The sequence below is a fragment of the Drosophila tropicalis genome, unplaced genomic scaffold (assembly GCF_018151085.1).
Source record: "Drosophila tropicalis isolate 14030-0801.00 unplaced genomic scaffold, ASM1815108v1 contig_1109, whole genome shotgun sequence".
NCBI lineage: Eukaryota > Metazoa > Arthropoda > Insecta > Diptera > Drosophilidae > Drosophila > Drosophila tropicalis.
In genome coordinates this window covers 319,027-440,922 of record NW_027172477.1, presented here as the reverse complement: position 1 = coordinate 440,922, position 121,896 = coordinate 319,027, and the positions used below count along the sequence as shown (strand labels likewise).

Below are 121,896 nucleotides of genomic sequence, written 5' to 3'. Positions count from 1 at the left end.
TTGTGACCCACTGGCCGCTGGTCACTGGCCTGCACACAAATCGCTCTAATGAAACACAATATCTTGGAGACAATGCTAATTGCATGAAATTGAACCAAACAGAAACTGCATTTTGCATAAACTGATGTCAGACTATACACATATACATACATATGTACTGTATGTATATAACTATATAAGGGGGGTTGAGGTGGTAGGTGGCAAAATGTGTTTGCAATCTCTCACTCAGTCTCATTCTTATATTTTCTCACTCTCTGCACGTTTTTCGTTTACTTGGCCAAAAGCCAATTTCAGTCAAAAACGCATGCCAAATTTGCCAAAAACCAAACGAAACGAAACGAAACGAAATACGAAAAATAGCTAAATATTTTATGATATCGATGAGGGGGGCGGACACACAATTTGCATTTCTGTGGAATTTTCCCACTTGGACGTCCCGTCCCATCTCCCACTTCTGTTGTATCCCTGCCATTTACCATCCATTCCCAATCTCTGTTCGTGCCCCATGTCCTGTGAGTGTTGTTCAAAAAGTAGTTCAGCAATAATGCCAGTTAAGCGCATTGACAGCAAGCAACGACCAATACAAATGGGTTTTATATACCCTGAAATATAACTTGGTCCTTAAGAAATTTGTGAGTAATGCCTACCATTCTATTTGAAACATGCAACTCAAACTGAAACGATGATCAATCTAACATTACTCAAGCTATTATAGCAACTATGACAATTTAAAGGTAAGAGAGTAAGTGGAGTTTGTTTTTTGAAGGAACTTGTTGTGAGAATTCATTGGGAAAAGCAAAATAAGAGAAGAATTATTCATAGTGTATTTCTACATCGTTGCAAAATCAAGAGACTTGCATTGAGTTTACACATCCCCCCCACGTTCCCCTCTATATAGCACACATTTATGGGTTATATTTTTGTGATATATGGCAAAACAGGTTTGTTTGCATTCCAAATAGAGCTTTGTGTTTTTTTTTGGGGGGGGGCCGAGCCTCCCATTTTTAAGGGCGGCCTAAAAGTATGCCAGGAAACAAGTTTCATATTTTGTGTTGCTTTTCTTTTTCTTCACCAAACTCACCTCCACATTGGGGCAGCTCAGTCGACTCCCGGCCATTTCCACCAGCTGCATTGATGCCTCTCTCAATGTCGTCTCTGGTGTGATTGTTGTTGTTGCTGCTACTGCTGGTGGTATTGCTGTTTTCACTATGCTTCTTGCCACGCCAAACACTCACGCCAAAACATTCCGCACAGCAGCAAAAGACAAAACCCAATATTAGCAATATCCAAGCGACAACCATTAGCACTATGGTCGATGTTGAGCGATAACTATAATTTTCGCCCTCAATCAGTACAAGGACACTGTCCGATGTTAGATTACCATGCTGGCCAAATCGGCCTATCTCCTCCTGTTCATTGTGAAAGTCATCTAATACTGGTGCTGGTGCGTAAATGCCATCGACATTGGCAAGTGCGGCATAACTGCCGCCCAAAAATGGCTGCAATTTGGTTAAACGCACAAATGTATAGTTTGACATGGTATCGAACCAATCACAGATCCAATAGAAAGCAATGAAAACTATTTAATCAGACGCAAAGAACCACACAAAAAAAGACAACATGAATCAAAAGGAGGAGGTGAATATTTAACTAGTTCACTTTATGTCACACACCGAAACGTGAGACTGTGCGGTTCGTTAAGCGCTTACCAACTGAATTGTGTGTGAAAAATTTGATACAACAACCAGCTGACGCCTGAAAGCAACAACAACAACAAATTTGATTTTGTTTTTGTTTTTTTTTTTTCGGCCTGTGCAATATCTTTATTATCATCACAATTTTTTGTTTTTTTTCTGCTTTTTTTCATATTATTTTCTCTGTGTTGTTGCTATTGCTTTTTTCTTTTGTTGATTTAGGCAGATAGATCTGTCTCTTGTTCAAACATTGCGTACTTGTGTATTAACGCCTGGCCTGGGTCTGGTTAGGTTTCAACTTTTCTGGTGCCGTATTGAACGACATACTTGTGCTTACCCAAGAGAGTGCCCACATGAAGCCGATCGAGTGTGGTGAGTTGTGGTTGAGGGAGAGGGTTTTTTTTGTTTGATTTTGAAGCTTTTTGAAGCTCATTTTCAGCCAAAAAAATTGACTGAAAACTTTTCTGTGTAGGGGGATTTCAATTGAATACCATGCTAATATAGGAAATCAATAACATTAATCCAAAATTTCATCTGGAATTAATGATGTGTGACATTTTTTAATATGCACACTGGAAAGAAGGCACATAGATTAAAATGGAATATTGAACTAACAAAAGAGGAATTATCTTTTGAATATTAAAAAATAGTTAAAAAGAAAAAAGTTTGAGAAAAGTTAAAATGGTTTCATTGTAATTTCAGAGATCAGGCAATACAGGCAATTTCGCTCGAATAAATTCTCGATTATAATCCTTTTTTAGAGTATTTAAATGTCATTGAATGCATTGAAATTAAATTCTTTACCAGTTGTCATTTAATTAAATATTATTTTAATAATATTAAAATGCTGAACAAATATGTTCTTTACATTAATACTGAATTTTATCAAGTCCACTGCTTCAGTATTAAGACATTTTCGAAAAGCTAAAGTTAACATTATGGAAATGGAAATGTTCAAGGGATTATTCATTTATTTTTTAGTTCTTCTAAGTGGTGAGTAGATCCAGAAAACAAGATAATATAATTTCAACTATAACTAAGTATATTATTAAATTATGATTTTCAGCTGTAACAATCATTTCCACAGACCCTATGGATTCCCATGAGCTACAGTTCGAGGTAGAGCATGATGATGAAATTGATCAGCAGATAAGTCCTCTCACTGAATCAAATGAATTGAATGATTATGAATTTGACAATTTAAAATTTGATGAGCACAAATTGTCACGCATGTTGGAAGTTATAGGTGGTGAATTCTTTAGCGAAGACCTTGCATACAGTCCAGACAATGATCAGGACTATGGTAATGACTACGAAATAGAAGATCGTGTAGTGCGATATGCCATGAATAATATGAATCATCAGGAAATGTAATTGACCACTAGAACATTTAGGAAAATCCTCAACAGAAGAAACTGAAATAAGTTCAAGGCACTCTAAAGCCTTAAGGCCCTTTTTAAAGCAAGTCCAATGTTACATATAATTCATTGTATGTATGCAACTGAGACATTTCTAGATCCTTATTATAGTCAGAAATAAAAAGTAATAGTTTAATAATAATTCATTTAATTTTTTGTAACAAATTTTGAGTCGCTGCACCACTTTAAGGTCTTTAACAACTTTCACAGCAATTTTCGGTTTGATAGGGTGGTAAAATTGGATAGTTTGGATTCATTGGTTCCGGTAACCATTCAACGGGTTCCAGTGGAACTTCAATTGTCTCACATGGGACTACAATGGGTTCCAATGGAAGTCCAATAGGTTCATAGGGGTTTTCAATGGGGTCCCACTGAACTTGACCTGGAAGAGGAAGCTCGGGCTCTAATGAATTGCTAGCTCCGGCAGCTGGATACCAACCAGGTTGTTCATTACCACAACCACAACCCAGTCCGTTTGGTACACCGAAACCACCTGGATTATATCCTGGCTGGTAACCTTGATGCGGATGGCACCCACAGCCCGAAGAACCACGGCTAGGGCATCCAATAGGCGGTAATGTAATTATTGGTCCTCCAGGAGTCGAACAAGGTTTACCTCCTGAACTTTTTGAAGTCAAGCTGGATGGGGTTGTACGGATTATTGGACCTCCTGGGTTCGTGCAGCCGCAAGGAGTACTGGGTGAGGAAGTTGGGAGTGAAGCAGTTGTTTCTCGTGATGTTGAAGATGAAGTCGATTTAGATGATCCTGGAGGTGAACAACCACAAGGAGTACTGGGTGAGGAAGTTGGGAGTGAAGCAGTTGTTTCTCGTGATGTTGAAGATGAAGTCGATTTAGATGATCCTGGAGGTAAACAACCGCAAGGAGTACTGGGTGAGGAAGTTGGGAGTGAAGCAGTTGTTTCTCGTGATGTTGAAGATGAAGTCGATTTAGATGATCCTGGAGGTGAACAACCACAAGGAGTACTGTGCGAGGAAGTTGGGAGTGAAGCAGTTGTTTCTCGTGATGTTGAAGATGAAGTCGATTTAGATGATCCTGGAGGTGAACAACCACAAGGAGTACTGGGTGAGGAAGTTGGGAGTGAAGCAGTTGTTTCTCGTGATGTTGAAGATGAAGTCGATTTAGATGATCCTGGAGGTGAACAACCACAAGGAGTACTGGGTGAGGAAGTTGGGAGTGAAGCAGTTGTTTCTCGTGATGTTGAAGATGAAGTCGATTTAGATGATCCTGGAGGTGAACAACCACAAGGAGTACTGGGTGAGGAAGTTGGGAGTGAAGCAGTTGTTTCTCGTGATGTTGAAGATGAAGTCGATTTAGATGATCCTGGAGGTAAACAACCGCAAGGAGTACTGGGTGAGGAAGTTGGGAGTGAAGCAGTTGTTTCTCGTGATGTTGAAGATGAAGTCGATTTAGATGATCCTGGAGGTGAACAACCACAAGGAGTACTGGGTGAGGAAGTTGGGAGTGAAGCAGTTGTTTCTCGTGATGTTGAAGATGAAGTCGATTTAGATGATCCTGGAGGTGAACAACCACAAGGAGTACTGGGTGAGGAAGTTGGGAGTGAAGCAGTTGTTTCTCGTGATGTTGAAGATGAAGTCGATTTAGATGATCCTGGAGGTAAACAACCGCAAGGAGTACTGGGTGAGAAAGTTGGGAGTGAAGCAGTTGTTTCTCGTGATGTTGAAGATGAAGTCGATTTAGATGATCCTGGAGGTGAACAACCACAAGGAGTACTGTGCGAGGAAGTTGGGAGTGAAGCAGTTGTTTCTCGTGATGTTGAAGATGAAGTCGATTTAGATGATCCTGGAGGTGAACAACCACAAGGAGTACTGGGTGAGGAAGTTGGGAGTGAAGCAGTTGTTTCTCGTGATGTTGAAGATGAAGTCGATTTAGATGATCCTGGATGTAAACAACCCCATGGAGTACGCTTTGTAGAAAAATTATGAGGGTTACAAGGCTGAGGATGTGGTCTTGGTTTTTGAGATGGCTCATGGCAACCGCACGAACTACGTTTTGGATGAGGATGAGCGGAACCGCACGACTTAGGGTGGGGTTTTGGTTTTCGAGATGGCTCATGACAACCGCACGAACTAGGTTTTGGATGAGGATGAATGGGACTACACGACTTAGGATGGGATTCTGGTTTTCGAGGTGGCTCATGACAACTTCTTCCTCCTAATCCTTTTCTACCACGTTCACCGTGGCATGGTCGACCAGTCTCATGTTTATTCCCACCATTGTTACATACAAGTCTTGGTCTTCTTTTTTTTTCTCCTTCGCCTTCTCTTTGTGTATTTACTCGTCCAGGTCTATTTCTCCTCTCACCTTGACCCAATCGTCCTAGTCTTCTCTCCCTTTCTCCTTGAGTTAATCGTCTTAGCCCACTGTTTCCGTTTCGTTCATTTTCGTGCCGAGGCGCGATCCGTTCGCGAAAAGCTTCACTTTGCTGCACAAATTGAAGAAGCATAAAGGTCACTAAAAAAAATTTGATCAAAATAATTATCCTTGGGATAAAGAATCAGTTTTAAGTTCTTACCGCAGGCGCAGATCAATGTTAGCTTCATAATTCACCACCCCTAAAGGACCGGTTATTAATTGAAAATGTATTTCAATAAGATTCGTTCAGCTTCTTTTATAGTAATTTAAATGATTCGACTAGCAATTGTGCAAATATTTATGGAACGACTATTTTTGGACCGAGAATTATATTCCAAATATAGGACCGACTTAGGTGGCCAAAAATATGTTAAGTTCTCTGACCCAAACAACAAATTGACAAAAAGAAAACAAACTTTTGTTTAACGAAGTCGTGGAAAGTTTTATGAACTTTTTTTTTAAATATTTACAAATATCTATATATGTATTGCATGCAAATGTACATATATATACTTGGTAAGGCGCTGTGCTTTTGTTTTCAAGAGAGTGAGCTCAAAAGAGTCATAAATTCCCATCAAGAAAAATCAAAACAATTTCGTGTGAAAAGTTATATGGAGAATGGACAAGCATGACGACGACGACGACGATGATGATGCTGGCGATGGCGATGTGCGTGCCTGGCTCATCATCAGCATCAGCAACAGCAAGAGAGCATCAGGATGAATAAGACAAAGTTGTCTGTCTGGAAGTTCCATCATATTTCTTTTCTCTTATGGTAATGCCAAGTACGTGAATGATGCAACGAATAAAGCTGAGCAAACCAGAGCAGAACAGTCGACTGCGACTGTTGATTCCACGAAGGCTAGACTTAGAAGATTTATACACGATGAATATAAAAGGATGAAGACGAAGATGGAGAGAGAGAAAGAGAGAGAGAGGCTGATTCTCGATTATTGCTCATAAGATATACCATTTTTTATTTTTGCCAAAAACTTTAAAGAACATTTTCTATGCCAGAATATTTTGCGTTGGTTTTTTTTTCCATTTTTCTGTCATCTTTTTACTCAGTGGTCGTTGGAGTAGGAGCTGGAGTTGGTCTAGTTGGTGGTCGTGGAGAGGGTGTTGCAGGTCCACCGCGTAGAGCATCGGACACATCACGGCAAGACAGCAATGAGCAACGAACGGCAGTTACTATTCAACAAATAATTAAATTACATTTGTTATGACACTTTTTGTGGCTAATTTGTGAATATCTTACGTTGGCATGATGCCCTAGCCAGTTCACAACGTGATATGTTGCGCCATCTTGAATTATCCCTTCGACAACGAGCATTAAATGCATCAGTGACATCATCTCGACGTCCCAAACGGCGTTCATTGGTTTGACAAATTCGATTTTGACGCTCGCAGAGTTGGCGTCCACCTCCCTGTGCCTCTACGGCCAGGAAACATACGGAACAGAATGCTTTTGGGCAAAAGAAAATTATTGTTTTACACAGATGTTCCATGGCCTTGTAAACAGGACATTTTTTTTTTTTTTTTTAAAGGCTTACCCAATAGGAGAAGAATGCGTGACATGTTGTTTGAAAGAAACTAACTTTGACTCTGTGATATTGGTTTGTCAGTCGAAGAGCTTTTATACAGGGTTTCGTAGGCCAGGAAATAAACATCTGGTTCTTTCACTCAATGGCCCATTATCTTTTACATGGATTATATCCGAAAAACTTAAAAAAATTAAACAATGCAATTGAGGAAGTTCTTTAGTTCCTTTCATTGGCAGTTTTCGGTAATACATTGTCTTGCAATTATTAATGCATAATACTTTTGTTTTAAACTAGACAATTGCCCAGATGTTGGAACAATGGTTTTCACCAAAAGCGTCCCTTTATATAAAGTTCAGTTCAGTCATCAATCTATGGTAGTTACCGATACGTTGTTAAACTTGGAATAACATCTCAAAACTAGCTGACAACAATATGCATTTCAAGGCAATTTTGTTTCTTTTCTCGGGTAAGACAACAGGATAAAAGCAAAAGAACCCTTTTGATTTCCATTTTCCTTACACTCTTAGTCGTCTGTCTTGGCCTTATTCAGGCTCAGAATCAGGATTGCCAGACTCTAAGACGCGACTGTGATCGTTGTACTCCACGCCTAAACGATCCCGAAGATCGTAATATTCCTGGCCTGAATCGTTTGTGCCGTCAAAAGTTGCGGCGAACCTGGGTATGGCGTAATATCAATCGCTGTGAACTCACAGAATACAGTTGCAGAGGTAAGTTCAATCATATAACACTCTTTTCATGGATTGAATCAATAACGAACTTGAATTTTGATTCTAGGATCTGATCGTTTGATGAACTGTGAGGTCATAGCTAGCCTGGCTGGCATGACTCGTCGTACAGAGTAAAAAAAAAGGGCAAAGATCGAGAAAAAACTAAAAAAAAAAAAAAATGGAAAGACAATGAAATACTAAATACAAATTGTTTTTGGAAAATAAATTTTATTTAAATGCAAAGTAAATGAAAGGTTTATTACTAAATTTCAAAAGGCTTTTATGTAAGAGTCTTTTAGGTCAAAACCTTAAAGTATGCAATTGATTTTTTTTACGTATTCAAGTAATGTTTTGTGGGTAAAATTACTCAAACATTAGTTGTGTTAGCTTTGAATGGTTTGGATGAGCTGCTTTAATTTGAATAATTTCCATTGTTAAGTCGAGAAGTAAAGAAGCCTTTTAAGGCAGCTTTGATTAAATGACTTACACAAGCTACTTGGTCTACCATATACCCATGCTCCAACAAAAATCTTGTTTCACAAATTAGAAGCCACAGAAACCAACAACACCGACCGCAAGCAACATCAGTAGCAACCATTTATTCCTCTTTCATATCCATCTCCATCTCCTCATTCCTTGTAGTTGAACAAAACCCAAAGCCGAAAACAAGTGACGCCTTTTGTCCTTCGCCGTCCATGATGGCCAGTGTCCAACTATATATTCTTGCCCACTCCTTTTTGTATTCGACTGGTACTCCTTCTCATTTTGCTTACCCTTACCCTTGGACGATTCCGTTGAGTCTCTCTGTTGCACTTTTGAATTTAAACTTTGTCTGGGGCGTGTTTAAAATTTACTTGCTTAGAAATTCAATTCAAAAGCGATTATCACCACTTAGCTGTCAACGACACGACACGACACGACGCCAAAAACTCCAAGTCCGAGGCAAAGCACTTTGGAAACACTTGACAAAGGGCATTTATATACATATACATATACATATACATTTATATACATATATTTATATATATATGGATGTTGGCTCAAATAAAATTTACACTTACAAGTGGCGCTAAAGTCAAGTGCGATGCATTTTCTCTCACTCTTTTATTTGGTTTGGTTTCGTTTCTTTTTTTTAGTTTTTTTTTTTCGTCTTTATTTTTGGTCTCTTTACGAAACGTCAGCTGGTCAGACATGTCCAAAGTGGTCGAGGTTAGAAGCAATTGCCGGGGCATATGGGGGGCGGAGAGACAACACGGGTTGGTGTGGCAAATGTGGTCAAGAGTTTTCATAAAGTTCATCCGTCCTAAGCATTTTTCAAGTGCAGCAAACGGCCAAAAAGGAGATTTTCAATTTCAAATATTATATAAGCAGTTGGCACACTCACAACCGAGTCGTTGTCTCTGTCTCTGTCTAAGTCTCAGTCTCCGATGAGAGCGTTGTGAAAATCATTTCCACTTCACTTTAAAATTTTCGATTATACCCTACATTTCAACAGAAAATGCAGTACAATAAGTTTAATAAGAGATTGAATCATTCGGTATAATGTATGCATGAATATTTTTTGGTCGAAAATAAAGCTGAAAACTTTCTAAATTTTCATAATTATTTTTCATACAAGTCTTTTTTAAGCTATTTGAATTAATTTTCCGTTTGAAAAAACGCAGCACTTCCATTAGAATTATTCTAATCAGACTAACAAAATCATCCCAAAGGATAGAAGACAATATTAGTATTCAGCGCAAAATTTCTATATAGTATATACATACATACGTGTCAGATCTGAAAAACTTTATCAGTTTCGATTTATCCAAAAAGGTTATCTTTATTGTTCTTAAGGGTATTTCAATATTCGCCTAAAGCTATTATTATAGTTTCTTCTATGATTTTTGCTACACATTCATAAAGTACATAATCATGTTCATGACGTGTAGTCAAGTGGTGGGTCTTAGGTTGGGTATGGATGGACGATGGGTAAAAGCTTAAACCGCTACAAGTATTTAAAAAAGCACTTCACCTATACAACATGCACACACACTCAAAGAGAAAACAAGTCAGAAAGAGGGGGAGCGAAGGAGAATAAATGAATATTAAAGACAAATTGAACTGCATTGTTTTGTGTTTATTATGATTAAATCCACAATTGATTTGATGTGTCTGTTTTGTTATATAATCATATTTTCATATCATATATATTTAAGAGATTCAAGAACGTCGTGGCATGCCAGCCAATTCGGCAATGACGACACAATCGAGTTTTCTGGTATGAGCTAAAGAATATTACATTTTGAATGATTTAATGAACAAATCAAATCAGTTAAGAGCACTCACCACCGCAGGCAATCACCTGCAGATCACAGCGGGTTTGATTGATCCATCTATAACGGTTACCGACCTTCTGGCGACAACCATCGTTCATGAATTGAACATTATTGGCAGGATCGTTTAATCGTCTGGTGCAAGCGCCGCATCGTAGTCGTAACTTTCGACAATCAGGCTGCTGGGCATCCACTAAGTTGCCACAGCAGATCATCAGAAGGAGAATAGCGAAAATGTTTAGTAAATGCATTTTAAAGTACACTGTCTTTAGATCACTGATTCATCTATGGAAATGTTATCAGCTTTTTATAGTCGTCTGCAACTAGGAAACGATCTTTAAACCAGCTGTATCTTTGTATTATCTGTTCTTCTCGATGACCTATTGCCATATTTCGAACAAAAACAAAACAAAGATTCCAGATGTAAGCCAACAATATGAAACATAATAACTAAAAGATTTTTCGCATCTGAGTTTCGGGTATAAATAGTCAGGATATCGAAATGAAAGCAATCAGAGAGTTTCACAAGTTTAATCTCAACGTTACCCAATAACAAAAATGTCAAAAATTCTGTTTTTCTTGGGTGAGTTTATGTGACGGTTATCCAACTATTATGTTACTAACTAAAAGAATTTGGTAAACTTTTCAGTTCTTTGCTGTCTGTATTTGGTGCAAATTCAGGGTCAGCTTTTGACGGATCGCCAATACTGTAATCGCTTGACACGTGAATGTCTACGTTCGGAAGGCACAGTGGGTCCCAATGATGATACTGAGGGCATCTATAACGATTGGTGTCGCCGCTCTAATCGCAATTGGCGGAATATAACGCGTTGCCAATTGGTGCGAGCCTCCTGTGAATGTAAGATCAATGGCAGGTCTCGAAAGTCACGTGGTAGTGATCATGATTCCGTGAATTTTCTCATTTCAGTGACTCTGGTACGATGTGAGAATCTAACTTGTGCTAATGTTGCTAGAGTTTTGCGGACTTAATTTGTTAAATGGATAAATGCACATAAACTAATCACAAATTTTGCAATCAAAATAAATTTTATGTCCATCATATTACAATGTCTTTTATCGGAAGTAAGCTAAACTTAAATTCGGAGATGCTTCCTTCTTATATTATATGTTTTTATAGACTAGATAAAGTCTTTTTGGTTGTTATATATATTGTCTGGACGTTGACGCGTACAATGCGAAGTAAGTACAAGTGGTCCATATGACACCAGGACATAGCCTGTTTCGCGCGAGCCCAAGCAGAGAGCTATCCACCTCCCGCCCGATTGACCGTGGGGCGCAGCCGTATATCGGACGGCACGATCTCGTGGACAAATACAAATAAAACGGACAAACAGATAAAATATTATTAACTACAGCTAATTACGAGCTAAGTGTGCTAAGATAGAGGTTTTTACAAGGGGAAGAGAGGCTTCTGATCTGATTACGGGATACAGAAGATTGTAATCAGAACATAGGTATTAAAGAAGTTTTGGATATCAATATTATATGGATCGGTTTTTTAGATACAGTGTCTAAATGTTCCTTTTTAGATCAAGACAACACAAAAGAAACAAAATTAACATCTCCATAACATACCGTCAAAACAAAATATGATAAATTTACATTTCAAGGATTCGTAGTTAGAATCTTGATTTAGATAGTAAATAAACATATCAAGAAAAACTGAATTATAGACATAATGGTGAAACTTTTGTAATTGGTGATCTCTTAAATCGGCATTTCTTGTTGACTTTTTATACTCCTACTTATATATGTGCTAATGAGATGCTAGGATGTGTAGTTAGGATCTAGATTTGGATCGTAACATGGTTATACAAATAATTCAAGGTATTAAAATATTCTCAACAATTTCAGGTTTACGATAAGTAAATGCATTTTAATTTATTTTGAATAAAACAACTTTAATATTTGTGTATAGATATTATTTGTTGTCTGTTGATTGGATGGTTGACAGAGATTCCTCAAATACGTCTACGCATGCCAGCCAATTCAGCTATGACACCACAGTCGAGTCTCCTCCGATGAGCTATATTAGATATGTAGATATAAAAGTTTATAAGTGAGTGCAGTCGACAATATTGGTTTTTCAATTCATTTAACCTGCGCAGCTAATCTCTTGCAATTGGCAACGTGTCACTCCTGTCCATATCCAGGTTCGGATGGTTCTCTGACGGCATTCCCGATTATAGTCGGGTAGTAGGTTAATCACATCATTTAACCTTCTAACACAGGCATCGCAACGTTCTCTCAAACGGCGACAATCTGGTTGCTGAGCAATGACAGAAAGGCAGCAGCTGATGACCAGAAGGACGCTAAGGATGCTAGATAATTGCATTTTAATGTGAAAGTTTTCCGTATCTTATGGTTTGACAAGTCAGAATGGTTTACGGATACATTTGAAATGGAAAAGTTATCCATTTATATAGCTCACGAGAAGCAGGAAATAATGCTTACCCAGATGTTCTTTAGAATCAGTTTTAAATAATCAGCTCATACTGCTGGAAAGTAATTTCAATGGAACAAACGCAGATGATTGCCATTATTCATATTGTATCTTGTGGTATAATAGTCCTCTTCACCAACAGCTGTATACAAATTCTTTTAACTTTTCTCCTGATCAGCATATTTGGGTATAAATACCTTTGGGATTGTAAATGTCCAGCCAGAGAATTATACAAGTTCAATCTCAAAGCAACTTTAAAATCCAAAATGTCAAAAATTCTCTTTCTCATAGGTAAGTCTATGATGCTCTCTTTGAAATATCTAGATCGTTGAACTTTTGATCTCTGTCACTTAGTCCTTTGCTGTCTGTGCTGGTTGCACTGTCAGGGTCAGGCTCTGACGGATCGCGAATACTGTAATCGCTTGACACGTGAATGCCTACGTTCGGAAGGCACAGTGGGTCCCAATGATGATACTGTGGGCATCTATAACGATTGGTGTCGCCGCTCTAATCGCAATTGGCGGAATATAACGCGTTGCCAATTGGTGCGAGCTTCTTGTGAATGTGAGTAGAATAGATTTTACAAAAATCGAAAAGGATTCCAATTCTTTCTTTCCATATTTGCAGTGACTTTAGTTCGATGTGCTAATCTCTCCTGTGAGAATGTTTCAGCTGTTCTACGGGGTTAAATTACCTAACCCAAACTACTCGAAATGTCAATCTATTCAAATGTCATATTTGATTTGCGTTCTCTTAAATAAATACAATGAAAAATGTATAAAAGACTTTATATATTATTTGAAAACTGGAATAGACAAGAAAGCTGCCGATAATAATAAGAAGGTCATTAAACTGTTAAGTGCAAATATTAAAAACTTGAAGCAAAAAGAAATGGTTAGAGGTGAATTGAAAACTGATAACCGGAATTCCCATTCTTTACAGTGTGTTAACTCCAGGGAAATTAAGTATTGTTTTTGGTTTATTGATTCCATTTGATTTGGTCAGAATCTAAACTTAGACCTCTTTTTAAACATTGGTTTCACTTCTTTTTGAAAATATCATCATCTTCATCATAATCTTCTTTTAATTAGAATAAAATGGTTTGAACAAATGAAACCAGGTCTATATTGATATTGTTGATACATAATTAGGGAAAAGGGGACATGTATTCATGTATTTATCCGTTATCGTATTTATCCAATTGAATTGCTGTAGTCGTGGTTCGTAGCAAGGGGATTCTGATGCCTATTCTAATCCTATCCTTTAGAATTTCGCTGCATCTTTGTAAGTCGTTAGATTTTCTGACTGATCCAGGTGACTCAAAGCGCAATGCACGTTCCCTAGAACTTTTGTTTTAAATTTTTCAATCCTGCTTGTAGTATCCCAGATCTTGGTACATCCAGATTGGTTTTAAAACGGCCTCATAGACCTGCAGGGTGTTTAGTAGGCGCAGTTTTGATCTCATTTCAAGCAGACCAAGATGTTTCTTCAGTCTGGAGGCCCAGATGCTTCGTTTGCAAACAAGCACCTCGTCGCTCAGCTATGATGTCCATGGTGCCTAAATGTCTCTGACGGTTTCATTCTGTATTCATTCAGTGAAAACCATCAATCCCCAATATATCCAATATATCCGAAATGTTTAATTGTTTAATTCACAAGGTGTTCAGAAAAATGAGATTTATCTGTGTAAAATAATTTAAAAAAAAGGGAATTCCGTATGTATTGTTCTGAATAGTAACTTTATATTAAATTCAAAAAGACAAAAGAAATTTAAACAATCGAACATATGTTTATTGATGACCTATTTCAAGTCGCACAGCTGTTTTCGATTTTTTGCAATGACTTCCTTAAATGATCGGCGTTTTTGGTGTGTGTTTTAAAGCATTAACAATTTGTATTATTCTCCGATGCTGCTTAGTCATTCACTTAGTTTTCCCTTCGTCGCCTTCTCATGCCGGCCAATAGAGCCACAGTCTCGCAGTCTAATTTTCTATCATGATCTATGTTGAAAATAAATGCAATTAAAAGTGATACCTAAAATTAACGGGCCCAAAACTCACTTTCACAGGCAATAATTTGCATGTCGCAGCGGTTCACATCGCGCCAAATCCATGTATCACCGATCCATGCCCGACAGTTCCGATTGATGGATTCTAAATTGTTGACAGGATCGGTAAGACGGCGTGCACAGGGCTCACAACGTTGCCTTAGTCTGCTACAGTCATTTCTTTGAGCCCGAATCGTAAGAGAGTAGATGATCAAAATCAGCAAACAAATAATGCTTGGCCAGTGCATTTTGTTTTTCTCAAGTGAATGATATCAACTGATGCAAAAAAACTGATCTGGTCTGGACTATATATAGGAGATGTTCAGGGTTACGCAAAGAGGTTAAGATTGGCAAAACAAAAGGACTATTCTTATCTTTGTATTCAAAAATGGAGCTTTGAACTACTTTCAGGAGCTATAAATACGAGATATTTTGATGTCATTTTGTCATAATTGCAACATGCTGAAAATATCTATGTTATTGGGTAAGTTGCATTAAAGATATTTTCATTTTATGTTTTTTTTTTTGTTATCCTTTTTAGTCCTTTGCTGTGTGCTTTGGGCACAGATTGAGGCACAATCTGAACGTGAATATTGTGAGCGTATATATCGAAATTGTCTGTTTCATACGCCTAGAATAGGACGATTTGATGAGACTATCAATTCGTATAATCGCTATTGCGATCGTGAGTCTCGCGGACGTTGGACTTATGTGACGCGTTGTCAAATGGAAAAGGCTACTTGCATATGTGAGTTTGAGTCATCAGATCCTTAATACAATTCTAATGTCTACAAATATATTTCCAGTGACTCTGACGCGCTGTGCTGATATTTCCTGTCACAATATAGCCAATGTTTTGGATTTGGTTTAACTTAAAAAAATATATAAAATATTAAATTAAATAATATCTGTTCTGCATATATAAACGATTTTATGCCTTCAAAATGATTCAGTTTAGTTTCATATTCACACCTGTTCAGATATGTTAACAACCTTGCTATTCATGGGTGAGTTTCCGTATTCAGTCGAAGTAAAGTTCATTAACTCTTTAATAATTACTTAGTGCTAAGCTATGGCTATTTAGCAGAGGGTCAAGATGTCGATTTTTGCAATAATCTTTTACTTGAATGTCGTCAATTTGAAAGGACAGTGGGTCAATATAGTGGTGATATAATAACTTTGTTCAATTGCCATTGTAATCGAGAATTTCAAGGGAAATGGACAAATGTGACACGTTGCGAAATGGAGGCGGCCTCTTGTCTGAGTAAGTGCATTTATCTACTTTTTTTTTAAGGATTTTTTTTAGAATATGATCATTATTTTCAGTTACGCTTGCGGGTTGTTTGGATCTCACTTGCCAAAATGTAGTCAATTTCTTAAATTTATGAAAATTTTAAATATTTGGAATAAAAGTAGCTGTTTTATAAATAACATTTACCAATTTCGGGAAATTCAAATAGATTTGTAAAAAATATGATCCTTTTATTTTGGATTTTTTCTTGATTATGAACAAAAGTTTTAAATTTTTGCACGTTTCTTGCATAGGAAAACTTCATCTAATCTCAAGTAACTTTTGGCTTTTAGGAATTTCTATCCAATCACAGCAGACAGTCAGGCAGTCAGACAGGCAGGCAACGAAAGAAAATTGTTCATTGAACTAACTTTTCAATTTTCTTTTCACGCTCAAAATTTTACAAGCTGCTACATGATTAGGGTCGCTAACCCAACCCAAGAGAACCCCCAACTCTAAACTGAACCCCAAGCCAGGCCAACACATACATATATCCTAAGCCAAGTCGGGTTATTCTCCATCTCTTTGCCCCATCCTCCCCCCGCCCCCATCGTTTGTGCCACCAATTTGAAATCTCTGACAACTGTAACAAGCTGACAAATTTCACACCCAAGTTCCAGTTATTCAGGCACCTAACTAAAAAGTTTTTGTTAGGCTCTCTCTGGTTAGAGAGAAACGCAAGTGCTGGAAAGGTAGGCTGATGAGGACCCACGTCTTCATTCCCCCTCCTCTATAGCTCTCATTCTCTCCCCAGTTTACTCCTTGTTTGTCATCATAATCAAAATTCACTGAAAATTTCATTATTTACTGACAGTTTATTAAAAACTCGTTGCATGTTCTAGAATCTAGATCTCTGATTTTTGTTTACTTTGCGTTTTGGCTGTAAGAGGCGGGTGGGGCACTGAAGGGGAATGGATTCTTATCAAGATCTTCGACACATGTCAGAGGACTGCTGATTAGTGACGTTAGATAAATATTAAGTAACTCTATATTAGAGTTTCCTCTTTTCCGCCCAAAGGGCAACTTTTCTTGCCATTGCTGGTTGTTGCTTACTCACCATTCCCTCCCCCCTTAAACACCCCCCTCCGCACTGCCACCACTACAAAAAATGTGCCTTCAAGTGGCACATACTCGTAAAATATATGCAAGAAGATCCCCCAATTTAGTGTTTGGCACGTGGCACGTGCTACGTGGCAGGGAAATGACTTGAAATTGATTTTTATTTTGTTTTCCTTTCTCTCTCAGTCCTTGTGTAAGTGTATCTGTCCCTGTTTCTTGTCTTTGTCTTTTTTGCCCTTTGGCGCTCTGTTGTATTGTAATTATTATTTCAGTATTCATGATTAGATTTGCTTCAAGTAAAAACTTTTCATCTCGTTGTTGTGAAATAATTAAAAATGATTAGCTCATAAATATTTCCTGCTGCTGACAGAATTTATGAGAACTTGATGCCTTCAGGGTAAAAATAATGAACCAGAGTTTCTTTTCGGAGCGGAGTATGTAACCAAATGGAATTTTGGTGGGTGAACTTGATTAGTTATAAACTTGTCATCAGTTAAAGGTATACTTATTTGGGATTTGGGTATGTCAAATGTCTTGAATGCATTTAAATACTGTTAACAATTATAAATAGTGTATAATTTATTATTTAGGTTTCATTGTATAGTTTATTTTTTAGATATACATAGATCATAGTTTATAGTTTTCTGTTCATAAAGATATCTTCAAATTGGTACCCAGCCAGCATTTGAAAAATAGTTTTAACAAAAATCACCTTGATGGGTTTCTTGTAAACCCTTTTGTTTATTAAAATATGGGAATACAAAAGGTTTGGCTATCGCCAAGTATGATTAAACATATTACTCTAAAAAGACTCAAAACTAATTGAAAGATGGGATGATTATCTTTCTCTCTAAAAAGGACTCATAACTGGGGTACCTTTTTCGTCCTTCGTTCAATCAGAAAGAACATTCGAAAAAGAAATGCATTTTCAAAATTGGTTGGCTATATACATATGTAGGTACATATATGTATGTGTATTCTGTCTTTACTATAAAAAACTTAGGATTATGCCATATTATCAAAATGTCAATCGTAAATTATTAATGAATGAATTTAGTTCTGATCATTTTCTAAACGGTCTAATTGGATGTTATTTGGTTTTCAAATTGGTTGGCTAATGCCAGTAAAACAGATATATATAAAAGTTTGTTTAGAAAGCAAATGTCAAATTATTTTTAGGCCATTTTATTATAATGTCAATAATTTAACTGGACTAACTCCAGCATTTGTTTAAAATAATAGTTTACAAATTACAAGTATCAACAGATTGGTACAACTCTAGAGAAAAGTCAACAAAAAGCGATTCTATTTTTCCTCCTTTTTTTTAATGCCCTTTGGCTTTTTTTGTGCCATTAGGGATATAATTGAAAATTTCTAGAGTGCAGGCCACACATGACTCTGGCAAAGGACAAGTGCCTTAGCCTCTCTGCCCAGCTGAAACTCCAACTTGACTGCCTCCCAGTTTTTATTTTTTTCTTGTTGTTTTTTTTTTGGTATTGCGGCAACCGCATTGCGGCCAGATGCTGGTCACATTCTCTGGCCAAAAAAGAAGCACCGCACCAGCTGTTGCACCCTCTCACTGAACCCACCCGCGAAACAACCAACTGAATTCTAATAATTTTTAAACAAAAACAAACTTCCTTCACACTCTTCGACTGCGGCTGCTGCAACATTATAGAAATTACAATGAGAGTTTAGAGAAATTCGTTACATGAAATTTCACGCCACCGTCTGTGACGAAATTTTTGGAAACAAGTGCAGGAAGACAGGCAGTCGAATGGGCGGTTGGGCGGGTGGACAAGCAGCATCCCCCGACGACACGACCCTTACACCCACCATAAGGAAAACGGTTGCAATCCGAAACCGAAATCATCCAGAATATGGTGACTCTCAACCCCATGTACCCCATACAGACATACACACATACATACATACATATATAGACAAAAATGTTGCCACTTTTAATCAGCGCCCTTGTGCTTTGTGTTTAGCTATTTAAGGGGAAAACCGGAACTCTAGGATTTCGAGTGCTGGGTGCCGGGACATCCCGGAATTAAAAATATATACATATCTACATATATATAGAAAATGGTAAAATGGAAAATTTCTATACTGTTTTTTAGATGAGAGCTTTTGGGTAAATGAATGAATGACTGCATGAATTCCAAAGCAATTTCAAATGTTGACATTGAGTAATGTTGGCTGCTGTTCCTGGCTTGGCTCTTGGCAGGCTTGGCTGGGCAGGATTTTGGTTAAGTTTGGGTTGGGTTTGGGTCTGAGTAAGGGTTTGGTGGTTGGTTGTTTGGTTTGGCATTTTCATATCATTTTCGAATATTACATGCGGATTAGCATTTCCTCATTGGAGGATTGCAACAAAACGTGTGCCCATCTTTTATATGTTGTTCATTGGGGGAGTGCGACTAGAATCAGTGGGTGGCTGGCTGCAAAACAGGGTGGTTGGATGCAATATTGGGGGTTTTTTTTTGTTGGTTTGTTGTTTAATGGCTCTGAGTCAGCTATAACAAAAAATGGGAAAAGTGCCAACAAAGGTGATGGGGTAGCCCGTTTTTGACAGAAGGTGTTTTTTAATGTTCTTAAAGCCAAAGAATGTCGACGACAGGTTTTAGTTTTTCCGCTTGAGTTTTGTGATTGGCAATCTTTAAAGAGCATTTGGGCAATGGGAATAGATAATCTAGATTATTTGGCAAATTTTAAGGCACACATTTTGGGAGAAGTAAACAAGTTTTTAGTATATTTCTTTACCTGATGGTGACCCACCTTTTGGCTTTTATGTGTAACAAAATCGGTTCATATTCTGTTGTGGGCTCAAAAATTGGTATTTTAGTTAACTTATATTTCATAAGATAAACTATATTTATTTTATAATTTGAAAATACAAATGCTGAAGAAGATAGAAAATAAAATTATTTTATTGCCACTTAAATTTTTAAATTTTTTTCCATGTAGCAAAAAATGCAGGATATATAATACAGATTGTGTCCATTTGTTCAATTGACCATTTACGAATCAAGTTTTTTTTAACGTTTCCTTTGTTTTGCGCCATAAAAATATCTATAGATATCAATATTGTTATTTCTTCTTCAAGGGGAGGGGGATAAAAGTAAAGTTTTCATTAGAACGATTTATACTGAAAAAGCCACAGAACAAACAAAGAATGAAAACTTAACCCACCCTCTCTATACACAATTCAAGTTGGCCACTTGAACATTCCTTGAACAATTCAATGAACCTGCAGATAACATTTATTCTTCGCATAAGCTTCACAAAAAAGAGTAAAACTAAAACTAAAATATTTATAATGCTGTCCATACATTTGGCTGACCACAAGGCAAGAGATTGCCACAGTTAGATAAAATGAACGGGCGAGAGGAGGAGGGAAGGAGATAGAGAGTGAGAATTGTAGTCTTCAAGGAAGGGAACATTGACCGCAATAAAATTGATTTTGTATCTCTTTTTCTTTTGTTTTTTGTCCTTTTGTAGTAGTAGTCGGTCGACACGCCCTAATAATTATGAAATTTGAAAATGAAATAAAAAAAAATACAAAAATTTCTTAAGAAAGCCAAAAGCAATTTATGAGACGAACACGCCTCCAGTCAAAAACCAAAATGAGGCAAAAAAGAAGCAAAAAGATCCGAAAGGCGAGGCGAGACAAGAAGAAGAATGGAAAGGAAACTTTAGAGTGCTGCCAATGGACATTTAACTGCAAAACGCCCAGTAATCAGGGCAGAGCCGAGCTGAGCTGAGCTGGGCAGGGCACGACACAACAGACGTTTGAAAGGATACAAATGCATGAAGAGACATTGAGAGAGAAAGAGAGAGAGAGTTACACAACTAGACAAAAGGACTTGGCCCTAACTAACAACATATGCGAAAGGGATAATAATTCACAGAACAATGCGCGCCAGATGAACCTACTACGAGAAGAACCCATAGTACGTATATGGTGGTTATGGGTATGAGAATGGGAATGGGAATGGGAAAAACAAGCGCTAAATAAAAAAGAAATGAGGATAACGAGTGAGAGAGAGCTGACCGCATTAGTAGAGGTTTTTCTTTTTGTTCTTGCTGCTGTTGTTGTTGTATTCGGTATGTTCCAAAGAATAAGTCGCTCAAAGGACACGCTAACGATGAGAGACACGCGCACAGCGGGTTGTCCATGTCCAGGCTTTTGATGTTGCCTTCCAGGCAACTCGAAATTGACATTTAATGAGCAAACCGAAACAGAGTGAACGAGATGGAGGGAAAGGGCAAATGAAGGACCTGCTGCAACACCTTTTGTGTTATCAGTGAAAACACTTGTCCCTTGCATACATCGTGGTCATCCAACGTGTCTCTGTGCTCGGCGCTCGGTGCCCGGTGCCCGGTGCTCAATCATTTGGCAAATATCAGACAATACAATCTCCTCTTTGACTCCGCACTACTCCTGCTGGTGTTGTTGTTGTCTGGGATTTTCGATTAGCTCACATATCAAAATCGGACGTTAATTGTTTTCAAGTTCGTGGCATGTCAACAGCTCACGTCTCGCCATAGTTCACTCTGGCAATATTTTCAAAGTCAATTTATCTGTCTAGCCGGAGGGCAATTTTATGGATTTGTTTTAAGCACACAAAACACAGCGAAAGAGAGTTAGAGAGAGGAAAAGATGGCCACAGAAAGATAAATATGATGAGAACATGGAAAATTTATCGACAAACAATTGTCTATGATCTGATCAAAAAAAAAAAAAAAATAAAATCATGGTTTTGTATAGGTGCCGATTCAATTGGCTTTCAGTTTTTAAAGGGCCATTATGTTTATGTATATTACAATATAGTTTCTGACCAAGTTCTTATCGCTTTGCTCTGCCATTTGCCTATTGCTAATTGCAAGTCATAAATTAAACAAGAAGTCACACACTCAACATACTGGCACACAGACACACACACACACACATACAGTGACTGTGATCCTAGATAAGTCAAAAAGTTTTAGATTGCATTAGGCTTCTATTTAATATGCACGAACTGAAAGCAAAGGCAGGACCAGGGCCAGGACTAGAAACAAAACCAGGATATGACGAGACTCATGACGATGTTCCAAAATATTAATTATGACAGATCTGGTTGGAACATACATATGCATACACTCACACACACAAACATACGTTTGAATGCCGTTGGGCAAATTTGCATTTATATTAAAAACAAACAACAAGGCGGCAGGACCAGCAGCAGCAGAAGGACGACAAGGACTATTCTATGAGGCGATAGCGTTGGCGATGACGTTGACAATGCCAACCGACTTGCGGCATAATCAAAGACACGTCACCAACAGGCAGGGCGGAGCAGAGTAGACATTGACACCCCACTTCATCCCCACCTATAACTATAACTAAAACTATTTCATACAACAGCAAGTCCAATTCAACGTCGTCGTCGTCGTCGTCATCGTCCTTCTTCCCAACTATTGCACTAAAATCTACCCAGAAACTGATTTCGTGGCCTGGACTTTAATTACAACTCATATATCACAAGAGGGAAAAAGCTTCTGCTGCTCCTGCTTCTAGCCGATGTAGTGTCCCCACATAAAAATAATTTCGTTTTGATTGCAATTACAAATCTCTCCCCCCGGAAAACTCTTGAGGGTTGCTTCTGCCCCCTTACCCCCCCCGCCGTCTTTCAAAGCACGCCAGTTTCCATTTCCAGTCGTCTCTATCCCCCGTTTTGGCTTTGACTCTGTGGCTGCCACTGCGGCTGCTGCTGCGGCTGAGTCACACAAGTGTTGCCAATTGTTTGTAACTGTTTTGCCAGCACAGCCTCCACCTCACCCCCCTTCCTTAGGCAACATAATATGCTTAGCCACCCCTCAGAAATATGATTAGATTTTATTTGATTGCATGCAACATTTTTGGAAATGAAAAATTCTATATGTAATTTATTTTTTTTTTTTTGCCCGATTTATTGAAGAGCGTGACGCCTTGTTGGCATTGTCATTGTCCTGCGGTTGGCCCTTTTTAATATAGCCAAGTGGATTTTTGTGGCCAATTTTGTATACTCTACCATTTTGCCATGGACCAGCTGTATGCCAATCCCCCCACTCTCCCACTATCGCTTCCTGTAGCCCTCAATCAAACCAAAAAAGGGTGAAAGAGAAAATGCAACCGGGCGTAAATTTCATATATACTGTTGTCTCTTTTTGTTTTTTGGCTAAATAAAACAACACACAAAAAATTAGTTTGGGATTTGCATTTGAATTGTTGTTGAAAGTTGTGTGTATAAAATAAAAGTTTTCGACCAAGGGAGAGCTGACGTTGACTGGCGGGGGTGGGGGTTTCCTAGTGGGGCTGAGCCTTTTGGGGGCAGCCGCATATAAATCTGTTTGCCATTTGCATATGTAATAAGTGGAAAGGACATTAGAGAGTTGGGACTGATGATGAAATATGATAATCAAGTGTTATATCAAAGGCATTACGAGTTGTTGACATGAATGCGAATGACGCATAGTAGAGAAGTAGATGAATTTTAAGAGATAGACAGACAGAGATGGAGAGTTTTATGAACTGCAACTGCCTAAGATAATATCTTTTTTTTTTTTTTTTTTTTGTTTTTGTTTTTGTGGGAAGGCCAATTGAAAGTGTAAGTAGATATTGCCCTTTTGTATAAAGAAAATGTCATTTAAATGTTAATCTTGTGATATGTTGAAAAAAGCAAATAATAGTTTAGAATAAAGTGACTTCGATTGTTGAGTAAAAATGACTAAAATCTTGTCAAATAAAAAGGACATTGAAAGTAGGATGAATTTTAAATGAAACTACATTTTCGTTGGAATAAGAAGTGCTTAGAATAAATTCAAAAATATAAGTTAACTCCTGAAATTCCGAAATAGTTCATATATTTCGATTGACTGATTAGTCCTGACTCAGCCTTGACTTTATGGCAATCTATTGTGTTGGAGTGCGCATCTCATTATCTATCGTCAAGGATCATTTTCCCACTAAGCATCTACTTAGGAAATACATAGGATCACATGATCTTATGGCATTTCTGCAGCTGTGTGGTCATTTAGATCATCTAACAGCCTGTTAAGTACTTTCGTTTCTTTTGTATGGTATCTCCTATTTAATTATATGAAATTTTCCAAGCACCTCCAGTTCTATCGACTGAATGCTCAAACACACGCGCCCCTCGTGCTCGTTAGCATAGGAATCTGAAATGAACAAACACTCTAGGCTATAATTTCACAGAGAAAGACAAAGATATTGAAACAGAGAACAGAGACAGAGAGGCTGGACCTTGGCATTGGGTTACACAACTCAAATTCAAACTCAAACAGATGCCAAGAAGCAAACCAAAAACGGATGGGGCATTTAGCGCATCCTAACAACTGCTACATGACACCATATTATTAAATTAAATGCAGACACGCGTTCCCTCCTGTTCGCATTGAGCAGTAACTGTGTGTAAAGTTCCTATAATGCCAACAACAGATGGGGGACCCGACCTCGAACGACTTCGACTCCGTCTCTGACTCTGACTCTGACTCCGACTCCAAAACGTAAAGCCTGACCACCATTAATTCAATCCAAGTGAATGTGCGGTCCAGCACATTTGGTATTCCAACTTGCTTAACAACTAACAAGGTTCCAGGAAAGGCAATCAATAGATTTTCAGATATTGATAATGAACAAGTTTTAATTATAACAGAAGAGCCAAGTTGGCTCTTGAATGGTTTTTCGATATAGATCTTCCCAAAAAAACATATCATATAACTCAGAGGGAAATCAGATTTTTGTACTTTTTGTGGTTGGGGGATGGAGGGGATTAATACAGCATTTCATAATTCAAATTCAAAACTGAAGTCAAACCTTCTTAAAGAAAGAAAACAAGAAACCAAACAAAAAAGTCACCTGCTCTCTGCTTGTTGAATATGGATCTGGCCGATACGCTACCTGTGGCGGATCAATGATCATTTAGTGATTTCCTTCTCTTGTTGTTGGTGTTGTTGGCTTGGCCAGCTGCCACAGAAAATTGATGACGACAGGTTGCAGGCAAAAACGATCGCAACAAGCTGATCTGATCCCAAAGATTCTTGGCCCAGACTTCACCTCCTTGTGACGTTAATCGCCGAAATTGAAGCAGCTGAACTGTCAGTTTAGTTAAGTGGGCTGTGCCTCAAGTCGCCTCCACTTTAAATTTGATGTATTGATGATGAGGAATTGCGATAAACAACAATCCCAGACGATGCGAACCAGGACGATGGTAACGGCGACTCCGATGTCTGCTAATGAGTCTAATAGTATATGATGGTAGTTGCAGAGTTTTATAAGTCCTTGATTAATGTTTAGTTTTTCAGTTTATTTCACTATGTCCCCATCCAGTTGTAATTAGTCTCGTTTGTTGTCATAAATTTTCGGCACACACACACACACACACACAACACACACAATTTTTATGTTGTATTTTATTTTTCGGTTTTCGGTTGTTGAAAAGTTGCATTTAATTGCTCTGATTTACAGTTGCCGTCTCCCTGGGGTTCGTTTAGGTGTTGGTGTTGCCTCTTCGGATCCTTGTTCGCCTCCTCATTTACCTCCTCATCGTCCACAAACATAATTACGTGCAAAATTAATGATGTTTGTGTGGTGGCATTTTAAAAGCAGCTGAAGACAAATATGTGTTTCGTTTTTGGTTTTTTCCTTTTGAATTTAAGTAGGTTCCTTTTTGTGGATTTTAAAGTTGAAATTGGTTTCGCTTTCTTGTTAGCACAAAAAAAATAACATTTTAAACAAAGTCAGCAGGTGCAAAATTTGATCTTAAAATGATCTTCAACTTGGGCTTGACAGTGAATGAAAGTATTCCAAATGATTTATGTATTATATGGGAAAGAGACAGCGGGAGAGAGAGAGAGAGAGTGAGAAGCAAACAGGTGGAACTTTTTAAAAGTTGCAGAATTCTTTCAAACGATTTTTTTTTTCGATATTGAAGCTTTGAGTAATGTTTGATTGGAGAAATAAAACAAAAATACATATTAGCCTCCATTTGCTTCGATTTACTTGTTGAAATTTGCCTTTTGAGAAAAAAACAATTAAAACCTCATTTATCTTTTAGAGATTTTATTGTTTGTCTAAAAGGCTTGTTCATTGTTTTCTGAAAATATTTCCATAATTTGGCTTTCGTTTAGCTGGCCAACTCGGACAATCATCTTGAAATGTGTGAAATGTTGACAAAAGTGCCATTTCACACACTTGAATTCATCAACGCCTCATCAAAAGCATCCTGTCTGCGTGGTGGGCTCCCCCCGCCCCAGCCGAACTTTGTTCAACTCGGCTCCTGTGGCATAATTGAAACTCATCAAGTTTTATTTGGTATGTACCGAAGGTGGCGGCTTAAACATCATTAATGCCCTTATCACGTATATTCAATGCATCCCCCCAAAACGGCAATATGCATCCCCCAATTGAACGGCAATGGTCCACCTTATCCATTGGATTTGTCTACGAAAATTGCCACCCTTAATTACTTGTAAGCTTCAGCTCCCTTCTCCAACTCCATCTCCATTTCCATCTCCATCTCCTGTTACCATCACCATTCTCGAATCCATCGCCCAGTTTGACTTTGCAATTTCGCAGTGCATTGACGGTGACCCTGACACGACCCCTGAGACGAAGTAGACCCAGTTGCTGACCATTGATTAAATTGATGATGTTTGATGACTTCTGCAAGCTGATTTCATCGTAGATTTCTCTCAAAAAGCATGGGGCATGGGGAAAAGGACCACATATGGTGTGCACATGCCACTGCCACCCCCCGCTCATTACAATGCATTGGACATGCATCGGGGCAAGGAAGGAAGCCAAGAAGCCGAAAAAAAAGAAGAAGAAGAAGATGTATGTAATCATGAGCTGGGGTTACTTTTTTCATTTCAAGGAAGGAAGTAATAAGTGGAACAGTCTCATGCCGCTTGATCATGATAGTCATGATGACGACGACGATGATGATGATGATGATGATTCCCCCTTCTTCTGGGTGGTGGAAGGCCACTGTTGCCTGCCGATGATTAGACTAGAGCTCCTTCGCGTTCACCTAGTATGTCGGCATTCTTTTGGAGTGGCAACCTGCTGACCTTAATTAATCGAAGCATTGCCCGCACCTACAACTTGCAACTTGCAGCTTGCACCTTTTGCGAGAGGCGCAACCAATCTTGATTAATGTGCTAGGCGGAGTTTTTAGGCGTCCGCGTGACTAGGCGTATTTTTGTTGGCTTTATGTACAGAAATACATTTCTTATTTTCTCACTCTTGCGGGAAATGAGTTTGCAATGGTATGAAGAATACGATTATGAAGAAGAAGTAGAGGGAAATGAAGGCGTTTTGTCTACTAATTGCTCAGCATTGTTCAGATCCATAGATAATTTAACATAGAAACCTCTAAATTCAAGTTGAAAGTTCAGAAAGCAAATATCAATGTCCATCTCGTTGACTATTTTTTTGCTTGCGATGTTGATATATGCCTCAGGGGTGCAATATACACATGTACTTGCCCCCCTTCTAGTCCTGCAGACAGACGCAGTCCATGTGTTTGTGTGTGTATGTAATGAAAGTGTGAATGAAATTTTCCTTTACGTAAAAAAGGAGTGAATAAAAAGTCGAAAAGAGGTAGGAGAAAGTTCAAATAGAATTTAACCCCAAGCGCATATTTATAGCACGTAACACAAATACAAAATGAGACAAGCGTGTGTGTAAGTATATATGTATGAATGTGTGAGTGGAGGAGTAAATGTAAGGGCTAGGCGGGACCCAGTTGGTCCCTGAACTATATTAAACCTTTGCTGTGCTGTCGTGCTGAAAATGACCCGCAGGTAAAAAGAGATTTCGCAGTAGCTTTTTGCATGCAAGCAGATTTCGCTTCACTTTTATACCTTTCTCTCTCTCTCTCTCTTTGGTTTCTATCTATCCCCCTCTCTGTTGAAGGTTTTTACCCCTTAGGGCTAAAGTAAGACAAAAGGAGAAAGTTCAGGTGAATGATACGTCAATGATATGCAGATAAAAAGGAAGCGATGATGGATACAAAATAAGTTTAATTTTTTTGTTGTTCGTCTAAATGGGATTAGGTTTATGTGAGGTTTTATCTTTTAAACGGCATAAGAGCATGCTCTCCGTAAGAAATTTGACTGGCTACTCACTTTTGGGGATATCCAAAAGAAGCTTTCTTATAATTTTTAATTTGCTTGCGGTAGGTTTGAATTTAAATTATTTTTTTATAACACTTCATAAGATTTTCCTGACTTTTCAATTAAAGCTTTTTGGGTTTTCAATTCGAATGTTTCATCCCTTTCTTTGGAAGGACAAACCACATCCTAGACACATCACAACCCCATTCAAAGGACAGATCACATCCGAAAACCACTTGAACCATCTATATGTACCTATATATATATATATATATATATTTATATAGATTGTAGGTATATAGATAAAGCCAGTGTCAACTCAACCTCAACTCAACTCAACCCGAACAAACCCAACAAACCCAAAAAGAAAACTATAACAATAAAGACCGGAAATTAAAGTGTGAAAATGGTAGGGCAGGAAGTTGCCTTGATTACAACGGAGCACAAGGAGAGAGAGATAGACAGATAGAGAAAGAGAGAGTGTGTGTGTGTAGAAGTTGTGCCGAGTTTTTGGAAGGGGATCGGTCTGGGGGCAGAGTGTATAACTGACAAATAGAAAAGTTTACAATGCATTTCAACTGCTGACATAGACAGAGTAACATAGATCCGCCCGCAGTGCCACCGCCTCTGATTGAATGTTAAACATTTAATTTAAACTTGTCCCCGATTCTAACCGAACCGAGAAAACACTGAGATTTGCCCCCACAAGACTTTGGTTGACTGACTGAGTGAGTGGATGGATGGATGGATGAGCGAGTGAGAGACATAATTTATGCACGCACATCAATTCAAATGCATCTAATTTAGTAAACAGACCCAAAAAGGAGCCACCAGTCATAGTCGCAATTGCAGGAGGAGGACAAGACTAGATGTAGATGAAGGCGCTGCATTCACACCTGGCATAAAGGAGCCGTGCCGCTGCTGGTTGCCTCTCTCGCCATTAGCCTTAAAATAGTTTTCATTTGTTTTCCGATGGTTGCAACAACATGTGGCACATTGGCACAGCCACTACTACTAAGTAGCCTGTCTACTGTCTCAAATTCTTCACCTCCTCCTCCTCCTCCTCCTCCGCCACCTTCATCTTCAGCATCTCCTGCGACATTGTCTCGCTTCGCTTCGTGTCGTTTCATTTGGACTGGCATAGTCATAGTCTCTCATGGTCTCTGGATCTCCTACATGCATCCTCATGCCTCATCCTACTCATACTATACAAACTACATGCAGCTCATTTAGTTGACATTTATTAACGTCACATAGCGCGCAATGTTTGACAATTAATTAGGCACAGATACGAATGACAGACGCCTCCGCCTCCGCCTTCCTCTTCCCCTTCTCCATCCCCATCTACAACTGATTTTAGCTCTGTTCATAGTTTAGTCCATTTCCTAGACTTGAACTTGAATACAAATTAAATTAAATTTAGTCTGACAATTTTCGTTGTCAGCTGTAAGGAAATTAAAATAGAAAATAGAATCACGTTTTTTCTTTGGTTTTCTAACTAAAGCTAAAAGTTTAAATATTTATTCTCACAATTATATATTGGCTCGATGCAAATTTTAAGAGTAACATTACAAATTGATTGTAATTGCCAAAATGTAAGTTGATAAACGGACTCATGAATTGTATATCTTCAATGATAAAACTAGTTGAGAATCACAACCAAATGAAGCAAAAAATCTGAGAGCCGGACTAACTTTATAATTGTTAATTGTTATGGGAATTGCGTAATTTTTGTTTTTTTGCCTGCCCCAACAACTTCTTAGAACAAAAGTTATCCCACAAAAAACACAGATTACTAACCAAAATAACCAAGTTAATGTTGATATAGAAATTAAAAGTTGGGATATTAAGCTTTGAGCCATTTGCATAAGTATCGGTTAAATAAGTGTACATTTGTTATCAGTCTCGATTATCTAACAATTGCCAACCGAATTTCTCTCTTGACTTCTCGCCATCATACCAAAGAAATTGTTCATCTTAGGTCTTTTCTTTGATTTATTTGACGAATAAGTTTGCATGCCATAGAACATTAAGAAGAGGACGTGAGTGTGGGACAAGCGGCATCATCATCAGTTGCGCATTCTTCAGTTCTCGGTTCTGGACACCCACAATAAATTTCACTTATCAAAGTTTTTGGGTTTTTTTTGTCTGCCCTGCCTTTTGCCAGTGCAGAAACCACGACAACGACTAACTTTATTGCTCAGAGATACAGAGGCAAAAGATACTCCGCTCGCACTTTACGGCCAAAAGCAAACTAAGGGAAAATTAAATGTCTTTTGTCAACAGACATCGCAAAAGAAGAAAAAACGAAAGAAAGAATGAATGAACCAACCAACGAACGAACGAACGAACGAGCAAGAAAAGCAACATAAAAAAAATAAAACAGGCAAAAGAACTATGGACAATGACGCACTTTTCGGTCAGAAGTTTGCCCACTTTGATATGCATTAAAAACGAATTCTTGTCGTCATCATCCCAGCTTCAAGCATCAGGAACAGCAGCAGCAACAGCAGGAGCAGGAGCAGGAGCATCAGAGCAGCATCAGAAACAGCAACAAACTCCAATGAAGCGCAGAGCAATCTCGTTGTGCAAACTGGCATCATAATGGGCCCACTTATCATGGCAATCACTCAGCAGTCAGCTGCCTGCTGCCGGCTATTGGTTTGGTTTGGTTTCGTTTGGTTTGCTTCAGTTCAGTACGGAACGATATGCTTCAGTTGGGCTTGGGTTCGGTTTGGACTTGGTCTTGGCATTGGCCTGCAGTTTTTGCATCGTCCAACACCCTTGGGGGTCGCCATCTTCACCATCGCCTTCGCCGCCAACAGAGCTTTACTCCACTTGCCGTCGATACTCAATCGTCGTTGCCTTTTAATACTTTGCGCAAACACATTAAATGGAAATTTCGTGCAAAGAGACCACCGACGACCATCACCACCCCCATCATGAGCAGGGGATGCGAGGCGATGGTATGGGATGCAGTAAGGAGTTTCGGCAGTTTGGGAAATCGGAGAATGCAAAGTGCTGGCATTTTTCATGTGACATTTGCGAAAGAAAAAAAAAATGAAAATGGGGAAAACAGCAGAAAGCAAAACAAACTCAAAGCAGGACTTCTATTTGATCTCTGCTGTGTTTTTTTTCCTCACTCACTCACACACTTATTCGCTATGTGTGTGTGTGATGGAAATCCTTGCGCCCTGGAAAAACTGTTCCATTTGCTCTTCTTTTCGAGTGTTTTATAAATAAAGAAAAATTTTTCGGTAGCACCAAAAATGTGTTTACTTTGAAAATTGCTGTGATTCGGACCACAAAAGCAAAGAGCAGGGAACAGGCAACAGGGAGCAGAGGATGCCGGAGCAGCAGCAAGCTGGAATCTGAGGGTGATGCCATTGAATTCTGGCATTTCGAGTGGCTCATCTTAAGAGATTTAAAAATAGCAAAAAGAATTGAATCATTGTTGAATTAGCAGATTAAAATTTTTATTTGCCATAAAGATGATATCAAAACGTTTAAGTAGACAGGGAGAATGGGCAAAATGGATTTTGAAATGTTTGTATATGGGATTAAAATTTCCTTTTTTCTTTTCTTAAACTTATTTAATTATAACTACGCCTCTAAGGACTTCAATCAACAAATTAAAAGCAAGAGGTGAGAGAGATTAAAAAAAATAAGAAAATCTACATTAAAATTTTCAGAATTTTAAACTCAAAAGAGAATGAAATGTATTTACAAAAAATTGGGCCCACACATTTGACAAAATTGTTAATAATTTTCAAAAATGTCATAGATGCTAAGATAAACAAATTTATTCAAAGGAATTCTACAAAACGTTTTAGCAAAGGTTTGATATGTTAAAGGCCTCTTTAATATTTCCCATACTAAATTGTGAAGGAAATTGCAAATTCATTCATGTTAGATTCTCAGCTTAATTTAAGACTAGTATACCACTTTAAAAAAAATATTAGACCAAAAGGTAGTTAGATTGGTTGAATATTTATTTAAAGTTTATTTTCTTTTGAATGATCTGCAAAATAGTTAATACTTTAGGCTACTCTCCAATTCAAAATACAAAAAATACTTATTTTATTTTGGAAACGGCGAAAACCCAAAACCAAAAGCTCTTGATCGCCGAGACTTCGTATTTGATGATTTCAAAATGGGTTGTGGATAAATCCAACAACTAATGGCTAAACTTTATGTAATATGCAGAAGGAAGCTTCTCTGACCCCATATAGTATATATATTCTTGATCGGGATCAACATGTCCGTTTGTCCGTCCGTCTGTATGAACAACCAGATCTCGGAGGCATTAAGAGCTAGAGCCACCAAATTTGGTATGTATACTCGTGTAGTATGTAAATGTATGGAGTTAATTGGAATTTTAGCCACGCCCCCGGAATTTACGTAATACTGTTTTTCTTAAAAAGTATAAAGCTATTAAATTTTGTATGGAAACTAACTTGATAGACTCGCAGAATTTGTATACTCTAATATTTTCCCACACCAATATCCGTCTCCATAATTTAGAAAAAATCGATTGCCGGCTGCAATTTTCTGACTATCGCAACCAAATGAACGTATTTTACTACGCGATCCATAAGGGCAGAAATGGCCGTTGGCTAGTGGCGGCGCTAGAGTGCTCGCGTGTTTGTAGAGTGAGCGAGATAGCATATGGGATGAGGGATGTTAAAACAATTTAATAGACATTAGGTATTTATTTCACCTGGTGTATGATATACCCAAGTCGGCGAGTCGACTTACGTTATTTTTTAGTACTATTTTAGAAGAAAAAGTTATTAAGACACACCTGAAGATCGATTTGGGGCGAATATTGCATGAAGAAAAATATTTGAAATTGGCAGTCGACGAAAAGAAAAGGCACAGATCTTGTGGAAATTTGTAGTCTGTTTTTCATATTTTTGTAATATATTACATAAATAGGAGGAACGAAATCTGTATTACAGCTGATGCATCTTGGAGGTGTACTTGGAGGAGTAGTGATACCAAGAAATAAAGCGAGTCTTTCAAACCAGCAGGACAACTCCCCGATAGATCATTTTAGACTGCTTTCGGGAGGAGACCATGCAGCACCAGTTGATGACAGAAGACCGCGATTAATTTAAGTTGTTGCCGAACGCTTGAACTAAAAGAGAAAAAAAAAAAATTATTATATGTATGTCCATTTAATGAAACACATAGAGCACCTGCTGCGAAAATACTGGATCATATCAAGAACCATTGTACAAGCAATGTTTTGAACTTCGTGAATGCCGTGCAAGAAGAAGTAAAGAAATCCTTAAAAGGGGCGGAGAGTGTGCCTCAAAAAACGGTTGAATGTGAGGATGATTGGGACCAGGAGCCCGATGTAGGAACCTATAAACCGCTACATTATTGTGATGAAAAATTGGTTGTTCGTTCCTTAAAGGGACAATCGCGGACTGTACGCCAAGAGTTCCGTCAGAACGAGCGCCGTCGATTTACCGAACTCAAGAACAAATAGACGAGAGGAAATATAGTAAAATAAAAAAGACATTTAAAAAACAGGACTAGCAATAATATGGAAAATGTCCTATTGAAGAGAAATAAAGAATTGTTGAATTTTGTAATCTTTATACTCGATTTATACTCACGAAAGCAGCCAGGATTAAGCAATCCAATCACAGTTATTCAGGACTCCAGGTTGTATTTTGATCCATTTTAAGTTACTCTTAGAGGAGTACTCCAACCAAGGACTAAAGCGAGTCTTCCAAACCAGCAGGACAACTCAGATTCTCTCGACTCTTCACAAATGCATGTAGAAAGAGATTATGCAGCACCAGTCGATGACAGAAGAGTGCGATTACTTTAATTTAGCTGTAAGAAGTGGGCACAATTACTTTTCACTGACGATATCAATTTTTGGTTTATATTACCTTAAATTACGTTATTTGCATCAATTATTAGTAAGGAAAATGCATAAATATTTGCTTGAACAGGACTAGCAATAATAAGGAAAATGTCCTATTGAAGAGAGATAAAGAATTGTTGAATTTTGTAATGTTTATGTTTGATTTATACTCACGAAAGCAGCCAGGATTAAGCAATCCGATCTGTATATCAATTAAAGCATCTTGAAAGTGTACTTGGAGGAGCACTGCCACCAAGGTCAGAAGCAAGTCGTCCAAACCGGCAGGACAACTCTGAGATAGATCATTTTCGACTCTTCACAAATGCATTTGGAAGGAGATTATGCAGCACCAGTCGATGACAGAAGAGTGCGATTACTTTAATTTAGCTGTAAGAAGTGGGCACAATTACTTTTCACTGACGATATCAATTTTTGGTTTATATTACCTTAAATTACGTTATTTGCATCAATTATTAATAAGGAAAATATTTATTTGCTTGAACAGGACTAGCAATAATAAGGAAAATGTCCTATTGAAGAGAGATAAAGAATTGTTGAATTTTGTAATGTTTATGTTCGATTTATACTCACGAAAGCAGCCAGGATTAAGCAATCCAATCACAGTTGTTCAGGACTCCAGGTCGTATTTTGATCCATTTTAAGTTTTTTTCGTTTTTTTTTTACACTTTTGTTTTTTTTTTTTGGATTTAATTTTATTGAACTGACTACTTCGAGCTCCAGTTAAGGAATGAATTTATGGGAAGCAATAATTCCCACTATGGCAATTTGGAGAAAGTCAAATTGGCAATGCCTACTAGATTACTTTTTGCTAAATTTTCAATGGTTGCTAGATTATAGAATCTTAACTTAAGGCCAGGCCCGGACTGGGACCCTAAGGGCCCACCGGGCATACAAGTTGAATGGCCCCCTATACTACATATATGCTTGAACAATGATTTCCGAGGCAAATGAAAGTTACACATTTTTAGGTTTTACACCAAGTTTGATCGTTTATCTTCTTTCAACAATGCGTTTCTACGTAGGGCGTAACACTCATCAAACAGTCAGAAGCTTTTCAAGTGAATTGCTCTGTAACGAAAAGGCGTTAATAATTCGTTCATCTTCAATTTGATTTAAGTTTTTTTAATTATGGGAAAAATGACACAGACTATAGCTTTGGTAGGAAAATCTATGGGAAAACTATACTATTATAGTACATTGAAGGGGCCCCTAAACGTCTGGGGCTCAGGCCTTTTGTTTATTCTATATAAGAAATATGAATTTTGTGTTCTGGACCATGGTTAAAATCAAATCAGTTCTCTGCTACGCAACATTTCTTCACTTTTGAAAACAATGTCTAAAGTTCCAGTAGCTTACAGGGCTTCTGAATTCCAGCGGCCCCAGCGTCCATCAGTCTGATAAAGAATATACATATATACTTTATGGGGTCGCAGAAGCTTCCTTCTGCCTGTTACATACATTTTGGCGACTTTAATATACCATTTCACTCTATGGCTGGATGGTATAAAAATCATGATTCTGCAAATTAAGTGTTTAGGTTCAGTGTTGAACAATGCAAAAGATATATAGCCTTACGTCAAGATTCCTCAATCTAGCAACCATTGAAAATTTAGCAAAAAGTAATCTAGTAGGCATTGCCAATTTAACTTTCTCCAAATTGCCATAGTAGGAATTATTGCTTCCTACAATTTCATTCCTCAACTGGAGCTCGAAGTAGTCAGTTCAATAAAATTAAATCCAAAAAAAAAAAAAAAAGTGTAAAAAAGAAAAAAAACTTAAAATGGATCAAAATACGACCTGGAGTCCTGAACAACTGTGATTGGATTGCTTAATCCTGGCTGCTTTCGTGAGTATAAATCAAACATAAACATTACAAAATTCAACAATTCTTTTATCTCTCTTCAATAGGACATTTTCCTTATTATTGCTAGTCCTGTTCAAGCAAAGAAATATACATTTTCCTTACTAATAATTGATGCAAATAACGTAATTTAAGGTAATATAAACCAAAAATTGATATCGTCAGTGAAAAGTAATTGTGCCCACTTCTTACAGCTAAATTAAAGTAATCGCACTCTTCTGTCATCGACTGGTGCTGCATAATCTCCTTCCAAATGCATTTGTGAAGAGTCGAAAATGATCTATCTCAGAGTTGTCCTGCCGGTTTGGACGACTTGCTTCTGACCTTGGTGGCAGTGCTCCTCCAAGTACACTTTCAAGATGCTTTAACTGATATACAGATCGGATTGCTTAATCCTGGCTGCTTTCGTGAGTATAAATCAAACATAAACATTACAAAATTCAACAATTCTTTATTTCTCTTCAATAGGACATTTTCCTTATTATTGCTAGTCCTGTTCAAGCAAAGAAATATACATTTTCCTTACTAATAATTGATGCAAATAACGTAATTTAAGGTAATATAAACCAAAAATTGATATCGTCAGTGAAAAGTAATTGTGCCCACTTCTTACAGCTAAATTAAAGTAATCGCACTCTTCTGTCATCGACTGGTGCTGCATAATCTCCTTCCAAATGCATTTGTGAAGAGTCGAAAATGATCTATCTCAGAGTTGTCCTGCCGGTTTGGACGACTTGCTTCTGACCTTGGTGGCAGTGCTCCTCCAAGTACACTTTCAAGATGCTTTAACTGATATACAGATCGGATTGCTTAATCCTGGCTGCTTTCGTGAGTATAAATCAAACATAAACATTACAAAATTCAACAATTCTTTATTTCTCTTCAATAGGACATTTTCCTTATTATTGCTAGTCCTGTTCAAGCAAAGAAATATACATTTTCCTTACTAATAATTGATGCAAATAACGTAATTTAAGGTAATATAAACCAAAAATTGATATCGTCAGTGAAAAGTAATTGTGCCCACTTCTTACAGCTAAATTAAAGTAATCGCACTCTTCTGTCATCGACTGGTGCTGCATAATCTCCTTCCAAATGCATTTGTGAAGAGTCGAAAATGATCTATCTCAGAGTTGTCCTGCCGGTTTGGACGACTTGCTTCTGACCTTGGTGGCAGTGCTCCTCCAAGTACACTTTCAAGATGCTTTAACTGATATACAGATCGGATTGCTTAATCCTGGCTGCTTTCGTGAGTATAAATCAAACATAAACATTACAAAATTCAACAATTCTTTATTTCTCTTCAATAGGACATTTTCCTTATTATTGCTAGTCCTGTTCAAGCAAATAATATATACATTTTCCTTACTAATAATTGATGCAAATAACGTAATTTAAGGTAATATAAACCAAAAATTGATATCGTCAGTGAAAAGTAATTGTGCCCACTTCTTACAGCTAAATTAAAGTAATCGCACTCTTCTGTCATCGACTGGTGCTGCATAATCTCTTTCTAAATGCATTTGTGAAGAGTCGAAAATGATCTATCTCAGAGTTGTCCTGCCGGTTTGGACGACTTGCTTCTGACCTTGGTTGCAGTACTCCTCCAAGAGTACACTTAAAATGGATCAAGATAGACTTTAAGTCCTGAATATACAGTGATCGGATTGCTTAATCCTGGCTGCTTTCGTGAGTATAAATCAAACATAAACATTACAAAATTCAACAATTCTTTATTTCTCTTCAATAGGACATTTTCCTTATTATTGCTAGTCCTGTTCAAGCAAAGAAATATACATTTTCCTTACTAATAATTGATGCAAATAACGTAATTTAAGGTAATATAAACCAAAAATTGATATCGTCAGTGAAAAGTAATTGTGCCCACTTCTTACAGCTAAATTAAAGTAATCGCACTCTTCTGTCATCGACTGGTGCTGCATAATCTCCTTCCAAATGCATTTGTGAAGAGTCGAAAATGATCTATCTCAGAGTTGTCCTGCCGGTTTGGACGACTTGCTTCTGACCTTGGTGGCAGTGCTCCTCCAAGAGTACACTTTCAAGATGCTTTAACTGATATACAGATCGGATTGCTTAATCCTGGCTGCTTTCGTGAGTATAAATCAAACATAAACATTACAAAATTCAACAATTCTTTATCTCTCTTCAATAGGACATTTTCCTTATTATTGCTAGTCCTGTTCAAGCAAATAAATATGCATTTTCCTTACTAATAATTGATGCAAATAACGTAATTTAAGGTAATATAAACCAAAAATTGATATCGTCAGTGAAAAGTAATTGTGCCCACTTCTTACAGCTAAATTAAAGTAATCGCACTCTTCTGTCATCGACTGGTGCTGCATAATCTCTTTCTAAATGCATTTGTGAAGAGTCGAGAGAATCTGAGTTGTCCTGCTGGTTTGGAAGACTCGCTTTAGTCCTTGGTTGAAGTACTCCTCTAAGAGTAACTTAAAATGGATCAAAATACGACCTGGAGTCCTGAATAACTGTGATTGGATTGCTTAATCCTGGCTGCTTTCGTGAGTATAAATCGAGTATAAAGATTACAAAATTCAACAATTCTTTATTTCTCTTCAATAGGACATTTTCCTTATTATTGCTAGTCCTGTTCAAGCAAAGAAATATACATTTTCCTTACTAATAATTGATGCAAATAACGTAATTTAAGGTAATATAAACCAAAAATTGATATCGTCAGTGAAAAGTAATTGTGCACTTCTTACAGCTAAATTAAATCGCGATCCTCTTTCATATGAATAGTCTTTTTCTAAATGCATTTGTGAAGAGTCGAGAGATATCTGAGTTGTCCTGCTGGTTTGGAAGACTCGCTTTAGTCCTTGGTTGGAGTACTCCTCTAAGAGTAACTTAAAATGGATCAAAATACAACCTGGAGTCCTGAATAACTGTGATTGGATTGCTTAATCCTGGCTGCTTTCGTGAGTATAAATCGAGTATAAAGATTACAAAATTCAACAATTCTTTATTTCTCTTCAATAGGACATTTTCCTTATTATTGCTAGTCCTGTTTTCTAAATGTCTTTTTATTTTACTATATTTCCCCTCGTCTATTTGTTCTTGAGTTCGGTAAATCGACGGCGCTCGTTCTGACGGAACTCTTGGCGTACAGTCCGCGATTGTCCCTTTAAGGAACGAACAACCAATTTTTCATCACAATAATGTAGCGGTTTATAGGTTCCTACATCGGGCTCCTGGTCCCAATCATCCTCACATTCAACCGTTTTTTGAGGCACACTCTCCGCCCCTTTTAAGGATTTCTTTACTTCTTCTTGCACGGCATTCACGAAGTTCAAAACATTGCTTGTACAATGGTTCTTGATATGATCCAGTATTTTCGCAGCAGGTGCGCTATGTGTTTCATTAAATGGACATACATATAATAATTTTTTTTTTTCTCTTTTAGTTCAAGCGTTCGGCAACAACTTAAATTAATCGCGGTCTTCTGTCATCAACTGGTGCTGCATGGTCTCCTCCCGAAAGCAGTCTAAAATGATCTATCGGGGAGTTGTCCTGCTGGTTTGAAAGACTCGCTTTATTTCTTGGTATCACTACGCCTCCAAGTACTCCTTCAAGATGCGGCATAGGGATAGGGCATCGGGCATCGGGCATCGGCATGGGCAGATGTAATACAGATTTTGTTCCTCCCATTTATGTAATATATTACAAAAATATGAAAAACAGACTACAAAACTCCACAAGATCTGTGCCTTTTCTTTTCGTCGACTGCCAATTTTAAATTCTTTTCATGCCACGCACTTCATGCAATATTCGCCCCAAATCGATTATATTTAAAACTCATAAGATCTTCAGGTGTTACTTAATAACCTTTTTCTTCTAAAATAGTACTAAACCAGAGGGCCGGGGCTAACTTCGACCGCGTCAAAGTTTGTATACCCTTTCAACTTTTTTGGTAACTCTTTTCTTACCTATTAGCCATCAATGTGGAAGAACGTTTTATATAAAAAGGCTTATATTTGCGAAAGAATGGCCAACAATCATAGGAAATAACGAAGATATTGATCATAGTCACTGTTTTCCACTGATCGTTCCTATGGGACGGGAGCTATATGATATAGTCACCCGATCTTTATCAAATTTGGCACAGTCATTAACAGATATATCAAACTAACAAATGTTTAATTTGACAGCAATCGCATTAAAAGTAACGAAGTTATTTACATAAGTCACTGTTTTCGACCGATCGTTCCTATTGGAGCTATATGATACAGTCATCCGATCTTGATCAAAGTAGTTTATAGGCGTAATCAACTCTTTAATATTAAGTTTCACGATAATAGCACAGAAAACAACGAAGTTATTGAGAAAAGTCACTGTTCGTGACTTTGGGGTTTGTATGGGAGCTATATGATATAGTGGTCCGATCCGGCTGAATCCGAGATATACAACCCCATGCAGTATATACAGGCCTACGTGCAAAATTTCAGCTCTGTAGCTCTTACGGTCTAGGAGGAGTTTGCGTTGATCCAGACGGACGGATGGACGGACGGACATGGCTATTTGAACTCGTCTCGTCGTGCTAATCAAGAATATATATACTTGATGCTTCGTTCTATGCGTTGCACACTTCTGACCAAAATTAATATACCCTTTTTGCAAGGGTATAAAAATGTCACTTGGTGTAATTTTGCTTTATTGGCTTTAATGTAAGAATATTTGTGTTTTTGTTTGTCCCTTTTTTATTTCTTTTGACTATCGCAATTTAAATGAGAAATGAAATTGCAACCACCTCGAACTGGGAAGTAACTTTAAGTCGGAACTCCATTTCGAATTTCAACTCCAACACCAACTTCAACTCACATTAATTTACGTAAAATCCACTTAACTTCTTTCCCAATGTACGCAATAAATTCCACAACTTTGCGCCTCATCAAACGAAATTAATGTTAAAGTCCAGACAATAGAATAGATAGAAATCTACATGAAGTTAGACGACAGCGCGACGACGACAACGATGTCAGAGGATGTCGCCAGTGAATTTCAGAACATGTGGTAAAATGATGAGACCCAACCACCAGCTAGCTAGCTAGCCAGTCAGCCAGCCAGCCAGACAACCAACAGGCCACCATCCACCCAACCACCCACCACCCAACAATAGACTAAAGCCACCCCAAAAAATATGTATATTCAACGGAACGAGCGAAAAGGGTATAAAGCAATTTTTTGTGCCGCCTTTAGGGAAATTCCCTTAAAGCCGTGTGTCTGCCTACGTGCCGTCAGTTCTGCTTTTTTGCCTCATGCCAATGCATTGCATATACATAATTTCAGGCAATTGTCGATTGCTGAGAATGAGACTGCGAAAGAAGGGTGGCAGGATAAATTAGATTTTTACTTGCGCACAATTGCATAAAGCCCAAAAAATCCTCCAAGGACCGTCCTCGGTCCTGTCCTAACCCCACATTCGGTCGTAAATATTCATTGCATAGAAAGCTTAAAGTTCTATCAGTCAGTCAACTCCAACTCCATCGCAGCTCTAAATCGTGCTACTGCTACTGCTCCTGCTCTTGCGTTTCCTTTTTTTTTCAAGGTCTTTGCCAAATTTTGGGGCGGCAGCAATTACATTCTTATACCACCCACCCGATGTCCTTGCCGTGTGTTTTTTTTTTCTTTTCGTTTTTTGGGGGTTGGATTGCTGGCAGTATTCTCCAAGGGTGTCGAACTATAAATTGTACCTTTTGTTGCAGTTTTTGCCTAAACGAAATGCTTTGAGAATGGGGGGACACACAACCCTCATCATAGTCTCCCGCTTCTCTTTCAGTTGGTGTCGGTTTAGATGTCTTTAATAAATGTTTGAATGTTTCGTTGCGAGATTAAGTGGATTCCGTTTATGGCATGAGTAATGATGGATGCATAAGATGTGCGTATGTGTCAGGTGGGAGATGGAGATGGATATTGGTAGTTGAACCGCATAAATGCTTCTTGCTGGGGACAAATTCACAAACCCATATAAGTCCAACTATATATCCATACACAGATGAACATTAGATGTAGCATTATTTAAAAGCTGCTTGGCTACCCTTAATTACTTTCTCACAAATAATTGTGAAGCAATCTAGTTTCATTACAATTTTAATCGATTTGATTTCATGTTTCAAGCTGTATCTAGTAGATAACTGAGATAACTACTCCTAGCAGGTTAGATTATCTTGTATACCTTTATCTGAGTAAAAAATAAATGTTATGGTTTAGGAATTAACTTATCTCATTGCTATCAGTAAGAAAAATTATAATTGGCTTGATAAATGCTAGTATATTGCCCAGTAACTCCAGCGATTAAAGCCAATGGCAAACGCTAAGCAAGCTTCAGTTAAGTGGAGGTCTTTTTTAAGTTACAGTCACTCGTCGCCTTGGTCGTCATCATGAACGTAAGTAAACCACTTAGTTCCTCGTTGTCAGGCTCCATAATACCCATGATGCAGTTGCAAGGCAAGGAGGAAGCTGCTTTGTGGCTGCCCTTGCAACAGGATTGGGGCAATCGCTGGTGTACCATGCCCCAACGATATCTATCATTCTGTGACCGCATCGATGCCTTTGAGACGCGTGCCAGCGATGTGTTTGTGGTGACATTTATGAAGTGTGGCACAACTTGGATGCAAGAATTGGCCTGGTTGCTGCTTAATCGGCTGGACTTTGATCAAGCCAAACGTAGTTATCTCATGGACCGCAGCATATTCATGGAGTAAGCAAATTCAATATACTTGTCTGTAATAGCTTACTAAAACAACATTCTTTTATGGCAGATTATCGACAATTCGTGACAGATATGGAAAAGATTCTGTCACAGTATGTGACCAAATGTCCAATCCCCGTCTCATCAAAACCCATTTACCCGCTCAGCTGTTGCCACGAGAGATTTGGTTAAGAAAACGTAAAATTATTTATGTAGCCCGTAATGCCAAAGATGTGGTTGTCTCTTCATATCATTTTATGAAAGGCGTAGGTCATTGGGAGGGATCTATAGATGAATTTGTTGACGAATTTATGAAGGATCGCGTAATGTTTACCTCCTATTTATCACACTTTGTCGACTTTTATCGTATGCGCAACGAGAAGAACATATTCTTTGTGACCTATGAAGAAATGAAACGGGATCTAAAGCAGGTTATTGAAAGGCTTGTCAAGTTTTTGGACTGCCAACCGTTAGATGAGATACAAATGGAGCAACTGCTGAAATATCTATCATTCGAGAATATGAAAAGTAAGTTAAATTTAGTCAAAATAAAACAAAAATGCATATTAATTGTTTATTTGAGGTGGCGAACATAGTAATCCAACTAGATATTTTAAAGCTCGGCCGGATTTTGAGTAAGTTTTTATACCTTTTATTTTAATTTTCTTTTCGTTCACTTGATTGTGGGTATCCTTCGTTTTAGATTTATGCGCCGTGGGATTGTTGGTTCCTATAAGGATGAATTGAGTGCTGCGCATAGAGAAGCTTTGGATAATTGGACACAGAACTATCTCAATGAGTATGGCCTAAATGAGTTTGAAATTTTTGGCAATATTTAGTTAAAATTTTATATAAAAATGCAGAGAATGAGTAAAGAAAATTTTAAATAAAAGAGTTACAAATTTTCTCGGGTAAATAAGTTTTTGCCAAATTGTCTTCTCTTAACAAGAACAAAGAGTTTATACATCCCACAAGTTGTATGTTTTTACCTTTAAGTTTCCTTTTAAATTCTATAGTTTTTAAAATATTAGAGATTGTTTTCACACATTGTTTCACACTCTGAATGGGCCAGCGCCGTGTTTAAAAAATGCTCTTCCTATACTTAATCATGAAGTGCATGTTTTTCACCGTATAAGATTGCAATATAAGCTTCATACAGATATGGTATAACATCAGCTTTCGTTTTCACTTTGGCATCATCAGTTCAGTCGTGGTCAAAACGTTGTACGGTTTTAAACCGAAAGCTTGGTGTTGTTTTGTTTTGTTTTTTTTTTTTCTTCTTTGGTTTTTTGGCTATTGGAATGTGCCTCGAGGTCTTCATAAGACACAAGAAAAGGCTCTTATTAGTGCTTCTGTGGTTGGGCTTTTGCAGTGTTATATATTATTTACATAGTTTGAAATTAGTAAAACGGAGTCTAGAATCGGTAAAGCTGGTAAATGAAGATATACAACAAAATCCAAATGATTTCGAATCATTGGTAATAACAGAACTGGGGGCTCTCGGACGACCAGCGAGAGGCAATTGGACAACCAAAGAGTTGAAAGAGATCCAGCGATGGCAGAAAGAAACGGGTTTCAATGCTTGGCTTTCGGAGCGTATATCGCCAGAGCGTTCGCTTTTTGATATGCGGCATAGAAGGTAAGTAACTAAGAGAGAGGGAGTGAAAGCGATAAGAGAGCAAATCGCAGTATAAGAGATTTCCATATATTTATTTGTCTTTGAAACAGCTGCAAAAAGCTCAAGTACCCGGTGGAAAAGCTTCCAGCGATCAGTATAGTGATCACCTATCATAATGAGCAGACAAGTGTACTTTTGCGTACACTTAGCAGTATCCGGGATCGAACTCCTATATTCTTATTACGTGAAATCATATTGATAGATGATGGCAGTAGCAACGGAGCAAATAGTCCCAAGTTTATCGAATTCTTGATGACCAAATATCCAGATCTGGTAAAGCATCAACGCCTAAACACCCAAGTGGGTCTAATGAAAGCTCGTGTGGTGGGTGCACAACAAGCTTTAGCCGATATTCTCATTTTCTTAGATGCTCATGTGGAGGTTACCAAGGGCTGGCTGGAGCCATTACTTACTCCGATATTAAGGGACAATAGAACCTGTACAACTCCCATAATAGACACAATAGATTTTAATAATTTTGCCTATAAGAGAGCAACACCCTCGAGAGGATTTTTCGATTGGCATTTCAACTATATTCAATTACCACTACTTAAGGAAGAATATGTAGCTTTGCCGGCTCCACATGAGAATCCCATAATGAATGGCGGTCTATTTGCAATTTCACGACAATGGTTCTTCGATTTGGGTTCCTATGATGAAGGATTACGTCTCTGGGGTGGCGAGCAATTCGAATTGAGCCTTAAGATTTGGCTTTGTGGGGGTACATTACTAGAAGTCCCATGTTCTAGAGTTGGACATTTGTATCGAGATGCCAGTTACAAGCTCAACTTGCCCAAAGAAGAAAAGAATCGACTGATCAAGGCAGAAAATACGGTGAGAACCCAAGAAAATGTTGGGAAATTAATTGCTAAATTATATTTTCAGAACTATCGTCGCGTGGCTGAGATCTGGTTGGATGACTATAAAGACAAACTCTTTGTTAATATGCCGCAACTAACTGTGGTCAAGGCGGGCTCCCTAAAAAAACAATTCGCTCTAAAGAAGCGTTTAGCATGCAAACCCTTCAGTTGGTTCCTTTCCCGATTGGCTAGTGATTTCCTTGCAGTTTATCCGATTTTAGAGGAAAGGGACTATGCCTTCGGTGCCATACAAAGCATTGGTCATAGCGATCTCTGTTTAGATCGCTCAGATAATTCAAAAGAACATCCTCAACTCTTGCGCTGTGACATCGATTTGAAGTATCCCAAAGCCGAACAACGTTGGAGTCTTCGTTCATTTCGAGATGTGGAGTCTGGCTCAAAGTGCTTGGAACGACGAGGCGAGAATCAAATTTGGCTATTCCCATGCCATAAAAAGCAGGGCAATCAATTTTGGTTCTACAATCAAGATACAAAACAATTGATACAAGGTCAAAGGATGAAAGATAGACAATGTCTTGAGGCTGATCTTAATGCAATAACGATTTCGGCGAATTCCTGTGATGAAATGAATTTAAATCAAAAGTGGAATTTGGGCTATGTAAATGAAACACTGATGAGAACATTCTGGGAGAATGTTAAGCAAATGTGATATTCTGTAGACAAAAAGTTTTTACTAATTAAAATGGCAAGTATTCAAATGCTGAATAAAAAAAAAAAAGGAAAACAACTGCAATTGGTTAATCATTCCTTTCCGTGTTTGGTAGTGCCGGGATTAGTTTTCGAGCAAAACCAAATATTTTGACATTCTTAATGAAATAATACAAATCATATGTGCGATCCATTGAGTCCATGTGATAACTTATAGAAATTGGAGATACTGGCAGTTTAAGCTATTGATCAAATTGAAAATCGATTGATTGATTGAATTTGTCGTAATGTCAACTGCACTTACATTTTGCACTCCATCGAATGAACGATCTATGAAATATTTGTGGTTTTCTAGAGATGCATTCAAGGGCTCATAGCCTAAATGAACACTTGTTTCGAATGGCAGAAATCGATGCAGTTTATTGTTATCTCGACTATCGCCAGCTATGACATGGACGTTGCTAAGACACCGTCCAAATTCCTCATAGGCAGCATTGCCCAGACTCTTTGAACTACATAAATCCTCATTGGGTAATGCATCAACAGCAAAACGCTTCAGAGCAGAGTGACTTAAGACCATAACAGACGACTCCAGCATATAAGGCTACATATTCGCGTAAAATGGTTAAGTAGTTAATTCGTTAAATTTGATGTTTGACAGTGTTTACCTGCTCTTGGGGATTTTTTAGCTTGCAGCCAAAGTAGATCAATTCATCCGAGCTATATGTCTGAACCATTAATCTCAGATTGTCTACAATCACGAAACTGTAGACGAGTATTTGCATAATATTTAGAGTGGGAATTTTAAGCTGCTCTGCTTTAATCAACAACATACTTATCATCGTTGGAAAAGAGAAACCAATCGCCTTCGTTGATATGATATTTATATAAATAATCCATTTGGGCACGCATTCTTTGCCATTTATCAGGCAAATTTTGAAAGACAGCCGGCTCCAAGACCTCATGGGAATCATCGCTAACAAAGAGATATTTGTCGCATTGATTTACCCAGGTGTGATATATATGAAAGGCAATATGATGGCGATAGGCATACGTCACTATGACACAAAAGATGCGTGGCGATGGAGCAGAAGGACTCTCCAATGAGACTAGCCGTTTGGTTGCTGCATCTTGGTGTAAAGTGAAAAGAAATACCAGACATAGAATGCAGAGCCAAAGTATGTTCAGTGGATGGCAAATGCTAATTTTATTCCGCGTGCTAAAGAATCGTGGCATTTTCAACTAAACTAAACAACTAGAAGAAAGTCGAGAGTAGGTGAATTTGTAGTTTAGTTGGAGCTGCAGTTGAAAGTTGGAGGTGATGGACCGTTATCGTTCGACGACGACGACGACGACGTCGTCCACTACAATTTAATTATATTGAGTGCTTTTGTCTGTCCCGGATGGTTGGCGGTTGGGTTTCGGTTACCTTTGCCTGCGCTTGATTGGCTCGCCGCATACAAATTGCCTTTTTCAATTAGAAATATTACTAAGACCCCACAGAGACGACCAAAGGCTTCCGTTTCAATGTTGTCTTCAACTTCGTCTCTGTCTTCGTTTTGTTTTGTTGCGTGTCCCATTGATGATGATGATGATTATTATGATAATGGTAATAGAAAACTGAAGTTGATGCAAAACTTTTGGCTATGCTTCGTTTTGCAGTTTCAAATTGAGAATTGACAAACGCAGTTCGTCGGTTAGTCCGTCCGTCTATTGCTCCATTACTTTCTAAATAAAATATAATTAAAGTGCAGGCAAATTGCAAGCAAAATAAAAAATAGCTAAGTAACAAAATCCAAAAAAAGTGATTTCAAGGAAAACAGAATTTCTGTCGTTTCAGTGTCACACTTAAGCCTGAAAAGGCTTTCATTGTCACAAAGTCTTTAGAGTAAGATCCATTTGTAAGCTCTTTGAAGAGCACTTTCGATTTCATTCTGATATTTACTATAAACAATTGCTCGTTACGAACCAACACACAGGTCCTTACTAAGGGGCTATATATACTATTTAAACCAGCTTCATAATGTAAGCCGATGTTCAACTAATTGGGCATTCTTTCTCATTCATTGTCAATATAAAATATTGTTGTTCCCGATTCATTTCATTGATATATTTTCTAAATAAACACGTTCTATAGTTTGCATAGATGACAACTCGAAATCTTTTACTACATTGTTGCGAAAAGAGAAAGATATGTCCACTAAAAACAAACAGCAGACAATGCAAAAAAAGACACATAATAATAATAATAAAAACAATGAATCGCCGTGAGATAAAAACAAGACACAATATTTGATAGCACACATACATGTGTACATACAAAGGTTTGTATGAGTAAGTTTTTCATATGAAACTGTCGCCGTGTTAATGTCTCAGTTTACGTGCTCAAATTACCTGATGAGATTTTATGTCCGTCTAACAGGTATTACAAAAAAAAAAAACACACACAAACTAAAGCCACAACATGCAACATAATAAACAAAAGAAAGGCCTGAAAGTGAAGGAGGAGATGAGCATGGGAGGATGATGGATGAATGGCTGGTTGGCTGGTTGGCTCATTGAATAGAAGGATGGATGGGTATGAAAAAGCGCAATATTGCATACAATTTTCTCTTTCTCTTTGAGACATGATGCAACAATAACACTTGGCACAAGAAAAACGGAAGTAATTTTGCAACCAGACACTAAGACATTGAAAGTACAAAAACAAAAAGGGAAAAAGGAAGATACACACATGGAAAAAAGTTGATGGGAAACCGAGATTCATTGATGGGAACACGTAATGTCTCTGTGTGTTTGTCCCATATGTGGGTTAGCAGGAAATAAAATTGATACATCTATATTCTATATAATAATACACATATCCATGACAAGGCCAGCTGCTCAAGGATTTCCTCATTTTGGTTTGTTTTTCTTCAGTATGTAATTTTTAGGGTCTAGGTAAGCCAAATAGTTTCACAGTATAGACAAAATAATAATAATTAAACATATGGGGTGGATAATCAAGACGAAAAGTAATGGCACTCTGGGAGATGGGCACAGTATGGGCATCCTGGCAAAATGGTGTTTTAATCGGTTAACAAGACTCCTTTTTATGGCGGTTGACTTACCTTTGCCACCGTATGATAACTGGCGTTCCTCAGCCAAGGTGAATAACCCTCATTAAACTGATGCGAAATGTGTATGGGCAGAAAGGTCTCTTTGCCCCATTCATCGCGACTATCGACTGATGCAACACCCGCATGTTGCAAGCAATGTACAATCTCTAAGTCCTCTCTGATGCCCACTTTATGCTCACAATTTTCATTATCCGGATCTGCGGCATAAAGTCTCAAGGCCTCATTACTGATAACATAGCCACTTTTACAATAGACATAAGGCTGAATGGTCAGATTTATAAAATTCAATTGCAAAAAACAAAAAACAAACTTTTTATTATCATTGCCTTTGCTTACCTTTTGCGTTTTGGTATCTTTCAGTTCGTAACCGAAATAAATTGCTTCGTTTGGCTTATATTGTTTCCGGTGTATCAAGTAACGAAGATTTTCAAGAGCCACAAAGCTGAATGGGTGAGAAACCAAATAATGTGATAAGACCAGATAACACTAATCGACAATTTTAATTTTATTTAATATCATACGTATACTTAATATAGGTATGAAAACACATGCAAAATATCGAAAGGTAATTTCTTACAGTGTCTTCAATAAATCAATATAATCTGTAGAAGATATTTAGAACTTGAAAAGAAATCTGACAAATAATACGGAAAAACATAAGTATAGCTAAATTGCAACTTACTAACAATAGAATAATATTTTATATTTCAGGGTAGAATAAAATCCCAAACAAGATCCATGGATGTATATAACTAGGGTTTAAAGTCCCCCAAACAGAAATGTAACAAGAATCGATGTTTTTGGATCGATCATTCTTATTTAAGGCAGACAGTCATCCCAGTGTTTTGTCTACTTAGATCTTTATGGTGATCAAGAAAGTTTTATTTACTTTTCCCTACGGAATGGATGACTTTATGTTCCTCGAGCATATAATTCGACAAATTCGACATTAATTGTGTATCAGATTATTGCAATGTAAATTTAGTTTATTCATCATTTAAGTCGCAGAACAGATCAATAATCTCAATTGCTCATCTCTTGTGTATACAAAAGAAACCGCACAAATATATTTTATTTATTCCGTAAGCAAACAATTCCCATTAAGAAAAGAAAAAACCGTGTCAACACACAATATACCTATATTTGTATATACTAGATGTATGTATGTATGTATATGTTTTCTTTACATACACATAATCGCCAAGATCCGTTTTTGAATGAATTGTTGTTGTTGTTGTTGGTGGCGGTTGTGGTGGATATGCAAAATAAACAAAAGCCAAGTTCAAGCCGCAAATGTGCGATGTAAACAAACTAGGTAAAAACTAAGAAAAAAAAAAAAACAAAAATAAAGATATACAAGTACCTACAAAATGTTATGTCAAAAACAAGTAAGTGTGTGTGTGTGTGTTAGCTGATGTTTGGTTGTTGTTGATTTATTTGACAAGCAAACGGCAAAATAAAGTAATTGTAGATAATGCCACCATACCCTAATACTTTTAATACCTAGTAAAAGTAATGTTTGTTGGTACATTTGGGCCATATATATTAAACGTATCCTACCTACATAAATATACAAAGTCCAGGTCCTTTATTTATGTTCTCTTCTTTATTATTCTGATTCTGTTCACTGTTTCAGGTAGTTAATCATTTGTGGTATTCATTTTACCTACATATGTATATAGGTTCACACTCTTTTTTCTTTTCATTTGTTTTTCACATAATTTTCCATGTGATTGATGCAAATTTAGAGCTGAGTATCCTAAAGTCGATGCATTTTAAGTCACATGATGACTTCTTTGTTTTGTTTAATATTGCCGAAACCGGCTTAGAATGCTTCTTGATAATTAATGAAGTTTTGCCACGACAACAACCTTGACTCGAGCACCCAGAAGTTAAGTTTAGTAGTAAAAGATTTAAAAAAGAATATAAAATTTTTAATTACAAGTCAATAACTAAGCGCACCGACAGACAGACAAACTCACAAGTCAAACTATTTTAGAGATCATTAAATTCGGAAAAATAAATATTCCAATTCCAATTGTAATCTAAATGCTATCGATCGAATGTTCATATGAAGTGTTGACATCATTTGTAATAAATTCTCAATTATGTATGACGGCATAAATTCGATGGTATGGACCAACAACAAACCATCTAGCCAAAGACCCAATTGAACTCTTAACACTCAAAGAAAAATAATGATAAGACACTTTGTGACGTTGCCCATACATCGATCGACGGGGTAAATATTTTCAAATATTTATTAGGCACATTGTATGTATGTACATATTTATAGTTATTTTTAATTTTCCAAACGCGCAAAAACCCCAGTTCCATTGATTTGATAAGCTATCAATACAAATTGAGAATTATATTTATTTGCGCGTCAATTAAATTCTATGTAATGACCCATTTTCATGGAGCGTTGATTTGAGTGACTTTTAATGCTTAGTTCGCTAAAAATTTAAAATATTATTAAACAAACAAACAAGCAAACATTGACGTACAACCAAATAGGTTCAATAGGTGTCTCAATCGTTCAAAGAACTTTTAATTGCAGAGGTCGAAAGCCTTTCTGATAAAGATTACTCAAAAATACAATGCATTTATACATACATACATATACATATATATATGTTTTTTCAAGTACTTTGACTATGATTAAAGTAATACTAGACTCCTGCTGTCAAGAATTATTTTTAGAATTTTTAACTAATCTCAAGCTCAATAATGTAGAAATCTTTTACAATTGTTATTATTTTTCGCACTGTGACATAAAATACTAAACAAATTTTAAATAAACCATCAAATATTCCCAATTAAATATCAATGGTCAAGATGAAGCATGAACCATGGGAAAATCTTGGATTTTTCGAATTGGTATACCAATAAAGAGAAACATTTAAAACCTCCCTGGAGAGCAATCATCGAAAATCGAATTGTGTGGATCGCACAAAAGAGCAGATAAAACTTCCTTTACAAACCACAAAAGAGCAACAAGAAGACAACAAAAGGGCAAAAGAGAAGAAAAAATCCAAGAAATTACGGAACAGACAACAAAACTAGAATTCTCGTATGTGCATACATATGTACATATATAACAGATATGTAGATATGTAGGTCCACATTGCCAAAGGCTGATAACTTTATCACATGAACGGGAAAGAAAAAACTACAAAAATATGTTTAGAACGTCATAACAATATGCAAAGAGCGATAAAGGCGGCAATTTATGTGAATGTCTTTCTCTACCTCCGACTATCTCTCTTTCTTTTTTGTATCAGTTGAACTTACCTAGACTCCTCTACTTTGAGAAACCAATCGACCTTGTCATGATAGTATGTGTACGCATAGAGTAGGCCACGATGCACAAGGGTCCAATTGTCGGTGGCATTGACAACTGGGACATATGGTTCCAATTCGGCATCGACATTCCCACTAACAAATACCAAATAGTTGCAATGCTTGCCCCATGTCCGTTTTACATATTGCGCCGCTGTGGGATTCTTATAGTTATAGGGTATCAGGCAGAATATACGTATTGCGTCGTATAGTTCATCCACCTCCATTGAGGGATGAGTGTGAGGTCGTTTAATGGCCAATTGTTTGGAATATTGTTGATTTATATAGATATTCCAAATTAATAATGTTCCAAGAATGGCTATAGTGCTCAATAAAATCGGATGATAAACACGTCTAAGCGAACTCATTGTCAGACACAGTCTGCTACTGACTTTAAAACGTTCAGTTATTGCTCTAGTTTTTAAAAAGTCTACCCCACCCACACACACATAACTAAGCATGTATCTTTATAAGTTAGATAAGAAAACAATCAATCTCTGCAAAGATATGTAGGTATATAGGAAACTAAATTCTCTATGAATATCACTTCAAGTTAGTTCAGGTGTTTAGTCTAGCATGGAATATCCGCACAATGTTTGGGGGTGTTGAACTTCATGAAAGTGTAATTATAGTACCTGCTATTATTAAGCATAAAAAGATTATTGTTGTTGGAAAACAGGAAAAAAGAGACTATGCGTTTTCATATTCTGCTTTTCAAATGGTTAACTATTTGCTTAATTAACACAAAACTTTTTAATTGATAAATTAAATTATTGTACTGGTTTGTTAAGGGGGTTTAATTTTCCATTTTATTTTTTTTTTTTTGTGGTGGTTTTTGCTCATTATTATTTTTCATTTACTTGCAAGTGTTAAGTAAATTTAGCTTGGTAAATTAAGTTCAATTACATGATTGGTTAACCACTGTATATTTACTATAAACATACATACATATATATTGGTACATATATATTGGTGATAAAATCAATATAGACCACAAACTTTGAGCCTTGAAATCAGTAACAGAAAAAAAAATAAGGATATGGGGAAAAAATAAGTTGAATAAATGTAAGAAAATATAAATTTATACTTGAATCTTAGTAAATAATCAAACGTTTTCTGAGGATGGTTACGAAAACTTTTAATAGACATGATATTGTGCTCATAGAGTCTGCGCCCAAAGGTATGCTTTGTTTATTTTATTTTGTGATAAACTTGTTTGTATTGCCTACCAACTATGAATTGCTTATATCTTATATCTTATTGTTGGACCCAAGTCGTAAACTGTATTCTTTGCCTTTCGTATTTGAATCTCATGTTGTCCAAATAGTCTAAACACTACAAATAGTCACAATTAAAGACTATCTAAATCCCTCTCGGCCCCTTCTCCATAGTCCACTTCTCTTTCTAAAACTCCAAAAAGGTTATAAAATGCAAATCTCAACATCTCGTCTAGTTGCCTCTTCGTATTTTTTTTTTTTTTTTTTTTTAACAGCATTTCTGTTGAACAACCAACCTGCTGCTCGAAAACAAACATTAAGTTACAAAATAAAAATCTTTGGCCCATAAAATTAAACCGCAGCAAAATACGCAGAAACAGCAAATAGAGTGAAAGAGATGGAGACAGAGAAAAAGAGGGAAATGTAAAAGGTCGTGATGGGGGGGATGAAGACTAATCTGAAGCGCGCAAGCTTATCAGAAAAACAAAACCTACTTTTATATGTATCTGTATCTACAGCTGAAGCTGGAGCTGTTGCTGTATCTGTATCTTTTGTATGCATCTGTAACTACGGCTGCTGCACAGACTCCAAATCCCTACGAATGCTGCGCTTTGATGTTGTTTTTTTTTTATTATTCTGTTTTTTTTTCCTGTTTTCCTAACTTCTTCAACTGTTGCAAGCACCCAAGATAGTTAACTCTTTCCATCTCACTCACACACACACACACACACACAAACAATCAGTTTTTTATGTGTTGTTGTATTTACGTATAACTTTGAATCATCTAACTTTTATTTGCATTTTTATTTGTTTTGGGTTCTTCGAATGTTTTTTAAGAGGGATAGAGAATTTAATTTTGAATTTATTTCGGTAAGAACAAAAGATAGAAAAAAAAAACACCAAAAATTGAAAATAAAAAAACATGAGTCTTATTCCACTTAGAATTTAAGTTAAACACTTGAATTCTTATACGCAATTCTTGTTTATTTTGATACCCTGCTATACATTTCATTCATGTACATAATTTCCAAAGACTTTATTGTCTTATTTAGAGGAAACTTAGGTTTCAATTAAACACAAGTGAGAGTTGATCTAATAGTTTTCTCTTTTATTAATTCTTAATTATGAATAATGTAAAGAACCTTTCTTTTCCTTTCCAAAATTTAGATCTTCTAGGAACATATAGCTACCCTGAAATTGGTTTTATAATTTGGTTTTATGTTTGGGCACACATAGGGTATCAGAAAGTCGACGTTTTGTCATGCGAGTGTAGGTGATTTTTTATTTGTTTAGATTGTTGGCCACTAATTGGCATTCCGTGCTTGACCCAATCTTAATGTGTCTGTTTTTCAATGCAACCTTTTATTTTTTGTTCAAATTTGCCCAACCCGAATCCAAACCGAACTGAACTGAAAATTTATTCACTTTGTTGCAATTTCATTTCATTTGCTTTTTTATGGCCTAGCATTGTCAACAATTTGATTTGTTTTCGCGTTTTGAAAAATGTTTGACACTTAACACCAATAAATAATAGCAATAATAATAATTTTGTTTTAAAAGCAACCAAACAAAAAACGAAACGTCATTCGAATATTTTCATATAAACATCCATATGGATGTAAGTACATTATCATATGCTATTTACCATTCATTTCTCTCATCTCTGCCTTGAAATGAGCCTTAACCATATCATGATCGGATATGACCAAATATTTATCCAACCGCCAGTTACTATTGAAAAGGCAAACACACATCGCATCACAGCAGAATTGCGAAACTTTTGTTGGTTTTTATTATTTCCTTTTTGCTGCCTTTTTTTACTCAATGTTTGCTTTGCCATTTTGTTTGGATTTGTTTTTCAGAACCTTTCATATTCACCTTTGGAGCCAAGTAAATAGAATTCTAAACGCAAGCATTAGTTGAAACTGTTTTGTTTGCACAAGTCAAAAATGGAAAATATGATAAATATTAGTTCAGATTTGAAATTTTTTCTTAGACACGAGTAGTAAATAAATTAGTCACTACTTAAAGAAAACAACAATGATATACCAACCTTTAAAATTAATAAAGAACTTTAAGTCAACACAAACGTCGATTTGTCATCAATTTATAAGCCATAACAGTCGTTTTCTTAAAACCTTCTTCAATGTAACTACAGGGTATAAAAGAACCGCATACTCAATTGTGCATCTCGTTTTAAGTACATATATGTATGGTTGGTATAAATAATAAAGTTTATTTTAATAAAATATAATAATAATTCAAGGCCAAATAAATATTGTTTTATCATATTATCTTCAGATTTCGGTCAGTTTGTCTTAAATGTTTATATCAATATTCATGAAATTCATTGTAAAGTCTTTTTGACAATCGATTTAACCTTCCAGATCCTTATGAATTAACCCTTCGTTGCACAAATCGATTAGGCTGGACCTTTATCGACTTTGGAAGTAAAATTAACACATTTTTACTATACGTATCGACTTTTACTACCAATTTGTGGATATTACCTTTTAAAGGTCCTAGAACAGTGCTTAAAATTTACATCTCACTTCGCATTCCTGTGTCTGGCTCAGATATTTATATAAAAAAAGGAAGAAACCATGTAGTATACTTCCGTTTTTTCGGACTTCTTCAACTTCAATTATGAATTCCTTCATTATTTAAAAAAATAAAATTTAATTTTGCATCGAATGAGGTACTGTAAAACAATTAAATCAAAAAAGTATTATCCATCTCTTTTACTCCTTAGCTTCTTAGGTAAGGAACTCCCCCAATACCCTTAGCTAAAATTAAACAACACATAAATCCTTCATTGATTTTTTTTTTTTTGTAGATAGTTTAATGTATGGCCAAACTAATGAGCAAAAAACTGAATTAAAAATAAGATTAATAACTGTCTTTTTCATCATATTTTTTATATAGAAAAGTTTTGACACATATTTGCAACTAAATTAAAAAAAAATATCAAAGAAGTTAAATTCGGCTATGCCGAAGTTTATATACCCTTGCAGTCCTTGACAATAATAATTTCACATGTTCAAAATTTCTTTTCTGCAACTCAATTCATTAATATACAAACAAAACAATTTTACTCTTCATACTATGTACAATTTGTTCTTCTTCTTCCCTCATTCCCTAAGCAAAGCAACGCACGCATACACATACAGTTTATGTAGCGTTGCGTCTGTGTGTGTATGCATGTGCTCTGTTGATTTGATGATGACGTAGTAGGCAGCAAGCAGAGCTGCCGGCAGCGATTGAACCGATTTATATAGACTGTAACTTGTGTTCTATTTATCCGATCAGGGTCAAATTTTGGGATCTGAGATTTTATATCAAATTCTATTATATTGGTAAATTTCATGGGGATACTCCAATTTTTGCAAAAATTTTTGTTCCAGAGCTATATGATATAGTAGTCCGATCCCAAAGATTTTCATACTTTATCTCACCCGGGTAAAAAAAAAGCTCCCAAAAAAATTTCATCCCGATAGCTCTTAAGATGGCTGAGTAAAACGCGTACGCACCGACGGACAGACGGACAGACGGACATGGCTATATCGACTTAGCTTCTCATGCTGATCAAGAATATATATACTTTATGGGGTCGGAAACGTCTCCTTCTGTGCGTTACAAACATCTGACCAATTTTATAATACCCTCTGCAAGGGTATAAAAAACAATATTATGTTACACATAATCTCCTTTAAAAGCTTTGAAGGAACTACCTTTCCGTATTTCTTTATCAAAAGAACTATCTTTAACTTAAAATTTCATTCTCCATTGTGAAATCTCATAACTTGAATTTTAACATGATTATATTTCAAGTTAATCTATCTTTCATTCATTAAACTATAATATAAATATATGTATGTATATGCATTAAACGCATTGCAATTTCAAGAACTATGTAACTGGCATTGCACAATTGTTGAGTTCTTGACCTAATAGCGATATTTATTTTAAATATATATACATAAAAAAAAACTATGCATAGCAGTTATCTAAATATATATATATAAAGAGAATGAATGCTCATATTTAGATTTTATAAAACTGGCTTGCCAATTTTAAATATCGTTTTTTTTGTTTTTTTTTTTTTTGCCTCCACCAAAAAGTGGGTCAACAAATTGACGACGTTGCGTATAGTATAGCGTATAGTGTGACGTGACGTAGCCAATGGTCCAACCGGTTTCACTTTCAAGCATTAAGCCACAACGGAGTGATTCCTATAAGCTGCTCGCTCTTCCAGATTCAGCTCCATGAAATTTTTGGCGCTTAATTGAAAATTCATTCAACTAACAAAATGGGCAAGAAAACCGTGGGCTAATGTGTGCATGGGAGTGTGTCTATGTGTGAGTGTGTGTACAGCGGTTTTTATTAATAAATTGTTCGCTTCATTAGGTTTTCTGGCCTTCGGGTCCATGGTTAGATATTTAAGGGCAACATCATCCGCATCATCCCAGACAGACAAAGAGTGCGAGAAGGAGAGAGAGAGAGATAGACCAAGACGGTCTTTAACTTTCACCCGGTTGCATTTTCGATGAGTTTTTAATAAATTGCTTGGCTTTCTCATCTACATAAATAGGGAATTTGCATTTTTGTTTTGTTTTGTTGCCTATGTTACCCTGTGTTGTATAACTAATAAAATATTTTGATATCTACACATGTTTTCATGGCCCTGTGGCAGCTATAAATATAACTAAAACATTTACTACATATATGTAAAATTCAGTTTAAGCCATTATCTTATGATTCCTAGCTTGCTGAGTAAGGTTAATACCTAAACTATTATTATTTGCATTTCATAATCGATTGCGTAAAAAATAATAAACGAAAAAATCTCATTAGACAAAAAAAACTTTTGTGCACTTGCATAAACAATTAAATAACATTAGCAACTATTTCAAGTACGGACAAAAATAACAACAAAATGAAACTGCAATTGTTATCGATTACAAAATACTTAATTTACCAAGTATAATTTTCATAGTGACATTTGACTATAAAGTCAAAAGGGTATATTAGGAATCCACTGCAAATGTCCTTCAATCTTTCAGTGGTAGTGTGACCCCTTAAGTATGCAATAGAAAATCTTGTACTTTGCTTTTTAAAAGATTTTATGAAATTTTCAAATGTTTTGTGAATACTTAAGGAAGCAAAGAACCCCCTATTTTAAATCTCTAGATCCGCCTTTGTAACTCTAGTTGTTTATGTGGTGGTTCCCCTCCATGAGAATTCCTGACTTGAAGTGCATTAGGTTTCCCATAGATCAGTCAGATTATCAGTTTGTTCTGTCGTCATGACTAAACCCTTGCAATCCATCCATCCATCAATCAATCAATTATTTATCAGTCCATTCTGTTTTAATTACCTTTCTTTATTGTATTCTATTATATTATTTGTTTATTAATAGTAAATATTATAAAAATTAAGAATATTTTTAGATATTGTCAGTCTAACGATAGGTACAGTCATCCATAGATTTCACTTGCGCAGTTTTCGTTTTTTTAGCAATACGTGAGTCGAATTGCGACTTTCAGTAATATTTTCAATGCGCCACGCTTAAGTCAAACATTTTTGGCATGTTTTGCGTATTGTGTTTTGTTTACTTTTGGTTAATGAAACAATTTGCACACATTGTGTGATATGAAACAAATTGTGGGCATGTCAATCGAAGTGATCGTGGCAGAAATACAGCCCAACCACCCAGCCATCTATTTACATACATACACACCCACACCCATACCCACACACCCCCATTCCCTATCATACTTATGATTATGAATTCAACTCAATGCCCCAGTGGGGGGTATACATACATATATCGGTTGGAATATGCATTGCCATATGTCATATAAAACTGTCATATCAACTAGAAGCAATCATAAATTGTAATTGCAATTAAGTATTACTATTATTATTATTAGTTTTTGTGTTGTGGTTTGGAGAAACCATTCTACATAGTTACAGATATATGCAAATTTCATATTGAAATGTTGACACCTTCTGAAGTCAAGTTGTAAAAATGAATTATTTTTATGAGAATTTATTCGTTTTTTTCACCTTCTTGTTGTCTCTCCTTTTCTCACTTGGTCATTTTTGTCATACAAAATCATAATATCGATATAAATGAAAAGATAAGCACGGAAATTGCCAACTGGCAATCTAAAAATAAAAAAATAAAAAATGAAACAAAAGTACATACAATGCAGATAGACAATAAAATGCAAGTGCATACATACTATTTGTTCAAGTTTATTTTGTTGTGGAGATTAGTTTGAGAAATAAATAGATATCTTTATACATATGTATATATGGGCACGATTTGTTTTCGAGTTATGAAACAATTAAATGAAGCTCTAATGGAGTTGACAATTCACTGTATAATTAAACAAATTGTCATTATTTATTAATACACAAAGCTCGTAAAACTATTTTAAATTAAGAAAAAAAAAGTACATTGGTTTCTATTCATCGAATGGTAAAATTTTCTTTTATACTTAATAATTTCTTTTGATACATATGTGGGTACAAATATAATCCGATTTGATGGTTAGGAATGTAGCATCTTAAGATAAGTCTAAAAACGTGTTAACTGTCAACATTGATAAGATTAAGTCCTATTTTAAAGGTTGGTAAACAACAACAAATCTATCTTAAGGTTTCCTTCTAAACTTATCAACAAAATGTGTTCAAACCCATAAGAAATATTCCTATTCATTCAAAATCAGGTATATATATACATACATACGTCGATCAATCGAATTATATAAAGTTTTTCAAAGAAAGTATTACTTTCAGGTAAAACTTTAAGGAAATTCTAGTAGATTTTTATGAAGAATTCAGGCAAAACAATATTATTGCGAATTTAATAGATTTTTCAAAGTTTTTGCTATTATTGTTGTTTTTTAGCCGTAAAACTTTGAGTACTAAGTACGTAGAAACGTTTCTGTTTCGAGACCTACCACAATTGATATTGTATTTTTCCACATCATTATGTGTGGATATATATCTACATATGTACATATTTATTAGTCTGATGACGTTAAATGAACTAACCAAAGTCACGTACCAATAGATATATGTACATATTCAACGAACATCGTGTGCTATAAACAGTTTTAAGATCATTTATTATGTCTATTGTTAAACAGTTCTACAAAACAAAGGCAACACAGAAAGACAGACTGAGAGAGAGAAGCATATAGACAGACAGACAGACAGACAGACAAGCCGACCGATTTGCATACATTGTAGGTACCTCTACATGGATTTACGAGCTTATCAATAACAAATTACAATTGTACAAATGCATTTGCAATCGTCTCAGCTGTCCGAACCTGCTTCCATTTCCATCTTAATCTGAATTCTCTATATATTTCCATTTCTGTGCTCCATCTCAGTCTTAGCTTCAGTTGCTCTTGCTATCACGTCCTCAGCTCAGCTCAATGTCAAGCAAAAAAAGAGAAAGAGAAAAAAAAAACTGTCTCAATCTGGTCTGCTATTTATATGTATAAAGAAAAACGTCAAAGCTGAAGAGATGTTGGGAAAGCCCTGGTTACATTTAGGGTAAGGAGTAGCGAGGGGTGCTCCAATGCTTCGCGGCGACTGGAGACTACGTCAATCACAAAATCTGTTGCAACGTCAAATCAATTTGAATGCCAACTGGATTGATAGGAAAATAATCATAATAAATTGTGAAATTTAACACAAAGGCGAGACAAAGAAGACGAGTTGATACCGACAGATTGAGATGCCACATAAATGGCAGAAGAGTTAACTTCAAATGATTCCAAATAGTTTCAGTAGAACTAAAAAAAGAAAAACATAACGAAATGAGACTACAAGCAGATAATACGAGGCTACTGAAAATGTCCTTCAACCAGTGTAAAGGGCTATTTAATATTGACATTGACTCAATTTTTAAGCCACAACCAAAAGAGAACAAGTTGTTTTTGATTAAAGTGAAATCTTAGACAAAAGAAATGCATTGCAATTTGATTTTTTTCTATAATTTGTAAATAATTTATTAAATATTTTACAATATTATTTGTTTCTACTTAAAATCTAACAACAATCTTCAATGCTTCTTCTTAAGCAGTTGTAGTTATATTTAATAAAAAAAAATATATATATATATTTATATTGATAAGTACAAATAATTGGTTACTAAAGTGTTTTTCCTGACATTAGTTACGTCTTGTGTTTGTTTTTATGTTTTATGTTAGATTTTTCATTATTCATCACAGCGCAAAGTTTACGTGGAATATATAGTACACCATTCATCCAATATCACAGAGCTCAGTTATTTGAAGATCGTTATTTGTTTTTGTGTATATGTGTGTGTGTGTGTGTGTAAGTGCTGAGAGGGAGGTATTAGCATTTGTCTTTCAATTGATTATCCTTTAATTTGAGTTTCTTTTTCTCATCAATTGTTTTATAGCTGCTATTACCAAATATCTCCGCATAACTGGGCACAATTGGCATCATCACTAGACCATTTGGTTTGATCATGGGAGTGACATCGCCATCGGATGATGGTGTTGTTGTTGTTATTGAAGCTGCTGCTGCCGCTGCTGTTGCTCCATTTGCAAGTGGCATTGGAGTGGGGAGCAGTGGCATCGTTGCCTCACTTAGTAAAGGTGTTTGTGGCATTGCCTCAACTGCAACAGTTGTGGTTAATTGTTGTTGTTGTTGATGTTGCTGCTGCTGTTGCTGCTGCTGTTGTTGATTGAATACATTAAACACACTTGGATAGACAATCAAGCATTTTGATTGAGGTGTTTTTATGCAAAAGCTCCAAAGCAGCTTCATATGTTGGCAATCCGGATACTAAAGTATATTCCGGCACAGGGTCTTCAATATCGGGATGCAATTTCAAGGCTTCAATATCAACAATTGTGCATTGTGTTGAGCTATTTGAGGCATTTGTATTGTGATCTAAAATTAAACGAAAAAATTTCAAATTAGTAGGAATAGAGGAAAATTGTATTTACGAATTTGCATTTTTTCTTTGTTTTTTTTTTTTTTTTTTTTTTTTTTTTTTTTTTTTTGCTGACTCAAACATTATTTCATTTAAATTTTAATTATTCGCCTATTGGTTTCGCCATGGTAGTCTGTGACATTTATCATCAACATTTTCACGTTTAAATTTTTGTGGTGATATTCAATTTGATTGCCTTGCCATCGCTTACAATTTTAACTGAGGTTAAAATTTTATATAATTTTTACCTCAATTTTTGTTTTGTATTTATTTATTTTTTTTTCTTTTCTTTTATGCAACCACAGCAACAAAATTTTCGTTGTGGTTGTTGTTATTTCTTTTTCTGGGAACTGTCTTATGTGCTAATTTCTTGAAGGTTACAATTAAGCACAAAATGAAGCTAATTGAATGTAAACTTGAAAACGAAACTTCCATGAAACTCTTAGTTGATGAGAGTTCTATGAGAATAAATCGCAGAAAAAACACAAATGTTTAAAATCACAATGGAATATTTTTTGTTTTGTTTCGTTTCATTGTATTGTGTGTGTATGTATGTACATATGGAAAATAATCACTAATCAATAATTATGATTCATTTAGTTGCACACAAATTGGGCGATAATCATGAAATACCAGCAAAAATTTTAAGATAAGATTTAAATCTTTATCACAGACACATTTACAGGGCACTTGCACTAGGTTATTTTGAGTTTTTCGTTTTTTCTTTTTTGGAACTTTACTTACAATTACGTTTCCAGGTACGAAACTGATGATACAGAAAACACGAGCATATGCAAAACACCATCGATATGAGTATCAATGTGAATACAATGCCAATCCAGACTTCATTCATGAATTTGTCATATTCCAATTGCTGTTGCAATTGATTCACACTCGAGCTATCCAATATGACATGATTGCTGCTGCTATGGCTGGACAAATCCATATCGAAATCCATGCTGTTGCCACTGACAGTGTTGCTGCTGCTGCTATCGCTGAATTGTAGTGTCTGGTGTTGTTGTTGTTGTTGCTGTTGCTGGTGTTTCAATTGTATGGAATTTAATATGGTTGCACCAATCTTCTTGAGAAATTCACTATTGGCCAAGGCATCCAGTGTGGTTATCGTTGGTGTTGAGGCAACAATATCGGCATTCATAATATTGTTACTACTACTAGAATCGACTAGTATCTGTTGAGCTGCGGCACCGGCATCGAAATTATTGAAATGCAGATCATGCGACAGTTCGTAGTTTAATGCGCGTGGTAGGCTCTCCATTTTGGCCTTTTTATATATCAGCAAAGCAAATTAAAATGTATGCACACTCAGCGGCGAAAAAAAAAAAAAATTTGTCGCAAAAAAGAATGAGTAAATCTTTTCACTTTGTTGGGCAAAAGATACTTTCACTGGGCTAGTATCTTTTCCAACAATAAAAAAAAAAATGTATATTTTTGTGTAAAGGGAAGAAGCGAGTGCTGGGAACACGTGCGACTTGGCTTAAGTCTACAAACAAACTGATTTCAGTTGAACTGAAGGAAGACCAGAGTTCCCAGAGACCCAAGACCACCGATCAGAGACGATCGTTTCACTCAAGAGAACGAGAGAGAGAGAGATAGCGGTCGCTCAATGGAACCCTCAAAAACTCTCGCTCTCATATCTCTCTTTCTCTCGATCACTCTCTGAGCTCAGCATGCGGCGGTGGCAGCAGCGTCGGCGTCGTCGTTGTCGGCTTATTTTGCTCATTTGCCGCTTGGTTACGCATCAGAGAGAAGCGAGCAACATTTCTTTGGCCAGGAGCAGAAGTTGGAATAGGAGTAGGGGCAGGGGCCGGGACAGGGGCTGGCCTAGAGGGCATACAATGCCTTCAAATTATGGGACCATAATTGGCGTTACAAAGCAACGTCGGTGCACATGTTGCTCTAAAAGACAGAGCGACAGAGAAAGAGAGAGAGAGAGCGACTAAGAGGGACAGGAAGATGGAGTGAGCATTCAGGGAACAACTGAGAACTGTTATGGAGCATCGATCTTCATTTCTATATTTCAGCCTGGGCAAATGACATATCTTCTTTTTCTTTTCGACAAAAGAAATTATTTGGCTGTAGGGATACAATGTTTGGTGTGTGTACACACACACACACACACACTAACAGTGGTGTATGGTGTATGTAGGTTCGTTGTGGGCCTGAAGTTCATTTCTGGTTCTGGTTTGGTGGGGTTTTAAATTACAGCTACGTGCAGATATCTTATTTCGGAGGAGAGCAATTTCTGTTGTTGTTGCTTTTCTTATTTTATTTGATTTGTTTTGTGGGCGCTTTCCATGTTGTTGATGATGATGCTCTGCCTCAGCGAGGCAGTCAGGTAACGCAGATAGGCTTTGCCCATTTATGGGCCAAAAGAGATGAATGTAATTATAAGATGATACGATGGAGTTTTCGAAAGATGAAATTGAAGAGGGTAAATGATAATCCTGCACATTCGATTCACAACCAATGACATATTTATACACTGTAATCACTTGGCCAAAAATAATATAATATGAAATAATAATAATATGAAATTGTCAGATATTCTAAGAATTCTATAGGATTTTTCTCTTAAGTTTTGTTTTACTTTATTAAGAAGTTCAAGTTCATTTAATGAAATAGTTTTTTAAGTACATAAATGTGCACTGCAGTAAATAAGTAAATATTTATGTTTATTCTTAACAAGGTCAAGAACAACAACACGTGAAAATAAAAATTCTTATTAATAATATTAAGTTGCTGAATTCATAATCATTATTTATATGGAAACTGTCTTCTTTCTATGAACTAGTCTTTAAAAATAAAAACTTTAATAGAAATCACTTACAATTTCATTTTTACACTTTTATTTCCAGCTCAGATTTAGCTATTTTAAGTTAAGATGCATTTAGAAAACATTTTAAACTAACCCAACTATATATGGATATTTTTGGGTATTTCAAATTTGATATATTGCAAATATTTTGTTCTATAAAAGAGCATGAACTAACGTTCTGAAAAAAAATCTTTTCCTATGTGTGTTCAATCAAACGTAACATTCTTTTTTGGTCAACATTTTCACCTTTGCCACAAAACATGATAATTATCGAGCAAACTTCTACATCTACTTCCTAACCCCTTACAAAATCCACACCCACACCCACATACACAAACACACACACACACACACGCACACAAAGTCAGAAAGGGAATAGTACAAAGTCTTTGTAAAGGCAGTTAGACGCTTGCTTGTCTCTCAAAATGTCGAATGAAATTTATGCTTGAGTGCTAATAATGTTCAATCAATTGTAGTGTATATAAATATATAGGTATGTATGTATATATGGAGAAACCTCTGAAGCGATAAACCAACAAACACACAAAAAACAAACTTTGACGACAACAATAAAATGAAATAACATTATAAGTACTAGAAGAAGATACGAGACGGTGACGGCGACAGCAACAACGATATATTGGGTCTAGGAAGTACGTTCGCAAAGTATCTCAGTAAGCCAGCCAGCCAGCCAGCCAGCTAGTCAGCCAGAAGCCTGGCCAAGCGCAACGAACTTAAAGTTAAAGAAACAGCAACGAAATGCGCCCAAGATAATCAGACATACAGCAAAACCATAAACAAATAAAGTAAAAATCCAACAATCCAACAAGCATGTTGTGTCGTTGTGGACAACTTGGGAGTGTGGATAGGAATGATGGGCATATAAACATTACCAGCCGCGGTTCATTGACATTGAATGGTTGGGTTGGGTGGGCTAGATGGGAGAGCTGAACGAATAGAGGAATAGCTAAAGGTATATGGCCATTGGTAGTAGGAGTGAGAGTTTTCAAAGAGGGCGAAATAGGCATACATAACTGCGTTTTTAATTGTGCATGGTGGAAAAAGCACTTGTTAGGATACAAAACAGACAGAGAGAGACACACCAACACACACATCATTCTCATCATAGTCATCATGATGAAGAAGCAAAGCTACTTTGGCCCAGGAGTCCTCCAACAACGAAAAAAAAAAAATAGAAGTAGAAGTAGAAGAATAAAAAAAAAGGTTCTAGCTGAAGTAATTTCTACGAATTCATAAAAATATAAGCAAAAGAAAAGACAAAAGATGCCTCCTCTACTCCATGGATGGCGAATGGTTATGGTTATGTTCGTTCGCTCACTCGCTGGCTCGCTCCTTGAGGGAACCTTGAGGGTTGCATGACCTATATCAGAGATTAGGAGACCGGCAGGCAGGCAGGCAGGCAAGACCCAAGCAGGCTCAACAACTTTCCCATGGCAGCGGGCACGTCTTGTGTTTCGGTATATGACAAATGTTTCACATCGCTGCCTTCCAACAACTGCAGCAATTACCTGGTCTATGCCATGCAGTTGCATTTGCTTTTGTCTTCTCTGCCTTCTTCTGTTTCTCCTTTCTCTGACGCTGCCTCTTAAAGAAGAAGGGAAAAGTCCCTTCTTCCTACCCGGCGTCACAGCTCAGTTGGTTGTCATTGGCATCTTGCTGAGCTTCAACAACACAAAAAAAAAAAAATGCGCCCCCCGACTGGACCTGGACCTAAACCCATACCCAAAGCCAGATCCAGCAGAGAGTTAGGAAACAAGTGCTTCTAGTTCTCAGCCTGGCAGGATATCTCTCTCTTTCCATGTCATGACTTTATGGCTCACATGTGAAGCCACAGGAGGGGACATCATACACAAGGAGCGCGACGAAGAGAGAGACAGGGCGGAGGGTTGAGATTTCTTGGTATGTTAAAATTGATTTCTCACTGCCAATGATCACTCAATTAGAGCAAAACGAGCAAATGCATTAACTACATACAATACAGACATACCGTCACCCAAATCGAATAAGGGTTGCATGGTTATTGGCAAATCAATTATGGGAAGAGAACAAAAAATTAGGAAGTAGGCGTACCAGAGCTACAGGAAATTGCATCAATATGCTAAATACATCCTGCTGAGATTTTAAATGATACTTGGCAGACTTCACTGCAAAAATTACCTGGAACCTTTCACTGGTAAAATAAGTTTTACTAAACGAAACATCGAGATAAATGTCTCCCTCTCTCTCTCTCTCTCTCTCCCTCTCTCTGTCTCCCTTCTATTCTCTATGAAATCTAGTCTAGTAATCTACATTAAGTAAATGATTAGTTTGCCCCAACTGAAAGACAATACAAAGCTTGATTTCCATATGCTTTACGTGTATAATTAAGGTTGAACTTTTGATTGCCGAGTTGGGAAAGCAGCTTAAAACAAAGTTGACAGAACAGAATCCTAAGGTCAAGTCACATTTACAAGGGAAAAGCAAAAAAAAAAAAAAAGGTTTGATTCCTTTACTCAAGATCAAATTTAAGCCGATTTATTAATGTCAAGAGTGGCCATACATTCCTCTAAATATTTGAAAAATTAATAAACTATGTAAAAATCGTTGGCTCATTTCGGATGCTGTTTTGTTGTTGTTGTTGTTGTTCATATGGTTTGGGGGGTTTCAGTTTGGTTTTGATGCATTATGCAAAGCAGAAGAAACCGAGTGAAAAATTAAGCGGCTTTATCAGCATTCAAAGCATCATCATCATCATCATCATCGGCATGGCACCCGCATCCCTTGGCTGGAGGCTGGAGATTGTGACAGAGACAGAGATGGAGCTGAAGACTGAGGGCAGAGACGAAACGAAGACCGAGACTAAGTCTTAACTCTGACCATGGACTCATTAATTTTTTTGTTTCTTTTCTTCTTGTTGTGTTTTTTTTCTTCTTCTTTTTATTTTATTTCTGAATAATACACAAACACACAGTAGTCGGCATTGAGCGGAGACACACAAAAGCCAAAGAATGCCTAAATGCCTCATTAGGGTCTTAAATTAAAAGCTAAACAAGTCGGTCAACTAAAAAAGAAAGCCACAGCCAATGTGGACGACCAAGACAAAAACAGAACAAAGAAAGAAAAGAGGCTACTGGTACTATCTTTACATAGTACAAGACGCAGATACACCCCAGAACCGAACAAGACCAACGAGAACTAAAACGAGAATAAGAACCAGAGGCCAGAACCCATAACCTTAATTAGTTGGCCATTGTATGTTGTATTGTCTCACGGTAATGTGTGACAGACATGGCATACAGACCGGAGACAGACAGAAAGACAGAATGGAAAATTATTGCAAAATTGATCTTTCATACCTGGGGGTTAACCACGAGAACTCAAGCCAAAAACCAAATCAACTGGAAGAGAACCGAAAAAACCAAAAATAACGAAAACTGTCATCATCTTTCATCTTGGGCCCCTCTTCTAATAACTGTGTGTGTGTATGAGTGTAATTACTTCACTTCCCTGCTGATTCATTTCCCTTAAAAAACAGATTAGCTAGATCATGATAACGAATGTTCTTTTCTGTGATGATGAGCTCATCAGCCAAATCTCTTGTGCTCTCTATCTCTCTGTCTGTATCTCCATTAAATTCCCTTTACGAAGAAACCCTTTGGATATTGCAATGAAAACGCATCTCCAAAGATTCTTGTTGAGAAGCAATTTCATTCTATTCGATGGTTAATGCTGATCTTATCCATGAATGTTTTGAATGTCCATACATATATGGGTTGGCATTCTCCACTACTCTAGCTTCTCTTCTCTTTACTTAGTTATCGTTGTTGGATGTAATGAAAAATGGCAATTCATTGTTAATGATGATCAGGGAAATTAAAGATTTATTGTCATCTAATAGAAAAACTAGGGGAATCAGAAGGCTATTCCCTTGTTATTGCTTTTGCCTACAAAAAAACAAAAGAAAAAGGGTATTTCTCATTGAAGAAAGCAACTTAAGGGATGCAATTCTGCAACTTAGTTACTGAGCAGAGTTGATAAAGTCATATTTAAAAAACAAAATAAAAAAAAAATATGTTTAAATTGTCCCTGAAATATTTTCTACTCATTAGATGACCATATCCCGCAATTCCTTAATGAGGGGAAAAATGCTCCAATAAGAATATGTTTTTATATAAATATAAGCACCAAATTTGGTTTGGTTTCAACTGATATTTTCGGTCCTCATCTATATACATAAGATTCAATACTTTTGAAACTTATTTAAAGTGAATACATGTACATACCAAAAAGCAATAAGAAGATTTGTGAACATTTAATAAAATCAGAAAATACCAAGACAAAGAAGTTGTATAAATTACAACCAAGAACAAATTGTTTACTGACAAGATAAGGCAATTAATTATATTCTTTATAGACTAGTTTTTAATTACAGTTCTCTTAACAAATTGCATAACTTAACTCAATACCAATGAAAATACACTGCAACCACTTGAATAGATTGTTGTTGGATTTTACTCTCCGCTATTTTCTAATACTTTTAATTTGCAAATTTTGCATTATTATTTAGGTAATAATAAGTGGCTTGTTTTGGAAATGATACATATACTTATGTATATTGCACTGGTCCCATTAAAACGCCAGAGGGCGAAAGTTCCTTGGGCTTATCCGATTCCTGTATACACTGTATACACTCTACAATCCTAGACAGGTGCAATGCGGTGCACATTACAAGTCCTTGTCCGATCTTGATGAAATTTTTAGCAGTCATTAATTTGTTTATTGAACTAACAAATTTTAATTTTTATAGCAATCGCTTGGAAAATAACAAAATTATTGAGGAAAGTCACTGTATTTAAACGAGTTATTTGATTTAACTGCATGTACATATATAGGAGCTTTATCCACTATAGCTTCAACAGCCTGATTATATAGAAACCTATATTGAATCTTGTAAGGTATTTATTTTGTATGTTAATTTATAGTTTCCACGCGGAATAAATCACTTTACAGCCAATTACTGATAATATCTCCTCATATTGTAAACGCCTTTTTCGGACGCAAATTAATAGCCAAGAACAGAAATGGAACTTGGACAAAATACTGCGATCATGATGTAAGAAAACTTAGTTTATTGATGTAATATATTAAGTAGCAATAATCACATCATTTATTTTAGTACCTGAAACAATGTAAGGGTTTATTGAATTCTAGTTATTAAATAACTCAAACTAGTCACCAAGAACAGGTTTGAAAGTTAACTGTTCATGCCCATGAGTTTGAGCAGTAAACCGATTAAAAATAACGAAAAGACATAAAATTTAAGTATTGGTTGGATGTATGTAATTGAGTTGAATTGTTAATTATTTGACTACATTGTATGAAATGAATCCGCTTTTTCTCTCTAGCCTTTCCTATTTCAATTAACCTTAATTTTGCAATTGGCGCCTAATACATGACCTCAATTGGCTTCATCAATTCGATAATGGAGAAAATCGATCAAAAACGTGTTTATCGAATTAGAGAAGAAACTCGAGGGAAACAAAAACAAGGAGAAACCTAACATCAACCTTAAGATTTCCCAATCATTCATTTCTCCCCCTCACCGCGTCATTCACTGACTTACACTCTCTCTCACTCTGCCGTTTGCTTATCGCCTTATCAGTCGATATGATATGCAAGGTGCCTGGGGATCGCATTGGGTAATTCATCAAAATGCCGACCATAAACTTTCAATTTCAAGAGAGGGAGTAAGAGGAGGTGGAGGCGGAGCCCTCTTGTCAATTATTGACATTACAAATGTTATTGATTGTAGTTGGTCGTTCAGTCGGTCGGCCAGTTGCCCGCTTATAGGGAGTCATTCGTTCGGTTTTCCTCCCTGGTTGACTTTTCTTTTACGCCTCACGAAATCGAAAGTACATGTTAATTATTTCCACATACAAGAGACACAGCCAGCAAACCGAAAGTAACGCAACAATCACCTGCATTCATACCGCTATGAAGTCTGATCAATTTCCACTGATAAGCGCATTAGTTTTCAAGTATGTTACCTTTGTCTGTACATATACATACATGTACATATATAGGATGGCCGGGGAAAAATCCAAACATTTTTCCTATGTCAATCAGTCTTCAATGTCTCCGGGTATTCAGTTCAATTTTTGTTTGTGTTTTGTGTTGACGTTTTCAAAGTTTTTTTTCTTCTTTTTTTTCTCCTTTTCTGCCTCGTCAACGTTGCATGCAAAGAAGAAATAGGTGTAGTTTTTGGGGCAGAGGGTTGTAGTAGTGGTATGGGGAGGAGGGTCGCTATTGCTGATGGTATTGGTGGAGCAAAAGGCGGGTCTCAGACTGGCGACAGTAGCATTACAAAGCATTTGATTTTGTTTTTCCTCTTCACTCTTTTCGATTTTCGGCTTGGCAATTCTTGGAAGTGTCAGTTGAGTTTCGGTTGCATTGTTTCGCGCTGGGACAGTGTTTTTTTTCGTTTTGAAAGTGATATGTCAGAAATTGGGGTAAATGGGCCATTCGAAAGCTGTCTAGTTTGTCAATGAAAGGTGGTGCCTGGTGGTGTCTCACAGATTTTTCATTTCATTAAATGGCCAAAAGTTGAAAGGAGTCAACATGTAGACTCCATCAACAGTTGTGTGACAATCAAAATTCTAGCTCATTCAATACCAAGACTTTGAGTATTATATAAAAGCTGATTTCAGTAGCCACAGACACACAAAAGTCAAAGTAGAAGGTCACGAAAAGAATCTTAATAAAATAGACTAGAGAGAATCCTAGTGTTCATTCATTCAAGGCGTCAAGTTTCTTAAAATGTATTTAGTAATCAGAAACTTCTTTAATTGGTTATTTGGGAAAATCCTTTTGGCCAAAATAATGCAAATAATTATATTCTAGATGCTTGTGTCTGGTGTAAACGTAATGATTTAATTCCCAAAAAAAAAGAAGAAAGAACTTTGAAACTTGTCAGAAAGTTTTACATGTACATTTAACTGATTCCAGTAAATGGTAACCGAACAAGTATCTTAGAATTATACACTTGACTGACATCAAGTGTCAGTCGTCTACATTTGTGCATATTTGCATACCTAATGAGATTTACACTTTTTTTTAATTCTCTCAAAAACTGTGCTCTAATTACACACTTTTTGCCTCCTCTATCTGGCTCTGGCAATCTTCTTCGCTGTGTGCTTAATTGCTTGTTGTTGTTGGCTGCTACTACCAAAAAGAGATTGCCTCTGGCGGCATCGAGTACGAGTATTTAAAGTCCGCCAATTTAGCGACAATTCAATTAAGCCAATAACAAAACCAAGTTGTAATGGGCTGCAGCTTTTTAAGCTATGCAGGGAAGATGACGATGACGACAACGGCGATGATGGTGATGATGATGATGATGTGGATGGCCAAGAAGACAAAGGCAAAATCCAATTAAACTAGTGACAACGACTCTAAAAAGGGCAAAAGTGTGAAAGCCGACCAAAGCAAAAAAGTGTTGCTGGCGGCATGCTATATATACAAGAAATTGAATAAAGCGCAATTCCGAATGAAGAAACATAGCATGGCAATGACAGAACAGAATGGTTTTGGGGGAAAGAAGCCCATGGAGCAATATGGTCGTGGTCGGTCATGTTGTCCCGCTGCCACCTGCTGTCTGGGCTGGTGGCGGGGCGGCTCTCGAGCATGGTTTACATTTGCGAAAAGTCGACTTCAAAGCAATTGCGACATAATTAAGTTGACAACAACAGCAGCAGCAGGCCAACGATTGACACCAGTGACCCAGTTTAAGCCGATCGGGCGAGCGGTCTAAAACGGGGAGCAAAAAATAAAACTGGACTCCGACTCCATTGCGACTAGAGAGTCGATGGGGGTCCACTACTACTACAACTACTACAACACATTGCTCGGAATGACTGTTGGTTAAGAGTAAAACCGTGTGACGTCGTCGTCGTCGTCGTCGCGTTGTTGTCGCTGCAGTTAAAATTGAAAATTAAAATTGTTAGACAGCGTGTCGCGCTGTCGCCTGTCACTGGCATTTGTTTTCTCGCTGATACCCTGCTAACTTGATGGACATATGGCCAGTTGAAGTCCCAGACTATATAAATGTCGAATTCAGCCCATATTGAATCTAAGTCGATCAATTTTAAAACCAATTTTACTTGATTTCCCCCTTTTTTTTTTTTGGTTGGGCCAGCCATCAACTTAAAACGAGCTTTTAAGAGTAGAATTAAATGAATTTTGTTGTATTTCCCAGATAAAAAGTAATTGCAGTCCTTAAGACAGAAAAACCATTAATTACAACTTAACACGATTATAACTATAATAGGTACATAATTTTAGGTAAAAGTTTCAAATAAAGCAAGAAAGTCATTTTAAATACTTTCGCCATAGAGTCTAAAAGAATAGAGACTATTTGAAGGAAAGTATTTTTTTTTAAGATATTACATATACATACATACATATGATGTAAAATTCAAGAAGATAATGCTGCATTTCTCCAGCAAATGTTTTTTTTCCGACTTGTCATTAAGATTTAAAAGCTAGAAGAGAGAAAAATGTTTTAAAACCAGAAAAATCTAAGAAACTTTAAGATTTGTAATGAAAAAGTCTTTGTTAAGATGATACGAAGTCAATTTTGATACCAAACACTTTTTGAAAAAGGTTTTCGATTCTAAGATTTTTGAATGTCCAAGCTCGCTTTGGGAAAGGAAGGATGGCATTTGATTGAGTGGAACTTTTCTTGATGGATATTGGAGATTTTGCAGCGAATTTGTTAGTTGGATGTACCCCAAACTTAAACCGAATGCCACTCTCTTATTTTGTCGCTATTTTAACGGGTTTTACCAGCTGCCTCGGCTTGGGCTGGCTGGTTGGCTTTCTGTCTGGTTTTTGTGTGTGTTTTACTGTAGGTTGTTGCTGTTGCATTTTTTTTTTTTTTTTTGGCGACTGGCTTCCTATTTTCACACCGACGCCACCTCCAAACGGCGCTCTTAATGTTTACTATAGCCTAGCCATGGCAAGTAGGCAAGAGGATGGGGGGGACAGGAGGGCAGGGGCCAGGAGGAAGACAAGCAGGCAGCCAGTCGGGCAACGACGACAAAATCCAATTAAAGAAATTATGTTTACATATAAAAAAATTATAGAATAAATGCAAAAGAAAAAAAAAATAAGTAAATGGGAAAGAGAAAAAGCTGTGAGCAAATTGTTATTAAAAGCCATTACAAACAAACTGTTAGTCTTATTTTCTCTCTCTCTCTCTCTCTCTCTCTCTTCTTAGGTAGTTCACTCTTTCTTTCTTTCTCATATTTTTGCTTTTTTGTCTCTGTCTGACTGTAAGAGGAGTTTGTCCCAAGCACTTGTTCACGCCTCAAGTTGGTCGGTGGAAAGAGTTTTCATTTGGTTTGGCAAGCATTCCACACATGCTTCACTTAAGAGAGATTCTTAACAAATTTTTTAGCGTGTAATTCCAACGAAAACAAGCAACAACAAAAGAAGGATACAAGATACTATTTTTTTCCATCACATATATTGTATAAGAATAAGGTTCGTTGGTTGCCCAGGAGATCTTTTATGAAAACAAATTGCTCAAATTACAACCGTCTCTTAAGCATACATAAGGATACATGTGTGCATCTGTGTGCGTGTGTGGGTGTGTGCATGTGTGGGGAAGTGGATAAGGACTTGAGTGCATTTTGGTATGGATTACATATAATACTTTATGGGAAAACAATTGCATGACCAGGTTATACTAAAAGAGGAAGTAGGCCGTATCTGTTTTTTTTTTTTTTATGAGTTTTACCACATGAGTATCAAATGGGGAATTTCTCTTGGAAACAGATGACTTTATCTTTAGCTCATGTTTCAGATTTGTCCAATGTGACGAAATCTATGGCAATGACAAAGCTTTTAGTTTTTAAATGTATGATTCAGTTGATGATAAAAAGATGAAAGATAAGACCAAATGAATCTTTGATGAATCACATATAGAAATATGTTTTAAGGAATTTATCATAAGATTATTCTAGTAATTTATGAAAGCGAAATGTAAAATATTTCAACTGTCACAATTTCTCCGAAATACTTAGATAAGTAATTACATTACGAGTTAGATAACTTACAATGTTTTTCATGTCAAAAATATGTATTTTTGCAATACATCTTATTAAAAGTATTTATGTAATTAAATATTAAAAACTGAGAGCGGGTTTTAGCTCAAAATAATTGAAAGTATACAAGTTATTAGATAAATAGATTAATGGCAAACCTTTTTAAAGTAAGTTGAAATAACTTGTAAAAAGTTATGGCCCTTGGGTTTGAACTTTCAATTTATATTTTTTGACTACTACTAAAAGTAATTAGAATTATGATTTAATTACTGACAATTTAATGTCTTTGAAAAGTGCTTAACTCGGCAAATTCAATTTACCTTTTCTGTTACATATATACTCATATTTTTTTTTGGAATGGCCACCATAAATTGTATATCCTAATTACACTATACGGTCTGGTCGGTTGGGACGGTCTCTCTTGGCCAGCGTGAATTTTCCATTTACACATTTAACATTTTTTATTTATTTTTACTGCCCAATTCTAGGAAAAAATCGTATAAATCTAATTTGGCTCCAAACATTTGGTCCTTTTACGAGCCATGATGCCAGCTCGATGTCGATGTCGATGTCGATGCTCATGCGTTGAATCATTTTTGTTAAAGAACCGCGCCAACTGCCAAATGTTGATGGCGATGACGTTGATGATGGCGATGATGATGATGATGTTGATGGCCTAACTGAAGCGCTCCAAATCCATTTACACACCTGAACCTTAAATGGGCAAAGTTAAAAGCCAAAATAGGGAAAGGGAACTCAGAGAATGATAGGGAGTGAGAAGGAGAGACAATAAAATGCCGCGGAACGCGAAAATTTTCACAACGCCCACCGAAAACGAACGAAAATTATTTTATGATGCTTTTAAACTAATTTTCTGGAAAAACGAAAACTGTTGACGGTACGCGTGTGCTCACGTAAAAACAAAAACCAGAAAATAAAAAGACCAAAGGACACAGCACAGCAAAAGCAAAAGAAAAAAAAACCCTCAAAATGAAAGCGAGACATAAACGCGTGGCTAGGATAGAGGATATGCAGCAGGTAGTTTCTCTCCACCCCTTGAGTTTGTCCCAGTCACGAACTAGCCATAAAATTAAAGTAAAGGCCTGAGAAAAGAATTCAAAAAAACCTTAAACTAAGACAACTTTAAGACACTTTTGGCCATTTACATTTAGATTATCCTTCGACCGCATTGAATGGGGATTGGTGGAGAATGGTGGAGATGGGGTAGGTCATCAATCTAAATTACAAATATTATCTTTTGTCTGACGACAAATTGATTTATCTTTCTCAAGGATTTTGATAGATTTGAGCACAGTTTATGAATTGACTTCTTTTGCGCAAAAAGCGAAACAATGTCCCAGCTGGGTAGCAACAATTCATGGCTCAAAATTGACATGTTCTGCTCAATAGTAATGATGATGAAGACCTTCATCTCTGTTTCTTATTCAGCGTCTGGCCTTTTTGTCAGCACATTGACAAGGTCTATTGAGCCAAATAGGACAACAGGACAACAAGACAACAGGTATTGTCTATGCACATTTTCCTCGTTGGCCATTTTGAGCAATTGGCAAAAAGGACTATGTAGAATGGATTTTATCTAAGCGTGAGCATAATTATGGCTTTCAATGTATTCGAAGAAATGTAATTTCAATTCACAACAGGCAAAGGGATTTAAAGAAGTGTGTCTGTGTGTGTGTGCAGGAGATTTTACTTGGAATTCTTGATTTCTTGCTGTGCCCAGAGCGTAACTCGTAATTGAAAGTGTCATAAATTAAGCAAAAAGGGAAGTTCTTCAAGTTGAAACGGCTGCTCATGCTGATGATGCTGCTAATGCTACTCCCGTAGTGACCAAGGTTAAATTTTGAATGAAATGATTCGAACTGATATATATTTCCCTGCCTTTCCTACACCTTGTTTTTATACCAATTCACTCTCAATACACATAAGTAAAAGTAATTTCCTCTTCTTTTTTTTTTATTATTTATTCACTTTTAAGTAGACATTCATTCACAGCCTGCCGTCTGGTTTTGCTTTTTGTTGAAAAATTGAAACATCATGCTTGAGGAGAGGGGAAAGGGAACTAAACAGAAAAACGATGTCCTGCCATCAAAACATTCTCGAAAAACTCATTCATAAATCAACAGGCTACAAGTATTGTTAATTTGTTCGAATTTTTAAGTGTTTCTAAAGATGTAAACTGCTTCCTCATGGTTTATTTTTAGTTGCTACAAAAATAATGATAGCATACAATTCGTTTAGATAGAGAGGGATGAAAAAAGAGAGAGAGAGAGGCAAAGAGATTTTTAAGTGCGGTCTACAACAAACCCTTCACCCATTTGCCAATAAAAGCTTAAAAATGAGAGAGGTTAAAAACCCCTCAATGCTTCTTCAAATTGATTTTTTTTCACCTTAAACGTGTTCGACCCATAAATATCAATTAGCCACGATAAGAAGACCAAAAAAAAATCGACAAAAAATGATGGTGAAGTGGAAAATAAAGAAAATAAAACTAATTGCAGTCTAGCTTAGCTAGTCTGGCTTGGTGACCGATGGTGGTCCAGAAACCAAAAAAAAAGGAAGTCGTAAAATTGATAAAAGACTAAGTAGAAGAAGAACCGAACCTCATTTCCACTCATTCACTCATTCCCTCATTCCATGGATTTGGCTGCCGCCTGATTATGGAACGTCAACCGAAAGTGCTAGGTCACGTTCCTGCTAGGTCTTCTCCTTGTCAGGATGACTCACACGAAAATGGAAACAAAAAATATATATAAAACTGTGCCGCATAGCTCATCGGCATTTCGTTCATTTTCTTATCAAGTCAACGTTTTTTTTTTTTTTTTAATGATAACCTGCTACAAATTTGATGACGCAAGTGGAAAAGAACCCCTTGCCAAGGAGTAAAATCTTCTCTGGTAGTTATTGCCTCTAATTTGTTGGTCGCTGACGATGATGATGTGGATGATGTGACGACATTAGTTCAGTTCGGTTCGCTTTGAACTTTGTCCAGCCATGGCTATCTTTTCCATATATGTACATATGTAGTATGTGAAATTTAATTTTATCTATTTTATTTTTTATTTTCTCCTTCTTTCTTTTTGTGGGTCTTTATCACAAGGTCTAGTCACCGCCGTCTGTTGATGCTGCCGTCAGTGTGTGGTCCTTATCTAGAGGCGTGTGCTGCTGCTGTGCCAACTAAACACATTATTCCAATGACAATGACGTCTATTTACTTGAGGGTGGGCTCTCAACGGAACTTTATTTGCACTTTCTTGGCATTTTTCAGAGGAAGTCTTCCATATCATATTATACGCGTTTAGGTAAACTCACCCTGACCTAAGATTTTCTGTCTAATTGTCTAGAACTACCCGTAGTTTCTGTTAGTTTCATTTGTTTTTCCTTTTGTTAGATTAAACTTTTTTTCGACCTAGTTTGATAGAAGGCTAACAAGTAGTTGTGTTATTTTGTTTTTGTTAATCTAGATAAGGCTAAACCCTATTGTTTGTATAGTTATCTCTGGTATAGCCCTAATCTGCGCCCGTTAACCCTTGTACTTTTTATACCCTGTAGAATATTGCAGGGTGAAGGGTATGATATTAGCAAGAAAAACTGCTAACTATATATAATTCTGAGCATGAGTAGTTAAACAAAACTTTCCTTTCCATTTCCATTTTCCATTCGCTCAATCAAATTGACTTCTAAAATATTGTTTTATTTTTTATACATAACAAATAGACATACATATGACCTACTAAGATAATGGCTAAATCAGCTCTTATGGATATTAATACTCTACAATAATTACAACTAGTAATTAATATTAAGCCAAGTCTAGGCAAAGGATATAAGAATCAATCTTATATATCACTTGTTACTATATATTACATTATATCATTCCCTGTATTCCAGCCATTTGCCATCTAAATGATGAGGATATTTTGAAAACTTATAAATGAACATCACATATCCTATTTAGCATAAGCTTATCCTTTTAAAGCCAATAAGATTGATCCGCTTGTCATAGAATTGAGATATCAAATAGTCGTTCAGCCATTAAATTAAGCTCTTTGACTTTCATTATCAAACTCTATGATTTAATAGGTCATCTATATCTAAATGCAACTTGAGTTCCAAAAAAAAAAAAACAACAAAAAACTTAATGTTAAGGTGGCATAAACTAAATACAAGGTATTCAGCAATAACTTTTCACAAAAAAAAAAAATAGGTATATACAGAAGCCGAGCTGCCTTTGCTCCTCGTGCTCATTACTTTTTGGTTGCATACAGATTGAATTAGAGAGCTTGTTGCTGCCACTATAAAATGCATCATAAACAAAACTAAGAGCGCCGGAAAAGGGATACCATCGGGGGAATTGGGTGGAGAGGTGGAGAAATGCTGTTTAAAATTTCATTACGCGTACTTAAGTGCCGTGATTCGGATTCTGGATTTTTGGGATTTAGCGCAGAACTGCATCTCATTTCGCTCCTCTTCCCGCTCGGCACCACACTAAGTGTATGTGTGTGTGTGTGTGTGTGTGTGTTTTGGTAAAAGGTTCGTTTGAGTGTTGGAAGCGCCTCGTAAAAACCGCAACCGAAAAACGCGACATTCACTGCAATGCAGTTGGCTGCAAAAATGTCATCGTCTGAAATTTTATGTGTAGAATGGAGAATGTTGGTTGCTTCTGGCTCGTATGTACTATCTAAACTGCAGAAACTGCACGGACGACGACAACTTCTCACAACCTTCTCTCTCTCTCTCTCGCTCTCTATATTTTCTTACTGTGGCTATCTCCATCTCTACACTAAATTCGGCTAAAACGTAAAACTTTTATGGTTGCCGCAGAGACACCGAGAGACAGAGAGAGAGAGAGAGAGGTGAAACGTGAACGCGTGTACTGCTAGAAGAGTAAGAAGGCTAAAATAAAGGGGCAGAAGATGAGTCGTAAATAAATTTTCGCTTGGTAATTAATTTTGCATGCTAGTCAGATAGTTGAAGTCGTCGTCGTCGTTGTCGTCGCAGTCAGTCAGCTGATTTGGAATGCCACACGCCATTTAATAGAAACAGGCAGAAGCAACAGAGACAGAGTTTTGAGAGATTGGGGCTTAATGGTGGTGGGGGTGAGCAGGGGAAATCATTTTTGATATGCCAAATGTGTCGCTAAATGATTTTTATGCCCCAAACTCTGTGACGTCTGTGTCTATGCAAATTAAGTTTTATGGTGCGTCAGTTGCTCGTACTTTGTTCTCATTCTACTTCTCACTCTGATTCTTTTCTTTTTGTTTTTGTTGTTCCTCTTTTTTCTTTTTTTCTTTTGGAAAACTACTTGGCTCATTAGTCTTGAGTCTATTTATCCGATTTGAAATGTATTTTTCAACACTTGTCGAGGCAAACAAATTGAAAAGCAAAGCTTATTTACTCTGTTAACGTTTACGACAAATTTTGCTAACGAGCGCAAATTTTCATCGTTTGTGTATTTTTGTTGGGCTTTTTGGCTATTGCATTTTCTCTACCTTGTCTGTCGGTTTTGTGTTAATTTTCTTGTTGTTGATTTTATGCATTAGCAGAAGCCGCTTGGTTGCCTCTGTACTTTGGTCTGGTCTGCTGCTTTGGTTGGGCCTGGCTTTCTGTTCGTTTGCTCTTATTTGTTTTTTTTTTTTTTTTCCGTTTGACGTTTTTAAACAAATGCAATATTCGCCCTGAGTTCGCAGCTGTGTGTGAAGTGAGCACAGAATGAAATAAATGGAAATAACCGGCAACTGGAGCATCCAAGACCAAGATCAATATATATTCATACATATATACAAACCTGTATACATGCATATGTATTTGAAAATTCAATGCAAGACAACCTATTTCAAGTAAATTGAACTATTTTGTATGGTAAATGATACTATTTTGTCTTTCGAATAAACCATTTTGTTTAGATGTGAAGACTTTCAAAACAATTAGGACTTGACTCAAAAACTTAAGAGTAAGATGTTTAATAAGGTCTTCTCGGTTGGGATCTGGTTTTTAGAACCTAGTTTGAAAAAAGTTATCAGGTGAAAACGGAAAATGTTATTAGAATTATGTCTTTTTTATTGAATTACGACCAATTTTCTATACAAAGAGATCTTGGACACCAAAATTGTTCCAAAAAATTGGAGGCAATAAGGATAACTCGATGCAGCACAGTCTTAGACTCAGCATGGATTTCTCTTCGCTTAACTATCGAAATATTAGAAGGAATATGAAAAGGAAAGCGTGTAAAGATACCCTTAAATATTTTCTTTCATTTGCAGCTCTTTTATTGTTGTTTCCATTGTCTTTTTCATATTGAATCCATAAATAAGCTTTCAGTTTAACCATCCGATAGCTAAAAATCTTTCTACTCTTACTTGAAAGACATTTTTTTTGTTTTCCTGGTGATCTACTTAGCTTTGCTAAAAGTTTTCGTTCAATTCCCTATTAAAAATTGAATGTATTCCTATTATTTTATGTGTGATGGATTCGGTATTGGCAAATAGGCGGCAGCGACGATTTGCACAGAAAACTTACACGCATTTCTTTCTCCTGCTATTTGTGGCCCTTATCCAGTGGATAGTTATATGCTCAATGTGAGTTCTATGGGAAGTTTCTTTGATAATTTCTAATGTGTATTTGAATTTGTAGAAAAGATGTCCGTGAGGTCCTCTATGAATGCAAGATAATATGCACCAGCTGCTTTGTCCTTGCCATTTTGCTCTTCACGATATTCACATTCATTGAAAAATTGCGACTAATGGGTGCAATTAGTATATTGTTATCCTTGGTAATTGTCGAATTGGAAATTATCTCACTCTTTGTGTTAGTTGTGCGTTCCTGGTGGAGCGAAGTAATGATATACTTTTTAATTTGTGCGTTTGTTATTGTTTTTGGTCTATTTGTTGGCTGTTGTACACCTCTTAATGTGAGTTTATACTGAAATTTGTCTGATTAGATACATGTAACGATCTTTTTCTTAGTTGGATATCACACGAAATATGTCGCTTGTGTTTGTTTTGAGCTACATTTTAATATTTAGTTCGGTATATTTTCTTATATCAAGCACTCAATTGGAGGACTCGAAGCAGCCAATTGCCTACTTTTGCTTCAATGTGATTGTCTCTGCAACAATGTTCATGGTAATTCAAAATACTCTGTAGCTATAAATGTTTGTATACTACAATACTTAATTCTCCATATAGTTTGTGATCTTTTATGGCCAGTCCATTGAGGGTAAGCGGTATGCACGCATGAATCCCAACAACCATTTGATGGCATCTCTTATGTTATTTCATTTATTTCTTATCATGTATTTGCTAACATTTTTTTGGCAAATCCAATACAACTATTTTACTTTCAAAGAAGTTATTATAGATCCTGCACTGAACAATCAAATTATAAGGACTGCATATGATTATAAGGACTATGACCTTGCAGAAATCGTATATGATGAAACATAAAAATATCTTTAATTCTGCTTTAGACGATTCCAAAAATTAATTGCATTCTAGCATTCAAACTTAATGGTATCGATTCAAAAAATAAAGTCAAATACTTGTGTAAAAATATAACCAACTCTATCCAAGTCATAGGCTTTTCTTCTACTTGTGTCATTGATAGGATTATCAATTGAATTTCAACTTGGTGTAAGATGCCAAGAGTGAAAATATATAATCATAAAGTTTTCATCAACATAGCTTTGATAATATTTTAAAACTACATATTCAAAAGCAACAAATAGAAAGCTAAACGTAAAATATTAGTTTGTTTTTCCAACATGCATTACGATTTGCGCTCTTATCGTCAGGCGCGACGACAATTCTCAGTGAGGACTTATATGTATCTTGCCATTTGGTTGATATTGGCTCTAATACAATGGCTAATTGTTTGCATGATGTAAGTTTGTATGCATTTAATGAAATGTTTTTGATTCATCGTTATGTGTTCCATTAGACAGGAGGGACGTGATAAGTTTCGTGATTTATATTTTATATGTTTTACCACCTTTATTTTGGGCATTTTACTGTTTACCATTTTTGTATTTTGCGAGAGACTACGCTATGTAAAGTTCATAAATTGTCTTATATGTTTAATTATAGTAAGTATATATTAGTTTTTGTACATATATGTGAATGTGTTTAATATCCATTTGTATTTTTAGGCCGAGTTACAGATTATATCACTATTTGGCTTGGTTGTTTACAGTTGGTGGCCCGATGTTTTGGCATTTTTTTGCTTATGTGTTTTAGTCATATTCTTATGCCTAGTCATAGGTGCAGTTCTGCCTAGAAATGTGAGTTCTATTCCGTTCTATTCTTGGCTAAAACTAAATAATTGTTGTATTCCAGATGGATCTTACTTTAGATGTAGCAGTTCTTTTCATAGTAGGCTTTGTGTTTCTAATGGTTTCTGTTTTTTTTTCTTATTCCTTCTGGTTGTGCAGGATACCGTGCCATATGCGTATATAGTTGTCGAACTAGGCATTAGCGTAACCATTATGTTTGTAAGTTGAATGTGATTTTTGTTTTTGAAATTGCCTTCTAACGAGGATTTCTATTTAGTTTGTCATGTATCATGCGCAAACGATTCATGGCGATCGTTTTGCTGAAATGCGTTTAGATGATTATTTGTTGGGTTCATTAATACTGTTTCATGATTTTCTCCTCATTTATTGGTTAACTTTCTATTGGCAAATTCATCATAGACCTGTGACATCTGACTCCTTTCTGGCAACTTCAACACGCACACCAACAAACAAACCCAAACAGTATATTATGAACACCACCGAACCTGGTAAGTGGTAAGTGGTAAGAAATAAGACATATTTTAAATAATTTTTCTTTTTAGATTTTGGCATTACAGTTCCTCCTTTGAGTTCATCCACCAAAGAAGGGAATAAAGAAGACAACAGACGAATTGCTTATGCATTTTATGATCAAGATAAACAAAACGATAGGGACAGAGATCGTATTGATGTAGAAGATTGGTCACCAAGCAAATCTAACGATAGAAAAGAACCTGATCAAGATGCCGATCGTAATGATGACAGAAATGAACCAGACCGAAGCGATTGGTCCGTTTATCGAAATCGTAAAAAAAATCGTCCATTCGATGATAGAACTCATAGAGGCAAACCGAAAAATCGACCTGTTGATGATGAATGGCAGGACCCTCAACTAAATAAAGATACAAATATATATCATAATCATGATTCTTCGTCCAAACATAAACATCATGATTTCAATCAGCGGGTTCCTCATCATAGGGATATTGAATCAATTAATGATTGGATACTGACAACCCACAACCATATAAAAGATGAATTACTGGCACAGTCTATAAATAAAAAACTTCCCTCGTATCAGGAGAGGAAATACAAAAAGCATTCAAGGAATCAAATCAATTATAAACATCAAGATGTGGCTAATCTAGCACAAAGTTCTGAAAGTCCAAAACGGCCAATGGTTAAAGTGCCAGAAATTGTTGAAGGGTTTAAGGATGAAGTAGAAATCATATCAACGGGTGATAATAAAGATCAAGATGAAGAGCTAATTGATGATGAAACCGTAACAACTATGGATGGATCAGACACAGAGGAAGAGCAAGCAGCAGCAATAAATGACAAACATCAATTCACCAAGCTAAACAAGGGCACACGAAAATTTGACCTATAATCAAAGGCAAAAGATGAAGGGGTAGGATTAGAGGAGGAGGTACAGATGATGGGGAAGCATTAAATATATATACTCATTATTTATTGTGTACTCTTGTTATAAATCATCATTGTCATTGATAACAAACTTCTTTCGCCCATTAACCATTTAATTATACTCATCAAATTCTTCTTTTGCGACAGGTGATGAGCAAATTAATGTGAACCCAAGATTTATGAGGAACCAACCAACAACAATAACAACGACAACAAGAAAAAAAGCGTACCAAGTCAAAATGTCAAAGCCAAAACAACCTGTTCAATGAACTCGAAACCAAAATCAACGAAAAACGAAACGAAAAACCGTTTAACAAATTACGGCCAACACACGTGCAGTCATCATAAAAACGTACCTACTTCGTAGTATAACTCTACTGTTCATATAGAGGAGGAAAGATATGTGCGTACATACAGCATATATGTATGTATGTACCAAATGCCGACCGCATAACGCTTATCTAAAGAGCAAACATTTCTCTCTCCCCCTCTGCCGTCGCATTTGTTGTCTGATGGAAGCTTTATAATACCCTTTTTAACCTTGGGGGCCATAGGTTGGGTAACATGGCAATTTAGAGTAACTTGAAAATAACTAAACTATCCATTTGCCATAACATTTAACCTTTCTAGTCTAGTCTTTGGGTAATTTTAATCAAATTATATGAAAAAAAAGTCATTAAACTTGGAGGAAAGGCTTCCTAAAGGTTAGCTAGGGACAAAAAAATATGCGAAATTTTCCACATATTCATTCGGTCACTGTGCAAAGTTTATGTTTTGCCAAATTCCAACATGAATTTGTTTTTTCTTGGTAGCTGGAAGTACTTTATAACGTCGTCGTTCGGAGAATGTAATAATTGTTGTTCGTTGCCAATAATTAATCTTCTAAACTATTTCTTTCTATCAGAAAATTCTTCACATTTGTTCAATAGGAAACCCCTTCCATTTCGATTTATGTCTAGATGATATGATTTCATAATTTTTGTTAAGGATATTAGATAGTCGGTGTACTTTTTTATGAAAGTATTAAAGCTTTCTTTGTTTTATTTTGGTTACTTTTTGCTGTTGTGCATTTCAGCAAATCATGGCAAGAACGCCAGGCACGACCACGACACAAAAGCCAGGCTAACCTCTGTTGCTGTTTTTGCTGGTTCTGCTGCTGCTGCTGCTGCTGGTGTTGATGTCAGTCGCAGTTCCCTGTAGTCCACTGACAGTCACTCATGACTGCGACCTGAACCAGATACACGATGCACGATAATATAATTTATGGCCCCTGTTTTGGTGTTTCTCTGTCTCTCCCACTAATGCCCGACTGTCTCTTCTTGGTGCCTTCTGTTGATGTTGATGTTGTTGCTGTTGCTGCTGTTGCTGCTGCGTTATGGAATGTTTGATGTGGCATGGCAGTCAGTCAGTCAGTCATCCAGCCAGTCATACACCAGTCTCATGGCCTTTATCTGCCCGTTATTCCGACTCATCAACAAATCGTACATTTGAATACAAATTGCAGCATTAAAAAAGCGTACACCACACCACACCACACAACAAAACACACACGCAGCAGAAGCTTCAACACAAAAGTGTCAAATTTGACATGAAATTATTTATGCTTGCACGAGGAAAAACTTGAACTTCTTGTTCTTGTTGTTGGCCGTGTTCTATGGTTATTATTATTATTGAACATGCTTAAAACACTGTGTCGTCCATTTGGTACGCTGACCCAGGCGAATGATTATCGACACGAGTGGCATTTGAGAGAACCGCTTACGATTCCAGTAAAAGACCAATTTTCTTTTTGAAATATTCAATGTTCTGTGTTTTTCTTTTATATTTGCATATTTAATTTTTCACGCATTTAGACAATAGTTTGATATACTTTCTTCATGTTTAAGTTAAATTTAACTCTAGTTGAAGTTGCTTTTCCATATATGTATGTATGTATGTATACATATGTATATAGAATATTGTTTTATACGATTTGACTTTGAGTTTACTGGTCGTAAATAGTTTTTTGTTTTGGTTTTTGTTTTTACTTTTATTATTATTATTATTTTAGTAACTGGCAACATTAAGAAACTGACTTGTTTATGTTTTTAGTGCTTGATCAAGAGGTGCAAATTTTCTGATTTTCATATCTATTTTATATTCATTTGGTGGAAAATTAAATAACAGTTTTTGTGTGAGGCAATAAAAAATAATAAAAGCAAATTATAAGAATAACAAATATTAAAATTTGACAAAGAAAACTTTAGGAAAAAACGATAGCCTTCATAATGAGATTAGATTTTGCTGAATTTGTCATTAGTTTCCTTGCAATTTTGAATTCTGCAATTCAACATCTGCCTCGGACTCGCATAAGCTCTTCAATTTTGATCCCTTTGCTTGTGATGTGCATTCTATGGAAATCCCAAATCCTTTGGGCCATGCACGTTTCTGTTACCATCCACAGCTGCGTTTTGCTTGCATTTTATTATTATATGACCTAATCGTGGACCAAGAAGTCAAAGTCACGTACACAATTCGAAAAGAAAAGGAAAAAATCAAGTATCAACATATGTATGTATATTCTCATTTCAACAAAGATTGGCAACCTTTTTTGAAAATAGGAACTTCAGTTTTTTTGTAGTGGAAAACAAGAAGAAGACGAATACTAAAGTAATAAAAATTTTGAAAATAAATAACACACACACACAAACAAAACTGTTTGAATTGAATTTTTTTGATAAATTGTTGGTATTTTTTTTTTTTAGTTTGTAATTTGTTGTTTATACATACATATTTTGCTTAACATTTAATAGTACTTAATCGATAGACAATTTTTTAGTTAAATTACTTAGCTCCATTCTTCATCATTACAAAATACTTTTAATAAATAATACTCAGTCTTGGGCATAATACAATAATTACATAACAAATAACTAAAAAAAAAAAGAATAAATTTTTAAACTAAACTGAGACACACACAAGGGTTGGGGGTTGATGGAGGAGGAAAATTAAGGGTTAATATTCTTGGTTGGCTTTGTAGATTGTATGGATTATTTAGGCTAGAAGTCTCTAAATTAGCAGACGATGTTGCACAAACTATTTACAAGTGACTAAGCATCGAAACCATCCTTCCTCCCATCCATTCATTCGGCTTCTGTTTTTGCCGCTGTCCATACTGCTACTACTCCCACGACTCCTCCCACTCTCCGACCCTTGCGTAACTCAACTCTTTAGTGGCTGGGCAATCACGCCGAAACAACAACAACCAATGAAGCGCAATCATCGTCAGCAGCAGCCGCTGGCTGTAAAGTTGCAACCTCCTGCTGCTGCTGTTGCTCCTCCTGCTGCTGATGCTGCTTTGGTTCATCCGGCATGTTAATGCAAATGGCAGAAGGCAAAACTGAGACTGAGTTGGAGGCTGCGGCATTGGCTTTATTCTCCTCTTGCCCTGATGTTGCCATTGCTGCTGCTACTGCCGCTGACAGTTTGCACTTTTGCAGTTTATGCTGCTGCAGTTCGTCCTTTTCCCAATTGCAAATGCGGGCTTGTGCCTGTGCCTGGGCCTGTGCTTGATGATGATGAACAGCAGCAAGACTGGGATATACAAACTTCATGCCATAGGCAAAATGACGCGGCTGATGATGCAGTGCCTCATCATAGCTGGGTAAACCAGTGGCAATTGTATAACAAGGTGGGGATTCAATTTGATAGAAGGCCGCCTCCATCTCATTGTTGCCTGATGACAGATGCTGTTGCTGTTGCTGCTGCTGATGCTGATGTTGCTGCTGTTGTTGCTGCTGAAGCAACAGACGACTGGCATCACAGCTAATCAGATGATGGCTCACTCCATGTGAGGAATAGGAATCGTTTGAGGCATGGATTTGTGCTCTAATGTCCTTGTCTGCAAATAGAAAGAAAGGGGGGAAAAAAACATGAGTACATTTGGTCAATAAAGCAAAATACGTTCTGTATGTTCATCAGTACACTGTACAAAAGTTTTTCACGACAAATAAGTTTGTCTAGTGTAAAAGTACTAAAAACTTTTGTCTTGTCTGTGACAATTGTTTGCTTCGAGTCCGTCGAGAACTACAAAGGGAATGGCTTACATTAAATTCAATTTGGCGTAAAGGAAAAAACGACAACCCATGAAAAGAGAATCGAAATGAAACGAAACTTTTTCAACTGACCGGAAATGCCTTCAGAAGACAGCAGTCTCCGAGACGGGATCCCTGACTAGCAATAATAAGCCGGAAGTGTGCGCGCGTGGCAAAATGAAATGAAAATAAAATACAACACAAAGACAGATACAGATACAGAGAGAATTGCAATGAAATGAAACCGAGAATTGAGTATGAGAGTTGAGTGGACGCCGGAAAGTATGCAATAGTACAGGCATTTAATTTTTACACACCAGCTGCTGGCCATGTACATATGTATGCATGTGTGTGTGTGACAAATTTCATTTCGTTTTAAAATTAAACTAAATTAAATTAACATAGAACATTTCTCTTTTATCTTCCTCTCTCTCTTTCTCTCTCTGTGTATGTGTGTTTGCATTTTTTTTCGGGGGGAGCGCTGAATCACAATCAAATTTTCATTTGATAACATGTGTAGAATGTGCAAAGAATTTGTCAGCAAATATGCACAAAAGCAAAAAGATATTAAACAACTGATCAAATAATAATATTTATTATTTCGTAATTGCACCTGAAAACAAAATTATAAAAAAAACAAAAAACCAGACAAAAAGGAAAAGGAGATTTAAAAAAAGTAAAGCAAAGTTGCCAACAAAATGTACGCAGTCTTTTACTTATTTCACTTAACTTTTTATTCAAATTTATTCATGACAAACATTTGGCACAACAACAACAACAACAACCACAACAACAACATAAAGCAGTAGGGATAAAGGTAGCAAAAGTGTAATTCAATTTCATATACAACAATTTTTATGCATTATTTTGTTCTACGGTTTATTAAATGCAATTTAAACTGCATTTAAATCAATATAAAACCAGAAGCTTTCATTTGACAATTTTTTAATTGTTGACTCGCACTACATTTATAATAAACATTTATTGCATATTTATTTATATATGTACATACATATATATGCATTCATTTGTTTGTTGGCGTATTCTTATTTTCAACCAAATGCTTTTCAATTAAAGCCAAGGGTGTATAGAATGAAACAAGGAGGCAGTGACAGAAAGAGAGAGAGAGCGAGAGCTATGTGGGGAGCAGGGGGGTTAAAGCCTGTTGGAAAAATTTGCGCATTACAATATTAAAACGCAGCAGTATCCAGTCAGCAGTAACTGTAGCCGCCGCCTGGCAGCAGTTGTTGATTTATTGTTATAACTGTAACACACACACACACACACATCTACATTTATTATTTGGGCACCCGTCCAGCTGCAGCAGAGAGCTCTCTCCTGGACTCCTTTTTGACTTTTGTTTCAATTCTTTTTTGATAGACAGACGGCAAACAGGACAAACTCATACACTCTCACACAGCACGCACACACATGTTTGCATATATATATATATGTATATATACATGCTGCAGGCTTCATATTTTATGCAAGTGTTGAACAAAAAGAACGACCAAAATGTACTACATACATACATACATATAAACCTATATATGTATATGTACGTCACTTGGTGTCCTTTTTGCTGTCGAAAAAAAATTAGCACGCCATTTGTTGTTGTTGTTCTTGCTGTCGCTGCTCTTTTTTTTTTTTTGGTTTTTTTTGTTTTTGGTTGGCCACTGTTTTCTTTTTTGTTCGCTACTTTTTCTGCGCCCCAAAATGTATGCAACAATTTAAATTCATTGCAATAAGCCGCCATTTCTGTTGGCTGTTGTTGCTGTTGCTGTTGCTGGCCGCTTCTGTTGGCTGTTTGTATGGGTTATGGCAAGTGAAGTTGAACTGCTGTGCTTTATTTTTGCCAATAAATTAATTTTTTAACGCTTGCATTTTTGAGGTTAGGGCCAGGTATGCATATATGATGTGTCTGTGTATGTGTGCTCTGTGTGTATGTGTGCCTGGGCCATTTAAGCCGCTTTCAAGTGTTATTAAGCTCTTTGTGCAAGTTATTGATGAAAGCAGTTGAATATAATAGTTGGCTATGAATATTAAATGAAATTTTATGTCATATTGGCATTATCCAGACAGTTATATGGCATTATATGTGGTTCAGCCATGTTTTTTAAACTGTATCTCACACTTTGTTTGCATTCAATTCGCACAAATCAGATGGATGCATTGATTGAAACTTTTCTCAACTAAAGAAACGCATCTTAAAGTTGCTGAATTTTTCAATTTCTAGCAATTTAGATTACATTTAAAATTAAAGAAACTACTCACTAACGAAACCCATCTGAAATTCAACCAAAAATTAATGGCATTTAATAATCTTTTTGCCAGAATTGCAACCGCTAACGAAAACTAAAATTTGCTTTTACCATAGACCAACTGCATCAAGTATATATGGCCATAACCTGAAACCAGCCAGAACCAACAAGAACCTCTAACAAAACAATTTGGTTAATTACAACACTCAATTTGAGTTTGCCAAACTGTCGGGGCAAACAGAGAAGGGAGTGGGGGAAAGCGCATAGAAGAAAAACACCAACGAAAAGAAAACAATATATGTATAGTTATACACATACACACAGCATCTATATATTTATATATATATAGATGCTGTGTTTTTTTCATCTCTCTCTCCCTCTCTTTCTCATTCTCTTTTGGAGTATTTTGGTTTTGTTTTGCCACTCTGAGTAAAAGCCATTAAAAATTTAAAAACCTTGCAGGCAAAGAGCAACTTTCGACTGCTGCTCAGTCCCCTGCATATATATGTCTGATCTCTGTCTCTATATTCTCTATGTTACGCTGTATGCCGAAAATATGCTACGCTTAATTACATTTTTACGCAAGTAAATTATGCAGAACCTATACAACATGATAAACAGTGGCTAGTGGCATAGGCAGAAGATATACAGATACAGATATAGATAGACATATAGATGTAGAGAGAGATGGAGGGAGAGGGAGCTAGTCGTGGCTTGGCTTAATAAATTCAGTTGTGCGCTTGCACTAATTGATAACAAGCCAAAACTTTGTGCTTGTATTTGTGTGAGACAGTTTAATAAATAAACTGTGAGGCTGAAACTGCCAACTGGCAACTGGTAACTGGTAACTACTGAGCCAAGTCTCCAAACCTCGTTAAGTATTTATAAGGTAAACACACACATACACACAAATACATTTACACAACAAGCATGATGCGACACGTAGCAAGCATTAAACGCACAAAAGCGTGCTATAAGCAGAGAAACCATGGCAAACTTAAGCCAAGTTGCTTAATTATAAATGACACACGTACTAGCCGCCCAGCCTAACCTAACCTCCTAACTTGCCTATCCAAGCAGCCAACCAACCAACAAACCAACGATCCTATCTACCTATCAACCTACCAATTCCACCTTAGTATCTATATAGGGCAAAACAAAAAAAAAAAAAAAAAAAAAAAAAGAGCCAGCAAAAAAAAAAGAAGGAAAATAACTAACGAAACTAATTAGACGCCCAAAAGCAGGCAACACACACACACACATATCGCTCAAATTGATATTTTACGTATACTCCTACTCCCGCTGCCGCTCCCGGTCCCCACATTTACATCTCCAACTCCTTGTCCTCCTTTTACCGCCTGCACAGTGTGCCACTTCATGTCTCTGTTCCGTGTCGCGTGTCGTAATCGTGGGTAAAAGTTTAGTTTTAAGGCTCGTTAGCACAAAATTGACAGTTTGACAGTTGAGTTGGCCATACTTTAATGCCCAGGACAAACGACGAGCCGCAACCAAACTAGAACTAGGACCAGCAGCACCAATACCAGTACCAGGTTCAGGACCTGGACCCGAACCTGGACCTCAACTCAACTTGCCCTGGCTTCTTATGCTTTTTTTTTGTGTACGCTTTTTTTCTATTTTTGGTTTTTCTGTATGTGGCCTAAATAAATCATTTGGCTAAATTGGTCTGCAAAAAGTTTGACACTTGAGTTGGAGACTTGTTAGTTCGTTGAGGAGATTCTATGAGTGGGTTTGCCGGGTAGCACTGCGGGTTGAAGTTAAGGTTGAGGATGGCATTGGTGTTGCTTATTTGTTTGTGTTGTGTCTCCTGCCCGCTTGTGTGTGTGTGCTTCCGTAATTATGTGTAAAGTGCCTAAGCATATGATTTATTTTTAGGGATTTACAAAACGCTTTTTTTGTGGTGCCTGTGAGTGTGCAACAGGTTTGACAGATAAGATAGAATGATTTGAGTGGGCTTAAAGATGATTTGTGATAAGAAACGAAAAATTGGAATGGGAGGTACTGGGGAGAGGCGGGGGCAGCATAAATTTATTGATTTCATTTGAATATTTGCTTGAAATGTGCGATTAAAGTCATAAATTCCAATGAAACTCATATCGCCATTCGTTAACTGTGTCACTGTGGTAATTTAATGAGCATGGACATATGACTATTAGCCAAAAATGATAATCGATCAATATCTCAATTGATATGGTTCATTAATATGACAACTGATTAGGTACTTAAATGTTTGAAGTCGATATCAACGGGATATCAATAATTAGATAAATGGAATAGTAATAGTTTTTTCTCCAATTGTTATTTCCATTAGCATAGACTTTGATTTGCCTATCGATTACATTTGATAAACGTTTTTCCATTAAAATTTTCACCATAAATTATTTAAATTCTAATTGATGCGACAACAGCTCTTTTTAATAACTTTTTCAAACTATGTATGAAGAATATTTTATTATAATAATTCACTGTGTAATAAGTTGAACTTGTTCTACAACTATTTTCAACAAAATACCTAACAAAAAAGTTGATACCAATTTATATTCTAGTTTTTACACTTTATGAGAAAAACAAGTCAAATTAATTGGACAACAGCAAAATATGCTCATATACATATAGCAACAAACTGAAATAGTTCTATGAACCAGGCAAACTTTGCACATGACAAAAAACAAAAAAGAAGAAGTATGCCAAAAGTATAAGAGACAAAGCAAGTTTTAGCCTTATTTTATGATGGATAGTGGGATATTGCTATATAATTTTCTAGTCATCAGCATAAGCATTATTATATACGAATATGATGAAATTTATGGCTCATCTTAACATTTGCTAGTTCGTATTCTTTTTATTTTATCACTGACCCCCATTTTTCATCAAACATTTCACGCCTTTTGACAAACATGCAAAATGCCAACAAATTTTCTCCTCTTCTATTCACACACACACACACATACACAAAAAGACACTTGCAGACACACACACAGACACACATTATCGCACTCATAAAAGCAAGTCAATTTAATATTATAAATATGCTGCGGTCCTATATCTGTGTGTAGATATATATATGTATATATATATATTTTGTGGCATAATAAACTTGTGTATCTAAAATTACAACGAAAGCCAAAACGGCCTGACAATATATTTTGGAGAAAGAGAGCTCGCGCCAAAATTTATGAGCCTTTGTTGGCCATATAACACACACACACACACATAGAGAGAGACAAAGGGTGTGGGGAGTACTATGGGGGGGATAGAAACGGGCAGGGGTTGTATCTTTGTATCTGTTTTCTGCATTTTATATACACACATACATACATATAAAAGTATTATATGGTTTAAATAAATGGGCAACAGGATGAAGCATAAAATTATGATTATTTTAGATTACAAAAAGAGATGTATAAATACTTACTGCATTTTTTCCATGTGCGAAATTTCCTATAGAAATAGCAGCTAAAGATGATAAAGACTAGCGATAGAATGACCAGAGAGCTAACCACACCAATCCATAGATAATTTATGATAACATTCATATCGGCTGCATCGCCAAATACATCCGACCACCATGAATCCGTATGTTCCGATTGCTCACGCAAATCGGCAAGATCAAGCACCACAGATTTTGATAGCTGTTCCGTGCTAATGCTGTTCATGCTATTACCAGAATCATCGTTCGACGACAATAGTGTATTGAAGTTAAACAAATAGGATGAGGCGGCTGATAGTGACGATGACGATGACGATGAATGCATCGCATCAATGTGACGCAAATCATGAGCCGTGGGTATCTCGAATGTGATTTGATTCTGTTGCATATGTTCTGCAATGGCCGAAGGGCTCATGCTACTTGCCGGTGCGGCAATGAATTCAGCATAAATTTCCTCAGTAGGAGTTGCCAAAGTGGTTGTTGTCTCCATTGTTGTTTTTTGCCTCCTTATTTATTTTTGTTAAGGACCAGCGCACTTGTCACAATAATTTGCGTTGAAGGTGTTTCTTTTTTTATTATTTTGTATTTTTATTTCTATTTGTATTTTGTTTTGTTTTGGTTTTTGCTTTTCTGTATGGTTCAGTTTCTCACACACATTAACAACAACAGACAAAAAAATATTATTCTTTCGGAAAACACGTAAAAAAAAAAATTGGTAAACGAAACAATTAACGTTGTCTAGTCATAAATTCGATTCTCGACGATTTTCGGTTTTCGGTAATTTTGTCAAAATATTTCACAATTCTCGTGCGCAGAAGCGTCCGTTCTCTGTGATGGCTCGTTGTTGACTGACTGGCCTTTGGTTGCATTAGCCTCGCACATTGAGTCTTCACATAGCCATAGTGTATGAATGTGAAACCAGTTTGGGATATTTTCTTGTCACTCACTCAATCACTCACTCAGTCACTCACTCACCCACCAACTCACTCGACTCAGCAACAGAAGCGCCTATGAGCGAAAAGAAGCGCTCAAGTGGCCTTAGTCCTTACTTAAAGAAGCATGAAATGTGTGTGTGTGTGTGCGAGTGTGTTTCTTTTCTTTTCTTTACTTTACTTTTTTTTTGTGTTTTTAAATGTTTTACTTATGTTATTTTCCTTGCTATATCCTGACCCAGTTTTGACCAAAAAACTAGAGAGAAAAAAGTCAACTCGGTCACGTTCAATTGACGCACATTTCGTTGTTTAAAGTTCTGCTCTTACTTTTTTTATATTTTGTGTGTTTTTTTTTTTTTTTTTTTTGCTGTATGTTTCTTCTAGCCAACGAAAACTTTATTCTTTGTTGTTCGTAATGAGGCAACCCTCATTTCAACCAACCAACCATCTGTGGTAAAGGGAGCCTCACCCACTTGCCACTAAAAACGAGGCTAGGCGGGGGTTAAGACATTTGATAAGTTTGAGTTTGACTTTAAGGGGGCATTTGGAGATTTATGTTTTAAGCAAAAAATCAAACAGAATACAAAATTTACAAAAGTTTTTACTTTGGCAAGCGAAAGTGACGGTAATAGCGAATATCCTTACATAGTTATAAAATGTTGGAAAATTAATTACAAATTTAATTGAAATTCGGTATTGAAGGAATTAAAGGTAAATAATTAGTGTTAAAGCACAGTAACTTAGTTGGACAAAATCAAAAAAAAAACATAGCTTATGTCTAAAAGTTCTTAATCCTTTACACTTATGGAGCAAACTTTAGACCATCTGTCAATCAATTTATAAATTTAATATCTAAGCCAAGCACTTACCGGAATAACAGCAACAGCATCTCTCCATTGAGACTAAAACGAAAAAAGGGAAAGAACAGAAATTTAATTAACAAATCTTTGATGAAATGCAAAAAGTGAAACTAGAGTAAAATAGAAATACATCCGAGACTAGTTTGGATTATTAAAGAGCTGTCAACATGTATCTTTGTATGTATGTATGTGTCTTCTGTTAGCAACAAAAGCATCAAACTCAAAAATAAGGCAAATTTGAGATAAATTTTCTGCCTTTTTCTGGCTTTTTTTCACCTAGAAGTATCCTTAATCCGACAAAACTTAAATTCCGTTTCGTTTTAACCCAAATCTTAACTAAGCAAAGATTAAACCAACTTCAAATGGCAAAATCTCCACTCTTAACTACAGCTCGTATAGAAAAGAGGCAAAGAGAGCAAAAAAAAAAACTCTAACCATTATGTGTCCCTCGAGCGTAAGGATGCCGCAATGCTTCCTGTATGCTGCAATCGGCTGCCTGCCTGGACTCTCAACTCTGGCTCTGGACTGGACTCTCTAGGACAGGCACGCTTCACAACAACCAAAACTCCTGGCCTGACCACCATAAGCCAAAAAACTCAATGCACAAAAGGTTGACTGTCGACGAAAAACGTGCCAAAAACCAAACGAGAGAGAGAAAGAAGTCCAAAAAACTAGAACACAAAATGCAATTTCCAAATATAAAAATATTCCTTCTGATAAAATGTGCTCAAAGGAAGCTCTCAAACTGGTTTCCCTTTGGCACTTTCTTGCTCTCTCTCACTCAGTCAGTTAGTTTCACTCAGACTCATGCAAAGGGAAATTCTCTTGCGCACTCTCATCTGTGAATTTCCCAATTTTCACACTCTCTCTTCTTCTCTCTCTGCCACAAATGAATTTCCCTCATTCAGTTGCCTTTGAACTGTCAACGATGAAAGGTCAGATGCAGGGCCAGGGCGGGTATATGTATTGTATATACACGGATAGATGAATGTGTGTTTGAGTCAATGGCAAAAGTACGTAAAACTGAGCAACTAGTTTTCTAATTGCTTGAGGAAATTGAAATAGATGCCCTCCGATAATAAGCACTTAGTTTAAGAAGAAGCAAGCAAAGACCAAAACCCAAAAAGTCATTCGATAAATGCATTAAAAACTTCTTTTGGGCCACCCCCCTTCCCCTTTCAAAAACTTGCACTTGCACTTTGCAGCCATCGGCCTGGATAGTTAGATGGCTTTAGGCAAACCCAGACATTCATAGGACTGAGCAGCGATAAGTGAACGGTTATCGTTAATTAGCTTTCGACTAATTTTCAAACTTAAACATAAGTTTTGCAGATCCAACTTGGATTTATGTGAAACTGCAGCATAGGATGGGCGGAAAAGCGGAGGGGCCAAGTTGCATTAGATAAGCTTATATAGGTATATGTATGTACATATGTACATACATAAATGACTATGTATGTATATATCTAAGTGTGTCTTTGTTTTTGTGCCTGTGTGTGTGTGTGTGTTTCTGTGTGAAAGCAAATTGTGAGCAAGACAAGTTTTAAGACCTTAATTCGGTTAGTTCACATTCAAGAGGGATTTGAAGATGGAAAAGTTTCGAGTAATGAAAATGCAACGAATTTAGCTCAAGAGTCTTTTACACTAGGATCAGAGTGAAATGAGTGCAAATACTCGTTGTCTGAAGTAATTACTCATCCTGTTTTTATATCAAAATAGGTCATAACAACCATTCACTGATATTTCGAATTCATTACAATTTTTAAGCAAATTGTCTTTCAAGTTATCTGCTATGATTCCAAAAAATTTTCAAACATTTTTGATAATTTCAACTTGAGGCACTATTAAGTCTTAATAGGTTAAATCTCAGAGAGTTAGGTCTTAGAGGAATAACATACTAACCATCTCATCCAAAATAAATAGAACAAAATTGGCTGTTGAGAAGTTAAAATTTCATGTAAGTGATAAGCTTTACAATCTATTTAGAGCTTCTTTAAAAATTAAGAGAAGGTTTGTTTCACCAGTTTATACTGGAGTAAAATATACTCATAAACTCGTTCCGTGTCTGATTTTAAAAGTCATGATTATAAAGTAGTGACTTTTCACATAGAGAATAGATAAAGAGCTATTACTTTCAACATTTATTCATATGATGGTATATAAATATGCAGGTGTAACTTTTTTGGTTCACCGAACTTGCATCACAATGTTGTCCAACTGAGAACTAACTTGGTTGAAAAAATCAGGTGGAAAACCTCAGATTTGCATTCAAGTTGTGAAAACTTGACGATTTGCATTTTAGTCTAACGAAATTTTTCGTTACTTTTGGCAAAGTTTTTTTTTTGCTGAAACTATTTAAAAGAAACATATTTCTTGCGGATAGGAATTTCTATTTCGTTTTTTCCGTCTCTCTCTTTCTCTTTCTGTTGCCATGTCTAAACTACTAACTAAAGTAACATTTTATTATGTCACTATGTCACACTCCCTCACATACACACACACACACACATACTAATACACACACCCCTTCTCCCCAATATCCATTCAGACACTGACATGTTGACATGTTAAAGAGCGTGTAAGTGAAGTGTGATGGAAGCTGCAAGATAAGATGAAAGCAGAGAGCAGCAGCTAGAGCTAGGAGCAGGAGCAGGAACAGAAGCTGAAGCTGAAGCTGAAACTGAAGATGAGGCCAGAGGAGCCGAAGAAGACTCCTATTTTGTGTTTTTTCTTCTGGTGCTCTTGTGTCTTGTCACCAGCCGCCATTGCAGCAGCATCACCGCCTGCACTCTTGCCTTGGTTTTTATGGTTTACTTTTTAGTTAGTTAGCACAGCAGCAAAAGAAAAATACAACTTTTCCGCATCCACCATCCGGCCACCATTCATCCTATCGTTGAGCCACCCTCCGAAGGTTCGCATCTATGTATGTACATATGTACATATGTCTACAGTGGCAGAGTACATAGATATTTTTTTATGATGGAATTTTTAATGAATTTACTTTTAGTGCTTTGGTGTCATACAGTCGGCCGAGTGTATGCACATGCATGATGAAAGGAATGCTAGGATAAATTCTAAGAAATTTATATGTATGTGTACCTATGTATGTATGTATTCTACACAAATAACATAACAAAAATAAAGGTGTAAATTTGTTTATGAAAGTTAACTCGTCGTCCTCGTCATCGTCCTCATCCTCGTCTGCCCAGATAGACATACAAAACAACGAGAATGATAAAAAAAAATGAAAAGAAAAACCGGCAGGCAGCAACAACAAACTCAAGGAAAAATAAGAAAAGCAGCAGCAACAGAGAAAAAGTTGTCATATGAAGTTGAGGTTTTATCTGGTTTTGTATTGGAAAAGCAGCAGGAAAATTGAATGTGACAAGTCAAGTGGAGTGAATTTAATTTGCATTTCGCCATTGAAATTGGATTACACGAAAATGTTATGGGGACTAACAAGAAGAAGGTGGCGGCTGAAAGTAAATGAGAAAAAAAGTGTTTGAAAGCCCCCAAACACACAGCTTTGACAGAATGGAAATGAAATTTTCTTTTCTTATTGAATGGTTTATGGTTTCATTCTTTAAAATCTTTCAAATGGAAATAAATAGATGCAGCACGTATAGAATACACAACATTTATTTAATTCTTTTCTTTTCGAAAAAGAAATATCTAAAGACGTAATCGAAAAATGTTTGCTTCTATTTTTTTTTTTTTTTTTTGCGCAAGAAAGCATTTTAACTAAAAATTCAACTCTAAATTGTTGGTTATTTTTCTTTTTAATTAAATAAAGTAGTACCATGAATAGGTCAAATCTGTGACCTATAAACGTTGGTTAGTTAATAATCAAGGCAAATCGAACTCAAAATTAATTCAAGTTTACAATTTTATTGAACTAACATGAAAATTAAGACTTAATATAGTTTTCAGTTGAATAATAATAAGCTTTTTGCAGGTCTATGACAAAGAAAAACGTTATAATTTAACAAAGGATTCATCTTCTACATTTGCTACTTATTTTATTGAATATGCAGGAATATAAGTTACATTTGTCTATTGGTTAAACCGCAATGAAATTCCCTTAATTTGCCAGTCGAATGTCCTTTCAGAGTGTGGCTATTGTGGAAAGAAACATTTGAAGCATGTAGTAATTACATGCATTTGTTCAATAAGGTAACTATTTTGTTGCTGGTTTTTTGTATTCATTTCAATTTGCATTTTGTAAATAAATGGATAATTATTCATGCTATCAATAAGAATTTATGCATTTCAAATGCATACAATTAACATTAATGGAATGGTATGCGTGTGTGTCTGTGTGTGTGTGTGTATTGGCTTGGCAGGCATAATTGCCCAAGATTAACATAAATCAATCAAAAGGTTGCATAAGGCTAAAATGCCAGAGAAATTGTGCAGAAAAGAGAGATTAGCAGGCAGCACGAAGAAAATGGCACAGAAAGACAGAGAAGGGGAAGGAGAACAAGAACGAGAACGAGTCGAAGAGGCAGTGGCAACAAAGGGAAAAGAAATGCAAACAATGCAAAAGGGGCCTAAGTCGTCTTTGGTTTGGCCAGGGCAAACAACAAACATACAATTGCATAAGTCCTGCCAGCCTGCAGTCATTCTCCAAAAGGAACTGCCTGCAACTCTTATAGTTGATGTTGTTATCGTTGTTGTTGTTGCTGTTGTTGTTGTTGTTGTTGTTGTTATTATATTGTTATTGTTATTGTTGCTGTTGTATGTATGTTTATCATATGTGCGCTTGATTAGCGCTGACAACATATGCAGGCAAGCTCCACAAGCACCACAAAAAGGACTGCCAGGCAGTACAACTATCTTACGACTGTCTGTGTGTGTGTCTGTGTGTGTGTGTCTGTGTGTGTGTGTGTAAAGTAAAACCCCGAACAAGTGCACATTTTTGTCGAGTTGCATATTTTCTTTTCATGTCCAAAAGCAACAAGAACAACAAATATGCATAGTCTGAGCGGGTGTCCTGTGGCATCCTGGTCCACAAAAACAAAAGGCACTATGAGTCTCTGTGTGTGTTTGTGTGCCAGTATCACAAGCAGTTTTAAACAGGATTTGCTCTAGTGAAATATGCGCTCGACCATTGTTGCTGTTGGTTTAGTTTATGCAAATAGAAGGAAAGATGCCGTCAGTAAAATGAACAGGGATAAGAAAGGCGCTGCAAAAATCTCAGAGACCAGAGACCCTCTTTCCATTTTCCCAACTCCACAAACCTTAATGCCCACCCGGATCCCCCACTCAAAAAGTTACCAAAGGAATAACCAGACAACTAGTTATTCCTTTATACATACATGTATCTGAATACTTTAAGTTTTATTTATTTAGCACAGCTTTTGGCAATTAATTTCATTGCATAATGATCAAAATTCTCTGATCAAAAGTGAAAGATTCACCTCAAAATATGTTGGAAAATGATTGACACACTTCATTTAAATTTTTATCAAAAGTAGTTCCCTGATAATAAATACATTTTCCTATTTTAATAGTTTTCAATAAGGTATAGATTAAGTCAAGTTAAGTCAGAGTCATTAAGTGGAAAGCAAGTGTTGCTAGTAATCGATTTGATTGTAATCTGTAATAGTTATGTATATTACCTTGACAGCACCGTAATCGATTTCAACACAGTCCATTTTGAGCAAAGTTCAAAAAGCAAAACGTTTAATATTTTCAATGGAAATGCAACCAAAGTCGAAACGTAACTTTTTGCTCTATTTAGTGCACTCTTTATACACTCATAAGTTAAAGATTTTGAATATCAACTTTATACATATATAGAAATATACTAACTAAACTGAATTGTTAGTGTAGTCGGAATTAGTTTTTGGAGTCCTCTAGAAAACTTACAGATCAACTATTCGAGTTTTGGTTTTTGTATTAAATTCATAAACTAGAAATAGATACATATTTCCTTTCATTTTCTCCAACTTTTCCACTTTCCCACACATTTCATATGGGTGGGTGACCTCTCTCACTCCCTTTCTCTACCTCAGTGGATGTACATACATATATGTGAGTCTTTCCCTCATTTTATTTCATTTTCTCATAAAGTATCACTTCATAACTTTATCCAGCACACACACACAGACAGGCACACTTATTAAACAATCCAATCTATATCAAAAGCAAATAAACACGCGCCTCTTGAAAAAACCTTAACCCAACTTGCCTCCTCCTGCTTCCACTGCTGCTACTCCAGTTCCTCCAGCTTTCTCCTCCTCCTGGTCTGTATCTCTTCATGAGGAGCGACAATTGCAACGGGTGGCCGTTGTCTGACCCAATTCAAGTTAGCTTGTCTCTTTCGTTGAACAGAAATGTAACTGTATAGCTCGCAATCCTCACGACTTTGTGAACCTTCCTCCCTTGGCCATACCCCCTTCCACCCATCCATTGAGCCATCCATCGCATTCGCATTCCCTTAGCCTTCCCGCCCACCCAGCTTTGCCCCTCCAGCTTGTCTCAGGTCTTAATGAAGCAACGCACGTAAACAATAAGCAAACTTTGCAGCGAAAATTTTGCGCAAATAACGTTGCCCTTTTTTTCTGTGTTACTTTTTTTTTGTCGTTCTTGTTGTTGTTGTTTTTTGTTGGTGGCTGCTGCTGCTGTTGGTGAGTAGATACACGGATACGGATATGGCACGAAGGTCGTACGTCCTGGACATAGACTTAGTGTGTGTGTGTGTGTAAGAGAGAGAGGGAGAGAAAACTTTTACTAGTCCGGGTCGTCGGTTGTCTTCAGTAACAAGTTGTTGGGAATTAGTTGCGAAAAGTGTGGCAACTCTGGTAAAGAAGCAACGGCGGCAACAACGGCAGAAGCAGCGGCTGCTGCCAGCTCATTAATTTTAAGGCAACAAAACGGAAGCGTGCAGCCAAGTTCCGGTCCGGAGACGGAGACAGCCCAGCTACGGTCATGTCACAAACGAGGTACGCGAGCCAAAGAGACATTTGAAGGGTGGTATGGAGAGGTGTAGAAGAGGGAGCTTCCCTATTTGTTTGCCACACTTGAATTATGGCGAAAAATACACACACACACACAACACAAAATGAAATGAAATAAAATAAAACGAAAATTCCTTTACTGCTTTTTTGGTCCTAGCGTTCGCGCGCCTCTTAATAAGCGGCACAAAAACTTTTGTGAAGTGCGCAAAATATGCGAGGAATGCTCTCGCTCATGAGGAGCAACCAAACACAGCAACAACAGCAGCTGATGCCGCCTCGTGGCTGGGAACAATGAATATGAAATTAATGTAGGTCGAAATGGCAAAGTATGCTCTTGAAATAGATTAATTAGTTGCCTTCTCTCTTTTCCTTTTTTGCCAATACTCAAAACAAGAAAGTACAGAGAGAAAAAGAGAGATAACGAGCGAGAGAGCGAGAGAGAGCCCATCTGGAGAACTGCATGTCGAAAGTAAATGTTAATGTTCAGAGAAATGCCAGATTTTTTAACACAACAACTTTAATGCCACTTTGATATTTCTTATTTCTTTCTTGTTTTTAATTACTTAGCCATTTATCATAACTTTATCTTCACGCCATCTTAGATGATTCCTAACACAGTTGAACACTTACAAATGAGATTTTTTAATTTAGCGAATTTTCGCAGACTTTAGCAACTATTTTTCATTTTCTTTCATCATTATTATACTTTTCATCATAGCACTTGGAGCAATGGAAAGGAGGGAAAGGGATTGGGATTGGGATTGAAGAGGGTGTTGGTGTGGGCTAGGGGAGACGTCATCGTCAGGCAAAAAAGCTTGGACACTTTTACAAAACACTTCAAAAAATATGGCAAGCTCATAATTTTAATCCAGCTTCATAAGTTCTTCGCCTCTTGCAGAAATTTGTATTCTCCTCTCCACTGCTCTACTACTCCATTCTCGTTCTCTCACGCACAATGTGGCAAATTAGCAACAATATTTAAAACTAACTGCCAAGTCTCTTGCCCTTACCCTTACCCCTACCCTTAACAACTTTCCTCTTGTCGCTCTTTCTTCATTCGCTTCGTATTTCTTGTCCTATGTCCTTGTGTCCTCTGCCAATTATTTAAGGCACAAACTTTTGCCATTTTCAGCCAAGAGTTGGGCAACGGAGAGGAGAGTTGGTGGCAAAAGCAAACTTTATGGTAAAAGCTTTGCATTATGGCCAAAACACTTCAAAAAGTTACCAGAAAACGATGAAGCAAACCAAGAAGAAGTGGAATTTGTCGCCAGCAAAAATTATTTTACAGAATGCAAGAGTTCTCTTGTCTTTTTTTTTTTTTTGTTTGGTTCACACGCATTTTACTGGGTCAGCTAGAAAATTCCTAGACAACCACCCACCCAAGAACGCGGACATTTTTCAATTTGCGTTGGTTTTTAATTAAAAACCTGGCCATAAACATTAATTTTTATTAACCACGAAAATGTAAGTATTTGCCTGCTAATAAACATCATTATCATCAGAGGTGGGGAAGGGGGCCCGAATACGGAGAACGGAGGAGACAGTCATCTAGCCTTTTGTCCGGATTATTATTATCCTTGACAAAGTCCTTTGGCTGGCTGACTGGCTTTTAACGCCTTTCTGCTTTTCCGCCTTTCCGCTTTTACTTAACACCCTACCCATCCTCCATTCATTCTGTTGCTTGTCGTCTCCATGTACATATTTCTGCTGTTTCATTTCAGCTTTGCCTTTTAGTGTGTGCTTTGGTTTTGGAGTGTTTTTTTTGCTGTTTTGCTCTGCCTCTTTTAGTTGCCATTTGCTTGCTTTCTGAGCTTCTTATCCGCATTACCATCTCATCTTCATTTCTGCTCTCTCAGCAAAAAGGACGACGCTAAATCCTGGGCCTCAAATTTACACAAATTTGCCACAAAAACAAAGTAGAAGGAGCTTAACTCTCCGTGTTCTTTCGTATTGTAGTACTTGTTGTGGGTTTTTCCTAATATTGCCGGAAATTGTGGTCAACGGAAGGAAGTAGGGATTATGTTTTCAAGTTTTCCTACACAGGAACCTTTTTTTGTTTGTCGCATACCCTCGCCATTTGGACATCATAAACATGAATCTGTTTCCTATTATTTCTAAGAATATCAATGATTTTTCTGACTTTACTTTATAATTATATAATCGAAGGATTTCAATCAAACTGTTTCCTGTGAACTATATTATATGGAATGTTTCTTGTATTACACAACGCATTATTTAGAGTATATAAACTTCGTTGTGGGTTGTTACATTATCAACTGAGATCATCATTTTGTAATGTGAAAGTGGGTAACATTTATGATTCAAATTTCGAGATGGAGTTCAATTGGGTAAGGTCAGGACTTCAATTGAAATTTAAGAGAAAATTGGACACTTTAAAGATCTGATTGAAAGCTAAATACAACAATAACAAGAATGCAAATGAAAAACCTCTAGAAAAATGGAGCAGTTCAATTTCCAAATGAGCATGCCAATCAACAGAGGAAAAGCCGACACACCAATAAAAGGAAAAAAAAGGAACAAAAAATGAAGGAAAATAACAAAACGGAAATTGAATAAGCAAGTGAGGCAAATAATCAAAAGAAACAAAAGAGCAAAAAAAAAGCATTAAAAAAGTGAAAGAAAAGCATTTCTAAAACACACATAGAGACAGAGGGTGAAGAGAGAGAGAGAGAGAGAGAGAGAGAGAGGAGAGAGAAGCAGCCTGCCTGCCATTCAAAGCCGGGCAAAAAATCATTCAAATCAGTGGAAAAATTAAAATGAAAACCGACGATGACCTCCGCTGCCTCCGTCTCCATTTCCATCACTTCATTGCCCACTGCCTCGAATCAGTGAAAAGTCCAGAAATTAACATTTCCACTAGAGTAAACAATCAACATTTCGGTGGGGATTGCGCCAAAATCACAGAAAATCAAAAATAAAAAAAAAAAAAATTGAGAGAGAAAGAGAGAGAAATTTGAATGCTGTGCAAATTGGTTTTATTCTGAGAGCAGTATTGACGGAATGGGAACGGGGACGGGTTGGAGGAAGAACAGCCAACAAAGCCGAAAAGATATCAACGCCAGAACTTTCTTCTGGCCAAGAAATACTATTAAACAAAATTTATTCGATATAATTAGAAAACTTGGCGACTTTTGAAGTAATTCGCTTAATTACTTTAAGTGCAAGTTGGCTAGCGATTGCCATTGACGACCAACGGAGCGAACCACCTACAACCCCTCCAACACTTTGCCCCCGACTTGGTAATGTGGAGGACATATCTACCGTTTCTCTCCGTTTCATTCCCAATGGGCAATCACCAGCTGGCCGACTGGTTGGCTCTCACCCGCTTGGATGGATGGTGACAACACAACAAAAGGCTTTGTTGCCACAGGGCCCATAAAAGTTATGCCAACATTTCTTCTTGCACTTTACAACTGCCTCAGCCGACATTGATGGGAAATACTTATAATGCGTTGCCGAACAATGAAACAAATTGAATTAAGTATGCTGCCCCGTATGAAATTAATTGCAATAACTTTACAGAAAGTGAGCCACAGGAATAGACAGAGAAAGGATCATTCCTTAGGCCTAACCTCAGACAATTTGAAGCAAGTTAAATTTAACTTATTGCTGCATCTTTTGGTAATAGTTTAAGAATTATTTGAAACATCTCTTTGAATGAAACTTAACTAAAGTTAATGAGTTTAGAAATTGTTTAAAGACTTTATAGATATGGTTGATATATGATTGATTTATTTTTCTTTATAATAAGTTTAAATAATTAAATTGACTAAATTAAAATTTCTCTAATTGGTTTTTCTTTGGATTGTTTTTCACAAGATGTCGCGTGGATTACCCCAATTAGAATGTGTCGTTGAACAAAGCTCTTATAGAACATTGAACTGTAAGCGCAAGGACGGAGCTGATTATTCGTGAGATAAAGGCATTCTTGCACATTAATTAGTTCCATTTCGCATAAAACATTAGTTTTTAAAAAATTTATTGGTTTTGTTGCTTCTTAAGACTTGCATAAAATCTCAGTCGGTCGTTAGCAATCGACGGTGTGGGTGAGCTAAATCTTATCAATGCTGTTTGATCACGAAGTAAGTCGAGATAAATGGTCCCCTCTTTTTAATTGGGAACGCTGTTTCAACCTACATAGGACTGTCAAATCTGAGTGGTACATGACAATTTCTTTGCAGATCTTTAAAAAAATACTCAAAACCAATCATTCTTCATTATGACAAGGCGAGCTTTTACATGAACGAAACATCGAATTGGTGACTCATTCGCCCAACTGTCCTTACTTGGCTGCCAATGACTTCATTTTAATCGCCCCAAAAACCAAACGACTTGATCAACGATTAAAGATCGTCTAAAAAGAAGTTAAAGATTTTAAAACCCATGTCTTGGAGGTGTCTCATTGGATTAAACGATGGCAAAAGTGCAATAAAGCCATTTCCATTTAAAAATTATTGGTTTAATTTGCTATTTCCGAACTCAGATTTCAAAAGTTTTTTGAATTTTTGGTCTAAATTTGATATTAGAAGATTTTTGCTACCAGAATTTGGTCCAAATAGTAAAGTTACTATTTCCCTTTCTCTGTAGTAATTTAATCTATACGAACTAATCTAATCTAGAATTGAAAATATGTAGTTTGTTCTTTTTTCTCAGCCTCAATTTTATTTCAAGAATTATGTGAAAAACCTTTAAGAAACGATTTTTGGTAAAATGCACTTAAAGTACGTTTTGTTGGCAGGCAATGCCCAAGCTAAACCCAAACCCCAAAAACCAAAAGTTTACTCTGCTGCACTTCCGTCTGTCTGATGTGCCGTGTGCTGCCTTAGCTGCTGTTGCTGCTGGTGCTGCTTCTACTGCCTTTTGCCTGTGCTGCCTGTTATCCATTTTGGTTGGCCCAGACCACATAACTGTTTTGGCATCTTATTACGGCCCAGTTGACAGGTGCATGACATTTTGTGGCTGAACGCATTGAACACCGAGGACAGCAGTCGACTAGGATGTACACACATACACACGCACTCACACACATATCGAGAATAAGCTTTCAGCCTGATCCTGGTCAACGTGTCACACAAAAAATTGAACAAACCGCAGAGACCAACATTGTCCCCGTTCGCCACCTGCTCCTACGACTACGAGTAACTGTCACCAATCCTGTCCAGAGTTGGTTATCAATTGCCACCACTTGGGCATCAAATTACATTATGGCAAAGTAAATATAAATGGGATATTGAATAAATATATATGTACATATATACATATTTGTATAAATATACATTTTTTGTGTGTGTATATAGAATGAGCAAGATTTTCCTTTTTCCTGATTTTTTTTTGGCTGGCCAGACAGGCCATCCGCTCGTGCCTAGACAAAAGGTTATTAAAATTGCCGAAACACTTGCCAAAGTTATTTTTTTTCGACATTTTTTGTTTTCTATTTTTTTGTTGGTTGTTTTGCATTATTGTATTTTTTCCGTTCATGCACGAATTGAACGCCATTTTTGCAAACTGTTGACAGCTGTCTGAGGGCGAGGGGATGAGTGTGGGCGGCAGGATATCGAAGTGGTTTGGGTAGCTCGGCGTCCCTCGACGACAAAAAACAAATTTCGTAAGCGCTTTAATCCTGTGTGAAAACTACTTTTCAATGTTCCCTCGTTTGATAAACGTGGCGTGAAAATAAATTAAACATGAATTATAGGGTATAGAGTATCGTAACGAGTAGTATCGAATACAAGATTATACATACATATATATGTAAGATAATACTATGAAAACTTAATATAAGTTGACAGATTTTGTATGTGATTCATGCAGAATTTCTTAAAAATAATAATTTTCAATATATTTGACAAGAAACTGCATTGATTACCAACAAAAGTTTAAAAAATAAATGTTTCTTCTGCTAATACAAATTTTATCTATTAATAATTCCGTTAGCAATCCAATCATTTCATATCAATCATTCTTTCTATGTAGAAAAAGATATTTTGAACAAATTTTCAAAACATTATTTATCTAAGTAAATGAGATTGGTTTATTGATGGACAAGAATTTTCACTAAATTATGATTATTTCAATTGATTATCCTCATCACATACAAAGGTAAGAAAATTAAATTGTTTCCAAAATTCGCTGTTTTCGGATTACGAAACTATTTGTATTTCCCTTTTTGGGTTCGAAAATTTGTAAAGATTTTTGGCAAGGTCACCAAATCCGTTTAACTTTTTTATTACATTGTAATGCTTAGGCAAGTGTTTCGAGAAAATAAACAAATCTCCAGCCGATCTATCAACAAAAGTTTGCTCTAGCGTGCAAATAATTTCAAGTTCAAGCCCAAACTGTCAGACACGAGCCTGGCGAGCCATTTTTGGGCTGTCTACCATATTTGATTTCTCACAAACTGCCAAAACTGTCAAGGCTCAACCTGGCTTCCTATTTCTCTCTGTCTATCTATCTTTATACATCTAACTCTCTTGCCTGCATCTGTATCTCTATGTCGTTTTGTCTTGCCAAACTTACTGCTTGTCTGCAGTGTCTATCTTCATTTGATTTTCAGTCGATTGCCTGACAAAAACGCGACCAGAACCCAACGACATCAGCTTGACATAAGTCAACGGATTTTGCATTGGTCACGTAGCAAAAGGCAACGACACTGGCAGAGGAGCAGCCAGTTCCAGTGCCAGTTCCAACAACATCTGCTGCCTGCTAAATGTCCAACTGAATTGTCCGTCTGAATGTCTGACTATGATTCTGTTCGTCTATCTGCCTGCTTGGCGGCATCTCTTAGCATTAAATTGAAAACAAAAAAATTGTTGAATATTTTCATCTTTTAACCCCGACACCCAATTAAAAAACAAACTTTTGGTTGCTTCCCCCTTTCCTATTTGTGGCACTTTATCACCTCGAATATGAGTGTATGGTATATGCTATGTATATGTGATATAGTTTTCTCTATGCAATAAACACATCAACTCACAAGTCTCGGCATAAATATGCAAATTTTATGTGTTTTTAAATAATTTTTCGTTCCATCTAACGAGGCGTTATTTTCCGGTTCATCCTACGCTAAAAATACTCCAAAACAGAAATGTAAACTTAAATTTTTTCATTTTCCAAATGAAATTTCCATTCTAAACGGGTTAAAAGTTTAATGTCTTGTAGTCTGATGATCATCGATCAGCGGAAATTAGCTGAAAGTTTCTTCGTGGCGAAAGTTTTTCTCTATTCTCAGTTCGTTTGTTGTCTGTTTGTCGTTTTTCTTGGTGGGATTTTATGGCTATTAGATTGAGCGTTTATGTTGTGTTTGTTAGATGATTTGAAACATATTTATGATTAGATTACAACGACCAAATAAGCCAAGACCCATTAAAATTATGGCCAAGATCGGGACGGATTTTGTTTTTGTGAAAAAGAGGTTGGTTAGTTGGAACAAGTTGGAAGAATCTCTTATGTCTTTGCATAAATAATTAGTGCAAAATTCAAGTAAAAAACTTTCTGGCTCAAATTGGCTACTCTCTTCAGATGTTTTAGAACATACTTAGCAAATATCATGGTAAGTAAAATTTAAATTAGGTTAGATTTGTGTCTCTTATCTAACTAACTAGTTATAAAGCGGACAAATCAAAGAAAAAATCGTTTATGCAATTACTTGAAAGAAAAACTAATATGTTGAATACCAAAATAATACACTTTTTGTTTATAATTAATCAATTTTTATTTAAGGACAGGCGGAGGAACTGCTACTTATATATTTACTTAGATAATAGAAGAAATCAATCCTAAAAAGTCAACTAAAATTTTCCATCAAACACAAAAAATTGTGAGATGAAAAGGTTTAAAGTATTTCTAAAATATAAATGTAAACTCTGAAATGTCAATAATAAGTATAAAAAGAAACCTTAATCAAGCATTAACTTTAACTTTATGACACATGCACTAAAAACAATTACACGAAAATGCAAATTTCATTTGCCGTTTCTTTTTCCCAGTTCCCCTTTCTTCTTTTCACTTTTTTGATAAAAGGCATAAAATTAATTTTATTTTCATTATGAGTCATAAAACGGCACCCACAAACAAAAAAGGATCAGACGAAAAAGTCCCTACCAAACTTCTTTCCTTTTTTTTTGTTGGAGTTCCTTTTTATCCCCTCTTTGAGGTTGCCCCTTTTTTTTGGGTGTGCGTATGTGTGTGTGTTTGTTTGATATTCAAAGTGCGTACTTCCAGCCAACACATAATTAAGCTTAATAAATTTCTAATTATCAGATGGTCAGACTAAGTGAATAACAAAAAATAAAAAAAAAGTGAAAACAACAACAGCAAAGAAGGAAGAAAAAAGGGTCCAAGGACTCACTCACTTAGCGGAGTGGGCTCTCTCGGCAGGACATTGGTGCGGATGGAACACATGGTTGTCGGGACTGGATGTGGTCCGGCATGGACTCAACTATAGGGTCTCGGCACTGATGGCATGGAAGGAGGTTTGCAAATTAACCCTTTTTATGGTCGACCTCGACAGTAAAAAGAAAAAAACTTCAGTCATAAAATGTTCAGTTTTATGTCGCCTTCGTCGTCAGTCCGTCTGTTCTCAGTCTCTCAGTCGTTCAGTCCACTGCTGCAGTTTAAATTTAAATAAATTGTACAAAACTGCCGCTGAAGAGTTTCGGTTGCTGTTGTTGTCGTTCCTTCCCACGTTGTTGGCTCACAACAAGTCACATAGAGAAGACAGAGAGAGAGAGAGAGAAAAAAATTAAAAGTTTATCTTGATTTTCTAAACAGTTTGATGAACAAAAGACAACGTCGCACAGAACCAACTGCATAATTAGACACCCGTTGGTCAACTGTCCCCCAGCCCCCCTGCCAACCAGTTAGACCTCCTCCACCCGCTCATGGCATTATTCACGCTCAGTTGACCACCTGTGAGTGGACTTTATGTTGTTGTCGCTTTTCTCTGTATTTTATTTTTTCCTTTTTCTCTCTGGCTTTTTGTTGTTACGGTAAAATGCTGAAAGAGCAAAGAAAAACCAAGCATGAACCATGGCGTTGACATTCCCGTCAACTCGTATCGCTTTAAATACCTAAACCGATGGTTCGGCCAGTCATCAGAGGCAAAGAAGGGAGCGAAAAATTAGCATAATTGAATTAAGCATCGATAAGCCCTTCTCTCTATTCAGATGCATTTGCTTAACTTAACTATTGAGTGTGAATATGTGTGTGTGTGTGTTTTGTGTGTGGAGCTGCTGTTTAGGTTTAAACTTGATAAAAATAAATAAAATTCAATGCTTATGTTTTGAAAATTCATTAATTTAACATTTGATAAGACAAAAGCAAAAAAAAAAAAAAAAAAACAACATTGAAACCCTTGTCTAAAATATATAAAGGGTGATACATTATCACAAACAAAAGTTCAATTTAGTTTCATGGACGTAGAACCAAGGAGAAGACCATAAATTTAAAGGGTTTAAACTTTAAACTGTTTTAAAAATGATTACAAACTCAATTTAGGAACCAATATTTTAATATTTAACTAAATTAGGAAGAAAAACTTTATCTTCTTGTAATTCTCAAGTAGTTTTCACTTTGATTGCTGTGGCATTACCTCCTGGTAATTCTTTATATGTAAATTTATTTTCCCCCCTTGGCTACGCTCATGGTTTTTTGGTGGTGGTGTCAACAGTTTTTGAACCCATTTTTTATGCATTATGTATACCAGCCGCACATAATTGATTTGGCAGGCTTGTCAACTGGTTCATAAACCGAAAAAAAAAACGAAAAAGTGGTAAGTAGGCAAGTGTGAAAGGATTAAATTACCGCACAAACTATTTATTAAATACAATAAATGAATGCCACTGGCGTTGGATTGAGTTGGGGTCGAGGGGGCTGGGAGAAACATTTGTAAGTTTGCAAACATTATTTTGCTTACCTTTTAGTTATTTTAACTAATTAACTAAACAATCCTTTGATCTCTGCTTTCAATTATCGCACAGTGCTATATAAATATAATCTCCTCTCCCCTCTCTACCTTAAATGCCCAGCTTTTTCGCCTCGACTAAGCGATTAGCTTTCTTTTGCTCTGCACTCGCTTTCACTCGGGGACGCATCAAGTCCTTTGGCTAGTTGGCTTACAAGTGCACAAGACAGCCAAATATTTGATATTTAATCTTATGAAATAACAAACAGAGACAGACGGATAAACTGGATAGAGGGATCGACAGACAAAAAAGGGGAAAATGAATAAACAAACAAACAAATAAACAGACAGACTGTCAAACAAACAAACTGACAAACGCTGGCCAAGTGAAATTCAAAGCCAGAGCATAAAATTGTAATTAATTAAATTTTAAAGTCGCATCTACCTCTCAACTCTCCCCCTCCTCCCCTTGAGTGCCACCTTCAGCCCTTCTCATATACATTCAAGCGGACAAAAAACACCAACGAGAAGAAAGGATTAACAACAACTTGAGGCTTACAAACAGAGGAGCAGGGAAACCGAAGACTAAATGCAAACACTAAAGAAATTTCATGTAAGCAACGACTTTTAAGTATCCTTGAAAACACGCTAGAGCCATCAGTTTGGTGAAGAGAAATAAAAAACTACATATTAGTTTGTAGTCTAGTGATTTGTGCTTCAGGTTGAAGCTCTGTACCACACAACATCTCGTGTCCTTTACAGGGTAGCATATGCTTGTTATGTACATTCTGGACGATAGAGTGTGAGCAAAAGAGAGACAGGCAAACAAGTAAGCACAAAGCGGGCTTGGCCCCAAAGTGCTTTTAACCTACATTTTTATTTGGTAAGCGTAAACAACATATGCATAAATAGACTTTTAACCATGCCTCCCCTTGTCCGCCCTCTCCACCGCTTGCCATCTGCCCACCCCAGGTTACCCTATGCGCGCCCAGAGCCGAAACCACCTTACCAACAATTTTTCTGTTGCTTTCAACAAAATTTAATCTCATTTGAACACACATTCACACACACACACACACACACACACACACACTCATAAACGATATACTCTCGCGCTATATCCTTACTCTTTCTGTTTCTCATCTGTGTGCAGAACGTAATCCTTTAAATGAGTTTAGCGTCACGTTCGCACTTATGCGTTAAACACGTGTTTTTCCTCATTCTTTCTTTTTTATTTATTTTTTTTTTTTTGTTTTTGCATCCTCACAGCATTATCCTTTAGCACTTCACTCCACTGGTTCTGTTTTGTTTTTGGGCTATGGGGAGGGTGGTAAGCGGTGATGTAAGGACGTGGGGTGGTGGGGAGTTTGGCCATGCTATTCCTTTGCAGCTGCACAATTCAAATGTCAATTGAGGCAACAACACATAAAAAGAAAGGGGTAAAAAAAAAACACAACCATCGTTTGAGTTCTAGTCCTATTACTACTAGTCCTGGACGCTGCCAGCGGCTTTTTACACGGTTTAGTCCACGCCAATGCACCTACAAGTATGGGAATGAGGCGTGCCGACGCGATACAAGTGCACTCAGTGCGCTACGTTGGCTCATTAAAGTGGCATATTTCACACATAGTCCGCCCCAGGACCCCAACTGCAGGAGACGACCCAATGCAATTGAAACAAAAGCAACAACTATAAAACGCAACACAGCAGCAATGAACTGCATCCAGAATTCATAAAGACTCTGCTTATACTCTAGATGTAATCTAGTTAAAACCATACAAAGAAATCTTAAATTATAGTAAATTAAAAAAAAATTAATCCATTATCTCACCTAGTTCGAATAAGAACAAAGCTTATCGGAAAGTGATTTGATTTGTCCTGTTCTGGTTTCCGATATCTAATGCTTTTGTCGAAATCGGTTTCAAATCAATTGCCTTTTAATTGAAAATTTCGTGTGAATTTATAAAGAATATTTTTCTATTAATCTGTAGTAAGTTGAGAGCCGTTCTAAGATAAGAATTATACTTAGTAACTTATACAATAAATGTGAAATAGTTATGAAATGTCGAAATGAAATCGGCCTGTTCTCGTTTCGTAATGTTTTTATTGGAAATGTTTATGCCATTTTTTGTGGTTGACAACAAACGAGAAATAATATCGATATAAAATATATATGCAAAGTTGAATTTATTTGCCAGGAATGGAATCCAATTAGTTCAAAACCCTTTCACAAACAAAAAAGTTTTAAACTTCGAAAACGATTGCCTGTTTTTTTTTTTTTTTTTTTGGGAATTTCGGAAACGGTAATTGAAATGTGATTCCTTTCGATTTACTTTTTGAAATCAACTCGGAAACGAGTACAGATCTGATTATATAGGTTTGGTTAGGTAAAATGTTTGTTTATTTACAGACCTTTTGGAACGAATCGCAAATGGTGTTGTAAAATGAAATTATTCACTCGAAATATCATGAGTTTTTGCACTTTTAAAGCAATTTTATTTAAGATTTATATTGATAAGATATTTCAGTTTCTATTCTCTCAGAACCCTTAAGCATAAGAGATGAGAACTGTGAAGACTTAAAGCATTATTTGTTATGGCATTCTGGGAACTTGCTTCAAATGGAAGAAAAAAATATGAAAAAGGATATCTCAAAAACTAACAAAAGATTATTAGTAACGAAAATTATTTGATCTAATTTGTGTAAAATTTGTAGAGGCGAAATCAGAATAATATGGGTCAAATTACCGATTAATTATAAAGTCAAAGTTAAAGAAAGTAAAATTTCCATTTGTCAAGAAAGTTCTCATGATCTAGTCTAAGGACACGATGCCCTATTTAGGGTATCAACAATGTGGAAAGTAGGTGGGGGGAACGCAAAAGTGCAAAATTCCCTAGCCGCCTGCCTGGAGGCCGACTGGGCTGGTTGCCTCGATGCCAACGACGCGTCGTGGAGGATGTCGTAGCTGTGGCGCTATATGCGGCATGTTTTAGGAGCCATGTCCATGTCCTTCATACCTATGTACATACATACATATATGCATGCATGTGAGCCAGTGAGTGAGTGAGTGGGGTAAAGTACAGTTGGACACTACTGCCACTGAGTTAAGTGCTTTTAGTTTGGTTGCACTGCGTCAAGGGACAACGGCAACGGCGTCGAGTATGTGGGAAATTATTTTAATTGTTTCGCAAGTGCTTAGAATGCCTGGGTACAGGCTTAATGGACTTTTTTTTGTGTTGCGTTTTTCGGCGCTGACTTGGCTATGAAAATGAGTGGGTGGGTGGGGGGTGCTGGTGAATGGGTGCGTCGCCGTACGTCTAAATTAATGTCAGGGGAAATGCCATTTTTCGTTTTAGATTAATTCTGTCCACTCTTTTGTTTAGTTAATTTATCAAAGAGAGATTAGAAACTAAACGAAGAAAAACTGGGTCGCCGCAATGTTGCCTAGTTTTGGGAATTCTAAGTGAATTAAAAACAGCAACAACAACAACAACTAACTAAATATTACATATGTATGAATGTACTAGGTACATAGTCAACAAAATATTCGCATTAACTTTTCAATGGATGAATTAATTTGCTGATTTACCATATAATTACTTCGCCATATACATATGTATGTATGTATGTATAATGTATATTGTTCATAATGTTCATGCACTTAAAAAATTACAACAAATTAATTCGGCGAAAAAAATTAAAAAGCAGAACGAGAAATGCGAAAAAAAAGAAACGGAAAACTGTTGGTGAAAAAAATGAAATTAAAATCATAATAAATAACTTGCAAACGAGGCGAAATCGATGTAAAAACGCGTTGAAGCGTATCATTAGTATAGAGTGGGCGTGGCTGGGCTACAAATGAATGTACACACATATAAATGAAATAAAGAGGCAGCGGCAAGGGGGTAGAGAAGACCCCTTTTTCGCTTAACACTTCAATAAATCGATAAACGCATCAAACAGAAAAGCTGTTGCATAATTATGGAAACGTTTGTGGGACACACACACATACATACATACATATATATTCGCATGCACTCGCACAGAGTCACAATGTCTGTGAAGCTTTAATTAAATTGCCTGTGTATTAGTGCGAAAGCTAAAAGAGGACGACAGCTGACGTCACAGAAAATGCAATGAGAATGGGGCAAGGAAAGTGGGCAAGGGTCGGGAAGGAAGAAACTCTGTCAGTGTGTGTGTGTGTGCATTAATCATAAAAATTGCAATCAATCGACACAAATTGTTCGCCTGCCACAGTGGCCACTTATGTAAATGCCATTCCAAGAATACCCTTAATAGGAGTCATTAAGATATCCAAATGCCCCACATGCACATTTGCAGGCCACCTTATGGCATCGAACAGTTTTTCCAATGTCATTACAAAACTTCCTACATATTGGCAACTTCTATTAGTACCCATACATATGTATATGTACATAAGTATAATAAAAGAATTTTCAACTTCTTTTTTATCAAAAAGAAGAATTCCTCATTTAATAGCTTTCCATATTAAAGTTAATCAAGGAAATTTGATTTTAGTTGAGCCGCTTTAGTATATGGCAAACACTTAAAGAGTATTTAAAGTTCATATCATTTTTAATTTTCCACATGCACAGAGAAGGTCTTTTTTTTTTTGCCCCTCTTTCTGAACATTTGCAACCATTTCCAAGTGAATGGATCACATCAGCAATACGTCAATTCCGCAGTCAGGTGTGGCGGTTATATTGCATTGCCAAACGAGAAAATTAAGTTGGCAAAGCGTTCAACTGCAAGTAACGCGCGGTTACACTTATTCCACTTTCCACTTTTCTCTCACCCAACCCCAACTCCTGTATAAGTGCATGGTAGGTAACACATCCATTCCACCGCTCAAGGCAACTCATAAAGTGAAGTTGTTGCACGTGCTGGACAAACGTTCGCTACTGGGCCACGTGTCCTCGGCTTCAGTAGTGGCAGCAGCAGCGTCATCATCATTTCCACCAGGCACTTGTCAGCATATGTCCAATGACTTTTTGCAGCCACTGTTTTCCACTGCTTTTCTATGCTCTATTCACATGCTCATGCCCAATGCCCATGCCCGTGCCCGTGTCCGCCCCCATTTTATGTTGGGTGGCATTAAGAGATAGCATCCAACTAAAAACCAACTAATGGCGGCTTTTGTCGTTATCCTTTGCATGGTTTTTTCTTTTATTATTATTTTTTTTTTGTTGCCCACCGTTTTTTAATATCATTTTCCACAAGATCCTTTCGTATTATTCTGCATTTTTTTTTCTCTTTCTGGTTTTGCTTTTTTACTAATTTTATTTAGCACTTTGTTTGCTGTTGTTTTTGTTGTTGTTGTTGGGCTGTTAAATGCATTTGCAAAATTTGTTGTTGTATCTCCCTCGTCCTCATTTTGGTTTTCTTTTCTTTTTATGTGGTTTTCAGCATTTCTGAGCTTAGCTGGACTTGCATATCCTGTTCTGATGCGCTGCTGTCCTGCTTTTGCAGCAGTGCTATCTTGTGGTTCCTCCCAGTTTCCCCACTCTCTTTCCCTTAGTGTGGAGGCGTGGGTGTGTGTTGAGAATTTTCTCATTAATTTCAACATTCGTTTTTTTTACTTCCTCCGTTTTCCTGTCTGTTGTGCTGTCGTTGATGTTGATGTGTTTTGTGCTTGTGGACAGTTGTTTTGCGGTCTTGCTCTGTGTCCTGTGTGACAGAGAATGGCGAAAGGCACAAGGATACTCCACCAAGCATACCCACATTTTGGGTGGCATTAGAGTGTCAGATGAAATCCAGTTTCCATTTATATAATGTGACCATGTTAACCACCTTAACGAAGCAAATGGCAAACATATATTTTATCTGAAAAGATTTTCTCGAAGAACATATATCTACTTATAATGATGAATTTTTTGATATATATAAGGGAATGTTGTCATTGTCTGACATATCTTGGGCTCTCGCTCCCAACTTTAGTTAAAAATGGAATATAATCTGTAATCGGGTATAAGAATTGCGAATCATTTACTTTTAATATGAAGATAATAAAGCATAAGAATTCAAAATATGCTTAGGTTTGAAAAAGGATGTTTTTATTTGTAAAGGGGTATTATATATAGCGAGTGCTTACATGGCACAAGGTTAATTTCGTTCAAAATGAACGAGCGTGTGGATGCCAATGATATAGAGTGATTAATAATGCCTTTGTCTCCTTTAATTTCAGAGAATATTATTTTGATTTATTTTGTTATTTATATCGTTTATTTTCAATTACCACTAAAAACTAAGGAAAAATAGTTAGAGACTGCAAAAATTACTTTACTATTCGGATCCAGACTCTAAATTTGACGACATTTCCAGTTGGATTTCAATTTAAGGATATTCATAAATTACCTAGAACTCGAAATAGAAGTTCAACTTTAAACAATTGTGTAAAAGGTTTTTTTTACTAAAACCTTGATGAGGCTAAATGATTTCAGGTGAAGTCTTACTAAATCACCAGATCGGGAGAGACAGCATATTAACCCATAGACCCACTGAATCGCATTAAGCTGAGATTTTATAAAAGAGAATAATTATCTTTTTCAAGCATATATAAGTATCTTTCGTCTTGTATATACGAAATCAGAAATATCTGCCGACTCCACTGAAGTGAAGTTGTTAACATTGTTTAATATCTTTAAATTGGGTACCAAAGAAAACCGCCAAAAAATGTTTTACAGTGAAGAGAATTAATTGAAAATAAATCAACCGCCTATTTCACAATGCTTTGTCTTGTGTCCCTTCTCAATCATCTGCGACTTAAAAAAAAAACGAAACAAAAATTCCATCACATGTGCTGACACTATCATAATTACAGCTCATTACAAAGTTCATTTCCTACAGAAGAAAAAAAAAAAGAAAGAAAGAAGCAAAGCCGAAGGAAATACAATCAAAGTGGAAATTCACACAAATTAAAGCGAAACTTAGGCAAAGGCAATCGACAGAGAAGGGTAAGCTAAAGTGGACGGAGGGTGATGGCGATGGAGAAGTGACTATGGGATGAGTGTAGAGAATAGAGAAGGGGATGGTGCTTTTTCGGAGTCAAGAAGACAAATACCAATTAAATGCACATAATGATAATGTTGTGCCGAAACAGTCATTTGTGAGCAACTAAATTACAACTTCCACTTTACATTACATGGCACCCGGAACAGCCGAGCCACAATCAACCTAGGACCCAGACCTAGACCAACACCAACACCACGACCAGAGACCAAAACCAAAACCAAGAACGGAACCAACTCTTAACAGGAACAATATATACAGACATACTACTACAACATAATGTAATGAAAACAAACAGACAAGAACAGGAAAAAAATAAGGAAAACTAGAAACTCAAGTTGTTCGTTTGAAGAAGTTCAATGCACAAGTTCATGAACTTGGAACTTGGGTAAAAGGTTTTTTTCGGTGTTTTTTTTTTCGGTTTCGTTTTGTTTTTTTGGACTGCTGACAGAGCAGTTTATAATTAGAAAACGTAAAGGCGGCAAAAGAGTTTGACTTCTGGCCCTCAAGTATCTAAACAGAAAAGGCAAAAAAAAAAAAAGAAAAGAAGCTGCTAGCAGGGGAATGAGAAACCTAAAGTCAAGTGGATTTTCAGCGGAAGAAGTGGTAGATAAAGTTGGAGTTGAAGTCAGAGTCGCAATTGGAGTTGGAAATGGAGTCAGAGTTGGAGATGATGGTGATGGTGATGGTGACGATGCCGGAGTCTGTGTGTTCTGTTACATAATAAACCGCAATGTGCGTGGGGATTTTGGTGTTTACCCAGACCAAGAGCAAAAGAGGGCGACAAGTGCCCGGCACACGGCGCACTGCTCCTTTTGGATATTGACAGAAAACAAAGGCAAACAAATTGTCGGGTATATGCATCTCCCTCCATTCTCCTCCCCTCCCTCACCTATCGTTCATTTTTTCATCTTGTTGTGCTTGCTGCTTACACAAATACAAGACACAAGAACAAAAAGGTATAAGAAAATGGTAAATTTTTAATACTCTTTCGTTTTTTTGAGAAAAAAAGAATGTGATTCGAACTAAACTTTAAAACGTTATACATAACTTTAATACATTGTTAGTTGATTTTAGTGCGAAATTTAATAAAATTTCAGATTCTAACTCTTCAATTAACTCATTTTGTTTATTATAAGAAGGGAACGAAGAAAGAAGGTTTTGTTTAATATGCAATATTAGTTCCCGAATATAAAAACTAGTTATGAATAAAATCGATCAATTTATTTGTAAGTAACTTTTTCTTATTGATATAAACGACTTT

General features: G+C 36.5%; 11 protein-coding genes and 5 long non-coding RNA genes across 22 annotated transcripts; 8 read left to right on the top strand and 8 right to left on the bottom strand.

Annotated features, from left to right (window-relative positions):
* Positions 1 to 9,981: 9,981 nt before the first annotated feature.
* Positions 9,982 to 10,383, bottom strand: LOC137573747 (uncharacterized). Its single transcript, XM_068285774.1, has 2 exons — positions 10,108 to 10,383; positions 9,982 to 10,046 (listed from the first exon to the last, which is right to left on the bottom strand). The coding sequence occupies exons 1-2, from the start codon at positions 10,343 to 10,345 to the stop codon at positions 9,982 to 9,984; spliced, it is 303 nt and encodes a 100-aa protein (XP_068141875.1). The 5' UTR covers positions 10,346 to 10,383.
* Positions 10,384 to 10,652: 269 nt separating this feature from the next.
* LOC137573437 (uncharacterized) lies at positions 10,653 to 11,084 on the top strand. The gene is made up of 3 exons (XM_068285373.1): positions 10,653 to 10,677; positions 10,744 to 10,953; positions 11,023 to 11,084. Exons 1-3 carry the CDS (start codon positions 10,653 to 10,655, stop codon positions 11,082 to 11,084), a joined length of 297 nt encoding a protein of 98 aa, XP_068141474.1.
* Positions 11,085 to 14,460: 3,376 nt separating this feature from the next.
* LOC137573418 (uncharacterized) lies at positions 14,461 to 14,853 on the bottom strand. The gene is made up of 2 exons (XM_068285356.1): positions 14,619 to 14,853; positions 14,461 to 14,558 (listed from the first exon to the last, which is right to left on the bottom strand). The coding sequence occupies exons 1-2, from the start codon at positions 14,851 to 14,853 to the stop codon at positions 14,485 to 14,487; spliced, it is 309 nt and encodes a 102-aa protein (XP_068141457.1). The 3' UTR covers positions 14,461 to 14,484.
* Positions 14,854 to 15,064: 211 nt separating this feature from the next.
* LOC137573407 (uncharacterized) lies at positions 15,065 to 15,476 on the top strand. Its single transcript, XM_068285346.1, has 3 exons — positions 15,065 to 15,089; positions 15,147 to 15,353; positions 15,412 to 15,476. Exons 1-3 carry the CDS (start codon positions 15,065 to 15,067, stop codon positions 15,474 to 15,476), a joined length of 297 nt encoding a protein of 98 aa, XP_068141447.1.
* A 17,529-nt stretch (positions 15,477 to 33,005) lies between these two features.
* LOC137573709 (uncharacterized) lies at positions 33,006 to 34,068 on the bottom strand. Its single transcript, XR_011031920.1, has 4 exons — positions 34,031 to 34,068; positions 33,749 to 33,971; positions 33,323 to 33,687; positions 33,006 to 33,261 (listed from the first exon to the last, which is right to left on the bottom strand). It is a non-coding gene; the product is annotated as an uncharacterized lncRNA (long non-coding RNA).
* Positions 34,069 to 34,083: 15 nt separating this feature from the next.
* On the bottom strand, positions 34,084 to 34,477 carry LOC137573714 (uncharacterized). Its single transcript, XR_011031921.1, has 3 exons — positions 34,452 to 34,477; positions 34,180 to 34,392; positions 34,084 to 34,118 (listed from the first exon to the last, which is right to left on the bottom strand). It is a non-coding gene; the product is annotated as an uncharacterized lncRNA (long non-coding RNA).
* A 1,271-nt stretch (positions 34,478 to 35,748) lies between these two features.
* On the top strand, positions 35,749 to 36,428 carry LOC137573581 (uncharacterized). The gene is made up of 4 exons (XR_011031912.1): positions 35,749 to 35,872; positions 35,935 to 36,022; positions 36,082 to 36,294; positions 36,356 to 36,428. It is a non-coding gene; the product is annotated as an uncharacterized lncRNA (long non-coding RNA).
* Positions 36,429 to 37,983: 1,555 nt separating this feature from the next.
* On the top strand, positions 37,984 to 39,551 carry LOC137573568 (uncharacterized). 3 transcript variants are annotated; one of them, XR_011031910.1, is made up of 4 exons: positions 38,061 to 38,148; positions 38,208 to 38,430; positions 38,909 to 39,272; positions 39,333 to 39,550. It is a non-coding gene; the product is annotated as an uncharacterized lncRNA (long non-coding RNA). The 3 variants fall into 3 exon arrangements; XR_011031908.1 differs by lacking the exons at positions 38,061 to 38,148; positions 38,208 to 38,430 and adding exons at positions 38,535 to 38,579; positions 38,637 to 38,847 and having other exon boundaries at positions 39,333 to 39,551; XR_011031911.1 differs by lacking the exons at positions 38,061 to 38,148; positions 38,208 to 38,430 and adding an exon at positions 37,984 to 37,999 and having other exon boundaries at positions 39,333 to 39,546.
* A 2,723-nt stretch (positions 39,552 to 42,274) lies between these two features.
* Positions 42,275 to 43,476, top strand: LOC137573729 (luciferin sulfotransferase-like). Of its 3 annotated transcripts, XM_068285754.1 has the most exons (5): positions 42,294 to 42,312; positions 42,367 to 42,626; positions 42,688 to 43,145; positions 43,201 to 43,252; positions 43,321 to 43,476. In XM_068285754.1, the coding sequence occupies exons 1-5, from the start codon at positions 42,307 to 42,309 to the stop codon at positions 43,454 to 43,456; spliced, it is 912 nt and encodes a 303-aa protein (XP_068141855.1). In that variant the 5' UTR covers positions 42,294 to 42,306; the 3' UTR covers positions 43,457 to 43,476. The 3 variants fall into 3 exon arrangements, with proteins under 3 accessions (XP_068141863.1, XP_068141846.1, XP_068141855.1); XM_068285762.1 differs by having other exon boundaries at positions 42,275 to 42,626; positions 43,214 to 43,252; XM_068285745.1 differs by having other exon boundaries at positions 42,275 to 42,626.
* Positions 43,477 to 43,860: 384 nt separating this feature from the next.
* Positions 43,861 to 46,007, top strand: Pgant8 (Polypeptide N-Acetylgalactosaminyltransferase 8). Its single transcript, XM_068285474.1, has 3 exons — positions 43,861 to 44,256; positions 44,346 to 45,129; positions 45,181 to 46,007. Exons 1-3 carry the CDS (start codon positions 43,919 to 43,921, stop codon positions 45,823 to 45,825), a joined length of 1,767 nt encoding a protein of 588 aa, XP_068141575.1. The 5' UTR covers positions 43,861 to 43,918; the 3' UTR covers positions 45,826 to 46,007.
* On the bottom strand, positions 45,828 to 47,745 carry LOC137573538 (glycoprotein-N-acetylgalactosamine 3-beta-galactosyltransferase 1). The gene is made up of 4 exons (XM_068285487.1): positions 46,660 to 47,745; positions 46,493 to 46,589; positions 46,129 to 46,428; positions 45,828 to 46,066 (listed from the first exon to the last, which is right to left on the bottom strand). Exons 1-4 carry the CDS (start codon positions 47,058 to 47,060, stop codon positions 45,914 to 45,916), a joined length of 951 nt encoding a protein of 316 aa, XP_068141588.1. The 5' UTR covers positions 47,061 to 47,745; the 3' UTR covers positions 45,828 to 45,913.
* On the top strand, positions 47,509 to 48,545 carry LOC137573546 (uncharacterized). Of its 3 annotated transcripts, XR_011031905.1 has the most exons (3): positions 47,572 to 47,712; positions 47,962 to 48,148; positions 48,247 to 48,545. It is a non-coding gene; the product is annotated as an uncharacterized lncRNA (long non-coding RNA). The 3 variants fall into 3 exon arrangements; XR_011031907.1 differs by lacking the exon at positions 47,572 to 47,712 and adding an exon at positions 47,509 to 47,520 and having other exon boundaries at positions 47,962 to 48,545; XR_011031906.1 differs by having other exon boundaries at positions 47,545 to 47,609; positions 47,962 to 48,545.
* Positions 48,546 to 48,753: 208 nt separating this feature from the next.
* On the bottom strand, positions 48,754 to 52,653 carry LOC137573398 (glycoprotein-N-acetylgalactosamine 3-beta-galactosyltransferase 1). The gene is made up of 4 exons (XM_068285335.1): positions 52,238 to 52,653; positions 49,280 to 49,385; positions 48,941 to 49,204; positions 48,754 to 48,876 (listed from the first exon to the last, which is right to left on the bottom strand). The coding sequence occupies exons 1-4, from the start codon at positions 52,651 to 52,653 to the stop codon at positions 48,754 to 48,756; spliced, it is 909 nt and encodes a 302-aa protein (XP_068141436.1).
* An 8,851-nt stretch (positions 52,654 to 61,504) lies between these two features.
* On the bottom strand, positions 61,505 to 63,989 carry comm2. Its single transcript, XM_068285514.1, is given in 3 exon segments — positions 61,505 to 62,295; positions 62,297 to 62,448; positions 63,236 to 63,989. Coding segments are annotated over 3 exon segments (1,095 nt in total). The 5' UTR covers positions 63,768 to 63,989; the 3' UTR covers positions 61,505 to 61,884.
* A 19,151-nt stretch (positions 63,990 to 83,140) lies between these two features.
* LOC137573721 (uncharacterized) lies at positions 83,141 to 85,428 on the top strand. The gene is given in 8 exon segments (XM_068285732.1): positions 83,141 to 83,332; positions 83,390 to 83,534; positions 83,598 to 83,729; positions 83,785 to 83,842; positions 83,845 to 83,939; positions 83,998 to 84,229; positions 84,284 to 85,149; positions 85,293 to 85,428. Coding segments are annotated over 7 exon segments (1,608 nt in total). The 5' UTR covers positions 83,141 to 83,213; the 3' UTR covers positions 85,111 to 85,149; positions 85,293 to 85,428.
* Positions 85,429 to 87,981: 2,553 nt separating this feature from the next.
* Positions 87,982 to 95,854, bottom strand: comm (commissureless). The gene is made up of 2 exons (XM_068285565.1): positions 94,913 to 95,854; positions 87,982 to 89,025 (listed from the first exon to the last, which is right to left on the bottom strand). The coding sequence occupies exons 1-2, from the start codon at positions 95,415 to 95,417 to the stop codon at positions 88,370 to 88,372; spliced, it is 1,161 nt and encodes a 386-aa protein (XP_068141666.1). The 5' UTR covers positions 95,418 to 95,854; the 3' UTR covers positions 87,982 to 88,369.
* Between the last annotated feature and the right edge of the window lie 26,042 nt (positions 95,855 to 121,896).

What these genes read in the sequence shown, in the direction of transcription:
- LOC137573729 (XM_068285745.1), top strand. Translation starts at nt 42,307, where the DNA reads ATGAACGTAAGTAAACCACTTAGTTCCTCGTTGTCAGGCTCCATAATA. An exon ending in GACCGCAGCATATTCATGGA is followed by an intron (nt 42,627 to 42,687) that starts GTAAGCAAATTC and finishes CTTTTATGGCAG; the next exon opens with ATTATCGACAATTCGTGACA. An exon ending in AAAGCTCGGCCGGATTTTGA is followed by an intron (nt 43,253 to 43,320) that starts GTAAGTTTTTAT and finishes CCTTCGTTTTAG; the next exon opens with ATTTATGCGCCGTGGGATTG.
- LOC137573418 (XM_068285356.1), bottom strand. Translation starts at nt 14,853, where the DNA reads ATGCACTGGCCAAGCATTATTTGTTTGCTGATTTTGATCATCTACTCT. An exon ending in GCAAATTATTGCCTGTGAAA is followed by an intron (nt 14,559 to 14,618) that starts GTGAGTTTTGGG and finishes TTTTCAACATAG; the next exon opens with ATCATGATAGAAAATTAGAC.
- LOC137573407 (XM_068285346.1), top strand. Translation starts at nt 15,065, where the DNA reads ATGCTGAAAATATCTATGTTATTGG. An exon ending in GAAAATATCTATGTTATTGG is followed by an intron (nt 15,090 to 15,146) that starts GTAAGTTGCATT and finishes TATCCTTTTTAG; the next exon opens with TCCTTTGCTGTGTGCTTTGG. An exon ending in GGAAAAGGCTACTTGCATAT is followed by an intron (nt 15,354 to 15,411) that starts GTGAGTTTGAGT and finishes ATATATTTCCAG; the next exon opens with TGACTCTGACGCGCTGTGCT.
- Pgant8 (XM_068285474.1), top strand. Translation starts at nt 43,919, where the DNA reads ATGTGCCTCGAGGTCTTCATAAGACACAAGAAAAGGCTCTTATTAGTG. An exon ending in TTTGATATGCGGCATAGAAG is followed by an intron (nt 44,257 to 44,345) that starts GTAAGTAACTAA and finishes TCTTTGAAACAG; the next exon opens with CTGCAAAAAGCTCAAGTACC. An exon ending in TGATCAAGGCAGAAAATACG is followed by an intron (nt 45,130 to 45,180) that starts GTGAGAACCCAA and finishes TTATATTTTCAG; the next exon opens with AACTATCGTCGCGTGGCTGA.
- comm (XM_068285565.1), bottom strand. Translation starts at nt 95,417, where the DNA reads ATGGAGACAACAACCACTTTGGCAACTCCTACTGAGGAAATTTATGCT. An exon ending in TCGCACATGGAAAAAATGCA is followed by an intron (nt 89,026 to 94,912) that starts GTAAGTATTTAT and finishes TTCTATTTGCAG; the next exon opens with ACAAGGACATTAGAGCACAA.
- LOC137573398 (XM_068285335.1), bottom strand. Translation starts at nt 52,653, where the DNA reads ATGAGTTCGCTTAGACGTGTTTATCATCCGATTTTATTGAGCACTATA. An exon ending in CTCAAAGTAGAGGAGTCTAG is followed by an intron (nt 49,386 to 52,237) that starts GTAAGTTCAACT and finishes TCACCCATTCAG; the next exon opens with CTTTGTGGCTCTTGAAAATC. An exon ending in AAGATACCAAAACGCAAAAG is followed by an intron (nt 49,205 to 49,279) that starts GTAAGCAAAGGC and finishes CTGACCATTCAG; the next exon opens with CCTTATGTCTATTGTAAAAG.
- LOC137573747 (XM_068285774.1), bottom strand. Translation starts at nt 10,345, where the DNA reads ATGCATTTACTAAACATTTTCGCTATTCTCCTTCTGATGATCTGCTGT. An exon ending in GCAGGTGATTGCCTGCGGTG is followed by an intron (nt 10,047 to 10,107) that starts GTGAGTGCTCTT and finishes AATATTCTTTAG; the next exon opens with CTCATACCAGAAAACTCGAT.
- LOC137573437 (XM_068285373.1), top strand. Translation starts at nt 10,653, where the DNA reads ATGTCAAAAATTCTGTTTTTCTTGG. An exon ending in AAAAATTCTGTTTTTCTTGG is followed by an intron (nt 10,678 to 10,743) that starts GTGAGTTTATGT and finishes TAAACTTTTCAG; the next exon opens with TTCTTTGCTGTCTGTATTTG. An exon ending in GGTGCGAGCCTCCTGTGAAT is followed by an intron (nt 10,954 to 11,022) that starts GTAAGATCAATG and finishes TTCTCATTTCAG; the next exon opens with TGACTCTGGTACGATGTGAG.
- LOC137573538 (XM_068285487.1), bottom strand. Translation starts at nt 47,060, where the DNA reads ATGCCACGATTCTTTAGCACGCGGAATAAAATTAGCATTTGCCATCCA. An exon ending in CTCTTTTCCAACGATGATAA is followed by an intron (nt 46,590 to 46,659) that starts GTATGTTGTTGA and finishes ACTCGTCTACAG; the next exon opens with TTTCGTGATTGTAGACAATC. An exon ending in CATTCGATGGAGTGCAAAAT is followed by an intron (nt 46,067 to 46,128) that starts GTAAGTGCAGTT and finishes TTTGATCAATAG; the next exon opens with CTTAAACTGCCAGTATCTCC.